Source organism: Onychostruthus taczanowskii, unplaced genomic scaffold (genome assembly GCF_017590055.1).
Source record: "Onychostruthus taczanowskii isolate IOZ18803 unplaced genomic scaffold, ASM1759005v1 scaffold35, whole genome shotgun sequence".
NCBI classification, from domain to species: Eukaryota; Metazoa; Chordata; class Aves; order Passeriformes; family Passeridae; genus Onychostruthus; species Onychostruthus taczanowskii.
The window spans coordinates 3053082-3197260 of NW_024500905.1; the positions used below are offsets into that span (position 1 = coordinate 3053082).

General features: G+C 40.1%; 6 protein-coding genes across 16 annotated transcripts; 2 read left to right on the forward strand and 4 right to left on the reverse strand.

The window, feature by feature from the left end:
• The first annotated feature begins 5818 nt into the window (after positions 1 to 5818).
• On the forward strand, positions 5819 to 27242 carry BEST3 (bestrophin 3). 7 transcript variants are annotated; one of them, XM_041411168.1, is made up of 11 exons: positions 5819 to 5998; positions 8880 to 8957; positions 9714 to 9883; positions 11578 to 11672; positions 12198 to 12431; positions 17686 to 17840; positions 18532 to 18609; positions 18997 to 19149; positions 22414 to 22494; positions 23803 to 23954; positions 26331 to 27242. In XM_041411168.1, the coding sequence occupies exons 3-11, from the start codon at positions 9732 to 9734 to the stop codon at positions 27235 to 27237; spliced, it is 2007 nt and encodes a 668-aa protein (XP_041267102.1). In that variant the 5' UTR covers positions 5819 to 5998; positions 8880 to 8957; positions 9714 to 9731; the 3' UTR covers positions 27238 to 27242. The 7 variants fall into 7 exon arrangements, with proteins under 7 accessions (XP_041267102.1, XP_041267104.1, XP_041267101.1 ...); XM_041411167.1 differs by lacking the exon at positions 8880 to 8957 and adding an exon at positions 8517 to 8678 and having other exon boundaries at positions 5820 to 5998; XM_041411166.1 differs by lacking the exon at positions 8880 to 8957 and having other exon boundaries at positions 5820 to 5998.
• A 4549-nt stretch (positions 27243 to 31791) lies between these two features.
• Positions 31792 to 41642, reverse strand: LOC121339446 (cathepsin E-like). The gene is made up of 9 exons (XM_041411218.1): positions 41587 to 41642; positions 41232 to 41409; positions 38722 to 38839; positions 38101 to 38219; positions 37435 to 37634; positions 36640 to 36762; positions 35535 to 35679; positions 33031 to 33129; positions 31792 to 32945 (listed from the first exon to the last, which is right to left on the reverse strand). The coding sequence occupies exons 1-9, from the start codon at positions 41640 to 41642 to the stop codon at positions 32766 to 32768; spliced, it is 1218 nt and encodes a 405-aa protein (XP_041267152.1). The 3' UTR covers positions 31792 to 32765.
• Positions 41643 to 46203: 4561 nt separating this feature from the next.
• On the forward strand, positions 46204 to 48399 carry LRRC10 (leucine rich repeat containing 10). Its single transcript, XM_041411274.1, has one exon. The coding sequence runs from the start codon at positions 46263 to 46265 to the stop codon at positions 47097 to 47099; it is 837 nt and encodes a 278-aa protein (XP_041267208.1). The 5' UTR covers positions 46204 to 46262; the 3' UTR covers positions 47100 to 48399.
• Positions 48400 to 49579: 1180 nt separating this feature from the next.
• On the reverse strand, positions 49580 to 60119 carry CCT2 (chaperonin containing TCP1 subunit 2). The gene is made up of 16 exons (XM_041411272.1): positions 60002 to 60119; positions 59191 to 59265; positions 58662 to 58727; positions 58452 to 58563; positions 57537 to 57613; positions 56721 to 56833; positions 55981 to 56183; positions 55687 to 55787; positions 55479 to 55606; positions 54963 to 55066; positions 53332 to 53451; positions 52647 to 52775; positions 52459 to 52562; positions 51381 to 51480; positions 50552 to 50693; positions 49580 to 49910 (listed from the first exon to the last, which is right to left on the reverse strand). The coding sequence occupies exons 1-16, from the start codon at positions 60002 to 60004 to the stop codon at positions 49880 to 49882; spliced, it is 1608 nt and encodes a 535-aa protein (XP_041267206.1). The 5' UTR covers positions 60005 to 60119; the 3' UTR covers positions 49580 to 49879.
• Positions 60120 to 61611: 1492 nt separating this feature from the next.
• FRS2 (fibroblast growth factor receptor substrate 2) lies at positions 61612 to 113259 on the reverse strand. 5 transcript variants are annotated; one of them, XM_041411301.1, is made up of 9 exons: positions 113131 to 113259; positions 103728 to 103823; positions 102789 to 102842; positions 80294 to 80399; positions 77801 to 77892; positions 75803 to 75989; positions 72615 to 72773; positions 71633 to 71796; positions 61612 to 69311 (listed from the first exon to the last, which is right to left on the reverse strand). In XM_041411301.1, the coding sequence occupies exons 5-9, from the start codon at positions 77864 to 77866 to the stop codon at positions 68361 to 68363; spliced, it is 1527 nt and encodes a 508-aa protein (XP_041267235.1). In that variant the 5' UTR covers positions 77867 to 77892; positions 80294 to 80399; positions 102789 to 102842; positions 103728 to 103823; positions 113131 to 113259; the 3' UTR covers positions 61612 to 68360. The 5 variants fall into 5 exon arrangements, with proteins under 5 accessions (XP_041267235.1, XP_041267234.1, XP_041267238.1 ...); XM_041411300.1 differs by lacking the exons at positions 102789 to 102842; positions 103728 to 103823; XM_041411304.1 differs by lacking the exons at positions 102789 to 102842; positions 103728 to 103823; positions 113131 to 113259 and adding an exon at positions 112594 to 112779.
• An 18788-nt stretch (positions 113260 to 132047) lies between these two features.
• YEATS4 (YEATS domain containing 4) lies at positions 132048 to 137778 on the reverse strand. The gene is made up of 7 exons (XM_041411351.1): positions 137519 to 137778; positions 137295 to 137414; positions 136671 to 136737; positions 136486 to 136580; positions 134768 to 134860; positions 134604 to 134691; positions 132048 to 132642 (listed from the first exon to the last, which is right to left on the reverse strand). Exons 1-7 carry the CDS (start codon positions 137567 to 137569, stop codon positions 132473 to 132475), a joined length of 684 nt encoding a protein of 227 aa, XP_041267285.1. The 5' UTR covers positions 137570 to 137778; the 3' UTR covers positions 132048 to 132472.
• Positions 137779 to 144179: the final 6401 nt, after the last annotated feature.

Sequence of the window (144179 nt, forward strand, 5' to 3'; positions counted from 1 at the left end):
GCCAGGGACGGATCCAGAGTGTGATTAAAAATAGCACAATGTGTTCATCCCTAGTTGGAAGACAGCAGAGATACCAAACATGAACTCAGAAACCAGAAAATAAACATTTCACATTAAAGTTACCTTTCCAAAAATCCAAACAAACTTTGTAGCCCCAACAAACCTGTTGTTCAAACTGAAGGATTCTTTTACTTGATGAGACTCCAAAAACAGCTTCACCAATACTGAAAATAAAACCAGTGAAAGGCACCAGGTGAGAATTCAGGAATCCTGTGTTTTATTCACAAGCCTGCTTTGGACCTTGGTACCTTCCCTGTGCCTTAATTTTTCCATCTCTAAATGAAATTAATGAAACTTCTTCCTCCTTCTCTATAATACATATGCAAGCGATAAATTTTAAATAATTTTTCAAAGGTCTTCATTCTTTCAGATAGAAGTTGCTATGAAAATGGAATATGTGGCTTTAATGAGCTGTTTTTTCTTTATTTTTGCCCAACAACATAGAGATTCAAAATCAGACTTCAGTCAAGTCTGCCAGTTATTGCTGAGCTGTGCTCTGTGAGGTGAAGCTGATCTTCTGGAGAAGATTATACAGGTACTAACCATTTCCCTGTGTGACAGAAGTACTGTTTTGTTCACCTTCTGTTTAGAGTTACCTAGTTGGTACAGGCATCGCTCCACTGGGCACAGGAATGCATCCCAGTTTAGAGTGGCCTTTTCTTCTCCTTGTCTTCATCTGTCTTCTCAAGCTAAGCACACCCATGATGCCAAGGCTGTGCAAGTTCAGTGCAGCAGAGAGGCATTACTGAAAAGGAATCTCACTTCTTTACTCAGTAGGTGGTAAAAAATGCTTAAGTAGTATTGAAACCAGAGCAGTTTCAGTTGCACAAAAGAAAGGGATTACTGTTACACTTTCCAAAGTGACCTTAAAAGTGCTAGGCCTCCCAGGAGTCTAGTCTCCATTATCATATACATCTCTGTTGCCTTGATTGGATATGTTCTCTCACACTCACCGTGGTAGGAAACATTTTCTGTCACCTCATTAAAATAGTCAAAGCATGGATTTACCCAGAGGAGAGTGAAGGATAAATTCCCCTGCTAGCACCATTCAATGCCCATGCATGTTCTGGGCCAGGCACTGGCTCAGCAGCAGCGCAGCAAGCAGAGGGCTCGTTTCATCTGCTCTTGGCAAACTGATTGAACCCCATGTCTGGGAGAACAACGAGGCTTTAGGTGCTGTTCAGGCAGTTTTTCTAAGTGAAAAGTTGCAGAGAGCAGAGAATGAGAGGATTTGTTGAAATTCAAGTGGAAATGATCAGACTTGCTGTCCGTAGGAAAAGGTTAGTTGTTTATCTCTGTTGGTTCACTAAACATGCTCTTCTTTTTCCTGCATGTCACTTGATCTTTTTACACTCTTTCTGGTTTCTCCCTCTTAAGCAATATCTAAAAAGTGAACAAATGAAGTTCTGAGGGAAATGTGTGGCATTGAACTATGCGAGAGAGGAAAGCCAGAGTTTGCTTCAATTCAGGACTAGCAGGACCACCTGGCCGATGAAGTAAAGTCCTCAGTTTTATCCTTTTCATGTGTGTATTACTGCTGCTTTGAACATCAGAGTGTATTATTAGGGTTCTTTGAAATAAAACTAGTTAAATAAGATAAAACTCATGTGAGTTGTTCCCTTTACAAAAAGAAATTAATGATGGTTAGCCATCTCAGTGTAATCCTTCTTTATCACAAGCACCAATAATCCTATTCTCACAAATACAGCAACAACAACAATTCCAGATTCTTTCCAGACAATAAGTAACACAAAAGAACTCACCTTTTCTAGACACATTTCCCTGGAAATGCTTTTCTCTTCTTAGTTGCTTTCTTGTTCTTGGAATCTTTTCTGTCTTATCTTTCTCTTTGTCTCTCATACAAGCACATACTCCAACAAATCTCTCTGCCCAAGAGAAAACTTAGAAAAATACTCCATCCTTACAAGTCCCATTTGCATTTGCCGGTATCATGACTCTAAATTTTGGGTTGAGGTCCCCTTTAATTTGAATAGAGGAAATGAAGGGTGTACTTTCTCCAGCCAGTTGCCACACAGTTTAATCACACCTCTAGCAGTGTTATATAGGGTGAATTGATCCACAGTTTTCTATCACTCATCACTGCATGGTGTTATTATTTTAAATAGTGCACTAATCTGGATCATCATTCTTGTAGGTGGATTTTCATAAACACAAACCAAATTATAATCATATGAAGAATTTCTCCAAATAAGCAAAGCTGTCCTTATAAAATGAGAGAAACAGAATGGCTCAGTTGTAGTGTTGTGTGTATTGTCCATTTTTACATATTATTTTTATTATTATTGTTGTTGTTGTTGTTATTGTTATATTTCCATGCAGGGCACATGAGTCATCATTTGCTATTCTGAGACATAACATCCCTCACTGAAAACCTAGGCCATTGAGCCATAAAGAGCATGAGTTTATCCAGCTCATCCAGTGATACATCAAAAATCTTGACTAAGAGCACAAAAATTCCTATTGTGCAAACAATAATGCATTATTAACTCTAATATGAATATATTAGGTGAATATTTGTGGTGCAAAATAAACATATAAATGGTAGAAAATATTTGTCTTTCTCTAATTTAACTCCCTGAGAAATGCAAGAGATATAAGTATTAAGTATATATTATGAAGCACAGACTATCAATTATCAGTACTCTTCAATGTCCAGAACAATACAAAATTCTGTAACATAACTTCTTAATTAAAAAGAAATTACAGTTTTGCAGCATCAGCATGCAGAAAAAAAAAAAAAAAAAGAATGATTATGCAAATGGCTGTGCAATGAGCTGCATTTTTAGGTAAGTAAAGAAATTGTCTAATATCTAACATTTGATAATGTGCAAGAAGTTTTGAAACCCTGGTTACATTGCAAAGTACACTGATACTTCAGAAAAGCCAATTCATAGACAAAGACCAAGCGCCTCTCCTCCTGTGATTGCCTTTTAACCATTTAGCTTTCACTTAAACTCTGCTGGCATGTATTGAATAACCTACCCAGATTGTTTCAGATGAACATGATATGGAACACTTTGGAGACATAAGTCTTAAGTCATGAGAAAGCTCTCCCAGTCAATCCAGGCACTGGCTTTTGAACCCAGTTCCTGGACACCTTTTTCCTGGATGCATTGTTGATCTCATCTTCTGTCTGATAAGTCCCATGGTAACATTGTGTGTCTGTGCCTTTTGCCAATAAAAGGGTTGTTGAAGCTGATAAGAGTCACAGTAATAATATTTCTAATAGCAAACTCAGCACTGCTGCACAACAAATGATGTTTATTTCATTACAAGGAAGTTGCAAAGTATAATATTTTTGATTGCAGTTTTACAGTACTCAGAATTAATCTGTCAGGACAGCAGGCTTTATCCTGCAGACAAACTCATTTGTAATCCTCTCAAGTATTCTACCATGTGACTTCAGGAGATAAAAGAGCCTCCTTTAAAGTATATTTCCATAACCCATATTGAGTGATGCTAAGTACAGTGGTATCTCTCCCACTAGATTAACTTTTAATTATTGCAATTTCTCTCATGAAAGAGACTGTAAGATAGAACAGCAAGTCTTTACACAGTCATTCTATGGGCAGAGGACATTTTATGTTAATTTACTGATTTATTTAAGACAAGAATTCCAGCAGCAAGTGACAGTAAGTAGAAAAGTATAACAAAACTCAATATATTCTCATTTGAGAAAATCTGACAGTGGATTCTTTAATGCTGCTGTCTTCCCAACACTTAAATTATTCACTTCATTTCAATAAGAAAATTCTTTCATGTTGCTCAGACCATATTTTAGCCTATTTTTATGGCATTTCTTTGGATATTGGCATTATGTGATGTTGTTACAGATACTGAAGGGTTTGCTTGAAGCTTCACTAGCACATGATACGTATTAATGTCTCATCCAGAAATCTTCCAGTATAAATGAAGGGCTCAAAATTCAAGAGGAAAGAGAAGTTGAAAACATAAATATATTAAATAACTTTTATTTGGTGGATTTCTATCTGTTACACTCAGCTGTCTTGTTATACATCCATGGATCATACTAGCAGAAACCTGTCTAGTTACACAGTGCTAAAATGTTTTTGTCTCTTGTGTGTGTTCAAAGTACATCCAGAGAAAATTAATGCAAAATACACCATTATCAGTGATCATTAGTAGAATGCATATAGAAAAGAACTTCTGAAAACTATTTTTGTAGATGAAACTACATTTCCCTAGAGGGACACAGAGGAAGAGAGGTAAAAACATTGGCTATCTTTGGAAATATCCGACAAGGAAACAGGGACACCTTAGAGATAAAAAAAGGATTACTTCCTACAGAACTAGTCCCAGTGGAGCTACACACTTGGAAACCTGCATTTATTTCTGCCTCTGAAAACACAGGAGTTCTAAATCTCATGTTTTCTGCAAAACAGCTCAGAGCTAGTAGAGCAATCTCAGCCACTCCAATCTGCAGGAATACTGAAGAGCCGCCAGGAAAACCACCTGATACCCACTGACACATAGAGGTGCTATTATTTTCTGCTCTGTAAGACCAGCAAACTATTATGCTCAGCAAAGAAAAATGTTTTAGGTCTAAGTAATTATTTTCCCAGTGACCTTAAAATATCCCTGTTGTTAAGAATTTTCCTTGCACAGGGCAGTCTCTGTAATAGGATCAGGCAGTATGTTTCTCCATGCCAAGTCACTGAATGCTAAAATGATTTGTCATCTTTCGCCACAGGCCACTGCCTGACACACACATGCCACAGTCTAACATCTCGCCTGCTTTGACATCAAAGTGCCTTTCTTTGGCCATTAACAACAAGAAGAAAGGCAAACAATGGCAGAAACTTCCATTCTTTCTGGGAGAGTTTTAATTAAATAAAAGGCCTCAAATAGCTTAATGCGACTAAGGCTGGGGGAAAACCTTTCATCATAAAATGAATTAAATCTATAAATCTTGCTTATTCTCTTCCCCTGCATTTTTTTTTATTTACTTCACAGTCACATTATTTCATTCTCTGCTGAAGTTTATGACAACATTATATGATATCTCCTGGGCTTTCACAGTCTATCACCTTTTACATCTCGCTCTTAATGCCATAGGTCATAAAAGACAGAGCTCATCTCATTTTACAAAGGGGAAAAGGGAAAGAAGCCCTACGTAAAACATCCAGTTGCAGAAGGATTTTCACGTGCTGAAATATACAGTTGTGAATAGGTCCACTGAGGCTTTTGGTAGCAGCAACTCTGCCTGTTTTGAGGGATGAGTGCTTTCTACAGCATGCCCCAGAGACCTGATTTCCCAAATCTAATCAGCAAAGCAGAAATGCAGCAAATGCTGTGCTCCAGGGTGGGACCAAGGTGCAGCTGGGGAACATTTTCAGGTTTGGTGGGGTTGTCTATGGTCTTCCAGTTTAGATGTAGTTAATCAGTGCTATTCATTGATGTGTCTTCACAGGACCGTGTTAGAGACAATCACTTTCCAAGACAAGTCTCAGAACAAAATGCTCCCTTCTCACCCATGCCATTTTGGAGGAAATAAAATGCAAAAATTCCTGTATGTATGCCAGCCAAAACCATTGCAAGATTCTTCACTCAAATGAAAGAGGTCCTTCCGATGGCAAGTGGCGTTATAATTATAGACTAGAAAAGAGCAAGATCAGCAGCTGCTGCTGCTGCTGCTGCTGCTTGCGTATGTTCCCTGTGTAACTGACAGGACAGACTACTTGGCAAAAACAGACTTCCAGAAGTGGAAAGACATTTTAACCCCTGTTCTTGTCAGTCCACTCCTCTTAGGACTCAGCAGCAGCAACCCCTTGCTTCAGGTTAAGGGAAGAGCAAGGTGATTTTTGCAGATCTGAAGGGGACTTGGTTTAGGACGTCTGAGAAAGAGGAAGGGTCCAGGATTTGCCTTCGGGCGTGGATTGCTGAATCAAAATAGCAGGTCAGTGGATACAGTTTAAGCTTAATATGTTTTTATAGTTGGCTTAACTCAAATCTTTCTCCCTCACTTTCTCTTCTATGCCGAAAACTAAAAAATAAGGTGAAGAATGACAAGGGGTAAGTCTGCATAGAGGTACTATTTATTTATATATTCTGTAAAAAGCCTTTCATGGTCAGTTAGGAAACATTGATGGCTGTTATTTTGTACTGTGGTTTCTCTCTGAAACTTAATGCATCCTGAAATTCTCAGCCAGGCAAAAATCCCATTTATGACTGAGTTCAATATTAACAGAGAGGACACACTTATATTTTTAGCTGTTTATGCCTAAGGTCTTCTGATGGTCTCCGCAAAAGTGAAAGAATATATAACTCGCATTTCAGTCTGTGCTTGAGAAAGTTTCAGAAAGTAAATAAACACTGAGTAAAAAAAAAAAAAAAAAAAAAAAGCAGCATCATAAATATGAGTCAAGGTCTCTACAGGCATGAAATGGGCATAACTTGTGTTATGTCCTCAAAACTCACAAATCCATACCAGTAAAAACCCTAGCCCTATATTTGCTGATTAATTTAAGGGCAGCATGATAATTAGAAATGTTTTTTTCATTACACTGGTGCCTGTGGTATCTGATCTAATGTACTCTGTCCTTCTTCAGCCCTGGCCAAAAGAGTGCTTAGGAAGGAATGTGCTGGGGGGCATCGTTATGCTTTGCTCTTCCTGTCCATCTCAGTTTTAGCTTTTTAATTTCCTGTGGCCATAAGTAATGTAGGAAGGACTCTCTGCCAACATGCTGCCCATGAACCAGGGGCTTGGGACCACTGTGCAAGAGCCAGAATCAGCGCAAGGCTTTACGCCAAAACTTCCCCTTGCAAGGGGAGGCCGTACCTAAAGGGTTGTAGTTGTTCTCAGAGAAAAAAAAAACACAAATGCAGATTTAAATTTGTGTTTGGTGAGTTGAGAAATCTAACCAAACAAATGCATAGCTGTCTTTCATAGCTTTGTATAGTCAAAATTTTTCTGTAATCACCTAATCTGACCTAATGTATATTTTAAGACTTTGAGTTATATTATCCTGAGGTCCCTATATGAACACAATGATAAATGTTAAGGAAAGCATTTGCTTAGCAGGAGGATAAAACAGAGTGTACAATAGGCAAGGAAAGGCAAGGAAACCAAGGCACCAAAGCCTAAAATTTCTGTAACAGTCCCACTTTTCTTTGCCCCCTTTCAGAGGCAGAAAGAATAAGCAGGACCATCCAATGTCTTCCAAGAATTTCTGTTCAGTCAAGGGCATTGAGTAAGGTGCTAAGAGATGGCTGGAATGTGATTAAATGAAATATAGTTGCTACAAGCAGACAAATTGCATTTGGTGGATAAAAATCTTCTCCCAGTGTAATGCATGGGGGTAATATTATTAATCCTGATTCCTGTTATCACTACAGCTCTGCATTAGTGGCCAAAGCCAATCTACCAGGCCTTGCAAGACAGGATTTGCTTCAGGTCTGTAGAGAAGGTAGACCCACTTTGTCCAGCTTAGCTACTGAGCAGTTTTTAGCATTTCCCACTTTCTGATAGCTGGGACGAAGGAATACTTCCTGAACCTCCAATGCAGAAACCAAGAGTCAAGTTTTTGACACTAATGGCTGCCTTCCTGTAGAGATGCAGAATCTCCAAGGGTGTTCCAAGGAATCTTTTTTCCTCTGTGGCCCACAATGATGCCCAGATGCCCAGATACCAGGAGAGACCAGCAGAACCCCTCAGTTCATGCCTGTCTCAGTTATGTGAATTCTTCCTGAAGGTCATCTTCTGTCTTACAGTTTGCCCTCAGCTTAAAGATCCTAAACAAGAGGGTGACTATCCAGTCCCCTGTTCTGATATTTGACTGTCCCCAATATTAGCAGTTTATGTTTCATTTCATCCTGCATTTGTCTAACTTCATCTTCTCATTGTGGCCATTGTGTTGTGCTGAGGGTCTGGGTTTTTGCCAAGCTACAAGCCCTCCCATTATCAGACATCTTTTCTAGATCTAAGTCCCTGCTGGAGATTTCCCACTGGCAATTTCCATGACAAAGTGGATATTAATGGGGAGATAGAGACACATTTGTTGGTGCCATGGTTTGAACACATACTCCACCCATCAATGGGCAAGATCGAAAGGCTCCTACAATAGTTCCAGGAAACACAGTATATTTTTAAGCTTTTTCTTTTACCCCATTCCTCCTCTATAGCCCAGCCACAGATTTCTTTCATTGCTCACAAAGTGCCACTTTTGCTGGAGAATGGACATCTTTGCCTCCATTTTCTTAAGCATTGCATCCTGACCACAAGATTTTTTCGCAGACACGACTGCATTTCCATGCATGCCAGTCAGACAAGTTGGCTCTTGCACTGAACTTCTTGGAGTACAACAATGTAAACAAAAAGTTTAAAGGTCTGTGCCAAGGCTCAGGAAAAGAAAAATATCGTCTGGATTCTAAGGACCAAAATCCATGGGTTTTTTGGTTTTTGTTTTTTTTTTAAGAAAGAAAAAAAAGCAACACAAAAATATTTAGACCCATACTGGCAAATATCAAGCAGTCATTCTACAGAGGAAAAGAGACAGCCTGTCAGCAATACAAAGCTTATGGTATCTTTTCTCTGCTGATTCCCTTGGTGACTAAAATCAAAACTGGCAATTTTACAGGTAAACTTTTACTATGCTCTGCATCAGAGACATAGCCAAGATGCACAAAATATTTGTCATCTATTAACTAGTACAGATTTTTCTCCCCCACCCCCCAATAAATTTGCTGCAGTGGCATCAAGAATAATATTTGTGATACACAGTAACTTTCTTGAGATTTTGTGCTTGTCTTAACTAGTCTCTTTCTTGCATGCTGTATAGAACTGCTTTCATTCACATTTGCATCTAGGATTTGTTTTGTCGGCATATGAAAGTTCCTGCAGCATCTCCCTGCACTGGGTAAGCGAGTACCAAACCCAGCACAAAGTATTTACCTGTGTATTTTCGGTTGTACTTTAATTACACTGGGTCTCACACTACCTACCTGAGCAGCCCTAGGGCTGTTTTGCATGGTCATGCAATGCTGAAATATTGAGGAGTAAGTCTAGCTGCCAAGGAGAGAAATAACAGCATTCCCCAGCTGATTTCAGCTGCTGTCGTAACTGTTAATGAAAGAGGCAGTCTCCAAATCTCATTTGTTTTTTCAATGATTATAATTACCTCAGCCGACTAAAAATACTGGCTGGGGATGTACATGCATTTGTGGAATTTAGCTTTACTTCTGTTACCAAGAAGCTGAAATTTTTTGAAAAAAAGTCAAGCAAATTTGTTTCCTATTCTTTGCTCACACTAGAGTGGAGCAAACTGAGTGTAAGCAGAGACTGCAGAGGTGTAATATGTCCCTGCCTCTACCACCCAGAAAGGTGGCCACATTCAGTGCTAACTGCTGGGTTTGGGTGGTCATTGACATAAAGCCCAAACACAGCCTTGCATCAGTCAATCTGCAGGTCTCAACAGGGCTTGTAACTGCAAGATTTTTATTTTTCCCTCTCTATAGATATATGAATACAAACACCATGTATTTATGTACACATATTTTATATATTTAAATTTACATGTATATCCGTGTATCTATCTATACAAGGGTACCTTCAGGTTAGGATATACACTGTCTAAAATGTTGTTGGTGTCCTGCTTCTCTTCTACTGTTTCTAGGCCCAGCCTACCACGACGATGACAGTCACTTATTCCAGCAAAGTAGCAAATGCCACTTTCTTTGGATTTCACAGATTACTCCTAAGGTGGAAAGGCAGCATCTACAAATTGCTGTACAGAGAATTTATTGTTTTTGCTACTCTTTACACAGCGATAAGTGTATTATACAGGTACACTCTTTCCAATTCACATCTCATTAAATGTTATGCTGAAGTTTCAGACTTCCCAGTGTTAGGCTGATGAATGATGGGGGGAGGTTACTCTTTACTGTCTTTTCTCTGTTACTCTTTACTGTCTTTTCCTTGGACATTTTCCAATGTGCTTACCTTTTCATGTTTACTTTATGGTTCTAGAGGAAATATGTAGAGTGTCAATACTGTTTATCATATTCAGCTGATTGTCCTTTTAGCCTAGCATTGAGCAACCATCCTACTGAAGTCAGACTACATAAAAACTCAGAGCAAGCCTAAGTTATACAGCTTTTGTCATTCTGACATTGAGCTGTCAGTTGTGAGCGTGCCTCCCTGCTTTAGATCAAAGGTACAGACCTTTTGTCCTCCCTGCAGAACTCTGTCTTTTGTTTCTCGGTGGGAATTTAACAACACTGAGAGGTAATCATTTTGGAGTGAAGTTATATAGCCAGGAAAAGCAAAGTTTTGCTTCAAGCTAGGAAGGCATGCAAACTTGATTTTAAAGCTTACAAAGAACCAAGTAAAACTGCATGGAAGCCAGACATGGTTATTGTCTGTGTGTCACCAGCACCTGGGAGGAACACATTAGAAGAAGAATTGTTTTTTCCATCAAGGTGTGAATTAAACACCGTATGACAGATGCAATGCATCAATTAGTACAGTGAAACTTTTAATTGATGAAGTACATTACATAGAAGTATCAAAATTATGGTTCAGTTCTTACTGTGATCTCTAATTAGATCTCTGCTTTTTATTGGAAGCAAGGAGAAGATGAGCTTCAGTTTTCCTCTAATTAATAACTATTTTTTGCTCAGTAATCTATACCTGTAAACAAAGAAAGAAAATTATAGCATTGATACGTAAAGGAACACCAAAGTCTCACAGTTATTTAAATTAATCTAGTTTTATTGAAATGTCAGGCAATTGATGATTATGGTAAATATACCACCATATAGAAAGCTTTCTATATGCGCTCCAGTTTATTGCACAATTGTAAGCAAAACCCACCAAATATTTGTTATATGTTCCTTTTATAAGAAATCAAAGAATAACTGTAATACTCACCTATACAAATAAAAAAAAATTATACTGAAGCTTGTTGTATTTCATCAAATACCTTTTCCCGTGGGCAGAAGCTACTACCATGGCCCATTTGCTATCATTTGGTGAATATTTTCCTGATTGCAAAATATAGTTGTATTTTAATCTTGTGGAAAAGAAAAAATTCATAGGAGTAAGAATAAAAAAAACATTGCAACAATGTAACATTTTCAAATCAGAGGAATTCTTTTAACCTTTTGCAATTCAAGCAGGCCTGAGCATTTCCATTAAGTACCACTTTGGAAAAGGAAACTAAGCTCTACTTGCAGACTTAGAGCTTACTGTCATCTTTAGTCTGTATGGGACAGCAAACTGATTCTCCAGACATATTGATCCAATAGTAGTGCCGTTCAAATTAGTCCTGAGAAAACCACAAAACCAGGGAACAATACTGTTGTTTCCTCCAGGTTCTTTAATACTTGCCAACAGTGTCTTTACCTTTAAGAATTTGCTTGAAGGCAGTAGCCAAGGTTGCTCCCCAGTGTACATATCTGATTATTTATATGTATTTGCACTTAGTAGCTATTGTCAGAATATTATGAAAGGACAGATACATTTTATTTTTGCTGCAGATTTTTTCTTACAGGTAGCCAAAAACGCTTCTTTGAAAAATTATCAATTTACTGTGACAAATATGCTGAACAAATCCCAGTAACTTTCGTGCTTGGTAAGTACCGGCTAAATGTGAAAATATTCTTCATTATAATTATATCTCTGTTCAGGCATTTGTGAATGTTGGTGCATGGAAGCATTTCAGAGCTGAGGGGCATGTGGGAGGTTAGAGGTTCACAATAATCATGTGCTTTCAACAGGCCTTCTCAAGTTCAAGTTGTTTTTGTCACGTCAACATTTATGCTCATCTTTTAATATAGTAACAAGAAAGGTTTCCGTATATCTAGATCATGCCCACTTACACTGATACCTTGTACCTGGTCTCCCAATGAAATAAATTCACCCTAAGTTTTACTACAGAAGGGGAAATTTGGAAATTCGTGGGTATGAGATAACCAGCTAGAATGTTACATTGCAATGTCCATTAAATAATTAGTCTTTATTGGTTTTGACATGGCTTATTGCATTTATTCTGTGAAATGTAGCAGCTTAATGATATGAAAAACACTCTGCAAACTAAAATTAAAGTAACTGAAATCCTGATAATCACTGGACTTGGTTTTTTCCTTCTAACCCTCAGGTTTCTATGTAACTTTGGTGGTGAATCGCTGGTGGAACCAGTTTGTGAACTTGCCTTGGCCAGATCGGCTGATGCTGCTCATCTCCAGCTGCGTGCAGGGCAGAGATGAGTATGGGCGCCTTTTAAGGAGGACTCTCATGCGTTATGTGAATTTAACCTCTCTGCTGATCTTCCGCTCCGTCAGCACCGCTGTGTACAAAAGGTTCCCCACCATGGACCATGTGGTTGGAGCAGGTACTGCACTTTGCCTCCCCTAAATTGCTTTCTTTTCTCTCAGAGGTGCGGGCTCAGGGAGGGAAGGAGCCAGCCTCATTTTTTCTTTCCTGCGGCCCTATGTGTGCCTCATACTAAACCATCTCAAAAAAAATCACCTTTTTGTTAGTGACTTAAATGATATAACCTTAAGAGTGCATCTTTAATGTTCTTAAAGTCTTTAGCAACACTGCAGAAATCAAGCGAGTTTGACAGTCTTAAGTGAAGCTGCTTTCAGACCCCATGGAGGCAATAGGCCTGCCTTAAACACTCAGGCATATGGAGCAGGTACAACATCCTCTAAAGAACAAAAAAACCCCCAAAGTTGCAATACAGTATGATGCAGTAGGAATGGTGACTTGTTATATGGCATTGCCCCAGTGTCTGGGATATGACTTGGTCTGGTGTATCAAAGACTGATCTCTGCAGGTGCTTCACAAGTACAGCTTTATCTCATATTTTATTTAAGTAGAAATGTGCAATCTATTAAAAATGTGCATTTTTAATAGATTGCATATTTTAAGTGTTGTGATTTACTCAAAAAACTCCTCAGCCCCAAGGGTTTTTTCTTTGTATTGAAAAACTTACTTTAAACTTAGTTTTTCAAGGATAACTAAGTACTAAACATGTCTGTTTTCTGTTTCTTTCAATAACACAGTGAGTGTAATGATGTTCACGTGAAGAGAGTTCAGTTGTGTAACACTTTGATTGTCTATCAAGGACTGACTGCTCAGTGTTTAAAGGCAAGGTGTGACACTGTGCCTTCTGACTGGCATGGTCAGTGCCAGAGGTAGAACAGCAATGCAAAGATATGGGGATCTGTTCCAAACAGAAGTCATGTGTTCTACTGAATGTCTTGAATTTCTTAAAATTATTCCTTTGGCAGTAAGCAAAGTTGTAGCAAGTTAAAATATGCAGTGTAATTTACATATACACATTTCAACTATGTGTGAGAAGCTTCAGATATATTAAAAAAAAAAAAAAAAAAAAAAAAAAAAACAGAATGCACCAGTCTTACTGAAAAAAAACCTCAAACCATTTATGTAGGATTCATTGAATTGTAAAGCTCTCTTCCTTGTGCTGTGCAACAAAACTGTTTACCTGAGCCAGTGAGAGGTCAAGGAAGCTTCTGTCACTGTCCCCAGCAATCTGCTTCTATTATACACTGGAAAATTACAACATTCCCAGGCAGCTAATCCAGCTCTGCCTCCCTATTGCTAAAGACAATCTGTTCCAAAGAGACAGAATGTCACAGCATTGTACCAAGTGTAGACTGGAAAGCAAGTTTTGATTGTTGTTTTTTTTGACAGTGAAAAATCTTCTACTATAAACTTTGTATATAAGTATAGACAGTGTAGCCAGCTCTGGATTTCAGTACTTTTTTTTTTTTTTTTTTTTTTTGGTAGGTATCAATGCATATTGTGCTGCAGAGTTTTTATTGATGCAGTACCAAGCTTTTCAGGGTATATTTTGCTCCTGTTAACATCCAGTGACTTGGACAATACTCTGTAATCATCCCCTCCCTATCTCCCTGTGGCATTGCATATCAGAGTGCATGGGAGGGAGGCATTTAATATGAATGTGAGCAGCACAAATCTGATACTTACAGCACAGTCATCATTGAAACAACTTATGATGATTTTGCATTTTTCTATCAAACTGTGAACTGCCATGACATAACTATTGCTACACACTTCTCCTTTCAGCAAATGAACTGCTTAAATTCATAGATTTTAAATTTAAAACAGTGCCACAATGATCTAGTCTGACTCATCCATAACACAAGGTACAAAAGCTTGCTAGCAGCATCCTTTATCATGCTGCAATTTCTGACTGAGCTGTAATACCTTCTAGGAATGCAATCAGCCCAGATTTAAAATTCAGATGGAAATACTGGAGACTACACTGCATCCTAGGTGACCAGACAATCACAACAGTAAACTTGCTGTTGAAGAGTGACATCATATTCTCAGTCTGAACTTGCACAGTGCTATCTTCTATTCACTGAGTTTTGCAATAGGTTTGGATTCTTCTTTTTTTTAATTAGAAGGAAACATACTTTTCCCCTCAATGTTACTTGTTAGTAGACTGCAGAAAGCCTTGAATGAAACTCAGGAGCTTCACCAGCTGTAGGCTCTTCCTACAGTCTTGAGTGCTGGGCCTTTCTTCTGACTCTTTTTCATGCTTTAACACTCTTTGTGGAACTGTAGACAGTAGGTCCATGTGGATTCACTCCTTCATGATGCTGACTGCTGGTGCACACATACTGTAAGTGTCAAATGCCTAGCAGCTGTCCTGAGCACAGCAAGCATGTTGGCTGCAAGGTGCAAGGGGGAAGTTGGATGCTCAAGAACACAACTGTTAAAAAACAGAGTAATGAGTGAGCATCTGAGCAGAGAGCACCCCAAAAGAGCTGATGGGAAACGCTGAAGACAAACATGAGGTGTGAGCTCAGCAACATGAATATCTATGGGTGGCTGAAGACTGCAGTCCTAAATCCTTTACTGGAAGCAGCTAAATTAACCCTTTCCCACATAACACAGAAGCAGAAAATTAAACTTTTATCTACTTGATCATGTTCCTTCTTCTCTAACCACTACTATTAAAAATATTTAATGTGAATAACCTGAATCAATCTTGTCTCAAACCATTGAGTTTTGACAGGAGAACTGACTACTCTTTGAATTACTCATGAATGATTTTGTCCCAGCCAGGCTTGTGTTCTCATCAATAATTTTCCTGTATTATCTCTTTGGCTGACACTGTTCACATTAGTATCCTTTGATTGTTTATTGATTGCACTCCATGTCACTCTTCTGATACTTTCACAGGGATTCAGTGCCCTGTCATTCCTGAGATCATCCTTTTCCTGATCCTGGAACAATGTTTGACAAATATTTCCCATTTTCTGGAGCTACTTCAGTATTCTAGTGCTTGTCAAAACCAGTACTCTTGTTTATAGAGTTTCTTGGTTAATTCTTTGAATACTCCTAAATAAAAATAGCATGACCATATTTAGAAACCACGTCATTGTAATAATTGAAATTTGATACCCTCCCTTATATTTAAGGGAATATAAAGTGTTTCCTTATCACTGCAATAACAGTGAGCTATTCTGAAGTGTATGTTGTCTGTATTGCCAGCAGTAAGAGCAATCCAGAATTAATATTTTCTGCAATAATAATACTAGGCATTATTAATATTAATAAAAGAGAATATTTAATAAATATTTACACAAACACTTCAGTGCCAGTTTGACCTTTATCATTAAAAAAAAAATCAGACTTTGTTGAGCTCTCTGAACAGAAGGTGCCCAATTTCAGTGTAAAGCTGAACTGATCCTTGCTGTTCTTTGTGACCCCTTCAGGCTGAGTCTTTCCAGAGCCCCCAAGGGACATGCATCCAGTATTTACTCCAGACTCAATTCTTTGTTTTTCTGCCTGTCTGTTTCAGCCTGACAGAAGCATCTTTTCCTGTCCTATAATAAGCAGGCTGGCTGGACAAAAACTAAAGGCAGCCTGAAAGACTGACTTTTAGGAGTCAGGAACCATGACTAGCAGGTTAATTTGTCTGGTTACCTGATTATTTCTGTGAAGTTGATTAAGAGAAGTGGCTGCAAAATGCCCAGGGAACTTTTAAAAGCTTTATCTTATTCTGTTCTGAAATTTTATGATACTGCATGAGTACTGTCTCTTGCTGCTGAATATTTCCTCTTCCACAATGTTTTCTGTCCTGTCCTTGCCTTCCTTCTCAGTACTTGCAGTATTTCATACCTCCTGTGTAGGCTTGTTCCAACTGTACAATACTGACATTTTCCTCAACAACAGAATATTCAAGATCACTGTGTTTAGCAAATCTCCTTTAATTTAATTCACATTTCTATGCAACACAACTTTCTATATATTCTATATATTTCTATATATGAGTTTCTATATATTTATTCGTTTGCTGTGTCATGTGTCATTAGCAATGATAGCCATAATGGACATATTCTTACTCACTGGAGTCTACTGTCAATTCTCTTACTGAATTTTCAGCATTCAAACTTGTAATTGGTTGGCTGAGCCCCCTATTTTGGGGCTGTCATGTTACTAACTTTGTCTTATTTCAGAACTAATGTCAATACAACAAAAGAAGCTTTATACCCACCCTCACAGATGTCACATACTGGAGCAAAAACTAAATCTGCCAAACATGACAATTGCTCCAACACCAGAAAATACAGAATTTGGACAAAGGAAAATGTGAATTTTCTGAGGTTGTTTTTGCCAAAGCCTGGGTGGAAGGAGGACAGCAGAGCAGACCTTTCTTCCCCAGAGGGGTAGAGGTGTTGCTCCAAAAGCCAGCTGCTCCCTTGGCAGTCGCAGGCAGAGACTGGCTCTGGTGCAGGATTTGTCACACAGAGACCTGGCTCCCCGGTTATGTGACCTTGGACTCGCTTGCAGCAGAGGGAACCAGGGCTTCACAAGGCAGGAGAGCTCTTCAGAAAACCTAAAACCTTCCCAGCTCCCCAGCAAGGAAAATTGCCAGGCAGAGAGCATCTTCAGCTCGCAGCCCCACAGCATGTCACCTGGCCCAGCGTCCCCTTAGCAGCGGGATTTCTGTGCATGATTCCCTCTTCATCTCTTTGCATGCCTTCATAACCCCAAAGAAAACATCAAACAATCTGTCAGGGAAGTGTTTCACTGGCAGAAGGCACACACTCTGTTGGGCTTTGTTTCATGCATGCACTTGTATCCTCTGTTGCTTGCTCACTGCTTTGCAGATATAACAAAAATTATCAGAATCAGAAGGTCATATAACTGCCCTTACAATATGTCAAAATGCTTCTGAAAGCCATCACTGGTGAAAAATGTTTATTGACTGATATGTCCAGTTCCTTATTTTTCTGAAAGCAGAATATGAAACTAGAGAGTAATTTGTACAATTCTTAGTATTCTATGTTTCTACCATCTGTCAGCAGTTAGATATAAGAACACAGTAATAAAAAAATATTGCCTATATAGGTAAAGAGGAATTTAACATAGGTAATTAATGGAAAAAGAAGTTCTTTCAAACAAGATGTGTCCTGGATTTTTTTTTTTAAGAGGAGGTTACTAGTTAGAATTATAAGTTGTGTTTAGCAGAGTTCTATGCAAATATTACATAAACAGATAAAAATATATTTCAAATGTATAGACTCAGTAGTACTGAAAGCACAGAATAAATTAAGGTTATTTTGTTTTTTGGTAAATAGGTTTTATGACAAAATATGAAAGAAAACTTTTTGATGATCTTAAGTCTCCCCACCTGAAATACTGGGTCCCATTTGTCTGGTTTGGAAATTTGGCATCAAAGGCACGAAAGGAGGGAAGGATTCGAGACAGTGTGGATCTGCAGACACTGATGAATGTAAGTAGAAAAAGGAAATCTACAAAAAACTAATCTGAAATTGCTGTGTTGCTTTTCACTTGCATAATTGGTTTTATTTAGTATGCACAGATCTCCTGTGTCATCTAAATGACCTTACTCAGGATTTGTCCCTCTTTTCTTTGTGTACCAATGCACATCTAAACACACAGCAGCATTCATCTGGATTCTTTTTAACATGACTAAGAAGATATTGCAAGAAGCAAAAAATTGATGAGTAAAAAATTATTGTAACATCACTCTAAATTCATACTTGTCCCGTTGCTAAAAATATGAGACATGAAAATAATTTGGCATTTTGAAGATTTTATCATCAGCTTCAGAGAAGATAATCTCCCTGAATATTTCATTAAGTGGTAAAATATCCTTTCTATGATGTAATATATTCTCTTTCATGTATCACTAGACTGTGAATAAAACAGAAGGAGAAGATGAATTGTGAAGAAATACAAAGTATACTAAGCACTCCAACTCCATAAACGAAGTCAATATTCAAATGGGGTGCTGGGTACAGTTATAGTATCAATTTATATATACTATACTTTCTTTTCTCCCTGTCCTTTTATATGTGCAAAAATGAACTTCAACAAAATATTTACAAGGCAGAATTGTATCCCATGCAATTTTATTTTGTTGTGGTTTCTTGCTGGTTGGGTTTTTTTTTCCCTTTTAGGAAATGAATAAGTACCGGTCTTGGTGTAGCCTTTTGTTTGGTTATGACTGGGTTGGAATTCCACTGGTCTATACCCAGGTACTGAGCTATTATTCTGTAGAAAGTTCAAAACACAATTTCCATAAAAGGGGGGTTGGTGCCAAACATTCATGGCATAAAACATTCATAGCCCCAGCCTGAGCCTCTGAGATACTGAGCACTGGTTCACTTGCACAGGATCGTGGAGGCCTGGCTAACTATTTAAGGCATATTTAATGCAGAGATGTTTTGAAGATCTTGCATCATTTGGAAGAGGGGAGAGAAGCATTGAAATGTTTTTCTGTTTCCTGAGTGTTCTTCCTGGCCATAATTACTCCTGTGGTCTCTGAATTTGCAATACCTCCCACAGATTTATAAATTATATGGGTTGCCTTATGCATGAGAGTGTATCGGTTCATTATTTCAATGAAGTTCTGTTCCTTGCAGGTTGTTACTCTCGCAGTCTATACCTTTTTCTTTGCCTGCCTGATAGGGCGTCAATTTTTGGATACTGACCAAGGGTACCAGGGACATGACTTAGATATTTACATTCCAATCTTCACACTGCTGCAGTTCTTCTTCTATGCAGGATGGCTCAAGGTAAACTGCCTTTCTGGACAGGTGATGGGGGAACCCTCCCGGGGGGGCGGGTCAAGGTATCAGATCCGTGACACACGTGTAAAATCTCCAATGAATACGGAAGTTACCCAGAGGTGAATTCCGCCTGAAGTGTTCTATGGTCATATGGAGATATCGTGCAATGCATTTTTAATTCCGCCTGACAGACCGTATGGTAAGAAATGGTCTGAATTTGGTGAATCTGAAAGAGCCCATTTTAGTAGCACCAATGCCACCACAACTTCCTAAGGAAGTATTACTCCCACAAGGTCTCAGGACTTGAACTATAAAATGACAGAAAAGAGATTAAAAAAAGCCTTTCTCCCACTCCATTCTGCAATGGGGAACTATGGCTGCATCAGCTGAAAGGGTCTGCATGATACTTTCTTATGATCAAAGCTGGAAGTATCTGCTGTTAACCTCATCAGATGCAGGCAATTAAAGGTCCCCAGTTCCAGAGGGCTATGAAAGAGTGACAGACAATGGTGGCTAGCACTCCACTGCATAAAAATGTTCATTAAGAAGAAGAGTTGTAGAGGAATTGGATGCTGCCCATCAGCCTGTTGATGACTGCTGGCTAATCTACCACAATCAATCTGATAGCTGAGTAATTAAGCCACATACCTCAAGGTGATTCTCTCCTCAAACAGATTTGCTGGAAAAAAGTTTCATTGGGGTTCATGTACATTAGATTTCCTTTCGTGTTCATTAATCATGGATGGAAACATAGAGCTAACTTTTCTGTTAGAATATAACTTTTGTGTTAGAATATAAATTGAACATGGTTAGCTGTAGACACGCCTTCCCACAGCCAGCTCCGAAGGGCAGAGTAGAGAAGGCAGCACACTGAGCTGGCAGATTGTGAGGAAAAGTAAAGTGCATGCAGGACAAGCTCCTCTAGTGTTGTGTCCTAGGAAATGAGAGGGAAAAGGATTTTGCTGCATAGGGACCAGCCTGGATGGGAGCGGGAGAGAGAGGAAGGGAGGCTGGTACAGTGAAGGTAGCAACTTCTGGAGAAAAGTGAGGCTTTATCTGTAGGCAGTGTCTGCCCATTATACTACAGGGTATAAAACTGTAAGCTGTTCCTCTTGACTGCCCTGCTGGTGCCCCTGGAGAAATGGGTTTTCCTTCTTCAGCACCCAAGGATGTTTATAGCATCTCCCCCTGTAGTTAGGCTCGAGCTTCCAGCCAGCTCCTGGCTGTGGCAGGTATGAGATGCCATTGTAACTGAAAAAATATTCTGCATAAGGAAATTAAAGAGAGGAGAAGAAGTTTTTGAAAGTTAATTCAATATCAGCAGAGTTTCCTCAGGCTGGGGGTTCATCCAAACCTCCAGTGCCCCAAGTCAGGATATTTTTGTCTTGAAGCTTACAGCCAGTTTCCTGCTGAGAGTGTTGGACTTTTGGCTGCCAGGAAGCAAAAAGGGCCCTGAGGTATTGACTTCCAGTAACTTGGCAATTCCTCAGAAATAATGGGTAAACTGAGCTCATTCCTTGGCCTCAAGCCTGATCTGAAATACCTATAATACAGGGCCAAAGTTTCCCATTACATGAGACACTTTTAAATCCCCATTTTCTTTACAGGGACAGAGGAGATGTCCAAATGCAGAGTTTAGTTGTCTATCGCTACACTCCTTTCTGGAAAATAAAGTCATGTCTCACATGCCAGGACCAGGTCAGCCAAAAAAAAAGCCACCACCACTATTTGCTCTGTCTCACTTTTTTAAGCTCATGTGATAGGTTTTATGGTGGACTTTTGGGTGGTGGTCCACTGGCTTACACAAAGCTGATCCATGTCTTCCCTGGAGAGCCACAACACAGACTGTGTTCTGGTTCCTCCCTTTTGCAGCACTTTCATAGTGTACCCAGAATTTAATACCATGTGAATGAGAGTGAGCAGAGGTGACCCCTGTCTCCTTTCATTGCTCCTCCCTTACAGGTGTTTTTGTAGTGTTAACCTACTCAGCAGCTCTTTTGTTGTGTGCCAATGCTGGCCTGGGAGCTGGTGGCCTCAGAGAGTCAGCAAGTGCTTATCCACAGGTACAGCCTAGAGGCACATAGGACAAATATGCAGGGAGCAACTGCTTTACAGCTATAAGTTATTTAGATCATAGCTGTCCATAGTGAGGTTAATGAGCAGGACTGTTTAATCATACAGTTGCTTTACCCATACCCACATTAAATCAAGGACCTGGCTGCTGCTCCTGTGTATGGCCCTGGTGATCACAAAGAAGGCTTGGAAGGGCTATCAAGAATGTGATCAGCTCTAAAACCAGGGCTTAAAAAGATAAACAGAAGGAGAAAAGAATGGAGAGGATATTTCATGTCAGTGTACCAAGAAACTAGAAAACAGAGAAGCAGTCTGAATTTCCTAAATTTTTTTTTCTATTTAAACTTTTTTTTTCCTCCATTAGCAGCTCTGTGCTACTTTAGTGACCACAGGGGTGGGGGCAGTCTCTGTGGGTTTTTTCACTGGATATGGGGAGCCAGAGAGGGTACCTTTCCAGACTATTCCCAGACTAAGGTACCTCACCACAAATATGTCTGAGCTCGCTGTTTGATTGTGTCCTCCACAGGATGAGCTTCTGCCCTGCAGTTTCAGCCACTTCAGGTACAGAAACCCAAGTCAGCAGGCTGAATTAAAGAACCAGACTCAGGTGCTGAATTAAAGAACCAGACTCAAGTTCTGTCTCTGGGATTTGGCTAGCATGATGCAGAGTTGACTTGAGTCACGTTTTTTTGTACGCTGCTTTTCCTCAAAAGCTTTGGAAGATTGCCATTGGGGCTAATGCTGATAAAGAAGTAGGGGCTGAGGTGGACTCCTCCAGCAGACTCCAGCTGCAAGGCTTGGGAATACTGACCCCATGGGCTGGTGGACTATTGCAGACAACAGTGCAATAACAGAGCCTCTAGCTGCTAAACCATTCATATAAATGAGCCAAAGACAACAGTAAGGAAAGGTAATGACTATTGGATGTGACAATTACCTTGGCCCAGACATGTCTCAGCTCCCAGCAGGCCAGCACTGACAATTGTGATTGACAGCACCAGCGAGGCACAGAGATATGAATCTATAGTGAAAGCAAGCTGTTCCTTCGCTAGGCTGGCAGAACAATCACACAGGAGCTCAAGCTATGATTGCAAGTGACAGGCAGGGAGAGAGAGAAAAATCCAATCCTACTTTCTCTGCAGCAGTAGTCCTGACATGGCATGCCAACCTCTCTTCACTGTCTCGTTTTCTTTCCAGGTTGCTGAACAACTCATTAATCCATTTGGAGAAGATGATGATGATTTTGAAACTAACTGGTGCATCGATAGAAATTTACAGGTTGCTGTTGTTATTTCTGCTTCCAGCTTTACTCTACCATGGGTTATCATTACATCTAATACTATGTCTTTAATTGAGGAATAAATCAGGGCAACAACTGCTAGCAAAACATATTCTTTCCCTGAAGGACCACCTGTGGCTGTGATCCACAGAGTTTGTTTTCACAAGCTAATTCATCTTGATTTTGGTATTTGGCATTTACAATGCCTGACTAAACATGCAAACAGCTGACCTTAAATTGCAAAACCACTCTATGCCTGGAAAAACATGTAATGTAGGTCAATCCTGCAAAATCCAAAATTCATTCCCACATAGATAAGAACACATTTTGCTAATCTGAATGTCTCGAGATTAAAATATTGCATATGAACCTTCCTTTAAAAAGAAAGGCAGCAAATATAGTAAAAACACTAAGCAGGGCCCTGAACTAATAAGCAGGGCGAGTACCATGACTCGTGTTGGGATGCTGTCACCCAGCCAGTATCGGTGGTCAGCACAGGAGCCAGTGTCCCCAGTCACAGGGTCTGTGAGATGACAAGGGTACAGTTTTATTCCAGTTACCCCTGATTCCCAAAGAGCCCTGGCTGTTGTGCTGTCAAGGAGCTCAGAGACACAAGGAGGTCCCACAGCACCGTGCTGCTCCCCTTGCATAGAGCCAAGCACAGGGCTGGCTGAGCTGCTGTCAGATTCCACTCCAGGAAAGCAGAGCCCAGGAGTTAGGGGGAGCAAGGGCCAAACAAACTACTAAATTAAGCAAAGTAACCAGAGTAAGGCGTGCAGGTATGTGCAAGAATGGGAAAGGGCTTCACATGGACAATGATGCTCTCTGGGTTAGCACCATGTCAGGATACTCACACTACTGTGCTTAGAGCCTGTTGTGTAAAACTTATTAGAAGGATGTTCAGATACTTGATTTGGAATGTCTTAAACTGGCAATGAAGCTTATCAGAGAGATTCTTGACCTCTGGACACTTCAAGGAGCACATGCGTAATACTTTACACAGATTTTCCATAGCACACAAAGGATCACATCTAACTCATTATATGTGTGGGAAGGACTTCAATTTGGCACAAATATCTTGCAGTACAGAAGATTTAAGTTATAATAAAATTTATTCTTTCATGAGTATGGGCAGATATTGGGGGTTTATTTTGTAATACTGAGTCTCTTCCTAATGCCCAAGCCATCATACACAGCTTATGTTAAAGGGTTTCTGAAGGAAATGTTGACACAGGGAGTATAAAGTAGACTATTTCATATACTCCACTATGTTGAAAGTGACATGATTTATGCAAAAAAAATTTAAGGTTTCACTTCTGGCTGTGGATGAGATGCACATGAACTTGCCAAGGATGGAGAAAGATATTTACTGGAATGATACCTCTGCTCGCCCACCCTACACAAAAGCAGCTGCTGATTACTGCATTCCTTCCTTTCTTGGATCGACTATTGAAATGGGGTGAGTGGCACTAAGGGTCCTGAATGCCATCAGACAGGTCACACCCCGACAGTCTGTACTGACTGGCAGACAGTCAGTGCAGGGATGCGGGCTCTGACGATACTTCCAGCGGAGAAGATGGAAATGGGAAAAGAACTTAGTAGAGAGTGGACAGGCTGGTGTTGGTGGGAGGATGTCTCCAGTGGTCCATGTGTTCATCCAAGTTGTGCAGGCATATCTTAAACTGTGTAATCAGTAAATAGAGTGTGTTTGCAGGGAGGGTTTGTTGATAGTCTCTGAACACATTTGTTGATAGTCTCTGAGCACAGGATGATACCTGAAGACAGTGACTGACTTATCTTAATAATACTTGCTCTGCTACAGCTTCTTCATGCATCCCCAATTAGCAAAACAGCTATTCCTTTGTTCATTTAGTTAGCAGACAACAGTTGAAATCAGTCCAGATTTTTGTGAAGATCAACAAGAAATCATCTTAAATGTTTTATGGCTTTTCATTAACTAATAATCCTGGCATGGAAGTTGAAATGGCCAGATTTTGTGAAGGTATGAAGAGGATTTATTTGCAGAGATCAACAAAGCACAATAGTTACAAAGAATAGAGGGTATGGGATTGCCCCCTGTTGTCAGGATCTATATGAGGGATCAGTGACAGGCCAGTTAGCTTAGGAGCTGTTAGTTACTTGTGACATGCTGTAATACAGACAGGTCAATAAGCATAAATGCCATCATGCCTGAGAAAATACCAAGCAAGTAGATGTTCCCTTCTGAAAACCTTTTTAAAAACTTTACAGACATTTTTTAACTTTTAAAATTATCTCAAGATATTTACAATTTTCCCATCATTTCCCATCTTTATCAAAATAAAATGTCTTTAATTTTTTGCTTCATTTGGCCTCAGAATTGTGGTTTTCTCATTTTTGATCTTTTTTTTTTTCATTTTTGCATGCATTCTATCACAAGGGACAATGGTTTATCACACACAGCCATTTCAGAAGTTATTTCCTTCTGGAAAAAAAAAACAAACACTATAAAATGGCAAAAAGAAAAGTAAAGAAGGAAGTAAAAAAAAAACTAAAGAAAATTTCATAGAATATAGTCTATTTTAAGGTAATTTCTAGGGGGAAAAGGTGGCAAAGAAGAAATATCATTAAGTCTATTAAGTCTGCAAACAATTTTTTAATAAAAAATTACTTCACACAAAAAATTAAGGAAGGAGAGAATGAGAAATAGCTCCCTGATAGCCCCTGTGGAATGCAAACAGCTCTGATGTGTTGACTTTTTATTAATTATCTTCTCATGTGAACTGTTTCTCTGTTCATATCTCTAAAAATTATGGATAACTCTTATGCAAACTTCAAAACCAAGCTCTAAAAATCCTTCCAGGTCCAAAGCAAATGTATAAAACTTGAGCCAAAACCCAAAGCCTTCTCCAGTCACCTCAAGCTAACATCTGGAACAAGTTGCCTAAAGAGGTGGTAGGTGTCCCATTCCTGTAAACATTGCAGGCCAGGCTGGATGGGGCCATGAGCAGCCTGATCTAGTTGAAGGTGTCCCTGCTCAGCACAGGGAGGTTGGATTAGCTGCTTTAAGGGCCCTTCCAACATAAACTGTTCTATGATCTTCACAAGTGCTGGATGAAGTTCCTCTGTCCCTCCAGGTTTGTGTTGCCTGCCTGTGCTCCATGCCTCAGGTTTGGCCCAAGCCCCTCTGCCATTCCTGTCCTTAGGACAGGTAACTGGGCCAGCTTGGCTTGCCCAGACTGCACTGTCAGTGACGTGTACTGAATTCACTGGCATGTGCAGCAATAGCTGTTCTCATGAAGCACCAAGGCTGTGCAGGAGAAGAGCACCAGGTACAGGTGAGACCTTCAGACACACTGTCATGCTCCAGAAATAAGTGAGATTTGGCCATCTGAGTAATTTCAACATTTTTTGAAACTGTTGTCCTCTTTTCCAGCAGTAGCTTTTTCACTGTTGCTATTTTTGCCTGAAGGATTCTCCTGAAAAAGTAACTACAGCACTGAGTAGGGTTCCTTTCTCCCCTTTCCCTCACCCTGAGCACAAGCCTAACCACGTGGAGATGCCTCAGAAGGCTGCAGCTCAAATATGAAATGGTGCCAGATGCCTGGCTGGATGCCCTCCCAGCCTGCTCCGTAGGAGAAGTGACATCTGGATGTGGAGAGTTCTTTGTGTGATCTGGCTGATTCAAAGGCACAGACACTCTTTCCTGGCACCCTCATGCTTTTCTTCCTTCTCTTTAGGGACACACTAGGCCTTGGTTCCTATGTCTTGGGTCCTGTGTTTGAGACAGAGGGATAAATGTGTATAGATGCTTCCTATATTTAAGTGACATGTACTACCTGGCTTTACTTGGCAGGCTGGCTGATACTGAATTTCTCTATGGGGAAGAGTGGCCTTGGGAAGAGGAGAAGCACCACAGACAGTATTCGGTTTTGAGAAGAGTCAAGAGGTTTCTCAGCGTCCATGAGGGTCCTTCATACCCCACTCACCAGCGCTACAGTCGGCAGACAAGTGAGAATTCGGTGTTTTTCCCAGCAGATGAAAAAGGGCACATCAGACAGCTGCAGGAAATGCACACAAGAGGGAGGCACTCTACCTTAAGCTTCAAGAAGAAACATGAAGGAGTTTCCAGAAGTAACAGACTTCATGGTAGCCGAGAGCTAGGACCCATAACAGAAACCTCAAGGAACGAGGCACAGTTTGGTGACAGTGACACCTCATCTGAGACAACCAGGCCAGTTCCTGAGGTCATCGTTTCTGAAGCCCAGGAGATTGAACCTGATGTGGTGGACAAACCAGACCTGCCAACAGAGCGCTCCGCAAGCATGCCAGAAGAGAAGCTCCAAAGGATCATAGCTGAGGCAAATGTGGCTCTTCTGAACCAACACTTTTTCCCCCCAGAAATGACTCCATACCTCTCAAGTTCAGAGGTGCATCAGTCACTTCCTAGTGTGATAGGAGAGCCCAAACATGAGCCCCAGGTTAGTAACATAGCTGGTCTCATAACAGATCATGAGAGAAACCTTCAGCGATGGAGTTTACCAAGCTTCCATAGTCCTAGTACAGCATCAAATGCTGATGCTGCACCACCTTCCACAGATTCTGAGACGACTTCACAGGAAAGGACATTTAGTGATGGAAAAAATGGCACTTCTGCTTGTGCTCCACAAACATTTGAGATGCAGGACTTATGGGAAAACCTGGACAGTAAAGAAACAGCCATAGTAGAATTTTCTAATGAGGAGAGTGAAAGAAAACTTTGACCATTCTTCCTCTGAGTTTGACTGAACTTCTTGTCTTCTCTTAAACATGGTTCTCACACAAATTTGCTGAATGTGAAGAAGGGCAGACTCAGTACTCAGACAAGTCATGAACAAGATCCAATAGAGGATTTGGGCATCTAAATAGGAGGCATTGTGTTGACATATTTTAAGCCACTTGGTCACTGGCTTGAAATCTGTGACCCTGTGGGAAATACACTTACAGGGAGTACTGGGAGCCTCAGGATGTATACGGCAGTGAGCTGTGTAGGCAAAACTAGAGGAAGCACTAAGGTTATCAGAAGAGTGGGTGTGGTTCTGTCTACTTTGAATATACACTGAACTCTGCTGCCTTTGTCTGCTCCGTCAGCTTAAGGTCCATGACATCCCTGTAAGATCTACCAACAGTTTTGGTTTCTACTCAAGTGGCTCAAAGGCAAGATGAAGGTCCAGTCCTTTCTCAGCCTGGAGAGATTCAGCCCATCATCTCTCACTGTCTGGAGGAACACTTGAAAAATCAGGCCCCACATTTGTGTAGGACAGAATCCTGCCCCACTCCTGATGAAGCTATGCCACTAAAGAGTAGAATAAATAAAAGGATTAAATGTTTAATATAATTTTAACTAAAGGTAGGTGCAAAATAGCTGATGAGCTGGGCATGGGATGTCTGAGCCTTGGAGCACATATGTGGCATACCCAGTGACAGTTTATTGTAAAATGAGGCTCCCAGGTGGCTTCCCTAGGGATGACAGGGCTGCAGCACTCTCTCAAGAGGTGATGGAGCTGCAGGTGCAACTAAGCCTAGGGCTCCACTCTTGTGGAGATCTTCAGCTGGAAGTGCACAGGCTGTAAGCATCCCAGGCAAACAACAAAGTGACCCATGACTCCTACCAAAACTGGTCTCCACTTCCTAAACCTCTCCCCCATTCCCATGCTAACCAGATGTACCACGCACATTCTTAATTAACCCAAACCTGAGTCAGCATTAGGTGGCTCCTGCTGCCCCAGGGATGACCAAGCCACCTCCCTAAACCTGCTGATAGTGACCTGGACTTTCAGCTATCACTCCTGCAAAAGAAGTCTCAAAGTAGGCCAGGAAAGCAGCCACATCTCCTTGGGTTTAGCTCTCACCCATGTTTACAAAAGTGCAGTCTGCAGCATGTTGCCAGCATTCTCACATCAGTGAGTAGAGGACAGACAAGGGAGAGACAAGGTAGCTCAGGAACTGAAAGAACAGAGAGAGGGGGGACCAAAAGTTAAGAGTCTGCAACAACCAGCAAAAGCAGTATGGACTGCATGGACAGAAAATCCACCCAGCTCTCTTCCTCAGAAGGTTGCACTTCAAAAAACAAACCAGCCTCTCTGCCATGGTAAGTGGTAACACCAGTGGCACCTGGGAGACTTTAGGACTTCCTGAACCTGGAAAGGGAATGAACAGACCTGCCTGCTCCTGCTCCTACGGCCACTTAGGCGAGGAGCCCTTCTAACTGATGTCACATACAGCAGGACCCTCTCTCATCTGGGTAGGCTTTGAACAAAAATCAACTGCCCTCCCCACTTGTACTTTTTCCAGCTTTATTTCAGCCTCGAAATTGGCTCCTGCTGCTGTATATTGGCACAGTCTGAGCAGCGCCACGCTTTCAAACCCTCCAAAGACACTAGACAACAACACGTGTATCCCATCAGTTTAGGAAGCAGAGGACACTTGGCCCAAGGGAGCACTGTTTAAACTCATATTATGTGAATTCCAGTTCTGCAGGAAAGCCAAGCACAGATGTGCCAGGCACCTATGGAAGGACTTCTTCACACCATGAGATGAGGTGACACTGGTGTCTGACAGCAGCTTATTGAAATTTGATCACAGTTTGGAGTCAGGCTTACTGGTGCAACCTCACACTTGCCACTCCACAAGGTCTTCAGGCAATTCAGGTTGCTATGTTTAGGTTTGACCAACAAAATGAAAAACTCAGCAGAGTGAAATTATACAGAAATAAACAGCGTCTTAGCCTAGCAGTCCAATTTTCTGAATGGCCCTTTTGCAACTTCTGGAAGCATTCCCTTTTTCCTCCTGATTCCTTCTATCTTGTAGCTGAAGCCACACTTTTCAATTCAATGTTTCTCAATCTCATTGCATTTGCAACTGTCAAGGAACTTAATTTACCAATGTGCTTAACTTAAATAAATGGCTAATTTTAAGTACAAACAATACATTTTAAGGACAGCCAGACAGCTCCAGTCACACAGCTAGAAACAAAGTAAAAGTAACTGCTGCACTTTTGTCAGGAGAGCAGTACAAGTTTCTGGGGAGTTTGGCCATACTTCTCCCAGGCAGGCATGTATAGGAATGGTTTTCAGCAGCTGTGAAGGCAGCCTGGCCCATGATCTACCTCTCTCCTTACAGTACATCAGCTCAAGGAGCTTCACACTGTAAGGGAACTTGAGCCAGAAATTAGAGATGACTCTCAAATGTCCACCACAAATCTGCACTGGGAGTCCTGTCCCACCATACCTGCTCCCTCTAATTCTTCACACAGCTTCCGCCAGGGCTTAAGGTATTGGACCAAAATGCTGTTTGTCCCCAACCCATCCCTGCACTGCTAAGAGTGAAAAGCCTTCCCAGCTTCTCATCATTGAGCTCTGCTCCTCTTCTCAGCCTAGCTGCTGCCCAGGATGCACACTGCTGCTTTCCACTAGAACATTATACATCCAATCAGCAATAATTTTGCTACCTCTCCTACTCGCTCTGCCAGCACTCCCTGGCCCTGCAACATTCATTATTTGATGGAGGCTCAGGGTGGCCACGCAGCGGCCATTAGGCAGGTAAGAGCTTCAGTTAAGCCCCACAGAGGTGTCTATTACACACGTAGATGCATGCTAAATTAGGAATTACAGCTCTGAAGTCACGCAAAGCAATCTGCAATACACAACCAGCATTTCACACAGTGGGCCAGCTCCAGGTTAGCTGCAGTTCATTGCTTCTAAAGAAGTTAGTGCTGGTGTGAGTTACCAGAAAAATTTCCTCTTGTCATTCAGTCTGTTATCTCACTTTGGCAAACATTAGTGTACTCTGATCTGTATTAAATTATCTTTTGAGATTATATGCTTTCTTGCACACTTCTCTCAGTAAACTATTTGCCTTAGCATGGTAAATGGAGTATTTTAGCAAATCCAACAATCCACAATTCATGTTCACAGGTATAAGCAATGTTGAATTATTGCATTAATAAAGGCACTTTGAGACACACCATCCTCCTGGTTTTACTGAACTCTCAAGAAGCACTTCTGGCAAGGGTTTGACCTATCATGCAAATCAACTTGATGTCTACCAGGAACAGCAAGGCACTTACAGAAGCTGGCAAAGTTGGACAAGGATAGAACAGGGCCAGGATAGACAAGTAGGTCAGAGCAGCAGTTTGCTCCCATCAGATGGTGTTAATCTTGAGCAAGATCAGATATATCAGAACAAAGAGAGGGTTAGTAGTCCCTGTGCATGCTGCCTGACTTTTCACCTGTTTCTAGGATGTGTTTCCACTCTGTGCTGGAATTCGTAGAGCCAGGATGTCAGTACTGGGACTGACTGGCTGTGGGGACATGTCCCACTACCCTTAAAATCTTCTGTTGTAAATAACAGATCTCTGACTGCAAACTCACATTTGAGGAACATATACATATTGTACATATAATGAAAATATACCAGAGTGTTAAGTATGCTGCATAGTAGAGAAAACAAAAATATCCTGCTGCTGTTAAATGAGGAACAGGGCTTTATAGATGTTTGTTTGTCTTGGCTCATGATCAAACAAATGACATTTTCTAGACAAATAAGTTAGCTCACGGTCAATCCATTCTTTAAAACTGACAGGAACAAAGGGGAATCAAGGCAAGATTGACCTGAAATACAGGGTAACTTCACACAGCTCAGTCTCATATGCAGAAAGAGACAGCTGGCAGCAGAGTCTCTTTTGCTAGAGGTTGATAGCCTGGATGCCAAATGTGTAACACAATGTGGCTGCAAATAGAGAGTCATGGAAACAGGCACCAGGGACAAAGATTATTTCATACTGGAAGGCAAGATCAGTATTTAGAGATACCTACAGGAAAAACCATTCTGTTTTTGTAATACTTATTGAGTCTTGCAAGGGAAAACTTAAAATCTAAGGGGTTGTGATTGTGATACCACCAAGGCCAGCAATGGATATTGCCTTTGGTCTGTGCCAGGCACATCCAGACAGCAGTAGCAAGTGCCTGGAAGCCACCAACCTCTGTCCAGCAATGCCACCATGGGGCCTGTCTCCATCTGCCCATGGCTCTGCCCTGCTGGGGAGGTGCCCAGCACACATGGCTGGGACTGCAGACATTTGCAGGCTTTAGGAAGATACAAGCAGCCCCAAAACACCAACACATTTTTTTTTCCTCCAGGACAAAGAGCAACCTGAATTTTCAACTGTTGTTCCACCCTCAACTCCCAGCACTGTAAAGAAACATAAAATGTAACAGAAACAGCACTAAGATAAACCATCTTTTGTTTGGTTAAGTTTTATTCATGTGTATGGGGGTAGTATCAGCTTTAGCAATCCAAACAAATAACCCAATGGGTAGAATTTAGGTGAATCTTTTGCCAACTCAGCACAGCTACCTGTGGCTGTTTCATCTGAAACTCCTGCCACTGCTGACAAGTGGCTGAGCAAGGGGCAGTAGATGTGTAGCACTGGTGCATGGATCCCACAACTCATCTGAGGTGGAGGAACACTGGTATCCCTTTGCATGGGCTGCAGTCTGGGTTTCTAATGTGAATGGATGCTGCTCCAGCTGCTCACACTGCTGAGGGGGAGAGGAGTCAGGCACTCCTCTCTGACCTAAGCATCTGACCTAAGGCACGGACGTCAAATGCCGAGACCCAAAAAAGGAGAATTACCAAGGTATAATGAATCCCAGGGAAAAAGCAGGTTTGAGAGGTGGTGCAAGGAACAGTAGGTGACATTAGTGGCCACACAAGCATCAGTCAAATTCCATTTTATATAAGCTGGTTGGAGCAATCTATTTTAAAGAGAATTTCCATGGCACTCAGGAAACAAAGTTTAACAAAACCCAAACCATGGAAAATAATGATGGAAAGGAAAACTGTAGAAAATGAGGTGGAAACAAGCACACAAGAAGAAAAAAAGATAGCCAACCCAGGCAGGATTAGGATTAGTTTTCCCCACACACAACTGCTATCTTTTCAGCCTGGCATAGTTGAGCATTTTTATTCTTCCTGATCTTTTGCAAATCTGAGTGCTGAGCTGCCCTGCTGCTTTATCCTGAGAGCTGCAGTGTCCATGAACTATTCAGGAAAAATTGTTTCACCAATGTAAACATATAAATATTTAACCAAACTATATCATCTGGGACAAGGATCACTGCAAAGTCCTTAAAACTTAGAGAGGAACAACACAATGTCATTTAGGTCCAGAGTTGCAGTAAAAGGTCTTCTTCACACATGTGTTGAAGATCATTACATTAACTTAAGACAGAATAAATGCTATTACAGCTCAGTAGTAATCCTTTCTGTGAACAGCTTTTGCAAATCCCACTCTGTCATTCCCACGGTCAAAAATACAGTAAAATGCAGACATGAAGACATCTCCTAAAATCCAGAGCGAGCCCGTGCGAGTGGGGATGTCGAGAGACTGAAAGCCGCTCATGCAGAAGGTTTGGTCATCAATAGACTCCTGGAAGGGAAAGCACATGTGCCTGCAGCAGCCTGCTCCATCCCCAGCCCGGGGAGTGAGGAGCAGGGAAGCTGCAGACGCACACCTTTATGATGTAGTGCTCTGCTGCCAGCTTGTATTCGCGGTGTCCGATCGTGAAGCTAATGTGAGGCAAGCTCGACAGTCTTCTGCAGTCTACAAGAAACTGGAAACAATGCACTGACTGAGGTGGGATCGCTTTGTCTTGCTGCAAGTACTGCTCTTGGAATTCAAGGCTTTTGGAGTAGGCAATAGTGAATTTACTACAGAGAAACAGCATCAGGCGGGCTTACAGCCTAACAGTGCCCTCCAGCTTTCCTGTACTCGGTCAAACCAGCCTAGCAGCCCAGACCACTGCACCCCAGGGACCCTGGGCTGATGAAAATCCTTGCAAGTCCCAAAATAGAGGAGGTGAAGGGGCTCTGATATCCTCCCTGTGCAACTCAAAGGCAAAACTAAGCATGTGAGCCCCAGCCAGCCTACATCAGCAAGGTCTGCTGAGCAAAAGTTCTCCAAAGCTCTGGCCTTGACAGAGCAGAGGGAGCTGCTCCAGCCACAGATGGAGCAGCCTATGGGTGCAGCTCACCCCAGGTCCTCCCATAATACCATCATTTCAGGGGAAAAAAAAGCTAGTGAGGAGCACAGCACTTATGCTTATACTTTGCCCTGAAGTGGGATTTAAAGAGTTTAGTAGAAGGTCATTAATGTACCTAAATAGTATATTCAGTTACAGTAATGGAGAAGATAATTTCCGGGCCTTTCTAGTTATTTCATGAAACAACTGGTGTGGGAAATGGAACTGCAGAATGCTCCAAGTCCCAGAGGAACCTTTGCTGTAAACTGTAGTGTTTTAAGTAATTTTTTAGAGGCTTCCTAGAAGGAAAAATCCGCTTTTTGCTGTTTTTCAATCTATTTTATGAAAACATAACCCTACATCTTGTGTGCACTTACCAACTGTCATACCATTAGAACAAAACAAATCATGGGACAAGGGTACAAAAAGCCAGTAAAATGATTTGTAGGATTCAAGAAGCAAGACATAACTCTTTTACATAGCTATTACAGAATAGTACATCCAGAACAAATCAATCCTTGCTGAAAAGAGATAAAAGTTCTGGTAAAACCCAGGATGGATACACTCACTTTTACTGGGATAAATTTGAGTCAGTATGCGCAGTCTGCCTATGATTGCTAAAAATCAGTCACAGAAACTCTCATTTTCAGGATGCTTTTTTGTGAAATCTGAGATGCCAGATGAATGTTCTTAGATCAGCACTGGTGTATATATGAACCTACACAGAAATGACCCCATTCCTTGTTTGTATTAGGCTGGTATAAGTACATTGGAAATATGTATTTTATCTATGTACATTAGCATGAACCATTATAAAATCAACTTTTTATGAGAGCATACTCTTTGGCATGTATCTAAAAATTTGAACAAAATCAAGATTAAAGGTTTGATTGAGAAAGAATCAGGAGTTACACAGAGGTCACTGCCAGTCCTCCTCCTACAAATGAAAGTGAATTAAGAGTCCACTTTTGTCTTTGCTCTTTGTCCAGTGCAATACTCTTAATTTTCTTCCAAGAGTAGCTTTGGGTCAGGATCAAGACAAACTGAGATTAGCTCAGTTGGTTAGAACATGGTGCTAAGAACACCAAGGCTGTGGGTTTGATCCCTGTACAGGCCATTCGCCTGAGAGTTGGACTTGATGATCTTTGTGGGTCCCTTCCAATTCAGAATATTCTGTGAAATGCAAAGTTAACAAAAGCCACACATGGCTTGTTAACAAAGTTAACAAAAGCTCAGCTTTGCTTGAGCACTGGAGCTGTGGCAATGTGCTGGTGCCCTGTGGGAGTGAGCCAAGGGCCAGCAATAGGCATGGTAAAATAAACTGCTCTTTCCCTGGAGGCGGGACAGGAAGGAGTGGTGAGCAAGGGAGATGCAGAAGACAGCAGCAGGGAAGAAAGAAAAACCAGCAAAGGGTCAGTGAAGTAAGGTTCAGGAGGAAGAGTAAGAGCCAGCAAGCCTTGTCCTGTACCCTGGAAGGAGCCAGCATTGTGAGTGACACTGATGTGCATCCCTCCCAGGCGCTCTGGCATGTCACCAACTGCTCCACAACAAGCTGACAGTGAGAAGTCCTGTCAGTGAAGCCACTATGGAGCTGTCATTAAAATACCATTCCCTTTCCATCTGATGCTGACATGGCTGGCCATCAGCACCAAATCCCTCCTGGCTTGGCAGAGCCAACATCTAGAGTTGGGGACCTCAAAAATCCTCGGAGCTTCCAAAAGAAAATTATCTCTCACGCAAAGTACAGATCAATTCCTCAAACACATGTTCCCATTGATTCTTTACACACCAGTATAGAAGATGAAGTGAAATTTGGGAAAAGGACTAGGACAAGGCATATAGGTCAAAAGCAGCTTGGCTCAGAGCTCAGTGCTGTCCTGGAAATAAGTCTTTCTCTGACACCTGTCTAAGCCATCATTCCTGTTATTTTCCAACTCTTTGCACCATATACTAGTTTCTCTTCCTCTCTAGCTGTTTTCTGGCTGCACAGTTTTTACCTCTCCAGTATTTGATGGACTTGCCCCAATATATGCCTGCAATCGCCTGATTTGTGAAGAGGGGCCAGTGATAAGAGAAGTGCCTGAGTCAACAATGGCCTCGCAGCCGTGGGAGCAAAATGCCACCCGGCCCTGGATCTTTACGCTGCAAATGAAAAAAGAAAAAGCAGCTTTAAGCAAATGGCATATACACTATGACCAAAACACTGTATTATTGCTAGCTAAAGTACCAGAGTAATGACTGAAGTTCATCCCAAACAACAAGAGACAGGACAAGAGGAAAAGGCCTCAGGTTGCACCAGGTCAGATTTAGACTGGACATTAGGAAACATTTCTTCACAGAAAGCGTTGCAAAGCATTGGAACAGGCTGCTCAGGGAAGTGGTAGGGTCACCATCCTTGAAAGTGTTCAAAAGGTGTGAACGGGGCTCTGGAGGACATGGTTTAGTGATGTACTTGGTAGTGGTGCTGGGTTGGCAGTTGTACTCAATGATCTTAAAGATCTTTTTCAACCCTAATGATTCTGTGTTTCTATGATCAAAACTAGCTTAGATTAAAACTTAGTAGATTAAAACTTAATAGATTAAAACTAGCCAGGCTTTGCTAAAGAAAGGAATGTCTGTGGACCCACTTTTCTCTCTCGAGACTCCTACAACTCTAATCATGTGCTTCCTGCTGATGAATTTGTCCTCACCCCCAGGTATGTGTTCTCGTCAATTCAGGCGGTGTGCTAGAGGTGGGACAAAGGAACACTGGCTACTTTGACCAAAGTTAGCAGGGCAGATGAAAGCAGGATCCAGAGCTGGGTTCTCTTCCTGGGTGCCTTAACCTCTTAACTGAACAGTCCACCAAGACCCATCTAGACCACAGGTGTATGATATTAAAGCATACTAACATGCTCTCCCAGATACCAGCTACCCACATCACAGCAGATTTAGAGAACTAACAAACCCCAATCTCATCCTGGTGAACCCCTCTTTGAGGGGCACGGGGCTAGAACACTGCAGCTGAGCCCTCCTGCACCTGTGTCACCAGGTGTTCCTGTCTCTGGGGGCTTAGCTAGAGAGGTGAATTTCACCAGTTTTTATACATACATACATACATACTTGTTCATGTGTATTTGCCAGTAGCTTTTCTCAGTGACTGGGACCCAGTGGATTGAACCTTTGTAGAGAGAGTGGTCTATTCCCCCCAGAATCAACTCACCACCATTCTCAGTGTCGTCTCCTCTGAAAGCAGAAAACAGGTTAACACAGACATGGGAGTGGCCAGTATGCACCAATGAGGTTACACTTAAAAAGCAAAAGTCAAATCACAGGATTTAGACCCTTTCTAAATTCAGATATGGATGGCTGAAGGGGATTATTATTAAATTATCACTCTATGTGTTCCAACTCAGACCCTCCAAACAATCTCTGAGAAGACTTAATGTTGACACCAAGGTAGGCATGGGGAGCAGGCTGAGCCAGTTGCTGCTCTCAGCTCAGAGGAAACAGGAAAGAAATAGGTGGAATTGCAGCTGGGTCCAGACTAGGGAACAGTATTTTTCTGAAATGTGGCGATTTGGGTGTAGCACAGCACTTCTGCTCATCTGCATAGGCCAGAGGGAAACCTCTGGCAACTGACATGGTGAGTCTGAGCTGGGAACTTTTCTTTTATTTATGACCAGCTCCAACAAGAATAAATCTCTGTCCAAAAAGTCATGGTGCTCCCCATAACATTTTTACTTTTCATGCCATAATCTTCAATGTCAATTTGAAAACAAACAAACACAAAGAATTTTAAAAATGGGGGAAATTTTTTTCAAGGGTTGAAGCTTTATACAGATGCATACAGTTGTTTCTATCAACAGTTTAAAAAAAAATTACTTCTTTTTCAGCAGAGTAATTTTAAAGACAGACCTTTTCAGATAGAAAGAGAAGACTGGCTCCTCTACAAGGTTCTGGTTCATGATGCTGTCAAACACAGGCAGAGCATTGCCCACTGCTAAGGAGGGGTAGCCTAAGCCCAGTACACCATCAAAGTGGGCAAGGACAAAAGTTGTTCCTGGCTCAAACACAGACTCGCCGAAGTCCTGTCCCTTGATGGAGATGTTACTTATCTGTTTGGTAAAAAAAGAAGGCAACAAACAACCAAGCAAAGAACAACCACAACTGAAAGTAATGACACCACCAATAAAAAGAAATTAGCCATGTTTCTGATCCACATCAATGGATTCATTCAGTTTATAAAGCCTGGCTATCTTTGCGTGACTTGCATCCACATAGCACATGCCCATTTGGCAGGTAGGCAGCAGTGATTCCTTAGAATGCCTTAATTATGTGGCTGCTTCTTCATAAGCCCAGAAGAGGATCCAAGAAGACAAGTAGAAATGAAAACAAAATGTGAGGCATTTGTGTTGGTAGCCCAAAGCTGGAGCAGAACCCACGCTTTTCAGCACTCAGCCTGGTGGGATCTCACCTTGCCCTTGCCTAACCAGGCAAGGTTTTCCAGGGCAAGGCCAGTATCTGAAGTGCCCTACAAACAGCTGATGTGGAGGCTGACACCCATTTTAGGCAGACACTCACCTGCAGTGTGTCTTTGCCAGCAATGCCCAGCAGATGTCCTGAGCCATACTGCAGGGAGAAGGCTTCCCCTCCGTGCTCATATGAATCTGACTTGAAGGACTTAAATTTCTGGTGCACCCCTACACAAAAAAAATGACACCTCTACACTGAGGGGAGGTCCTGGCAACCCCCACTCCCCAATGCAGAATGAGATGAGATGTAGGAGAACCAGATTTTTGTTTCTCTCAAGAGAAAAGTGTTGAAGAAGTACTGCAGGAACCTCAGTTTACCTGCAGACACCCCAGTTTTTCTGTACCTGAGAGATAATTTTGCATTTTAGAGAAAAAAACAGAACAGAAATGGGCATTTACAGCTCTGTTGTCATGTCTCCCAGGTCTGTTTTTACACCTTTTACCTCAAGGTGCAGAGGGACTCTGGGCAGGTGCAGCCGGCGCCTGCCCTGGCTGCAGAGTGACATGAGGGACAGAGGAGCGAACTGGGGAGAGGAGAGCAGCCCTGAGGGAAGCTCCAAATCCTCCCCTTGCAGATGCCTGCTACACGCAAGCTTCTTAGGAAAGGAGAACTGGGCAAGCTCTCTGGCCCCAAGACAAGAGAAGCACCAGGGAGAAGAACATTTCTTACTGCAGGCCTCGCTGATGCAGTACGCGGACGGGACCCAGAAGTTGGAGGAGCCGGTGTCGAAGACGACGGTGAACCGCTGGGGCGGGGTCCCCACGCTCACCACGCCGTAGTACTGCGCCTGTGCGAGGAACAGCGCGCTCAGCCCCGCGCGGCCTCCAGCCGGCTCCTCCCTGAGGAGCAGCCCTGACTGGGAGCGTGCCGCAGCCCCCTCAGCGGCTCTGTGCCATTCCATTTGAGCGGGAAGGCGCACCACAGGAAGGTGTCTGGTTCCACCTGCGGCTTCAAGCACCAGGCTTTATTCCAGCTGAATGAACAACGGTGTGCCATTTTAAAAGCCTTTTAAGCAAACGTTCAGTTGGGTTCCTGTTGTATTGCACTACATTTAGTTATTTGCACTGGGTGTTTGGTAATTTTCACTGTTCATATGATTTGTATCCTGTCATCACACGGTCTTCCCCTTTCCCCCTGAGTGTCAGTGTGGTGGTCTCTCCGTGGTTTGTCCCTCCTCTCACCTCTGCTCACTATTATCCCATTACCTGCTGTCCCCTTCCTCCGCCCCCCTTCCCCTCAGCTCACCCCCCACCTCCCCCCCCAGAGAAGGCCACGGCCTCTTTTTGCCACCTGGGGAGTCACCTGGGCGATCTGGTGTAATAAAATTAGGACTTTGTCCCCACGTGGGGAAGAGCCCTTCTCTTATTTTGCCTTTTGTCCTGTGTAAGATCGTGTGGACTGGAGTCCATAGCTAGCCGGACTGGACCCGAACAGCCTGCCAGGCACGATTTCTTACACGTTCCCTATGGAGTCAACAATCCCTCTTGCACTGGCTTCAGAGGTGGCAAGGTCATCCTCAAGATGAAACTCTCACATGCCCACACAGACCTTCAGGCTGTTCCTTGCTGATGTCAATAAGAAAACAGTGTTGCAAAGCCAGGACATCCTGCCTCTGCCAGCTTCAGAGGGCTCTGACCAGTGGCGCAAACACTGTCTTATGTGGCTGCCCTTTTTCCTTTGTAATTAGCAGCTATTATAGCAAGTCAAAAATTATTGTGTTGCACAGACTGTTCCTGATGTACTGGACAAAGTTCATCCAGCAGATGAAACCACTGGCCATCCCTGGATACCAATTGAGACTGAGATAATCTGTGAACACATGAATGCTGGAGTGAAGTGCTTATCCACATCCCGAATACAAGTGTCTAAGTGCTCCTATCTGGCCCTGGAAGAGCACTTCAGCATTAAGAGACCTATTTTTAGGAAGAGGTATTTCTGGAATTCAACCACAGATAGAAAAGCAATAGCTAGTGCCAAACTTTTTTGAGCAATACAAGTATTTGAATATGTACCTTCAAGTGCATACTCGTTAATTAATAAACTGACGTTTCTGACAGTCTGAATGAGATAATCTTGAAAAGGCAAGAGAGCATTTCATTTAAGAGAATATCCAACTATACAGTAGGATTCTATTTCTTCCTGCATTAAACAAACCTAAGTGACGTTCATTAAAAAAAAACTAAACAAAACCAAAAAACATACACACTGCAATAAAACCATTCCTGGTGCTACCTGAGGATGCTGGGGAAGTGGGTTTTGCTTTGTTGTTTTGAATTTTCATTTATCCCTCTTTGAAATAAGCTTTAGAGCAGGTTGAAGTGTTTCAGTGTCCTTTGTTCTTCTTCACATACTTATTTCTTTATGGCCCTCAAGTGTCAGTAAGTTCTTGCTGAATTAATTTGGCCTTCCCTTCGATTCCATTCCCTGTTTAGGTGAAGACTTCACAACATTTCTGCAGCTTAGTTTCCCTTCAGATAAGCATAGCAGAAAAACCAAATAAAACAGAAAACAGAGACCATCCAAATGGACAAAATTCTAAAACCAGGAAAGACAGCTTACAAAATGGTAGACCTGCTGACTTGCCTGTCTGAGATCCAGAGAAATTAATATTTTTTTCCTTTTTCTGTTTAGATGGTAAATCCCCCCAGGTCAGTCTCCAATACCTAATACATATAAAACTCCAGAGATAAAAACAGAAAAATAAAAAACTCTACTTAAGTCTTTATCATCACTGATTTGTGACTCCACCTGATCAAATAAATGAGATTTGGAGGATTTTTTTATAACACAGAGGCATCCAAGTATCTGGTAAATAGAACATGACTAAATGAAGCAATCAGATTCTGCTGTGAAAAACCCTGTAGTTCACCAAGACTGGTACAGGCAAACCTCCCATATTTCTTTGGGGACCCAACCGAGTCCACTACAGATCTATACAAAAGTAAAACTTGTCACTGCTACTCTATGTCAGCTTTCTACTCAGGTCCCATGTTATCCTCGACCTAGACATGCTTTATTTTGCAGACTGCAACCTGGTTTTTTATGATCTAATATTTATAGCATAAAGCAACAAGACACCACAAGCCTTATAATTTCATTGTTCAAATGTGCTGGGAAAAAAACCCTGCCTCCATTAGAACGATGAGTCCTAATGATTGCATTACCAAAACTGTACTTACATGCATGTAATCATACAGCCTTTCTGAAGCAGTTCCTACTGATAAAGCAATATCTGCAGGGAAACAATGCAGATACCTCCGGGCAAAAACATCAGGGTGGTGATTCCTCCAAAATTCCTCTAATTCTCCCTTTTCCTTCAGCTGCTTCTTGATAGATTTGAATCGAATCAAGGGGATTCTATGCAAATAAAATAAACAACAAAAAAAAAAACTGATTGTCCTTTCTAGAACTGTCATATAGTCCATTTTTTTTAAAAAAAGGTTTCTTTTTTGAGACCTCAAGTGGCAACAAGCACAGGTCATCCCATGAAGCCAGCTGAGATGTGTGCCAGTGAAGCCAGACAAGTTTTCTTACCGTTCCACAGCCACAATGAGCGGGATGTAAACCACAGCCAACAGTATTGCCCTCATGGCTCCAAGAGGTTCAGAGTCTAATGACACTCCTTTGCTCAGAAGTCCCTTTTTTATGACCTGTTGTCAGCTGAGGGCCGCTCGCCAGGTCAATCAATTGCAGGAGGTCAGTGCTTTGGCAGAAAACGGATTCATTTACTCTCAGACTAACTGCTGGTTTGTGCAAATAGTGGTGTCCAATGGAGCTACTCAGGCACAGATAACCAGGGCACAGTCTAGACCAAACACACATTTAACCAACAACCCTTAATGTCTTTCACATAAATATGATATACGGGGTGAGCTTGGCTCCTGCTAGAATGAGAAAGAGGAAGCTGTCCAAGGACTTGCTGCTTTTCAAGCTTGCTTTAGTGAGATGTTGCTCAGAAGTGTTCAATGCAGAGAGACAGGACATAATATATATCCATTTCCCTTTTTCATGGAGACATTTCAGCAGGGCTGAGACTTTCGGTGGGCTTGTGACAAGTCACCCCCTAACATATGAAATTTAATTCCCTATCTATGGGAGAGCTCCAGTCTAAACATAAATGTGACTGTCATGCCATAAAATGGATCTTCAAAGTAAAAAACACAACAGTACAGTACTGCAACATATAGTAAAAACCAGCAATAATTTTGCACACATTTCAGCAAGATATTTGGAAGAGCTCTCTTGGATTTATTTTCCTGCAAGTTTCCTGGGGTTAGTGGCTCCCACCCCTGCACGTGGGTTCAAGTCAAGCCTGCAGAGAAATAATGGTGTCAAAAAGAGGCTGATTTGGCAGTGCACAGCTCCCATCAGCTGCCCAGGAGGAAGCAGAGCACTGAGTCTGCAGTTTACTTACAAGACCTTTTGAATCTTTCTTCTGCACAAGAAAGAGCAACCACATACTGCAGCCTAGCATATATTAAAGCTAACTTTGAATAATCAGCCATTTTTGTTCAAAAGGCTATGGTAGGATGCTGGGAAAAGTGACACCACTTTTTTTTGCCTTGCAACACACCATGTATTTAAAATAAACTGCTCACTATGCAAAGGTGAACTGGAACTAAAGAATTCTCCCAAAAGAAAACAGATGTGCAACAGCACAGCCAGGAGCAAATGTCAAAGGACATGGAGGAGGCAGGAGTCATCATCTTCGCTCCAGCAGGAATGTCAAGAAAAAACAGGAGAAAAACCCAATCACCCAGCATTTGTGAGCCAAGAAGGGGTCTAAATGCCCATCACAGAGTTCAAATAAATACAAAGCAAACAAAAATTGCTCCTTTAAGTCACTTCCCTTGCTATGTCAGACTGATTGAGGAGGGGTATGAGAGTCTTAAATCAGTAAGTTTAGAGCTCTATTTATTAGTTCCCCCAGATTTTGAAATACAGTTTGCATTTTCCAACATACCTCCAAAACTGTAAGGGCTAAAAAAATACAGCAAAAACAGCCTGGTGTCATCAGCTGCAGGCAGAGCTTTGGGTCTGAAAAAGCACCAGCATCTCTATTATAACATCTTGTTTCATAAAATAATAGAATCTCAAAAATGCATCTTTTTAATTTATTTTTATTTTATTCTAATTTTTTTCAATTATCTATATCTCAGTAATATTCCCCATTTCTCCTGAACTCAGAGGTTTTACTCAAGTTATCAGCAAACGAGCACATGTTCTGTCCCACAGTCATCCCAGCCACTGAGCTGCAAGATCTGGGCGCTGGAAATGGGAATGGTGAGCAAAGATGCAGCCATTTGGGAATTCTAGAAAGAAAAGGCATTTCTCAAGGAGCCCCCACCTGTCACTTGATGCACAGCAGAGCAGATGTCATGCCCTTGGGTAGGGCAGTGTCGCTTTGACAAGAGCAAGACAATGCCTGTCCTGAGTGCCTTTATCACTTGAACTTTTCCTCAAATGCTACAAATGCTTCTGGGAAGTCAATAATATTCCTGCTGGAGAGCACCATGGTAACTTTGAAGACATGAAGCTTTCAAAAGACCGCCTGGGTCTGCTGTGAGGACTGCCTTTGCCTTAGTGCCTCCACTGAGTGGCTGATTCTCAGAAAGAACACGACTGTTCATTTTACTGCAAGTATAGTCCTTCATTAATCCACACACAGAGGTTATTCTTTCCCACATTCTCTGATCTCACTCTATGTTCCAAGCAGACATTAATTTAGCTAACAGAGGTACAAAATGCAGCAACAAAAGGTCATTGTGACCTTTTTTGATAAGCTGGAATAATCATTAAACTACAGTGCAGAGGATCCCTAAGAAATAGTTATCTGCAGTTTAAAAGTTCCATTAAGGAGAAATAATTCAAGTAGAAAAAAAAATCCTTATCTGTATCTTCAGACGTAAAGTACTTTGCTAAGTTATTTGTCTACATATGGATTATTGAGAAAAAATATGCCTAAACTGTACCATTAATATATTCTTGGCTATGCTCTTGTGTTGTTGTGATTAGTAGGTTATCTGAAAAAATTTGTCTAAAAGACAAGACTTTGCTGTGGATGTATATTCATTATTAATTATGCCAAATGCTTTTGGTTTTCCATGCCTGTAGTCTACAGTGCCTTAAGGGGAGGGACCCTCTACTTCAAAAGGTGCCATGGCTGTTTAGAAATTAAAAACAAATACAACAACCTGCTGACACATTCCCCACCGTGGTCCTCTGACAGGGGACAGAGTATCAAAGCAGTAAAGAAGTGTCTAAAAGGAGATGCTCATACAGTGCAAGTTGGCTTCTTGCTTTTGGGATGCCATGCACAGCACGTTCCACCATCAGAGAGGGAACTTTCAGGCCCTCTATTCCACAGCATCACTACAGGTTACTGTGACATTGTCTTTGTTCTCCAGGCTTGATACTCTGCCCAGCTTCTCCATCCAAAACTTATTTTGTGGCACTCAGGTCTCAGCACTCACTGCTCTCCATCCTGCTGCAATACTGTTTCCCAGGTGTCCTCTCTATTGTTCTCCTCCGTACACTTTATAGCATCACTGCTCTATGGCACAGCCACTCCTCTTGTGGGGAAAAGACTCATAAACAGCCTGTAGCCCGTACTCAGTTGATAGCTAAGGGCTGCTTTACATTTGAAAGCAAGTGGTAGTAGAGAGTCTATATAACTAGATTTGACCAAGAAATCCAGAGGCCACCTTAAGTGGTGCCTTTTCCTCAATATTGTTTGCTCTGCCTTTCGTCTTTCAAGGGTGCGTGGCTCTCAGCAGTCATGGATTTTGGTAGTATAGCACCTAATACCCCAAAACAGATTGTTCAAAGAAAGTGTTCTCCCTAAATTACAGTAAGTGTGGAAAATAACAGCAATGAGCTTAGACATCAAAGCAAAAGCCAGTTTTTTATAAAAAAAAGGGCTATTTTACCTTAAAATACTCTGCCAGCTTTCACATCCAAAGTTCATGGTAGAGCTATGACCAACACAGAGGCAGGACAACCACAGAAAGGGTTGGGTTGGAAGGAATCTTAAAGATCATGTAGTTCCAACCTCCCTGACATGGGCAGGGACAAATATGAGTCCCCATATTCCAGGAAAGCCTGGAACAGCAGAAGCTCAACATGTCAAACTATGCAGATGTTCCTGTATACATAGGAATGCTCCTATAAATTAGAACTGACTAGCAAAATGGATCATGATGCGACTAGAACAGTTTACACTGTCACATCTAAATAGCTGTAACTTTTCAAAATCAGACTTATTTCACTCATAACAAGTGAGAATCTTGATGGATCCATGGGAGTTTCTTGACAGGTTTTGGTACAGACACAGGAACTGCAGCAGCACAGTTGGAAAGCAGAGGGAGAACAACCTTGGCAATTTGTGATAGCATATTACCTTGGGATTCAGACAAGGAGTAAAACAATGAAATTAAAAAGGCCCTACAGACAAAAAGAAAAATGTAATGAAAAAGGTCCTACACAATCAAGAGTGCCAGAGGCTATAACAAATACCATTAAATTAGGAACATAAACAGTCGAACCGCTCAAGATAGCAGTTTGCCAAGTATTCATGTTAAAGCTTTAAGATAAGTACTGGGTGGCAAGTTGCACTCTGAAATCCAAGTATTTGGCACCTTTCAAAATACATCCCTGAAAGTGCCACTCATTTTGAAAGTCAGTCAAGTCTTGACAGGTATTTTAAACAACAATTTGCTTATATCTGACATTTCTGCTGAAAGTTTCATGGAAGTTAAATATCTGAGCTTAAAACTTTGGTCTGCTGTGGTGTTTAATTTCCCAAGCCGATCCTTGCTGCCTGCATTGGCTACACAGACAGCACAGCTGCAGCAAGAAGTGAGGGGCTGGGGCATTGGCATGACCCTAATTTTGTATGGGGCAAAATCAGAGAACATTTACAGCGTGCAAGAGGAGGAAAGAAGGAATGTTTTCAGGGGGAGGGTGAGCAAGTAGGAGTGTGGGTGAGAGAGGGAGACCTGGGCCCTGAGTCGTCCTGTCCGTAATCCCCGTCACCAAACACTCATTCAGTTATCAGAAGCATTTCAGGGCCCTTGAGATTAATGGCTGGTGCCATGTAAACAGAGCCTTATATTGGGAAGAACCAGTTACCAACAGGCCAGTGTGCAGCAGGAGACCAAGGCAGCCTCCTGTCCCTCGCAGTCCCAGCCATCCCAAAACAAAATCCTGAGATGGGCAACAGTCTGAAAGCCATACTTGCTTTTGTGCCCTCTAACAAGTGCCAGAAGTACCTCCTAGAAGATCTAGAAGAGATGCCAGTGGATAAAATGGTCGATCTGAGTGGCAGGCAGATGAGGCGGCTGCCTGTGCACATTTGCTCTTTCAGGGAACTGGTTAAGCTGTACCTGAGTGACAACAACCTGAACCATCTGCCCCCCGAGCTGGAACAGCTGCAAAACCTGCAAATCTTGGCACTGGACTTCAACAACTTCAAAGCACTGCCCCTAGTTGTGTGCACACTGAAGCAGCTGTGCATCCTCTACCTGGGCAACAACAAGCTCTGCAGCCTGCCCCTCGAGCTCCGGCTCCTGCAGAACCTGAAGACCCTCTGGATCGAGTCCAACTGCCTGCAGTACCTGCCTGAGGTGGTGTGCGAGCTCAGCCTGCTCAAGACGCTGCACGCCGGCTCCAACGCCCTGCGCAGCCTCCCTCCCCAGCTGCAGTGCCTGCAGGAGCTGCGCACCATCTGGCTGTCAGGAAACCTGCTGTCCGAGTTCCCTGCCGTGCTCCTGGACATGCCCTTCCTGGAGGTGATCGACGTGGATCGCAATTCCATCCGCTTCTTCCCCAGCCTTGCCCACCTTCCCGGCCTGAAGCTGGTGATCTACGACCACAACCCCTGCAGGAATGCACCCAAGGTGGCCAAAGGGGTGCGCAGGGTGGGCAGATGGTCAGAGGAGAGCCCCGAGCCCCGCAAGCGATCTGGGGCAGTGATAGAAATCACGCTTGATGAGAAACCATTGCTACCTCCTGCCGCCAAGACTGAGCCAGAAGCCGAGCCCTGCTGACACTCAGCTGTCCCTTTTGGCCAAGGTGGCAGCGCTCTCCCACTGCTGCCCAACCTCTACCTCTCCCTTGCTTGCTGGTGTCCAGGGAGCACCACGCCACCTGACAATCATTAGGAGTATGTGCACCAGCTTGGAGACAATGTGACAGCAAAACTCTTGTACAGACACCTGTCTGTCTTTGTGCAGCACCCAGCACTCTCCCTAGAACAGACTTCTTCCCTCTCCCACTCCTCCCATGCTGGGACCACAACAGTTCTCAACAAAGACTCAGTTTAGATGTTTGCCATGGGTGGATTGCATGGAGCACACAGGGACTTGCTGCTCCTCACCTGTGGGCTCACTCTTCTCCCTTCCACCTTGCTGAGGTGTCCCAGCTCAGCTGGAAGCCACTGCTCAAGGTGATCACTGCTGAGACCCACAGCTCTAAAGCAACCCACAGCACTGGTCTCAAATTACTTTATCTGAAATGCAGCAATACCTTGAAGGTTTCCCTGTCTGCTGAGTGGGAAGTTGTAGCAGAGTCCTGGCTACACTATCAACGAAACAGCACATAGGTACAGGGGGCTCTCCTCTTTCTTCCAGCAAAATTTGTGACAATTGTTTCGTCACTGCTAAGCAGCATCCAGATGATGGTGAGGAAAGCTGCGGGCTTTGCTGCTGGGTTTTGTTACTGACAACACTGCATCTGAGGGCAGCTGTACAGGACAAGTTTTCATGCAGAAGCAAAGAAGAAAATCAAAGCCCGACTAAAAAGGAAAAGCCACAAGAGCTGCAGAGGTAAACTTGCATGAATAAAATCCAGGGCTGTGAGCTGTCAATATAAACTTGCAAATAACCTGATGAGGCAAACTTCTCAGATTATTTCAACTGGGTATTTCTCAAGCTTGCAACTTGGACCAATTCAGATCCCCTTAAAAATGCACTTTCTTCCTAAGCTTTGCTTTAATTGAGTAACACAAATCTGGCTCAGTGACATTTTAGACTCCATAGCATGGTTGAATTAGGTGGCAGGTTGTTTAACGAGGGTGGAAAGCCCTTGGTGGCACACTCTTCAAGTAGAACTGTCTCACCAGCACAGCCTCCAGAAGCAGCAGTTGACTTCCCAGAAAAGGTTTGATTCCATGCCAGTTCGTGACTGTTTAATGTCATCTACATGCTTGAAAAATTATCTGGAAATATATAGACTCTGCTGGCACTTGTTGTCTTGTAAAATGAAGTCCAAACTTGCATCTGGCTGGCACTCATGTAGTGTGCTCCTAGTGAAATTAAATAAAAGTATACTAGCATCTTGCCAAGTTAAGAAATGCTTCTTTGGAATTAACAGCAAATTCTTTATCTAGTCTTGTTCCAACAATTTCTTCCTACAGAAATGAAAGCAGTATGTGAGTTAGGGGTGCTATTTTAATCTCAAAGGTCAGTATTTTATATCCCCAGAACTGAGCTGGTACTGTATTCATCTGAGCGGATGGAGAAGAGCATGCTTTCACTGGCTTATCAATGGTCTGTGTTTCACTCAGCCCTCTCCGTACAGCACTGTCACTTCTGGAGAGCTGAAGAGTCTCTGTCAAGAGTTAAGGGGAGGATTCTGTAAGCAGATTCCCTTCATTTTAAGAAATCTAAGGGGGAAAAACCTTTGCACACATACTTGCTTACTTCAACTTAATCATTCTGCTTTGGCAGCCTTGCCCTGGTGTTTGTACACTTGCAAGGGCAAAAAAGGTCACAAGGCCTGGCAGGCACCATTCTGGGCTCACACAGACAGGGCCCCTGCTTGTCTGTGCTTAGTCCTCACAGATCTGCATGCAGGCTGCTGCAGGCATCACAGGCTTCCTTCCAACCTAGGCACAAAGATACCCATCCAGTCAAGAAACATGTTGCCTTCGCAGCAACTAATACAACAGGAAAGTGAATATAAAGACAGAATTCAACAGATGTGAAAGGGGTGGGGCAGAGAGGGCAGGAAGTGAATGTTATGGAGCCTGGCATATTTTCTTCTAAGTGTCCACAATTATAAGTGTTTGTAAAGTCAGCCCAATACTTTACAGATCAACACTCAGACTGTTTGGTCCAGAATGTTGTTCTCTCTCCCAACCTGCACGTTCCTCTCAACTCCCCTGAGCAAAATGTAAAATTTGTGGTGTAAAAGGCTGTAAGATCACTTAGTTGTAGTTCTGGGCATTGACTGAGGTTCCTCACCCACTCTCTCTTCCATCATCAAAAAAAAAAAAAAAAAAAAGAAAGAGTAATATGCCAGTATCACTAGAAAAAGATATCACCTAACTTCAGAGCCGATTTCTAGCACCCCAACTCAAAACCTATGCAGCCAGGACTGGAATACACATCTCATACGAACACAGCAGGTCAACACGATCCAGCGAGCCACAAGGGCTTAGTCACTCCCCAGAGTGAGGATGAGCCTGAGGATGTGCACCACAGCTGTCCTCGTGGATCTGCCCTTCCTGGTTCTACAGAAAGAAACACAACTTTGGGGAATCTGAGTTATTTATTTTTATTTTTTTTATTTCTGTGTATTTTAAGTGGAACCTGGAAGGAACAGAATGAATAGGGTTGTATAAAACTCCTTGTTTATACACCCCTGAAAGTGAATTCTTCCACACAACACGTAAAAGCTCCAGTAAGTAAAAACCAACTGAAGACAGTGCCATGGATGGAGATCTGTTTGTCTCAAGCTTCTGTTCCATAACCTCACAAAAACTAGACCATTAAAAAAAATTACTAGGTGAGATCTGGTCCACACATCCTCAGCTGCTGAAGAAAATTTAACAGGGGCGATGGTCTGGTACACGTTTTCTGGGGAGAAAAAGAAAAATCAGAAAATTCCCAGCATGCTGATGTCCACCAGCCCCTCCTCACCCACCCTTATTTTTAATCTTCAGTTAGCATTTTGTGTTCAGTGACAGCTTTATCTCACAGCACAAAAAACAGTACCACCTCAAAGCTAACACACCACCCCATGACACACTAAAAAAAATCTTCTGATTCAAAAAGCAGTGAAAACTACCTGGTAGCAGGCCCACAGGTCTGCCTATGAGTGGCAATTCTTCTCAAACCTTTTAAGAAATATGTTTATGTTTTAGCTGCAGATTCTATCTCAGAAGCAGCTGGACATTTCACTACAATTCTTGCCAAAAGAAAAAAGAAAGCAAGATCCCTTACATTTTGGTCAGCCACTTCTGCAGATGTTTCTTGGTGACCTAGGATTAACTAGGCAGTACTCAGGCACAGTAATTTAAGTTTGCTGATGGCTCTAAAGGCCTGATGATACTGCGAATGCAGTAAAATTATCTGATATGAACATCAGCATGGCACATGTCAGGTTCCCCTTCAAGTAAAGCATTTGTAGGCCAAGACTTTTCTGCACCCTAATTCTTCCACAGAAGGAGATTTACTCTACACCACCGTGACTGACCATGCAGATACTCTGATCATACCTTGGGGCTGCTTTAATGATGTCATCTACACGAAGAATCATTTCTGCTGCTTCAGCTGCACTCAGCAAAACTTGTCTCTTGACCTGGAAACTTTCTGTTACTCCCAAAAGTGACATGTCCCCAATGATGCCCTCCTTCATATCTGGAAGAAGAAATACATCAAGAGGTTTTGTTTTTTTAACTCAGCAGTTTTTTAAGGAAATCACAAGAAGCTGAGAGCGTAGCAACTCACCTGCTCAAAAGAACTATACTGATAGGAAAATAAATCAAGTCTTCTACCTCAAGACTCATGATTTAAGCCTAATGTTGCAATTACATAGAAACACTTGATGATAAAAACTTTACACACTGTGATGGGGAGACAAGATCCCAACAGGACATTAGCACTATGTCCTTAGGTACATTAACTTCAGGGCTCTTCTCCACAACTCTGTGGTTGTTGCTCGGTTGGGTTTTTTTTGGGGGGTGGGGGGAAAGGGTCCAAGGGAAGGATGTTTGGTTCTTCTGGTTCTGTTTTAGCTGGTTGCTGATTTTAAAACAATGTTTTTCTTTTTAAGCTTCCTATAACTAGACTCAGTGTAAGGGAAGTGGTTTTAGAGGTGAAAACCATCCATTTAAGAAACAAAGATTTTCACTCCATTGTCAAAAGCCTGGTAAAACAGAAAAGGAATGTAGTGCTGTACACCAAGTTCTACACAAAGCAAACAAATCAACATACTCAGTTCTCCCTGCTGAATATACGTGACAGACATACATGAACAACCTTAATGAGCCTAGAGGACCTGGCCAAACAGCAGTTCAAACACAGAATTAAAACTGATCCCCTTACCTAGTCCATAAGTAGTCTTCCCTTCACTATGAGCAGCTCTGAGCTGAGCAACCAAATCAGCACTGTCATAGCCAGCATTATCAGCTATTATTGTTGGGATCTAAGGGGATAAACACAGGTTGTTTTTAATTAACATAGGGACTGATCGTTAGCAAACATGAAACATACTTTGATATTTTAAAGAAGATGCTTCAGAAACATGCCAGATGATCTGTTCCTGTGACAAGTAAAAAACCCAAACTACCTTTCTAAGAATTTCAAGACTCTATTGTAAGAAAGTACCTACGAGCACAGAAGCATGCTAGCAGATTTGTACGCTCATTTTAAATGGACAGAAGTAAAAAAAGAATCTTGTAATTTTATCATTTCAGACTACAGCTGGAGAAATGTTTTCATTTAAAAGCACAAGTCTGCTGGTAAGCATTAACTACCTGACCATTCTGTTCACTGTTTCCATGACAGCAGTGCAAACCTGCATGTGCTGACTGAAGAGGTAATGCCAAGTATTACTATGCTCTTGAATTTAATTTTGTTGGGAGAAAGGTTTTCCCTAATTCAAATTGCAGAAAGTCAATTTTTTTCTCAAACTGACAGCCTGTTATCACAATTCTATTAATGTTTCTTGCAACACTCTCATTTCCTATTAAGATGCAATCTCCAATGCAAGACCAGAAACTTGTAGCTAGTACTAGAGTATGAATACACCCAAACAGCACTAGAGCATCAATGGAAGAGAAGGGCTGCTCTTTTCTAAATCAGCTGTCAACTGCACAAGCTGAGATTTTTATTTCTGCAGCATTTTTAACTAGCAGGTAAGGTGAGCAAGAAACAGAGGAGGGTCAGGATATGACCATTTACAATTCTGTAACAGGCAGAATTATTAAAACAGCAGTACTTTTTTCATAAGACAAAAAAACAATTTGCCCCCTTTGTTTATCCAAGCTGTGTTGCTAAACTTCATTTTTTTTTACTTTGGACAGCCAGAATTTTTAAAGTGAAGCAAATATCTGATGTCACAAGCTAGTAAACTTCATGGAACTTTGTCTCTTAGTCCACCAGTATGATTAAATAAACCTACCATTCGTAAAGCCTTAGCAAAGGACTCCATTGCAACAGACTCTTTGCCAGGTGTTCTGACAGCAAGTTCTGCAACAGCATTAGCCATCAGCATCTCTGAACAACCTATTCATTGAAGACACACAGATGTTACATATCTAACTTTCAGTAATAGGAATGTGCGACGTGTACAAATAATCTGATATTCACCTCCACCATACACAGTTCTTGTGTCCTTCACAGTCTGCGCCAGGACACACAGAGCATCATGCAGAGACCTTTCTGCTTCATCTAGAATCTGCTGTGTGGCTCCACGCAAAACTATGGTGCAAGCTTCACCTAGACAGCACAAATGTAAAAGGATTAAAAGGAGAAACCAGGACACAGAAATGGGCTGTCACAAAGCATTTACAATGCTTTTGCTATCGCTGCGGTCAAGTTCTCTATTACTTAATTTTGGGAGCAAAAGAAAGCATGATGACATTTCAAAGACAGAACAAAATTATGAGCACAGTGCTACTGCTTTGGTTCCACAACACCTTATTTAACTCAACAGAAAATTAGTATCACCTCAAAACTCCTTGAAAACTTAGAGCACTGGATTTACCAGAACAAGCTCTTAAGTATGACATATTGATACTTTTCTTGTCAACTGAATTTCCCAAAGCAGAAACCTTGGTTCCCATCCTTAAAAATTATTATATGTTTATTTATATAACGAAACATCCACAGTTTCAACCATGGAATTGTACAGGACTTTTACTGAAAAGCAAGGCCTTTATAGAAACAGTTATATAAATCATTACAGAATTCCTATGCCTCGCTGGAAACTGAACAGCATTAGCAGAGGGTTAACACAAATGTTACAATACACTGCTAGTGATAAAACACTTACCCATTGCTACTCCAGAGAAATGAATGAGTTTATCTTCTCCAATCATGACTTCTTCAATAAGCTTGCAGCTTCCTAGTTTTACTAGCTCAGGATGATCAAAGGTTGAAGCAATTTCACCACCTACAAGTGTAAGATCATAAAGAAATCAGAGCTTACAATGAAAACATCCTTTCAGGCAAGGTCTAACCAAGGGCAGTGGGCGGTGGGTGTGAAAAAATGGTCTTCATAATTGCCCCAAAATAAATTTAAATTAACCATACTGATAAGCCAAGACTTTCTCATTTCAGCATGTGGTACAGAAACCTTTAACCAATACTGAGAAATGCTTAAAACACCAATGTTTTGTTTCACATCACAAGGACTAAAATGCTTGTGAGTTGTTTATTCTGACAACAGAATAAACATGCATGTTTGCTAGCATTAAAATGTCAGTATGTTTCAAGTTGTCACAGTATTTACTGATTAAGTACTTATAAAATACTAAATGAAGTCTCTTATGCTTTAAAACTTGAGCTTGTGACAGTATTCATTTTGCCTGCCTGATGACGGCTGAGAACCAGCGGCCATCATTCTATTCTCCTGCACCCCAAGTCTCATTCCATGCTGTAGCAGCACAATCTGTAAACTGCCATATCATAAACAAAACAAGCGCTACAAAGACCAAAATGTCTTTGAACATGACATCGTTCTAGTTCTTGTTCCAGTTCTTTCCTCTTCCTATTAGGAAACTCCTTACATGTATGCATTCCCAATGTGTGCCCAATTATCCCACAGTAGCTTGCAGCACCACAAGAAAAACCAAGAGTTGTAGCAGAGTTTGTGTACATTAACAACTTGTCCTTTTTTCAGCTATACTACTCAAGCCAGTGTGATCTGATAAGGGCCATCTGCTCTGCATAGAAAGTCTGCTTTCAATTTGTTCCAGAATCTCAGCCATGATGTTCCTCTCAATCATGTATTTGCCTGTGTCAATGTGCCTACTGATAGTTACAAGCAATTGCTACTTCAGTTTTGCTAAGATAAGCAAGTCAGTGTCTTTTTCTTTCGCCTGCAAAGCAAATTCATCCTCATGATCACTTTCAAAATCAACTATGATGTCCCAGTTAACTATCTATGACTTCAGCAATGAGAATTATCTGCAGCATTCCAGAGGTTTCATTTTCATTAGTTACTAGAATCACATTTATACTGACCACTACTTAAAATATCCAGGTTGTTCAGGTTGAGATCCACCTCAAGTCAACAACTCAGGCCCACATTTTTAACAAAGGATGACTCTTTAGTCTTCTCTATCATTACAGTCAAACAACAGCCATTTAAACAAATCGTTATCACAGAACCAAGAACTGTTAGTATTAACTTGTAGACTTTTTCTTTCTGTGGCTAAGTTTCATCTTTTCCTTAGAAAACAAACATATCAAAATCTTATCAAGCAAGAACTGAAAATATTTTTAAAATATGGAAGAAAATTACTAACTGGCAATAAATTGCTAAATTATATCCCATGTTTTGCATTACGATCCTTTATTCACAGATGTTGAAGCAGTATGTTTAAGTAAGTTTAATGTTTACCAATGATGAAACAAATAACGTGCCCCTCCAAGTTTCATACAACAAAGCACTCTACACACCTGTGACAAGAGCCAGACGCTCTACACCAGCAAAGTCTGCATGTTCAATAGCCATGACACCAGCAGCTCCAAAGAGATGTTCAGGGTAGTTGTAGATCAGCTGTCTAAAATTAAAACACATCTCACCATCACATACAAGACAAACCTTTAAAAATAACACAGTAACAAAAGACACCAGATTCTCAGTTGCATGGACACAAGACAGATTTCTGAAAGCTACTGAAGCAGTCAATGGATGAGGCATCTGCTACACATGGAATGTTACACAACACAGAAGAAAACATACTAACAGGAAAACATGCAAAGCTAAGGAAAAAAAAATCAAACTATGATGTTTTTTGAAATATCCTTTCTCTGAAGAAACACTGCCACACTAAGCACAGGCAGCCACATGCTTTAAGGTCTAAGTCCTTTGATCCTACGTGCCTGCTGGACACTTAACTGCCTGTTCTAGCAGAGTGAACTAGAACAACATGGAAAGTAACGCAACTTTCCCTTTTTCCAAGAAATACGCACCTGTTAATAAAGCAATTTATCCCATGTTTAAGAATACGATCCACTTTCTCCTTCATTTTTTCTTTTTCTGCCTGTTCTATTTCTGCCACTTTTGCTGTGGAGTCCACTCTAACACGAGAGCCAAAAATCTGAATCAAAGACAAAAGAGCTCAGTCTCAAAATTCCATTTACAAAAACACAGTTTCTCAACAGCAGTTCTGTCACATACCTTAATCTTGTCAGTATCCATACCAGTATTTGCAATAAGAATCTTTGCATTTTCAATTCTTTTTGGCTGATTTACACCAATCTTCTTGTCAAGCAAAAAGCCTGTAGTAACAGAAAAGTCTTGTAAACTTTGAATTAAAAGTAGAGCAATTACTAGTTATTACAAAATCCCCCATCTTTAGTATTCAATTTAATAATAATGTAACAGTGCTTCCTATAACAAATTTACATAGATGTGTAACCTTTAGCAGCTTTATTTCTCAAGTGCATACACAGTCAACACTCAAAGACTTACCTTCATCTAAGTAGGAATCAGCCAAACTTCCACCAAGTTTCTTAATGACATGGATAGCCTCCAAATTACCAGAACCTTTCAACCTAAGAACAGCTTCCACAGCTAGCTTGACAAAGTGATCCTTATGGTGAGTAAGTAATTTTGATGAAAGAGTTGTTCCCGCAATGTTCATCAAGTCTTCACGGAACTTCACTTCATCATTACTAAAATAAAGACAGTTCAGTCAAAGTGGAAAGTCTGAAAGCCTTAACTACCACTAGATACGACCAGGAGTCTCTGCCCACTTCTTCTAGCCTGTATCTATATGTGCCATATTTTCTTTTGAGGAACGCGGCACAGAATCCCTCCTCTGTCCCAGAACACAACCTTCTATTTGAAATACAAGTTTTGTTAGGAGAATTTTTGCATTCAGCTTTAGAAAGTTTGTGCTCTCAAAGTGCTGGGCATGGGAAATAGTTATATTTTAAATATGAGTACAAAATCTGAAATAACACTCAGATCTTTGTGCCAGGGAGCAAATTACAGCTTGCATTTAATTTCTGCACATAAGGAATTTTAAAGCTTCTTTAACTCATTTGAAAAAATACCCAGTATTTTTTCTCAACTGTTAAAATTCAGGAACTCAGCCTTCACACTGCTATAATAAGAATGAAGAATGTACCAATGAACTGCAATTTGCATTGACGTTTTGATCTTGAGTAGTTTTTTACAAAGAGTTACAGCAAATGGACACTACTAACCCATGATCCACAGCTGCTTTCAAAAGTGCCTCTCTTGAAGCCTTTGTGGCTGCTCTCCAGCCTGCAATGATGGTTTGAGGATGAATCTTCCTCGCAATCAGTAATTCTGCCTCCTATTTAAATGAAATCAATAATTATTTCCCCCAAAAAAGTATAGTTACACTAACTACAAAAGACATGTTCATTTATGGATGCAACTTAAAGTGTAGTTGAAAAAAGCTATCTTCATTTTTCTGTGGAACTTGGTAAGCTGACATTCCTTAAGATGCTCTTAATTCTAGTCACTGGATCTGAGATGGTCAGACTTTCTGACACAGCTCTGCAAGGAAGAATTACTCATTTCTCTTTCATAGTACTTTCAGGTTTAGAGTATTGCAGCGTCAATTTTTCCATAAACATAAGTTCCATACAGAGTTTAAAGGAACAGTATGAATTCACATCTTGAACAAAGAACAGAATTTAGCAGGATTTTTTTTGCTATGGTAACGGATTTCAGAGGACTGAGCCTCACAACTAAGCAGTGCTACATGCTGCTCAGTGCAATAGCCAGGAAGTGACCTGTAAGAGTTGACTTAGAATACTTGAGAGTTTATAAAAAATAATATAAGGACCAATAATGTAAAATAATACCCCAAAAAAATGATGATGCAATACCTAAGGTTGTTTTTTTTCCCCCTACCAATTTCAAGAGCAAAAGAGCAAGCTATTCCTTTCTATGCTCTGGGAGCCCTTTCACAAACACAGGATAACACACCTCCTACTGGTGGCACCACAGAACATGTCACTGACAAACACTGAAAAAACAGAATACATCACCCTCAGTAGTTCAGCTGCCAACACTGTGACAGACGTAGTTCCATCGCCAACTTCATCATCTTGAACCTTTGACATATCTGAAGAAGGAAAACACAGCATTAATGCTATTTTTCTCATGCATTAATTTTGACAAGAAAAACAGACCTTACTCTTCGTGTAAAGAGGGAACTCTGAAAAAAAAAAAAAAAACAAACAGGAAAACAAGAGATGCAAATTAAATTCGGCATTCCTCAAACTCCTGCTCTTCATTTGCAACCTAGACACCATTTCAGCCTGGTGATGGTCAGGATCCTCCCCTCTGTTCCCCATCCTGATGATGGTTATCAAAAGAACAGCTGGATAGAAGCTCTAAGGTACAGATACAGGTTCAGAGACTATAATAACCAGGTCTACTGCATGAACTGCTGATAAAATGGGGCACCACAAAGACAAAATCTTTAGGATACCTGATACCCAAAAGCTCAGGCTCCTGCTTGTCACCAGTAGTGGACCACTGGCACAGTAGAACAGTCACTCACAATGGTAAACTCTCTACAGAAGTACAATGCTCACTGAGTGACAGATTTAAATCTGGGAGAAACAGACAGAACTTCTGCTGCTGCACAGATTTCTGTTCCAAATTTTATTACTGCAAAATGAGGAGTATAGAGCTGTCTTTTGTCCCTTCTGACTCCTGGGACAAAGCAGGGTTAAGAGAAAAGAAGATAAAAAAACAGTTTTGAAGAGCAGCACACACCATAATTTTACTTTTGCAGAATGCCACAACTCTTGCAGTACCCTGCCCTTCTTACTTCAGGACTTCTGCCCCTCCTCCCTTCAATTTTTCACAGTATTCCAAGAACACTTTTCTAAGAACAAATAAAAACACCACAATAGAGTTACAAATTAAGAAATATCAAGCCTTTAAGAACTCACCAACCAAGACCTTGGCAGCTGGGTTGTCAACTCCAATAGCTTTCAGGATGGTTGCACCATCGTTGGTAACTGTGACAGAGCTGTCTCTCCCGGAACTTAAAAGAATCTTGTCCTACAAGATGGGAGATTTAGTGTACTGCTTGAAAAGGCACTGTGACTACTAAAGCTAAATTAATGGGCATGGCTCCTGAGAGCATGCCGCTGACTTACCATGCCTTTAGGCCCCAGGGTGCTCTTGACCAGGTCACCAATGGCAATGGCACCAACAAAGGATGACTGAAATGAAAATAAGCATACCTCAGGGAACAATTTATTTCTACTCTAGTACAAGAATTATACACTATCCCATAGCTTTCCACACTTTCACCAACCCTTCCACCTTGTTCAGTGGTGGCTTAACTGAACTTAAGGCGAGTTTCCTAACTGCTAAATTTTGACAACCAGTTCAAATATACTTAAATCTCCCAGAAACCATAAGTCTGCCTCAAAGCCAGAAGAAATGCCACCCAATAAACACCAATCTTCTGAGCTTCAGTAGAGGTACATTGGTTTTGACAATGAAGATTTTCTCTAATTTTTAGTATAAACAAAACTCCCTTCTGCTCACAGACATGCAAGAAGAAAATCCAGTTAGAGACAGAAGCTCCATATCACGATATAGTGAAAGAATTTTTAGTAGTAGAAAAGACAAGGTTTAATTACCTCAAGTAGTACCAGTTTCCTAGAGAACTAAACTTACCAACCGAGCTGTTTCTGCCTTCTCTTCATCTGCACCTGCCTTGAAAATGTTCACAGGAGCAAGGGAAATGGATGCCTAAAACACAGTTAATGTAAGAATATTATTCTAGCTTCAGTAAAACTATGTGTTCTAAAAGCAAATCCCTGACCCTAACCACTTAAAACAATGCCATTTTAAATAAGATTACTTCCATACCCCATTTTGCTGTGGTAACAGGTATATTTCAGAAATAGTCAAGGTTCTTAAAAAAATCTGTGCTGCAATCTCAGAGCCCTGTGAGGGATGACAAGGCGGGCTGCAGCTGCTCGCAGACTGCAGCGCCCACAGGGCCCCGAGCAGCACATCCCCTCACGGCTGCTGCTCTGCCCTGCCCTACAGCCCGACGGCACACACACCAGCAGAACCAAAAGAAGTCTATTTACTGGCCATACTGAGCCTTTAGCATTTTAATATCCGAGCCGAACTCGCCTTCTTTTTTGTTTCATATCAATGCAAATTAATCATAGCAACACCCACTTTTAAGGACCAACATTTGCAGAGCACCCATGGCCTTAAATGAAGAAGGATCAAACACCCGAACACAGGTACCAGCACTCTCGGAGTCGCCCCGCCCCAGCTCCAGAACCTTCGGGGCCTCCCCGCCGCCCGCAGCCCCCGGCAGCACTGTGAGGGGAAACGCAGGGCGCGGCCTCCAGGCCTCGCGCGCCCGCCCGCCCGCGTGGAGCGCAGCCCCGCCCGGCCTCGCCGCTCCCTTCCCTGCCCGGCCCGGCCCGGCCCTGGGCCAAGCCGCCGCCGCCGCCCCGCCGCTCACCATGGTGCCGGTGCCGCCGGGACCCGCCGTCCGCCCTCCCTCAGCAGAAAAGCAGCGCCGCGCCGCAGCCCCACGAGCTCCTCCGGAATGGCGTCACAGCGGCGGCCGCTTCCGGCCCCGCGCGGCCTGCTGGGAGCCGCAGTCCGGCCCCGCGCCCTCAGCGGCCGCGGCGCCGCCTCGGGGGCCGGGGTGCGCTCTGGGCCTGCGAGCCCGGCTAGGGAGAAATTCCTTACGCGGGGCGGAGAGGCACTGGAACAGTTTGCCCAGAGAAAGCGTGCGTGCCCTGTCCCTGGCAGTGTCCAGGGCCAGGCTGGATGGGACTCTGAGCAGCCTGGTCGAGTGGAAGGTGTCCCTGCCCACGGGCACGGGTTTGGGGCTAAATGATTGTTAAGGTCCCTTCCAACTCAAAGCTATGCTATGATTCTGCGGTTCTCTGGTATTCCTGGAGGTCAATTTTCAGACAGGCCGAAAGCATTTTTAGTTAGTGCTTGTGGTCTCCAGCGCGCTTGCCAGCCCATCCCCAGTGGCTGCCCTGAGGCCACACTGCAGTTACGAGCCCTGAGCAGATGCCCAGCGCAGTCCCACCGATACACTGCAATTCAATGCAGAAAAATTGGTGACTATTCCCCTGGAAGCTTTAAACCTTAAACTTAAACCTTGCTTTGTCACTGCTTTTCCTCTACACAAAAAGCCTGTTACCTGGTCATATAAAAAACAAACACAAAAACAAACAAAACCAACCACCAACCCGTATTATTTTGTATGACTCATCTTCAAGAATTAATTCCAGCTGGTATCCCTCTTCTTGCTGCTAGGTACTAAACTCTTGGGATATATGGAAAGTTGTTCTAGATTCAAACTGGCCAGAGACAGAAATCCATCCCAATGGAGACAGCAAAAAAGAACATGACTAAAACTCTGCCAACTCACATCTGTATTGCTAATTTTGTCAATACCTGGTTAGTATTAGTTCTTGAGTATGTTAGGCCCGTCGTCCTCTTTTCTTCAGAGTTACGTGCACTTCCTTCCACAACCCAGTTCTGAAACTAGACTACTGATTTAATTTAAATATCTTTAGTTTTCGTCACAGTTACACCAAAAACTATTTAAGTTTTGGCTAGGGAAAATAATACAACTAAAACAATGTAAACAGCTTCTCCCAGAATCACAGCTTTCATAAAGATATGCACACTGAAGTAATAATTCATTTTAATTCATGTTTGCTGCTACTGTGGTGAGTTGGGAGAAAAAAATATTTTAAAGTGCTTCAGACTTATCCAAGTGATGGCCTTTGAAAGATCCAATAGTCACAGAAAAACTACAGCAAACTAGTAAATGGGGTTTAAGGGGCTTTTGACCATTGCTAAGCAAAGGTGTGACAGAAAACCAGCAGAAATGAAACAAGATCTTGGAGATGAATTTACAGACTTCAGATCACCATGATCAATTTTGGGAGCTTTTTTACTACTGAGTAGTGAGTGGAATAGGGAGGAGGGCAGAGAGAGGTACAGGAAGCAATGATTTAAAGAAAAGCAAAACAGATTATACAAACAAAACACAATACAGTGACACTAACACTGCAAACTACTGAAGCAACCCACAGACAACTCTTAATGTAAAATCAATAGTTTATTGCCATGCTACAATTTTTTTTTTTTTTTTCCAAATGAAGTTGGCACTGGTAAGGGGAAAAATGTACATAACACATTTTTTTAAAAAATGCACATTTGGTAAGCTTTCTCTATAACAACAGCTTAAAAGAAGTGAAATTATTTTTTAAGATTAATGTGGAATGGCATAAAAATACACTCTTTCTGCATAGTATAAGAAATACGGAATGTTTGTAAAAACAAATTCATTGAACAGGGAAAATTACTTGAAGTTTTATAAACAATTTGGCAATGGTACTCCCACTGTTTAGACTTTTTTATATAAAAGAAATAAAAATCTAGAAAGCTACCTTTATACAAAGTTGCTATATTTATGCCTTTAAGTAGGAAAAAACATTTTATAATGCAAATTAGGACATACAATAATCTTACAATATGATACAATGTAATGACAAGAAAGGAACATACAACACAAGGTTTTGGCCTTTGTAGAAATGTCTATTTCTGCATTTAATGAATGCATTTGTGGCACACTGGTGACTGCTGTATCTGTACTAGCAGTCAGCGCTGGCGCGGTGCGCAGCTGGCCTGCGGTGTGGCTGGCGTGCAGACTGCTTTCCAGGAGACCAAAGGTGATGCTGCAGTGAAGCGAGATGTGAAAAAGGCAACGTGCCTGCTGGTTGAGCCATCTGGACTGTGGGACACCATACAACACTCTTTCCTCTCATACCAGAGCATTTCTTATACATTCAGTTATTGAGTACCAAAGTCTTACAAGTGAGAACATCCGTGTTTGCGATTTGGCAAAATTTCAAAATACAAAGTTAGTACCAAATATATAATATATTATATATAAAATGTGGGTGTATGATATACACACATATTCCAATGCAAAAAAACCTGCATTATTATGGAGTTAAATTCACTGACATCCATTCCTAAATAACATTATCATTAAAAAACAGGTGTAATCCTGATCTTTCACACATTTTAGAATCACTTCCTCTTTCATACACAACAGTTAAAGCAATATATATGCAACTATGACTAAGAAATCAAAATTCCCATAATTATCTGAACTCTGACCACAACAAATAGGATTTGGTTTTCAGTACATGTAATTAAATATATTTATATTTTTACATCTTTTTAGACCATTCCTGAAGAACTTGACCAAGCATGTCCTCAGGTGTAACAGAGCTGTTACGCCCGCAGTACTTGATCTTGCAGGAACACATCCAGTAGCCCTTGAAGTCAACAGGAATTATTTCTTCGTCTTCAAAGGACACTGCATGCAGACCGAACAAGCTCTGGAAGGGTCACCTTGCTAACAAGGAAAATTTGATGACATCAAAGTCCTTGTCAGACTTCCTTTCAAGTGCCAGGGGGAAGGAGCAGAGCAAAGGACACTCTGGGCTGTCTGGGTCACTTGGCAGGCGGTGCTGGGAACAGCCATACACGGCACAGCCCCAGCACCAGGGAATGGCAGGGTGAGCTTCACGGCACCTTTCATACTAAGGCTTCTCATGGAAAGCAGGCAGCTGCTTCCCCCACACTCCTCACTTGGCAATTCAGTCACTACAGGTCTCAGACAGGAGCTCTGGCTGGGACCCCAAGGCATTTAGTACTTTGTAGACACAGAGGAAGACGGTCCCTGTTCTGAAGGGCTTGAGACTAGTTTTTAATCATAGTTTTTACATAATCTTCTTTCTATATATACATATTTGCTACATAAAATAGAATTACACCAAAGTAATGGATATAGTGGAAAACATTGTTACAATATATGTATATTACCACACTAAATAATCACTAAAACTGCAAGAAAAATTTCAAAAATGCCCTTCATAATGTATAAAAATATAGAAATGTCCAACACTTGTTTCATCAACCTTATTTCTCATATTCTATTTCTACCTGTACACCTACATACTTCCAAACAAAATACTGCGTTAATCTGGAGTAAACACCGTGTTAGGAAATATCCTCATAAGACATCTGATAAGACTTACTCACATACCTTACAGCACAGCACAAGAAATAATGTATACATGGTCAGAGTTTCAGATGCTAAGTTGCTCTTTTTTTTTTCTTCTTATTCACTCATCTTGTCCAAAAGAGGAAGTAATTCCTAAAGATCGTGAAAGAACCTCAACATGACTTCCTTTTTTCATAATCTTCTGTACGAAGGACATCAGCAAACCTGACTCCATCTTAACGCAGTTTTTTGTGGTGGAATTTCTTCTGGATTTTTTTTCTTGGAGTGTATATGAATTAAAAATAAAGATATAATAAATGAACTTAGGTTTATATTAAGTAAATACTGTCAAATATAAATGCCTGAATTGCTACCTCAAGGAAGAGATGGGAAAGATCATGTCATTAAATTCCAAAAATACCTAGCTCTATGTATCACAATGAAGGACCAGACTTCTTTAGGGGAAATAGGAGAATTTCAGATTTAAGTCCACTACTAGCTCCTACTCCATTAGTTTCATCTTATTTGCAGCCATTAAATAAATTAGTACAGTGCAGAAATGGAATTTCATCATTGATCTCACCTTACATGAAGCGAGGAATACTGCTTAAAAATAGACATCCAAATCAGATACATCATTGTATGCTCAAACTAGTAACTGACATGAATCAGAATTTCCACTTTTACTTCACTGACAGTGAATAAGAACAATCTGCTCTCTCTTGAATCTCTCTCATTGAGAAGCGGAGAAATATAAAACAAAAACAGTCAGATTTTGAGCCAATACATGGTGTTACAAAACCAGCAAAATCAGCTGCTGATCCGTCACCTATAAAAAGCAGCCCTGTTTTGACATTGGTTTGGACTTTGTACACTTTACACATTTCCATGATCCTTTTTACACCCAAGCCCTAGTCAGAGGTGCAAACACACACAAATATCCAAACATCGGGTGGGGGGGGTGGTTGGGGGAAGAACATTTCATCAATTTATTATATGAACTTTCTTTCTTCAACACTTATATTTTCTATAAAAGCTCTGAAGACTTTAACAGGAATAGTGCTTCAATGCACATCATCAGATTCAACCCCTGTTAAATGTAGAACATAATTATTGGGGGAAACAAAAGATGTTCTAATGAGTGTCATGGTTTTCAGAATGCTCTTTTTCAATATTGTTTTAGGAACTTAGCAAAAAACACCACAAAAATTAAAACAATTGGTCCTCCTTCTGACATGATTTTGAGGAAAAGATTATTTTCCTGATATAACAATGGAATAAATTCTCATTCCCTGTATTTCTAGCACAATATTATGTACTTTTGGTCACTTTTTTGTGTTCTTGAACAACTCCATTTCCTTGTTTAAAAGATACAGTAATGTATGTCTTTCCCAAATCATTGCACTAAAGGAATATCTACAGTTAAAGGTTTCCCCTTGTCAAATGTGTTTGAAGGGCAGCAACCAACTGCACATTATGGATGAAAAGTAGAATTGGATGGAGATACTACCATTTTTACAGGACCTAGTTTATGTAAACTTAACATGCCACATTTACTAAAGAAAATGGTTACATATTTCTACTTTCTCAGTCTATACACCTGTGGGTCCAAAATAAATATGATCTAAATAGCATGAAGAGATTTCAGCTGAAAACTGAATCCTAGATTACAGACACTAAATCTAACATCACAGCCTTTAAAAGAGACTGAATTGAAAAAATATTTACCAAGTCTCAAAGGGTAAAGTGCATTGCAACTGCATCTACTTCAAGGGGCAGAAAATAAGGAATGCTAAAGATGAGTAGTGTGAGTGACAGGGACTACCCAGCATGTTTGCAGCGTACACAAAACGAGAAAGCATTATCCCACCTGTGAAACGTAACAGGTTAAAAAAGTAGTCCTGGAAAATATGTCATCAGACTTCTTAATATAATTAAGGCTACAGAAGGTTGAAATTTCAGTATGTTCTCAATTCTGGGGACCAGAGCTAAGAAAACATTGTGAAACTTGCAACAATGTAAAAAATTTGCTCAGACCATGCTTTTTATCCGAGACTATTTAAAATAAATGCATAGGACAGTGCACTGGAGCTAAGGAGGGATATGGCTGGTTGCTGAAATTTCAGCAGGTCACTTAGGATCTACCCAAAGCCTCTGCTTCCCTATTTAGTAGTTAAGAATATTATTACTTCCCTGCCTCACAGGTGTGTTTTAAGGGTCCAGTTAATTAGTCCAAACTATACAGATGAGGACCATATATTGCTAAGCAGCTAGCTAGATCAGACAGGTTTGCCTCAAAATATGCAGCTCACAAATTCAAGTGAGCTATACGCTAAGAACAAGAATCACACCAATATTATTAACCCAGTAAGTATTTTGCAATACATGGTAATTTCTCTTCAGTACAGACCAGGAGGTCCATAAGGTGAGGCAATGGCAAAGATGTGAGGGAGCAGTTACAGAATCACAGAATCAGGAGGCTTGGAAAAGACCTCTGAGACCACTGAAGCCAACCTCTGACCAAGCACCTCCTTGTCAACAAGACCATGGCACCAACTGCCATGTCCAGTCTTTCCTTGAACACCTCCAGGGACAGTGACTCCACCACCTCCCTGGGCAGCACACTCCAATGCCTAATCAGCCTTTCTGTGAAGAATTTCTTGCTAACATCTACCCAGCACAGCTTAAGCCCATGTCCTCTTGTCCTGTTGCTGGCTGACTGGGAGAAGAGACCAACACCCCACCTGGCTACAACCTTTAAAATACCTAGCTCTAGGTAGTCTTTACTTTCTTGAGTACCAAGGTCTCCTCACAAGTCAGCAAGTCTATCACAAGAGTATGCAGAAACTGACCATGAAATAATTAATAAGGCTTTTTATAAAAAATCTCTTTTAAGTTCCTCACAATGGTCTCAATGACTCCCATCTCTTACTTCAGCAAATTATGTTCTTTGTCCATCTGGTATTTCAGTACCATACAGTCTGTAAAGAACTGCATGGTACTGATAATGAAAGCCAGAGTGAAAAGGTGGCTTGATGCCACCTATTGGTATGGCAAGAGACATATATTTCAGGTGCTGCTACTACTGCTTCACTACTAAATGAAAGACTAAAGAAAAAAGTTGTAGGAACAGAAATACACACCAATTTAAAAGACAGAAAATAACTGTAGTTTGGTTTTTATAAAACTTCAATTCAAATATTGCATGGAGACCCTTAATGCTTTTACGATCTCCAAATGGCTTTTCTTACACGTTTTTCCTCACAGTTCAAGGGTTATTTTAACATCTCACCAGTTCACACAAGTGTCAGTTCCTTTGCAATCACAGGCTCAAGAGCAATCTCTTCTGCTGCTAGTACCAAGGTGCACCTGCAATACTGCCAGAATTCTAAGATTATTCAGAGTATTAATAAACAAAACAGAAAAAAAAAAAAGTCTAAGGGTGCCTCTGGCATATTCAAGGAACAACATTCTACCTGGATGTACCTGTAACACTGAGCAGCCATCATTGTAACCAAATTCACCAACTGCAAAAGGAAAACAAGTATGCTCATAGATAATACTACCTTCAGATAATTTACTACGTATCTTTTTAAATTAAGTACACTATCACCTATGGATGCACATTGCTAGAACGTACAATTTCCTAAAAAGATCTATCAAGTCCAGTACCCTGCCTCCCATGTAACCTGTGTTTGATGCTTTAGAGGAAGACAATAACTGCATAATAAACCTTTCCAGTTGTGCAATAATGCATGCTGCTGGAGAGCTGGGATATTTCTGTCAGGCATAAAAAAGTAGAACACTGGACAAAGACAACCATTTGACCTTCAAGAGCCTTGCTTTGTCAAATGTAGAGAGTAAGACAAATACATAGATGATCCTGAACAATTAAAGCTATGTACAAAATTTTGACTTTTAAAACAAGACATGACGGAACAAATAAAAAGGAAACACACAAATGCAAAGAAAAGAAGGCACACTGAACTAAGAAATGACAAGAGAGCCTTAATTCATACAGCCCACCTGTGAATTCCTTCACAAAAAACCCCAAAACTCTAATGAGATAAAAATTTTGTCAGATTTCAGAGGGAATTTGATATGTCACTTGGAATTCTATTCCAATGGAAGGAGCTTAAGGTTGGTTTTAGATGTGTTTATAGCTCTGATCAATAGCCATCAATGAGACCTCTCAAATATTACACAAGTTAAGAAAACTGTCAGGAATTAGGCCTTCTTGCCCACAGACAAAAAAGGTGTGGTGTTTATATTCCTTGAGATGAACCAATACATCCTGTGTATGTCAAACTGAGTGAATTAACATATTACACACAATTCATTCTGGAGGAACCACTTCAATGAGGAATGAACGTCAGATATGTATATTGAAAGATTAAGTCTACCTGCTAATAATGCACATATCAAGAGGCTTTAAAAAGTGTTATAAATGCCATTAATGAGTATAGGCACCAGACCAGAATATTTATAAATTCAAAACTGGCATGTCACTCAGACTCTAATCAATTAAAGAGGCACTGTGAAAGGTGGTGATGCTGCTATGCAGTAATTACTTCTACTGTAGAATGAAATAGTGTTACCTAAAATGAATACTTGCTTTACATTAATTCCCTTTAGTAAGACAAGTACATGAAGTATGCAGAAAAAGTTGTGTTAGTCTATAAAAGGCGTTAGTGTTAAGAAATGCAAAGTACTCGCATCTTCAATTTTATAAACTTCACAAAAGGTGCAAATGATTCAATGCTCCCCAGGCTCACATAGGCAGGTCAGTACTGTTATGTCTAGTTTTCCTAGAAGTACCATCATCTCGGGGCAGTGCTTTTTGCAAGCTTGACATAGCAGCAGTTCTTTCAATGTCTATCACAGCATACAGCTCTGTGCGCCTGGTTGGAGTTTGCGGAAGTGGAGTGGTGGGGGTTTTTGGAGTCTGAGGGTTGTCAGAGTCACTACCACCTTCCAAGTCAACCTGTATATAGTTGAGCTGCCTGTGTTCTAAACTGGGACGCCTAATGTCAAAGTTAAAGACTGTTGGGGTACAGTCCCGACGTCGTGTAAATTCTACTTTATGAGCACTTGCTGGTACTGTTACATTCTCTGTATTGACATAGTTATGCATTAGATCTAGGTTATTGTGGTAGCCATTCAGAGACGGGGTCTTTGGTCCTAAACTGTCATCTTCATCTCTGCTCAGCTTCCGGGCTTCCCAAACAGGAGGCAAGGATGGCAAGTTCTCGTAGTTCAGCAGCGCAGTTCTCCTCTGAGCAGAGTTGTTAATGTTCTGGGTGTCTGAGGTACTGGTTGATGTCAAGCGACCTCTCCTGACCCCTGAGGCACTAGGAATTGATAACCTATTTATATTTTCATACACCAATTTATTACCAGATGGTGTCTCTCTACGTTCATCACTGTCGTACCCAGTGTCCCATTCAGTGTTGTTTGTGCTGCTGCCACTAACTTGATCTCTCCCAAGTTGTTCCAGTTTCTCTCTTTCCATTAACTGCCTTTGAACAGGTGTTGGTCCTAAAACAAACTTCACTCCTTCAGGCTCCAGGAGAACCTGAGCATCTCTGTCATCAGTACACATCTGATCTTCTTTCACTTTAATTGTTTCAGTGTTTGAAAGCTTTGATTCCAGTGGCACATGCACACTTGATCGATTCTTTCTTTCCTCTTGTACTCCAGTAGTGTTTACGTAAGTGTGCACCTACAACAGAAAGAAAAAAAAGAAATTCAAACACTATTGTGACTTCTCCCCACCAAATTTATTAGTTTCTTAACTCCCCACTTTTCTAACCAAAATATCTGAAAAGCAAAACTTGTGCTGGTAGGTGTTTAAGAGCAAAAGTCACCTCTCTTGCATTTTGTTGAACTGTAGTCAATTTTAGGTTTTTTCCCTGAAATTTTGTTATTAGTTATTAATGTTCCTCTAATGAAAAAAGAGAATTTATATCTTACACTGATAATTATTTTTATTTGATGTTTTATCTCAGTTATGCTGTAGTTCTAGAATTTGGCTCTAATCAAGGCCACCTTGGGCTGCTCCAACTTAGCTCGTAACTTTACCTGGGCAGATCACTACTGAGATCACACAGAGCTCTACTTTGTTGTCCCTTACCAGTGACCAACAATTACTTTGGCTAAGTTTATGTTTGTAACTTCCACTGCAAGGAAACCACTGTCCCTACAAGGGAAAAAAACACCCAACCAAAAAGAAAACTACAGATAGACCTAAGAAAACATTTGGTCTCTTGCCATGTACTACTCCAGGAACAAAAAGAGAGATTCAGTCTACAGGAAGAACTATCCATTCTTTCTTCAAGAGCCAACAGCCTCCTAAGAACAGAAACTTGTAGAAAAATATACAATTCCGTATGAAGTGTGGCACTCAGAATTAAACAGAAGCAGGAGTTGGCACTGTATGTCACTAAGAAAGGCAGAGATACCATCCTAGGTTATATCCCTCCAATTTCCACAGTGGATCAATACAAGGCTGAATGGGAAAAACTGGATTCCTTCTCTAAATTTTAATTCTACGTCTGGATACTCAAACAGCAAAAGTAGTATTTTACAGCAGCAGTCATGTAGCTTGCCAATCTCTCTGTCAGCTGAGGTGTCATTTACCAGATTACTTGACTCTTCCACTGATTTTTTAAACTCACTCACTATTCAGTAACTCCAATGATAACACCTGAGCTCTTCTGTAAGGGCTCCTAACAAATCCTTTCCCACAAGACAGTTCACAGCACTCTGCTCTGGCTACCTTCTCTGGTTTCCAACACTGTTTCTTGTCACACATGAAAGTCGTCCTAAACCACATGATATTTTTAAACTTGACTATCATTTTCATCAGCAACCTGAATGATGAGAGAGAAGATACCCTGACAGTTTACAGTCTATCCAGACTGGCAGGGTTTCCACTGAGAGGGACCTCTACAGCCTGGAGAACTGACCTCATAGAAACCTTATCAAGTCCAGCAACAGCAAACAGAAAATCCAGTGCTTGGTATGAAACAACACCAACAGTACAGGCTAGATACCAACTGATTGAAAACAGCCTTGCAGCAAAACTTCAGGGGTCCAGGTGGATGGTAAGTTGAATGTGAGTCAGCAGTCTGCTCTTGCAGCAATGAAAACCAAACATGTACCGGTTTGTGCTAGCAATAGCACAGCCAGCAAGTTAAGGAAAGTCACTATTACCATTAATTCAGCTCTCACAAGACTGAGCCTGAGCTCCAGAGTACGTGACAGACAGCACCATACTGACGCTAGTCCAGTGGAGGGCCATGACTAGAGAGGAGCTGGAGCACATGACATACAAGGAGAAGCTGAGGACACCATCTTTGTTCCATTTTAAGAGAATGCAGGGAACCACCTAATAGGTATTTTCAACTACCTAACAGATAAAGGAAAGACACAGCCAGACCTTTTTTGAGGATGTTCAGCAAAAGGCCAACACCAGATGTAACAGGCAAAAATCTGGTAACACATTAGACAAAAATGATTTCACAACAGAAGTGGTGAAACACTAGAACACATGCCTCAGATTCTGAGGAATCCCTTTGCCTGCAGTATTCAAAACATGACCAGGACAATGCTCTGTGCAGCTGTCTCTAACTCAAAACTTTGACAGAGAGGACTGGAGGTCCTTTCTAACGTAAATTATTCCATTACTTCTATTTGGCAAATAGAAGACTTACATATAAAGAAGCTTTTTGACCAGGATCTCTCATTATAATGTAAAATTACTCATGTTTAAAAATAGCTACTGAAATTTTTGGAAATAGTATAATGTAAACACATACCTTCTGTATCTTTATTTTTATATAAAATATAAATTCCTCAGCAAGCCATTCTACAAAGCATCATTTTAAAGAGGCAAGGCAAACACTTTTCTGAGGCAGTTAAAATACTTTAGGAATACATTACACCTGATACTGAAACACAAGTGAAAGCCTACAGAACAATCATCAGAAAAATCTGAAGTAATGTAGAACCTCAGTGGTACAAAGGGAAAAAAACACCCACTTGCTCCTCTGCTACAAGTAAAGGATGTGTTGACTCTTCACCGACAGAGGGGAGGCGTGCGCTGCCGACAGAAGGATGTCTGCTGGAAGGGTGAGATGAAGCATCTCCAAAAGATGGGTATCTGGGATAGCCGTTGGGTAAACTTTGTGCATTGAATCCAGGAGCTGATTCAATTAGAAAACAGACAAAACCATATTAAAATAGAACATTTTAATGTATATGAATAAGATATAAAGTATTTTAAGTTTAATTTTCAAAAGAGAAAGTAAAATATGTAAAACAATATTAAATATTCACAAAGCTCAACTTTGCTTGCAGGAAAGAAATGGAAAACAGAACAGCATCCCAGTATTTAACCAGAACACATTTATAAAGCAACCACTGAAAACTAGGTGTATTACACACCCAGTAAAATCCCTCCAACTTCTCTTTCACCCATTAACATCCCCCCCTGACAAACTAGAGACTCCTTTATCTAAGCTTCCATTTCTCTGAAATCATCAATAAACTGGAATTCCTAGATTCAAATATCAAGCCATCTGCCTGAGATTTCAAAAATACCAGAAAATCTTAGGTAAATACTTCACTCATCCATTCACCTACTCATAGCAAAAGAAAGATTCCAAACGAACTGCACATGTGATTTAAACATTATTTTTTTCCCTTAATAAAAAGTTTGAAATATTTCTCAACGTTAACATTTTCCTGAAATGCTACAGGTAATCAGGTAAACCATATCATAAAGCAATTCAACAGGTGCATTCATAAGTGTTCTTATGCATCAACTAAGTTCCGAAAATTTACTTCTTGAAGATAATCCTCAGCAAGTACCTTGAGAGAATGCATTACTAGTAACTAGCCTCTCAGCTTCAAATTAGCCTTCTTTTTAATTACTTGAAGATGAAATTCAAATCAAATGCTATTTTCAGCTAAGTACCACATTACACTCAGGTATGTGATCTGACAGTAGAACCATACTTACTGGTAGGTGTTCGAGGGGTTCTTGGTACTTCCAACTCAGTTTGATGATTATTCCTTTCTACTACTGGCTCTTCTACCACATTTATGCTATTATTCTGCATTATCTCTTGTAACATGTTAAATAGCTCTTCTGCCCGGGCGCACTTAAAGGCAAAGATTCCTATAAATACATCCAAAAAAAAAAAATCAAAATCCTGTAACTCAGAAACATGCCTTACAATATATATAACTCCCAAGAAATAGAACTGGAATCCACATAATGAATACCTGTTAAAGAAGCAAAAGTGTTATGAAATTTTTATTGGACCAAAACACACAAAATTACTGTGACAACCTTTAAAGTGGTTATCTAATAGAAGAATAAACCCATGCACCAGAAATTAGAACAGAAAACTGGTTCAGTTAGGAGCAAAACTAAGTTTTGAGCGCTAAATGAGGGAAAAAAAAAACAAGTTGTTTTTTTGGTTTTAGCTAATATAAAGGATACCTGCTAAATAAATACGTATTTTTAAAAAATAAATGAAACTATGGTGGTGCTACAAAGCTGTATATCCTAAATCAGATTTCTATTAAACTACCATAAAAATAAGATACCTGCACAACAGAAAAGGATTTAAGATACCTGCACAACAGAAAAGGATTTAAACACTGGGAAGAAGTTTAGTTTCTTTAAGAAGACTAAAATGAAAAGCTAGGAAGACAAACTGTGTGAAACAGACAGTAACAAACTAATTGCTTTAGGCTAAAGGATAGACACAGAACACAAAGTTAGCAGCAATACCATGTATGTTGCGTGTGTATTGTGCCACTTTGCCTTTGAACAGCAGGGAGTGTCCCAACTTACCCTCACCAGCAAAGTCGCAGCTTTGGATTAGTCTTCCATTGAAAGCATGAAGTTAAAGTTGACACGCTTGTTAAACATGGGTGCAGGTGCTCATTTTTTAAAGTGAGTATTACAATCTTAAAACACTCTTTACTGAAAACTACCTTTCTATATAGCCACTTCTGTAAGTGCAGTTATGTGAATATGCTGGCAATTACTACCATCATATATTTATTTAGGGATGTAAAGCTGTGACAGATCAGAACCACCAGAAATGCTTCACATGGCAGAAGTTCACACAACCCCAGCTGGGAATACACCAAATGAGCTACGAGGAACGATGCTTAGCTATCAATATGCAGCTGCTGCACTGAATAAGCTTCAACACTGCAGCTGTAGAACTTCTACTACCATATGTCCCTGACCCCTAATCCAGGCATGTACAATAGTCCACGTTTAATATTTCGTGTATTTCTGAACATTCACACTGGATATTGAATCTTAATGGACAAAACACAGAATTTTTTTAAAAAATCTAGGTTCACAAACTTTAAAAAGCTCCCAGTATGTTTCTGAGAAATTCAGCCGCCTTTAAATACATTCATATTAAATACAATGTGATCTGTCACACAACATGGTGACATACCAACTTCTCCAGGTTTTATATCCTGAATTATCTGTTAGATGTGCTCCCAAGACATGTCTGGAGGGTTTTTAATACCTAGCACAAATTCAATGTTTCACCATCATTGCTTCTTAGAACTTAACAACAGAAATAACTTGATATTAAAGGAAAAACAGAAACAAGAATACTGACTAATGCAAGAAGTTGCTGGGCAGTATTCAGGGAATTCTCAAATGAAAAACTTCTTGGTCATCCCATGAAGTGAAGATGAAGTTTTGCAATTGTGCCCACAAAACCCACTGTAGGTCTCAGGAACAATGTTCCATTGCAAAAGGGCAGCAGAGAACATTTTCTGCCAGATTTCTTTTTTCCCCAATATTCACAGTATTTTAGTATTACACAAGGAAGGCAAGAAACAAAAGAGGGAGGAAAGGGTTGCTGCTTACACAGCCTGCTTAATCTTGTTTACAAAAAAAGAAAAATTAGAAGGAAAGCAGAGAAGTCAATTAGACTTGGTGTAAGATTTTGCAGACTTGCTAATAGATTGTAGAGAACAACCCTCTAATTAGTATTTCAATCAAGTATTATTAGTATCTGTTTTCAATGCTCAGAAGAAACAGTAAATTCAACTGCAAAACCCATTAAAGTGATTATCTTCAAAACAAAGTTTATTACTTTAAGAATTATGAAAATTTGGTTTAGTATGGAGTATACTTCAATGTTTGAAAATATCTCCATTTCTCATTAGGAGATGAACTGAGAGTGCCTTTAAACTCTCATTAAAAAAAAACAACTTGTCTTCCTTTACCTCTGCTTGGACAATGAACATTGACTAGGTTTGTATGTGATCCAAGTCTTCCATCTTTCTGACTTTTTAACAGCGAAATTAAAAAAAAAAAACTGTAATTTCTAAATGTCTAAAATTATTGATAAGAACACTGGTAAATGCCAAAAATCCAGAAGAACAATGGAACTTAACTTCACAACATATGAATTCCAACCACACACAGCTATTTCAAAGTAGGAAGATGCAAAACAAGGCTGAGAGCTCAACAGAAACAGCTGTTTCCTCAGGGACTGCTGCAGGGAAGAGTGAAACACCTGACTATTATCAGAGGGAACCAACCCTGGCCAAGGCATGGTCTGGGTACTGGAAAGGTAACCATCTTTTTCTTATGAAAGCCATTCAAAAAATAACTGAGCATAGCTGAAGTATACACACCTCATACAAAAACGTCAAAATTTGAGAATTATGTAAGTGATATTAATGACAGTGGTATTTGCTTTAGGAAGAGGATGAAATACAAGTACATTACTGAAGACAATAATAAGCTGGGGACATCCTGTTTATATCAGTGCTCCAGGCTTTCAAAACTTTAAAAACAGAGAATTCGTTGAATTCTGAGGGGATTCCTCCACAGTTTCTGATTCTACTGCCTCCCCCTGAAAGTCAAGTCAACCTCTGAGGCAGGAGAATTTCCCTGTGAAAACCACCTCCTAAGTTGACCAAAAGAATACTCACACAGAAGCTTGAAGTCCTTCAGACCAACAAATGCCAAAAACTACGTGCAACTCAAATCCTCCTTCTACCAGAAGACCATTCCTCATAAGGTACTTTTTTTCCATAAGCCACATTCACATACAGAACTATAGACTTTATAACTCTTGCCAAAGGACTGGCAAATATCTTCCACCATCAAATAAATTTCCAAAAAGCTTTATATACAACATTTCCACATACCTTGTCCAGTTTGACACCTTCGACCACTTTCAAAAGAGAAAAGATTTGAGTCATAGCCATAGCGACGGAGACAGAGGTAGTGCCATTTTACAGAGTCCCTTTTACGGGTGTACAAAACTAGTTCTGTATCTGTAAGTTCCATTATGCCAGAACCCAGTTCATTACCATCATCATCCACATTAATAACCTATAAAAAAGAAATTAAAAAGCATTAGGTAATTACTCTTTTGAGAAACAACACCACTTTTAATAGTTTTAATGCCTGGCTGGTAGACTCCATCTGTGCTATTGCATTAGTTAAAATCCTTGAAGTGAATGTTTAAAAAAAAAAACAAAAAAAGAACTTAACAAACTAGTTTATGTTACCCTAACCCAGAATTTAAAAAATTAAAATACTTATTTAAAAACAATACAAATGAGGCTGCCCAACATTACTGTAAAATCTGATGAGAAATTTAAAGTAGAAGAGATTTGTAAGTTAAATATTTTTTAAACTGGTTTTATGTACATATTCTAGTATTCCCACAAGGATAAGGCATACCCCAGATAATGGAATCTTTCAGAGCCCCATTTCTAAAAAAAAAAATATTTGCTTTGTCATCTAACCCTGCTTACAGTTGGGAAAAGGAATGAGAAAGGTAAGTGGCTCCAAGATAAAGCTTCCTTCACATACATGTATAGTCTTGCACTGTGCTGAATCACCCAACAGTTTTAGACATTTTGCTGCCTTTTTTAAGTCAACAAACAATTCAAATACCTTATAGTTATCTTGTGTGAAAAGATGTGTATAAAGCTAAACTCTTCCTCTTTCTGCTTTTAAGCCAGTTTTGAGGTCATCTGCATTCTTTATAGAATTTGGACAATATATCTTTTCCCTCTATTTTACCTCACAATGCTGCTTTTAGTAGGATTCTTTCTTAATCAATAAAAAAGCTACTGAAAAAAATCCCTACAAAATTAATGTTACTCCTTAAAAAATAAATTTTCAGCTTGAAATCTAGTCAATTGAAAAGAATTAGGAATTGTTTCATCTGCCTGTGAGGCTTATGCCCATTTTCCTCATTTTGCAGATTACATTCCTTCATCTCTCCCTCCCCCACCCCTCCTGCTAAACAAACAATAGAGAAATTCTACAAGGAGAAAAACAGGAACTAATTACACAAAGTGATGCATAAAGAGCAAGAAAACAGAAAAATATTTTATCCTTCAGCTTTCTTAACTGATAATATTAAACATTTCCAGAAATTCCCATGGCTTTAAAGCTCATTGCATTGTTGCCCTAAGGCAACACATGAATCAATTTTCACTACGGAAGCATTACATTCTTTTGTCAACTCAGAGACAGTTTGGAGCACAGAAGCAAATCTGACTTGTGTGACCTATGCAAAGGTATGTTGACTTACAGTCACTAACTTAGCTGCTTCACGCTTAGCATGTCAAGCACATGAACGAGTGTTTGCAGGCTTATAAATTCCAGAGATTTTTGAGACAAAAGAGCACTTAGAAATAAAATTTCTCCACATAAAGGACAAAAGTTTTCAAAATGTATAATCAGTGGCAATCTTCAAGTAAAATCAGCAGTCCTAAAATTTTCTAGTGATGACTCCACATTCAGGTTCATAATCAGACTTCCCCAAAAGCTATTTATTCCCTCATGCCAAGGACTCCATCCCTAACATAACCTTCTATAACCTTCCATAGACAACACCCCTTAACTGGGCTCTACCAATTGAAATGGAGATGGATGAAAATCACAGGCTCCTTCTTTTTCCTGAAGATCAAAACTGTCCTAAAAAGCCTACCCTGTCTAGGGACCGCTGAGAAGAGAGGGTCTCTCAAAGGCGCAAGAGAAACCTGTAGCCACAGCACCTGCAACTCTGCAGTGTTTCAACTGGTCAGAAATTTGCACTCTATTTTCATTACTTTTTTTTTTAATCACAGACCTAGTCTGTAAGAAAGCAACAAAATAGTTCACAGCACATCACACCATCTGCATACCTTAAACTTGTTTCGGTGGTTATCTGGGACAGTTTCTTTATCTGGACAGCTACAACAGCTACCCATGACTTCTTTAGAAGACCATCTGATCTCTAAAGGGAAAAAAAAAAAACAAACAACAAAATGATCATTTAGTTGAAGTAAAAATGAAGTAACAGCAACAAACAACCCAATTCAAATTAGTCTGACATACAATTCTTCATAATGAATCTTCCAATGACATTTAATAAAAAAGTCAACCTAGATACTGCAAATATGATAATTACTTTGGATTTGACAGTAAGGAGTGGCAACACTGAGCTGTAAAAGTCCTACCAATAACTCAACTTGAGGTTACTACCAAACAGTCTCATTTGATTTGTCACCTTAATTCCCACGGTAGCAGCTTGGGGGAAAACAAAACCCAGCCACTTATTGTGTGAGATTTTCATTTCCTAAACCAGGCTTTTACACATGGCAGCTATCTGGATTCCAGTTCCATCTATATGAGCACCCCTTGGCTCAGGAGCACAGCACTAGAGACAGCCCTAGAAGCCCTGGGCGGTAGCAGGTTACCAGGCACAGGCAGCACAAAGAGCCCATATGGCAGTCCTGAAAGACTGCCCTGGCTCTGGCAGCTCCAGGGGCTCCGGGAGGGGTGCCAGGCCTGCAGGCAGCCCTCTGCTGGCAGCCATGCAGTGAGGCTCTGTGCTTCCAATTTAGAATATTTCCCATGTGGCAGTGTATATCAAACTATGTAATCAAAGACAAGGGAAGGGAAAAAAACCACATTCAACACAAATATTTTAAAACTTGGGGTTTCCTTATTTCTACTAAGTTCCATTTGGAATAAATTGTGTTACACATTCGTGTTAAAACAGTAAAATACTCAAGTAACACTGAACAGCATAGCTAAAGTAATGAAACAAAAAAAAAAAAACTACCTTGATATTTTTGGTCTTTTCATTTAAAGATTTCTGTGTGTATGGCAAAACTTTCACAAAACGGTTTAATAAAATGTTCACAGAATGAAGTCTCACAACTTGCTGTTTCATGCTCTGCCACCATGAAAAAGGGGTTGTCTCTGTTCTTAAATGCAAGAAAGTCTGACAAAAGAAAAACTTAACCCATTCACATCATCTTTATATTGGATAAGAACTAAAATTTCCACTACACAAATGAAAAATGGCGCAAAATCCTGGAAGAGAGCTATTAAGTCAACAAGAGATATAACATTAGAAATCAAGAAGAAAGAAGACAGTATGGGCTGATAAGTTTTCCTGACTAGAGGAAAAAAATCCAATGCCATCATCTTAAGAAAACCATGACTTGGTTTCTAGACAGGCATTTGTATTAGTATGCAGCAGTAGCATCCATGTAGCTCTTTAGTCTGCTAAGGGATAAGATGCAAAGAATACAATGAAGAGCAGCTAATTCTTCCACTTTTTTTCATCAGAAAAGCCACTCTAAAGAGATATTCCTACTCTACTGTATAAATCAGCCACCAAGAATCCCCTGCAGAGGTAACAACACTGCTCCAATTAATTCATTGATAAAGAAGCACAATACCAGACACCTAATCAAAGTCATTAATTCTTTGATGTAATTTCTGGCCGTAACATGAAAACATGCATTATATTGATAAAGACTTTTTTCCCAACTCAAAATTAAACTGGGTGTTGCTTGTTTGCTTCTACTGCTGCAGAGAGAAGCTATGCTACACACAACCTTTTTTTTTTCCCACTGTGAAGTTTTAAAATTTTTATAATAGTAGTAGCAGTAGTTGTAGTAGTAGTAGTTCTTCCTCTTCTGTTCAGAAAGGGAGTTACAGGTGGTAACACCTGATTCTGGTTTCCTACTCTGGCACCCCTCAGTGCCTCACTACAGTAATGTTCAGATGTTGTTCTTGTCAGCCTGCTACCACTTCAGCCTGAGAATGCCCTGCTATGAAGGGCAACAGATGACAATAGCCTCAGTGCACATTCACAGTGAATACTCCATACAGTGCAGCTGCACATGCCTCAAGCAGCCTTCGGGCACAAATGCATGCACTTAATAAAGCCCAGACTTAGACCTCCTCAAATGTTTTTTATAGTGCAAGCAGAACTACATAGCTGCATGCTGCTAGTATCAGACTTTCGATGCATTCTGCATGAAATAGCTGACCAAGTCTGTTGACTACAGGTGCCTGCTTCTTTAAAAAAACTTTTCAAAAACCCCAGAACTTAAACTGCAAAGCACTTTGGAGAAAAAAAAGTCACTAGAGTTGCAAGGAGAAAGCTGTAGTATATTGTGTATATCAAGATGTTTGAAGCACTGCCTCTATACCTCAGGAACAACAAAGAGTATATAATCAATAATCATACAAGCTTTATATTCTGTCTCAAGTATGCTCTAATATTAATATTTCAGAAAACCAAGAACTGAAATGCAGCTTCAAAGGAGAGATGTGAACCAAGGCTATGAGGAAGAAATTAAACAGCTAAGGAACTGGCAGAATTTAAAATCACTCACCTAGATTTGGCCATTAATATTCCCAGCCTCTGCTGCAGCATCAGGGCTTCTGTCATACTCAAAGTGTCATGCTGTCTTGTCACAGAACTAATCATTGGACCTAGAACTAGAAGGGTAAATTAAAATAACATTTTTTCCTTGTTTTTAAGATGCCAGTTAGTAAACTAACAAAAATACATGCTTTTGTTTATAATTATTTTGTGAGTATTATGTCAAGCAAGGTCTTAATGATGTTTTAGATAAAACTGACCTCTGAGTTGCCCTGCCATTTCAATGCTACGGAAGAAAATAATCTGGCATTCCTTTCTGCAATGTAGCCTGTCACACTGGGGACTCCATTCATTCTCCACTCACTGTGTACCCAGTCCACTGTGGAAATGACAGATGTGAAGCTCCCGTTATCCTCAGTGCATACCAACCCAAACCAAACCAAACCACAGCAGACAAACAGAGGAACATGTACAACTCCCTCTTGCTTATCCTACTGAACATACACAAATGCTGACTTGTATGGCTAACACATCACCCTTTCTCTGCTTCTCTCATGATTCTTGCTCCATGACATTAACCATAAATTGCTTGCTTTTACTTCCCCATCCCCTGGATTATTCTCACACTAGCTATGCACTCACATTTAACACCTAAAGCTAACTGCTGCTTCCATCACGCTAACAGCTGGCAGTCTCTCTTCTCAGTTTGTAAAATTGTCAAGTAGGCACTTGATGTTTCCTTTGATGCTGCTTATTAAACTCAAGAGAAGAGCTAATTTCTCAGAATAATACTTTATGTCTATGCAAACTTCTTTGAGACCACTGCAGCTTTGCTTATACATTTTTTGCTGCAATTCTTTGTATTCATCAGCTGTCCCCTGTATTGCCCTTGGATTAAAATCATCTTGGCAACCAAAGCACTCTGATTCTTGCATAATATCACCTGTAATGTAGTCCTAATTTCATCCCAGGTCCTAGGCATGACTGTATCAGTTGCAGAACCCTCTTACTTGTGAAGAAATTGTGCAAGAGATTACCAGAAATTCAACACTGGCAAATGCAAAAATAACACTCCTAGCAAAGGAGCTCTATCTGTTAGGAAAGATCACACAGTCATGCAGTCCAACACAAATTCTAGCTGGCCAGCTATCATAAAGCAAATGAAACATAACTGTGTGGAAACACTTGAAAGTACCAAACCAAAAATACAATTCTATTGTACGAATCCATAGCGTACCCACAGATGTAGTAATGCATGCCATCACACCTCCCCTCGCACAAAGGACACAGTAAAAGCAGAAATGTGCTACTTAGACAACTCAGCCTGAAAAAAGGAGCACACACAGCATGAGTACAGAATTCTAAGTGACTAAGAGAGAATAAATAAATCACAATTATTTTCCAAATGCAACCATTAGGGAACAGCAGTTGACACGATTAAGGGGGGTTCAAACACATAAAAGTTCTTTTTTGCACATGGTCTGTAGCTAAGCTTTGTGATCTGCAATGTCTTGTGAGAATGAGCTCCAAAATGTTAAATATTCAGAAAGTAAATTGGACAAATGCAAGCTCCACAAAGAACTTTAAAACTCAACAATGTCAACTTTAAAACTCAAAAAAGTCAAAAGAACTTCTTGCTCAAAAAGTCTCTAAGGTGCAGATACTTAGAAGGGTGTTAAGGAATGATCATAAAATGTTCCTTCTTACTACTCCCTTCCCTATATATTTACTACTGACTCTCAGAATTTACTATTTACTGTCAGAAACAGGATACTGGACAAACTGACACTTCAAGTGTGACCCAATAAAGCCATTCTGATTAACATATATGGATGATATCAACTCAGCATAAATTTGTGAGTGCTCTGCAGTAAGATACTAAAAAAAAGGAAATCATTAACAACTTATATTTAAGTTGAAACTAAACCCTAGATTTCACAAAGGTACCAAACTTACTGAACTGCTTGACAGAGATGTACTTTTGCATACAGTTGTGTACCTATCCCTCTGCAAGGTCAAGCTTTGGTTATGGGATGACCCTACCCAATCTAGCTGGAATTATTAAACTGAGATTTTGGTCGGGTTCGATTTCTGCTGGCTTAGCGTACCAAACCAGCTAGCAGAGAGTCTAGCAAGTACCAGAGCCAGCTGGGGACAGAATCACAGCCTTAGCCACACAGTTTTCAGAAAAATTAGCCACTTTACTAACTACTGGGATTGAAGTTTACCAAATCCTCTACTAAAATTTTCAGAACAGGTGAATGGAAAGAGGAAGCAGAAAACCTGACCCACCCACTCTGGTGAAATCTTAGGAGGTAGTCATTAGAAAAATAATTAAAATAAAAATTTTCACAGGCAAACTATCCTAATACAGGTATGTTTGCACTGGTCTTTACCTTGGTATTTTTCTAGCACAGTTTTAAGCCTTTTACATGATTTGGCTACCTAAAGCAGAGTAGCCTATTTCAGTTACCTAAGAATGATTCTTAAACAATCTAAACAGAGTTTTATAATGGATTAAAGAAAGCACACAAACTTGCAGCACCTAACTTCTTTTAAATGTAAAGCAATAACAAAATTCTCCAAAAAGCTCCTTGCAATCACAAGTTGGCTGTTTATTCAGTTCAGGACTTTTTAGAATTTTCCCAGATTGCAAAATATTTACCCAAACTTAAACATACAAGAAGAAGCAGACATTTCCAAGTCACAACCCTAAGTTATGTCTACAATGTCAAATTTAGTAGCTGTAATTTCCCACTCACAAAGCATCAGTGATGGCTGGGTGCATTCCTGCAAGGAGGGTGAAAGGGATGGAGGGTATCTTCTGCTTGTCCCTAACTCATTCATTACTGCATGGCAAAGGAAAAAATCCCAGGCAAGTTAAACCAGGACCAGCACTCATCTAAGACTTGTTAATGGGAGGCAAAGGTAGGAACTGCTGTAGCTTCACTAAGATTTATTACTTGTCTTTGTGAAGTAAAATGTGGCTCTTTCCCTCACAGATTAAGCAGGGCCAACAAATTATGCTAATCTCTCAGAAGTCGAGGAAGACAAGGCATCAGTGTAAACAAGAGTGGCTACTTTAAAAAGAACAACACAGCCCAAAGCTTGCAGATATTCTAACATTTGCAATTCTGCAGTCTCTCCAGGCTGGGAATGATCCGAACAAGGTGTGTATTCCCCTTGCACAAGGAAGGCCGCAGTAGCCACCCCATTTAAGTCAGCTCATGGCTGCAAAGCTGATCTAAAAGCTGGTTTTAACTTAGTTCTGCATGCTTTGGTTGCAGAATCGAACATTAACTTCAGGAGATATTTTTCACAGAGATAAACTTCTCTCGCAAACCTCCTAGAAATCAGGGAGAGAAAAAACCCCAAACCACAGCACACCTCAGAAGAGGCAGGGAGAAGCAAGGGTGCTTTGTGTGTTAACCCATTTTTGCACAGTCTTTTCAAAGGAAAAAGTGGCCTTCCAAAGCACTAGCTTGCCACAGTTCTAGGTCCTCTGCTATGTCTTTCCATTTAGTGTGTAAGAAACAGAGTCCAAACGTTGGTTGTCTAAATTGCATCTAAACTAGACACTAGGAGTAAATATCACAAATAATGCGCTAGACAATTGAAAACACTGAAAGAGGCAAAACTAACTTGGATAACTTCCAGCCAAAGTCAAAATTCCTGGCTCTCAAGAATTTGGATGTTGACATTTCTAGAGAGATTCAGAGAAGAACCCCAAATTTAGTATTACGGTGAGCTTCAGCACACCTGCTCATCCTGCAGTCTCACATGCAAATAGGAAATACTTGAAGAAATCACAGCCAAATCCCTACAGATACATTCTAACTAGTTTTTTCAGTTTCTGAGCACTTGTTGATGTCAATGGCTTTTCTACAGCAGGTGATAATTTCAGCTGGAAGGTGTTGCCTCAGAGATTAAACTGAGAGTATAAACCTGATAATTTCAGGTTATACATAGAAAATTTCTAAATAACTCATTACACCCTCTCCTCATTAACCGGAGTAGTCAGCAAAGCACCTTTTAGCCTTCCATACAAAAGAAACTTTGTATGAAAGTGTAAGACAGAAGACAAATAAGAGAAAGCAAGTTCACATGTAAGAAAAATGTTATTTAGCAAGACAATGACTGTTCTATTGGCATGCTATTAATTTCAAAATATAGGTGAAGGATGCTGAATGGTTCTGCAGTCAGTCTTTTGAATTTTGCTGGTAGCTGAAAACTGCCCATTTCACAACTAGCTAGTGCAACAGATGAAATGGATAACCTCTGTACCTAATGTGATATATCCTACGTCTTTAGAGTTGTGATGTAATCCATGCTGGCAAATTCTACATGATTTAAGAATCCTGGTATCCTACTCAGACTTAAAATAACCTATACTTTGACCTTCTGTTTATTTTGGCTAGCATATCTTCACTGCCATGAAGCCAAGTTTTTCAATTGGAAAACAAAATGTTTCTGGTACACGGGACTCCCACGTACCAGACCTCACATGCACATAAGAGATGAAGCAATAAAATAAAGCTAGTAATCACTGAGTGTGGCCTTAAAATCCAAGAGCTTTATTTCCTCAATGGTCAAAAAAAGAACTTCTTTGCTTTATAATTACCAAAAAGAAAAAAAGTAAAATCTGTACATCAGCAAAGACTGACTTGAATGTTTGGAGTCACAAAACAGACAAAGGAGGTGCCAAAGCTGGAATGTTGTCCCATGGAAACACAGGGATTTAATGGCATATGAGTGTTTAGAAGAAACCCCATGAGAAATACAGCAAAAGAAGCACAAAATGTTCTCCTTGCCTGGCCACACCTGCCACCATCATTCAAACCTACTCATCTTCTTTCAGGTGTTCTGGAAGGCTCCTGCCTTGCACAGTCTGATAAACAACGTAACAACAATTCACACCCGAGAAGCAAATGTGTTTTGGGAAGAAGGCGCTTTGATAGTAAAGCAAACTGAACCAGGGTCAGACACAGTCCTTGCCCTTCATCCACCTGGCAACGATTACTAAGAAAATTAATATTGAAGGTGCCTCAGTACCTTAGAAGGATGAAAAAAGCAGTAGTAACAAACCATAGCAGAGTTTAAAACTACAATGAAGGAGATCCAAGAAGAAACTAAACATGCTGAGAAATAGTTTGATGCCGCTGGCTGCAATTAGGGAAAACAAAGTACTAAGGGTTGAGGTGAAGCTGCAGAATCTAGGTTATAACTTTGCTTATTCTAACAGGTGGAGTTTTCACTCAATATTTTTATTAAATGAGCATGTTGTCAGACTTATGATTAAAACACAGCAATAAATGTACACCCTTTCTCTCTTTAGCCCTTTCCAAAGGAAAAAAACAAAAACAAACCAACAAAAGTGACATAACCCAAGCTAAACTATAAAAGCTTTCTGGCTCCAATGAAAACAAAATTATTGCAACCACACACCAGCTTGAGCAAATCAGCTTGCCATTTCAGTGCAGTGCCCTCAGAGCCTCTTTGAACACGCCCTGAGGAGGCTGATGCAGGATCACACCAGAACTCGCCCTCTCAGCAGCATTCCTTCGCTGGCACCTTCTGCTGCTGCCAACTGCCTGCTCTTCAAACTCTGAGGAGACTTTTTTTCCCTTACTCTTGCTTTTTAACACTCAGATCACTTCACAACTTGGCCTGTTTTGCTGTATATGTTTCCATATATTTGGATTCAAAATGAAAAACAACTTTTTATTTCATATTTATTAGTGCCATATAAAAATAGCCAATATAATTTAATAAAACTAAAATTGAATAAAATGAAACGTTGGAGCCCTGTTGTTTGTTTAAATTCAGAACTAGCAACTGATCTTGAAGAGTCTATATGCAAAAATTTGAAATGGTATGCTACTATTAAATTAATTCTCTACAGTCCTCCTTAAAAGTGATAATTTCAGCAAAATGCTCAAATTTAGGTGAGATAGCTAAACTTTTGCAGGAACGCTGTTCAACAGTAATTCCTTAAAAAAACACATGCTTACTCTGACAGAAAAGCTTTTATATTCATCACAATTACCACAGAAGTGAAGATTAAAGACCAGGTCAAGTAGCTGAGCTAAGATGAGCAGAGAAAGAACTGCAGCAGGCAGCAATGTTGTGCCAACCCTAAATGCTTGAAGGCATTTAAGACCAATATACGTAACACCAATCCTACACCTCTCCACTTTGCCCTAGCATGACATTCTAAGCACTGCATTCCCTTACCCTCAGATGTGATACCCCCATACTTTGGCCTGTCCCAATGCAATATAAAGGGTAATCACACTTTTCCTTTCAGGTACTAGGTTGGTACAACTGTTCTATTCAACAGGTACACACAGACACACATACACATACAGCCTTAAACGGAGTTTCAAATTTTTACCTCAGTGCATTTTGAAAACTCTAGGTCTTTAATGAACATGAACCTTGAACAGGAGCAAACGCTGTTTGCTTCACCATCCCCATTAGCCCCTCTGAGGATGTGGGACATTGTTACTTGTTCTACTCTTTAATCGCTCTCCAAAAATGATCCTCTTACACTAAACTTCCAGAGAAACAAGACTTATGTTTTACTTGGTATCATTTTTAAAACAACTTACACACATGCAAATATTATTCAATTTCTTAGTAAAACAATTTCTCCAGGTCCACACCACCATATTGTTTCCTGTGAATGTCTGCCAGATTAACTGCATCCTTTTAAAAGGAATAGCAGAACATCAAACTCCAAACCATGACATTACGTTAAACAAGCAAGCGTTATAAATTATTTTATCCTTGGAAAATCTGAATCTCTTTTAAAACGTCCTCTAAGAAATAGCATATACTGAAAGCATCATTTTTACACAACAATAAACCAGCAAAAATGGGACTGAAGTTTTAAGAGCTGTGCTATGGGAATGCTTTTTGGATACAGGATCAAGGAGTAAGGCAAGAAGATGGGAAAATATAGTGGAAGGCTACAAAAATTAAGTAATGGGGCCAAGGAAGAAGAGAGAATCTAGCTTAATTCTTGAAAAGGAAGCCTGACTTGAAATTGTTTAAATAGTGAGTCAGTTCTCCAATATTTAACCACAAATGCCTCGTACAACTTGAGGCCTGCTGCTCTTGCCAAGTTTTCAAAAGCCAGTAAAGTGCCAAATCTTGTCATTAAGTAAATGGCATTGAGTTTATATTCTGCAATATTTTAATCCTTGAAATACTGTTTGTTCAAACATTTCAGGAAGGGTTAAGTTCTGCTTTCATGTTTTTGACATTTTTTACACACAATTTTCTAATACATTAATAGAAACTACTCTGGAAAGCCTACAAGGTCTTTCTTACTGAAATATTAAGCAGGTTCAGTAAGAAGTTATCAAAACTGAGACCATGCCACTGTGCTTTATTTAAATAAATAAATAAACAAACACAGTTTGTATATCATTTTAGTATGTATTCTCAATATGTGCCCTTCTTCATCTAGCCATTGCTTCCACTATCAGCAAGTTCTTAGCACTTGGATACAGGGAATCTGGCCTTACCTGAACATCAAGCTTTTATATATGGTTTTTATTTCTAGGAAAACTGACAACCAAATCCTCCCAAGATCTCATTAAAGCTATTAAAAAATAGCTTGCCTTCTTTAATTACCATTTTTCCGTTTTCCACACAGAACTCTTCCCATCACTTTTGAAAGGCTCACGATTTTCTTAGTTCTGTTTACATATCTCCTCATGTGCTTCTTGTATATATTTTTCTTCCAACTTTAAGGAGACATTCCTAATAATCATTTAAACTTACCTACCCTGTGGCCCCAAATCATTACATAAAAGGGAAAGATTAACAACAGCTCTAAATCTCAGCACCTCTAAATCAAAACTATGATTGGTCACTGAAGCAAAATCCACAGTCTTAGGCTATCTTTTGTCACCACTGAACTACAGCTCCCAAAAAACAGGTTTTAAATTAAATTTATTTTCTTTGCATTCACAGTGAAGAAGAGCATAAAACACTTAGTTAATGTGGCTGATTTGCTAAATCATGGTAACTTGTACAGACGTCTGTCTGTGCTTTGGGCTACACCAACTCATTAAAATTCTGATTATTAGGACGTGCATGGCAGATTTAAGTAAACCCAGTTATAATCACATTTTTGCATCCAAGCAATTACTTTCTCCTTTTCATTGTTGAATCTCTTACAGTCAATTTTATGTCATTAAACAACTACATCTTTGAGTACTTCTTTGTTAGTGATTTAACACCCTCCCCACTAGCCTAGTTGATCCATGCCCTAAAAATTATTTTTCTATTTGAGATGGAAGCTACTAGTATTTTAAAAAGCTATAAAAGTACGACTAGGAGAACATGTATCAATAGAAATGTGGATGTCAGCACGTGCATGTCAATATCCATACACCAGAACAAGGAGCAGGACAAAGATTAAAGCTCAGCTTGCCCAGATAAAGAAGAACACCGTTCCCACAGGAGTGCTCCCAGCAGCAAGGCCTGATCAGAACAGCCACCAGTGGAGGAGCCTGCAGCCTGACACGAGTTTGCATCTTCCTGTGTATATTGTTCCTTTTCCTCTTACCGCATCCCCAAAACAGACTACTGACACATAGTTAAGACATATGAAATAAATAAAACAGAAAATTAACAGATGCCCCTCCTGTGCCTCATGGAAGCTGAAGATTGAGAAAAGCATATCACAACATCTCGTGACGATTACAACACTTACAAAAGATCATGCAAAAATCATTTTCACATTACCAGTCAATAAGGATGCCAGAGATGCCATTAAGATTTTACAGCTTTTTTCTTGTCCTGTGTCACTCACAAGGGATGCTGACTAAACCACTTTGGCACAAGTCTGGCTGCAAGTGGACACAAGAGTGCAAGCAAATTAAATCTGTCAGAGAATGCATCTCAGGTAACTTGAAAATCAGAGAAAGAAATATCACCTTGCCCTGCCATAGGGTCTTGTACTGAATTTTGTTATGCCATTCTTCCTAAAAAGATAAAACTAAATCTCTGATTCTTATGGTAAAATAACTGTCATAGAACTGTTGGTTTCACTACAAAGTTAGCCTGAGTAACCACTTGCTCTATTTTACTTTTCAACATAATGAATTGTAATATAAGAATGAACATACGGCTTGCAAACGCAGCCACTATTTAGAATTCCTCAATACCATCAGCTGTGGACCTCATTATTTGCTACTATTTACAAAATTAATTTTTTTCCCCTGCATCACCTTTTCGAATTTCTGTTACCAACTCTATTTCCTGGAAGAGTACGGCCTGGGATGACAGGATTTGAGATGGTGGGAAAAGGGAGGGAAAAAACCAATCTGATTTTCTTCTTTTTTGTGAAAAATTTAACTCGTCCCAAGACATTACTGCAGCTTAATCTTCAGGCATTTTACTGTCCCACACATTTAGATTGAAAGACTGTACAGTGAAGGTGCCCATTTTGAAGAAAGGATGTTTTTAGAAGCACTGCTACATTTGACTACACAGAAAAATCACGTTCTCTTTCTTGCACTGAAATTATCTCCTATTGTCATAAGTGGCAGATATTTAAGGATAAAAAATTACCTTTTAGGATTTTAATTTTCATAACACATGCATGGTCTCTAATCAACAACTATGATGCCAGAATGCATGCACTACATGCTCTCACAAAGCAGTCATATCCAAGATTTGGATTTATAATTACCTATGAAGACAGAATAAGCAAGAGTGACACAACTAGGTTAAAAAAGGAAAAAAAAAACAACCTCCTATGTGAAAGGCCTAAAGAAGTGCCCTGAACTTTCCCAGCGCAGGCACAGTAGCCTTAAGTTTCAGCTTCAGACAAACTTCACACACCTTCTCTTCTCCTTGGCCATGGGGAATTCCAAGCACTGCAGAGTGTCAAATAGCACCTGAAACACTGTAGCCCGCAAAGCCTGCATACAGATGTTTTGTTTCTCTACAGCTGCATTCAGCAGTGATCTTTAGGTACCAGTTCACGCTGCTATATGTTTCTGTACTATTTTGTGACTCAATCTTTTGAGCTGCAAATTTCTGTAAGTTCTAGATAATAAGAAAGAGGTTGATGTAGTTTAAATACCACACTAAAACTCCAAATCCTTTTGCATATGGAAAATAAACTGATTTGATTTATAGCTAGCATGAACGAGCTTGCCCTTGCCCATCTATTTTGTTAGCATCCAATGGCTATATTGAAGGCCTATTTTCTCTCATGAATAATTAATTCTACAAACTGCTGAAGATGCCAAAACTTTACTACCATTACTAACCATGACTACATCAAAGCAGCACCCACAGCACTCTTTGAAAATGCTATCAATTACACAACAGGGTCTTGTCTTTACTTGGAACTGAAGCCTTCAAAATTTACCCTCCACAGCTACACAGTTTGTGCTTTTTTTCTGATGAACTTCCACAGTGGAAAACACACACATTTGAAGGTAGGGGGACCAGAATGTGTAGAGTACTCTACATTAATTCTTCATATTTATATGATTTTCTCTTTCACAAATCACTATTCAAATTGATCACACTCTGTGATACTGTAGGCCAGCGTGCCATTTAATAGTGAAGTAGTACCCCTTGGCAGAGGTCATTAGCTTATAAGGTCCAAACAGTAGCTCTGCTGTTAATTTTTTATTATTAAACTTCCAAAAGGCCTTGCAAGCAAGAAACCAAAACAAACAGAATACTGAAACTCTGCAAATCCTGCAGCCCTCCATGTGAGTTGTGGATTCTGAGGCAGTATTGGCTAAAGCAAACGAATTGTCTCCTTTATGAAGAGTCCCTATTCATAAGTTAGCCACCATCTCCTAAACCAGCCATCTTCAAAATGAAGCTCGCAATCTCAAGGTTCATTTCATCTTCCCATCCCTCTTTTTCTCTCCTGCAGTTCAAGCAGCTCTTTGCAGGAGGCAGTGGAGAACTGCAATGGGATAAACTGACTTATGTTCCTCCTCCAGCTAATACATCTCTACCTAAATGTATGTAAAATACCATTTATTGCTACTGAGAAATGAAACACAAAATAATAAAATCCCATAACTACCTGAATTCCAGCTGTCTCAGGTTTTCCTTTCTAGAAATATTTTTTCAGTTACCCATCACTTCTAAACATCAGCAGGTCACTCATAACTCACAACTGCTCATTGTTTTCCTTGCTCAGCTATTTTTTTTAACCTGGACTAGCTTCCTGATCAGGTTCACCACACGAACACTCAAACACAAGTCAGGGGCTGGCACTGTTTACACCAACAGCACCACTAAGAGAAATGCTCTTTGAAACCCTACCTACAGATACATCTTTGTAGTTACTTATTCCATGTTCCAGTTAAGTAATCAGTCACATCTTACTGTCAATGAAAAGTCACAGAAAACCTGAAAGAAAGGACAGAATAAAGAAGAATTTGGATTTAGGCAGGTTCTTTTAAACAGAATAATTAAAAGAAAGTTATGGCTCTGACCAATCCATGGGATTTGGAGCTTAAATTTAAAGCAGTTACAATAAACAAAATGGATACCACTCCAACACAACAATTTTACAGAAGAGGACAGGTAAGTTTAGTTAGATAGTTCAATCAGCCAATTTGCTGTTTCAGAGTATTAGAAGTCTGCCCAAAAAGGACACAAGACCCAGTCATTTGCAGATGCTGAAAGTACAGCCCTTTGTGGGTAAAAACTCTGCAGTCTCTAGCAAACCAGCACCACTTGTTTAAAAACATGAAATATAATATGACTTGGCACAAATCCCATTTAAATAACAAACCCATAAAGCTTGCTGGCACTTACTTAGAAAGGAGTGGAAAAAACCAAAAATCTATTCTAATTCACTCAATTCTAAGAACTAGATTCATATTTTAAATGTAGTATTTATACATGACTCAACATCTTAAACTAGACTTCAAGTAGAGAGGAATGCAAGTTAAAAACCAAATCCAACAGATAACTGACTTACTAAGCCCCTTCTAGATTTACTCTCTAGGTGAAAATTCAAAGCAGTAACACATATAAAGTACTGATTTCCTCTCTTAAATTTCTCTACTCCAGCTTATTAGCATTTCTGCAGTGAACTATATATTTTACCAGCTTTTTTTGAAATAAGGGAAATTGCTTCTTACCACTGTTAATGTTCAAAATCCTGTAAAGTAGTTACAGCATCTTCTCACTCCCTACGGCACATTTCAACTACTCAGGGAAGTCCAAGGAATGAAACCCAGAAAGTCTAAACCAGCTAAAGTGAACTACCACTGTCCACAGAAGAGACTGGCTTTTACTGGTTACCATAACAAAATACAGTAATTTAAAAGTAATTTCTGCTGAACACCCTGCCACCTGATACCCATGTATTTTATTGTGTGAAGAAATGCAGTTATTTTTGAGGTGCTCTCTTGTGTATAAGAGACATGGGATATTACCAGATTCCTGAGCTGTTTTATCTTAAACAAGTTCTAGGATTAGAAGTTATAGTTAATCAATATTTACACACAAAAATTATTGGCTACATGGAAAAAAGTTTATATTTCAAGATGAAATAACTTGATAAAATGTTTGAAAATGAAAAAAACCTTTTAAACCCATTAATAATAAAAACTACCAAATAATGAAACACAGAATAAATACATGGTAATTAATGTCTGCAATAAGATGACAAGAAAACTGGTGGAGCTTTGATGTCTTGAAGAGCTCCAAGATCAAGGTTAAAAAACTTCCTGGAATACATAATTAGGCAGAAAGTTAACAGGTTGCAATAAATGCGTGAGATGTGGTGTCTTACCAGAACACAAAGGAGTCAAGATAGGTTCATGCATGCTAGTCTTAAGCAACTTATAATAAAGAATAAACACTGGCATTAAAAAATGCAAACAAACAAGAAAAAAATCCCTTTCTCCGATACTTATTGATTTTCAAAAGAAGTTTCAGAATAAAAACTACATTTGAACTTTGTGCTGAAATATACTCCTGGCAAGAACTAAATTCTAGCATAAAACCATGTGATATACTAGACTGACATAAATGACCGAATTACTGAAGATCTTAAAAAATGGAACCATGGAAATAAAACCAATAAACACCAATACTTTGAAAGTATGTAGATGTTTGGATAGAAAAATGACAATGTTTGCTACATAGCAAAGCTACAAAGTCTGAAATGTAAACTTTAAGGTTTCATTAATGTAACTGGTACTGTAAATCTTTTGTAATTACTTTCTCTGGTATATTTTAGAATGACTTTCACCTACTCATTAAAGGAGAAAATGTCACTGGACTCTCCAAGAGGAGGTTTTAACAACAGCAAATAGTTCAGGTAAGATTTTTATCTGACAGCTGATTCATAAAACGTGACTACTGAACATAGTGTTTGTTCCTTTTCTGTCTACCTCAGCTACTTTTTCCTGTCTTTTCTATAGCACTTCGTCTCCACATACACCTCTGCTGGCAAACACCCTGAAAATAACAACTGACTCTTCTGCACCAGCCTAGGGGGGGGTTTAGTAAATCAGTAGGGTGATCAGTAATAATCACCACACTGCCAGTTATTCTGTCCAGTGGAGACAGCATCAGATGGAGTCAGGTGGCAGGACCAGAGGCAACTAAGGCCACGACCTTTTGTTTCCAGGACACCAGAAAGAATCTCTGTACAGCTCACTGATGGTCTTTCCTATGTTGTTGAGAAGTTTTTTGTTCTGTTACAGTCCTCATCTCAATTCCTTGCACCCACTCCTCTCAGGAAACCTCATCTCAGTTATCTGCCTCTTCCTCCATTTTCTTTGTTCAGCTCATATTCAGGAATGTGCTACCACCATTGCTGTCAATCTATAATCACTTATATAATGTAGTTTTCTTGTTTTGCATGCCTGTCTTACCCATTTAGACTCTAAAAAACAGTTGGTAATACCTGCCCTAATACTTATACTGCAGCTGTCACAGGAGATGTGATTGCAGGTGATCATTACACACCATGTAACAGACACAAAAACTCTCAAGTCCAGCATCAGCTCTTGGCAGGAACACCTCTACCAATCTAAACTGGTATCCCCATTTTATGGCACAGCTATCTTGCTTTTGTCTGTTCCCATGCAATGAAAATACTCTGCATCCAAGAACTGGCAATGAGAAGATTCATTTCAACTATCCTAAAACACTGTTATGCTTATAATACAGTTTAAATGCCTTGTACTTCATCCTTAATTTGTGTACAAGTTATGAGGGGGTTTCATGTGCAATTCTACACTTACAGAGGTATTACCTGATATTGTACTGCTTATAACCCTTCTAACCCTAAACCGTGAAGACATCAAACACACATTTGATGGTACAGGCTTTTAAAAGGGAAAGTGTACAGTTTGTCACTAAACTTGGCTTAAACAAAGCTTCCTAACAAACTACAGCAACACCTTATTTACGGTCCGCACAGTGATGACAAATCCACTCTTTTATTTTTTTTTTAAAAACTTTATCTGCAATAGTTCAAGAGACAAAGAAAACATAATGGTGGAAGACCTTGAAATAAAGAAACTTTCAAGACATGCTGTACCAATTAGCTTACTTTTCTTACAGTAACTGTGTTCTTGGCGATTATACAACTACCAAGTACAAAGGTCCATATTTAGGAAACTCAAGCATGTCCTAAATATTAAATATTTTAATGTTACATATTAATAAAGTATTTAAAATATTTTCTGTAACCGTTTTTAGAGTTTTGCTCATACATACTAAGGTAAAAGAGGTGCCCTGTTACAAAGTCTCACCTTTCCCTTACAATCTGAATGCTGTATAAAATAAAGTCTATGTGGCAAAGAGAAAAGGTGAGTGAAGAGAACATGTACTCATCAAACATTTCAAAAAACTTTCTGCCTGGCAGTTGAGACCTAATCAGTACGGATTACACTGTAAATAACCAGTGAAAACTTTAATGAATAAATAGTCTTTAGGGGGACTTGTTTTTACCAAATGCACAAAAATTGTCTCATCAATCTGCCCAAGTGGTCCAACAAACTTGCAATTTTGGATATAGGCATGTTTTGGAAACACACTGGCAAGTATACTTGACTGGTTGAAAAAACTTTGATCATGACTTGTATTGAAATATCCATTAATTACCTACTCCCAAAATACACAGAATTACTCCAGTTAACAGCCTCTAAAGCAAGAAGTTCAATCTTCAATCCAAACTACACAATAAACTATCAGAAAGACATTATCATTTGTTCTCATCAGCATGGTGATACAGATGCAGAGTCCCTGAGCACGTAGTTTCTCTTTTCCAAAGCCTTACTACACACCAGAACCCGCAGTTACCAAGTGTCACTAAATTTAAGCAGGGCAGATTTTATATATGGTCTCACCATACATAAGTCCAGTATTTGCTCTCCTAACTCTGAAATAGCTTGTTGGTCTTCACTTCATAAAAAGGAATAGCCTCTTTGAGCTTTCTATAAACTTCAAGGCACGAACTGCCTGCCTGCGCCTCTATCTCACTACTGCTACTGCTGCCTGTGCTAGCTAGATAAATCCTCCTACCTGTAAATATCAGCATGGATCCCCAGAAAGTTGCACCAGATCTGTAAGAACTAAGAGAAAGATTTTCACTTTGCACTAAGAGATGGTCCCCTCAAGCCACCACTTAAAAACAACCAGACAAATTAACAATAGCACAGCCACGTCTATCACACTCTGCATTTTCCCATAAAAATTTACATACATACACAGTATGAACCATTAGAGGATGCAATTAAAATTTAAATGTATTTTCCAAGTCATCTCTTAAATTTGTTCTTTAAAGTATTTTCCAAGTCATTCCTTAAAAGCCACATCTTCAATTACCAGAAACTGATGCTTCCAAATTCAAAATACTGAAGTGGTCTTGCTTATTTAGTCTATCCAGAAAAAGAGAGGAGTACAAATAGCAAAGCCAGATGTTGTTAATAACATCTAATTAACACCACAAGGTTCCTACTGATTCACTGCAACCCCAGAAACCTGGGGTTTCTGGTGTTTTCATGCAACCAGGATAGATAGGGTGTTTCTGGGAAGAACAGAGAAAATAAGTGAACAGCTGTGTCTAATAACCACTCACAGTCAGTAAAGCTACAAGTTAATATTAAAAGTTTAAGTTTTTCGTAGTAATATTTCAATCATTCTGAATTTAAAAGTCAGGAGAAATCCCAAATAATTTTGCATTTTAATATATTCTGCATATCCAAGGACAATACTAATCTAGGCAGAATGTACCCAAAAAGTCCAATTACTTTGCAGGTAGCAACAAGTACATAACATGAAAAGGAAATATACAAAGGTTAAAAGAAAAGTGTGCCTTTCTTACTCCTATAAGCTCATGTTAATAAGGGCCATCTTTTATGACAAAGATTTGAACATTACCGCCAGACAGCTTTCAAACAGCTGAAACTATGAAAGCTCTTTTGACCTTATACTCAAGATTAAAGCTAAACTTCCAGAAGTTTTGAGTTTCTTTTAAATATTCTCTTTCATATTTAAAAAAAGAAAATCCCACATATGACATTAAATGTGTCCCAGAAGCCATATTTAAGTACATGTGATACAGGAATGAATGGGAGGTAGGAAGAAGGACGTAAAAAAAATCCATAAACAGAAAAAATTCAGTTGTATTCTACTGAATATAATTTTCATTACAAGAAGTACTTTAACCACAGTGTTTGATTTTAGTTATGAAAAGGGAGTAACTTAAGATGACTGTACAACTTTAAAAAAAAAAAGGCCAAAACAGTGAATATTGGCAAACAGTTGTATAACAGTCACTAAAGATTAAGTTGGACTGCTCCACAAATTTTTACATGGCCAACCTCTGCTTGCTTGCCTGAAACAAAAAAAAACTAATTTCTTACTGCTGTTATGAAATCACAGGGAAGTCCAAATGACTCAATACTAATATTTACATACTTGTGTCCTACTCCACTTGTTCTTCGTTATATGTTGACATTGAAGCCCAAAAATGCCAAAACAAATTATTTTTAAAATTTGTAATTTTCTCTACAGCAGTTATGTCTACTAGAATTGACATAATAAGAAGTAAGAGGTAATAACAAAACCCATATCTTTCAAAGCCAATTCTATGTTTCTGAGGTAATACAAAGTCAGTTTCTGACAAGGGTGTAGCATTTCCTCACATGTATAGAAAATAGCTGTATTTTTATCAAGTAGTGATTTTTATCAAGTGTGAAGCTTTCCTTTTGTAAATTAAAAAGTCACTGTGAGGTGGGACATATTAAATCAACTGCTTTTCTTTCTCAGAATGCTATTTTGTGTTCCCCTCAGCTAATTTAAAGGTGACAGCAGCTGAAAGACATGATCTTTCCTCCTCTGGCCATATTCTAGTTAGGCAGACAAGCTTCAATCCCAACTACTGCACTGGTCTTGCAGACCAAATGACCACACTGTGACCAGTGCCAACAAAAGGAAGGCTGGACCATGATGCCTAAGGAGAAATCGGATCTTTCTTTTTTCAGAGCTGGTTACACTTCAGCCATCCTAAAGTCCTCATGAAAATAAAGCTTCATTATAATCTAAGATGATACCACCGGAATTTGCTAAAATAAATTAATCTGTATATCACTTCTACAGAACCCTACAGAAAATCTAAGGGAAAAGGAATAAATCCGTAGCCTCTGAAACTGATTTCTTTTAACATAAGTTATGCAAAGCTAAGTTCATAAAAAGGCAAAGTTATGTGCGAAGTGTAAATCTGCTTAAAAGTTGGGAAGAGTTTTATACATACAAGGTACAGTATTTCAGTTGCAACATCATAAATTGTATTGATATGGCTTACTAAATCTAGACTTATACACACAGCTTCTTGGTATTCTACAGCTTCTAACAGTGCTATTTCTAACTTCCATTTACATTGCAGTGTAAGTGTCAAAAATTCTGCACAAATACAGCTTCAAAAATTCATAAATATTTAAAATCAGGATTAGTGACAATTTAGCCAGTACAGATTTTGTTTTCTTACAGAAGTGCACTTAATTTTGCATTTTGTTTAAAATAAGAACACAAAACCTCATTTAAGTGTACAAGTTAAGATTAAGCTCCTGACAGTTAAGCTGCTTCAGCTGATTAATGGAAGTCATTCCCATCATTTCTCAGTATAAGAGAATATCAGCTTTTAAATTATATTTTTAAATTATACTTTACATAAACACTCAGCATGAAACCTTTAGAACTTTGTCATAAAAACCTGATCACTAAAGTATTCAGCAAGCATAGCTACAAACTGAAAGATTTTTGTCCACCCATCTGCAAAAGATAAATAGGAGAAAAATTAATTCATAGCAAGAAGAAACTTTAAGCTTTCACATTTCACATCTGATTTCTAATGACAGTGCAAGATAAATTATTTGCTTTCACCTTACACTTACTACTGTCCTAGTTTACTGAATACCAGTTTAAAAACTTATACTATTTGGCTTTTAACTTTCAAGTTAAAAGGATATCTTTGAAACGATAACTACGTATTGTCTGAAAATATTTTGGCATTGGCACAGAATCTGCAAAGAATAGCCCAAGCTTTAACTTAATTATCCTTTTACAAGAACTGTGGTTTGAGAAAATACAACAACTTCGTAAACATAATAATCACTAAGAGTAATTGCCTTTGGCAGTAGTGTCCCAAAGCAAGTTTGGATATCCAAGATAAACCATGATTCCTATTCTTTCCCTCTGTACTTTTCAGTTAATATAAAAATTCAAAAGCAAATTAAAATGGTGCATCTAACACTGTACAAGCAAACAAAACACAAGTTTCTGTCAGAGCAACATATTACCATCAATAAATAATGAAATCAGTCAACAAGAGTATGTTACGGAAACTGCAACCCAACTATAAAATCTGCAAAAGTTACATTATTTTCTAGAACAGAAATAGAAAGGAACTGATGGAAGTTTAGATACAGTTACAGAAGCAGCCTGAAATAATCATTATGCTACTTACAGTGTACTTTAATCCCAGATACACTATCCACTTATTGCAACCCCTCTGAACATAGTGGAAGCCACTTATCCCTGCCTAAAAATATTGCAGGGATTTTGAAAGTAATTTAGAACTAAGAAACATGATAATTAGCTGACGTTAAGACAGTAAAACACCATAATTCAAATTGTGTATGTAACAGGCAAGATTAGGATAAATTAAAGCAAGTACACAAAATTCCCAAAAATCAAGCTTCTTCATAACTGATTTCAAGTCCACTTCCTTTATCAGTTTCCATACAATTCCCTGTGCTGATTCACTGCCTTACCTTATCTTGCCCAGCTCCTAGAACTCTGTTTTAACCCACCAGCCTTCAGGCTGCTCACCTGTGCAAAACACTGCAAGTTTTCACAAGTCCAGTTCTACATCTGAATTGGATGTATTCCCTCTAATAGCTGATCATTAAAAGAAGTGAATTATTATTGTGTTTGTAAACATATGTGCTTTGATACCACTGTACAACTCCAAGTAAATTACTTGACTCTGAACATTTTCAATATTAGTAAACTAACATCTCTACACTCCTTCATAAATTCCAACCCATTTATGTTGACTATCTGAATATGCAGCTCAATTTCTGTACATTACCCCCTAAACTACAGCAGAAGAAAACTGTTCAGTTTAGTTGGAAGTCAATACTGTTTAACAAGAAGGAGTTTTAATTTACATTACTTCAGTCATCCTATATACACCTGTAACGTCTCAAGTGAGAGGGATGCAAATGTAGTGTAGAAGGGAAAAGAAACAGTTAGAAAACCACAACAAGATTATATTCATACCTTGCTTCTGCTGTGCCAGCAAGTAAAAGCCTGTAGTATGATGCAAGGAGGGTTGCTGTCAAATTCTGAAACCTGCCTAGTGCTGCAGGCTGATATAAATTCTCCTACTGCAGCAGTGACTTTTGCAGGCAGCCCTACGACACCTTCAAACAGGACCATGAGCATGTTAATTTTGCCCTTTCTAACAACCCCACACAGCAGTAGCCTGAATAAATTAAACCCAGCAGTGTAATTTTTCTGTTATTCAACCTAAATTGCATTAATATTTGACTGCTGAGGCAATACATTTTGTCCATTATATTCACTGAACTACGACCAAACTGGATAGGACTAATTTGTATGGGTATGTTAATGCCATTTTTGTAGCTTACTATGTATTGAAGCAAAAGCCGAGTTCTTTAACCTCTAGCAAATCTAGGCTTCCTTGATGGTCATCAGATAGCCTAAGGAACCAGAAGCAATCACAGGATTCTAAGAACTCAGTCTGCTACTTGTGTGGTACTGTACATGACTCACTTGAGAGTTTCCCTAGGGAATCTTCCAAAGTGGACACTTATCAGAAGTTTCATTACATTTTTAAGTGTTTAAATTCTCTGCCAAGTCACTACTATAGACTTACGCCACCAATTGTGAAATATGACCTTAACTGAAGCACATCTAATAGCTTTGTTAGTTGAAAAAAGTACTAAAACAGATTTATAAATAATGCTTAAAATCCATATGAAAAGCAGCAATGCACCACAAAATCCACCAGCACAATTCATTACATTAGTCACAGGTCTAACAAATGCACATGCTTCACAGAGAAGCATTTACAGTTTTCTTATAAATAAAATGTAGTTCTGGGAAGTAGCAACCACCATCACCAAAAAGGCAGCCGATAAATTCACTGTACTCACTAGGTGCCAGCCCCCCACCAAAATCCCCGTCTTATTCGGGAGACAAACACTGAGCCACTCACAAATCAGCTGCTAAACTTTTTACCATGGCCTCTTAAAGCAAACAAACAAAAATATACCATAAGGTCATACTGTAAACTCATTTACAAGTAGTTTAATCATGCGTGTGCAAGAGGATTGCAAAACAAACTATAGAAAAAAGTGCACTACCTGCCTCCAGATATGCCACCACCATTTCTGACTTAAAAACCCAAACCTACTGATATCCAGCTTAACTGTTACCACTTCACCCAAATGCACAGCTGCTGGGCAGAAACGTGCTATTCAAACAAATTCAAAATGTAGTTAGAGAAAGGGGGAATGATCTACTCACTGTGCATCTGCATCAGTACAAAACTTTCAAGCCTATGCTATTCAAAATGTAGTTAGAGAAAGGGGGAATGATCTACTCACTGTGCATCTGCACCAGTACAAAACTTTCAAGCCTTGGAAATAAAGTGTTTCTATTAAAATATTAAAAAAAAAAAAAGGCAAAGCCCCTGGTTCCTAATTATACAATATTTAGCAATGACCAAATGAAATCGAGCTTCTAGATTTCTGTGATTTTTGCCAAATTTCCACTTAACAATAGTTTTACTTTCACCACTAACCTAGGAGTAATATATTCACAAATACAGTTTTGAAGCCCAAAAAAAGTTTAAATAAACTCTGTTATTAGGATTAGCCTATCAGCAGCTCAGCAAATAGCTTTTAACATACAAAATTTAACATCAAACATTTTTGGTTACAATTTTAGTTGCGTTATATTCACAACTCTAGATTTGTATTTCAAAGACAACACTTCCTATTCTTTCTAGTTTTACATTATTTTTACCTGTCACTATGTAGTTGCAAAATTTCCTACAACTACCCACTTCAAAACAGTTCATTCACTCTGGAAGGTAATCAGTGATGTGACTCCCTTAAATACTCTGGTATTGGAATTAAATCATAGAAAGCCTTTGCAATGAATGTCATCAAGATCTCTCAGAAATCGCTGTCAGACCACAGTATCTACTGTTTGAAGAGTACATAAAAAAACCACTTCTACTGCTCAACACTGCAAGACTTTATTATTCCATCATCAGAAGTATTCTGTGATACTTCCTTGTTTGAAGTCGTGATTATGGAAAGTACATTTCCCTGGTACAGCACACTCAATAAATAATATTTCATACAGAGTAAACCTGAAGTGTAGCTACTTTAAAAGCTCACTAATACAGCATGATAGGACACTACTGATAAGAATCCAGTGCACCCTCCTTAATGCACTGCTCACTTTAGCACCAGTGAAATAGTACCACTGCATCCAGTCATCAATGCAAGAGCTGACATGTCTCATAACAACTGATTTCATCTCCTGGTAGTCAACATTTAATCATTTATTTGGAGCTTTCCCCAGAGTACACCATTTATCATTAACTACTTTAGCCTGTCCTCAAGGCCTCAGCTGAACATGTTTCTTCTCTTCAGACATCATTCCCCAACTTCAAAAAAAAAATCCTTCCTATGGAGAGCTTATAACCAGTAAAGCTAAACTGATATGGTAATGGCACAATCAAACCTTCAGAGAGGTAGTTTTAATTTGATACTACTGACAACGTTAAACTGCTTTTCACTTTAATATGAAACTTTTTTAAAACTATACCATTTACAATTAGTAAGTTACATCCATTTAACAAATAGAATTCTATACTACAGCTGAAATAAGAAATACAAATTCTTCAAGAGAAATAAATTTAAATTTAGCAGACATACGTGAAGTTGTGCTCTATGCGACTAGTGAATAGGGACTTCAGAGAATAATGAACTCTAAAGCAGAAAGAAATAAATATTTATTAAGTGAATGTACTGACACTTAGGGACAAAAATCATTATAGAAGAAAACACATTTGTGAAGGTCAGATGATAAACACAACACTGTAGGCAGAGAAAATCCAAGACAAATAACTTGAACTTTAGATTTTGAAGGGCACTTTGTTGCACTTTACTAGTAGAAATATTTCAAGACCCTAAGTGGCCATAAGTATCTAAAAATAAGAGTCATAATGTACACTTAAACCCAAAGAGCCCTACAGAAACTAGAAGCTTATCTAAGTTTCTGGTATATGTTGTACCTCTGAGACAACACACACATTGCTCTAGAACTAAAGAGCCACAGGACAAGCTGGAAATGCTCTCCAAAGCTCTGTTATCAGAAAAAGCTCTGGAACTTAGGGAGGGAGAATATAAGTATTGCACAAGAAAGGTTCACCTCTCTACTGAAAAAAAAAAAGGAAGAGGAAAGAAAACACAAAAAAATAAAATAGCTTGTCTGAGGTCTATGTGGCACCTTCTCTTTTCAATTTCCTCTATACATTCTTTTCTACTCCAGCAATTTTTAGGAATGGAGTAGCAGGACTGACCAATTGGCATATTATTACTCAGAATTTCTCTACAGGGACAACAATATTGTTAATATAATACTTATTATAGAAGTAAGAAATAAGTATATAAGTATTATTATATATTATATCTAAGTATTGTATATAAGTATTGTATTTATATATATGTATGTATATATGTATATGTTATATATTATATATATTATATAAGTAATAAATACCACAAAGCTCAAACTTAGGGAACAATTATTGGACTGGATTTAATATTAGCTTGTTTGTTCTTTTTAAGATCTAAAAAGACTTAACTAAATACCTTTTAACAGCAAAAATTAACATCATGGCATCCTTCCTAGCAAAGCTGCAAGCACAGTGGAAGCTGTCTCAGGAACTGAATACCATCACCTAAAACCTGTACAGCAAACGAAGAAAGAGATGGCTATCAGAGAGTTAAGAAGGCAAGCATTCAAATTCATACTGACATCTGAATATTTGCCAATTAAATGTTTTTTGTAGCCTAAAGTAGGGGACAAATAATTAAGAATTTAAGACTTTGTCCAGTCTGGCTGCACAAATACTGTATAGTCTGACAGGAAATATCCAGCTTACTTTAGTATTAACCTGAGAGAATTAACACTAACTACCACTGCCCTAGTCCTTTTACATTTTGGCAATACAAATTGATGAGCAACACATACACTACATTCTCTATTTTGAGCTATGAAAGCCTACTCAGCAGATCTTAAGAGAACAAAACATAAGGCAGCTGCCATGACACAGAAGAGATTCACAACGATTTAACTGTACTATCCTAAAATATTTCTAAGACACATACAGCAAGCTCTGCATTAAAATTTATTATTTCATCTATTATAACTAGTTTACTTTTTCATTATATTACCAGCCAAAAAGCCTCAAATTACAAGTAGCCACAGAAGTTTACCCTTCTCCAAAGAAAACCCCCAAAAAATCACAAACAAAATGCAAAACACAAGCCACAGAAACCTTGGGACCAAAGCTTCATGAAACATGAAAAAAATATTTAAGAGTGACTTGGCTTTCCTTAATAATAACAAAAAAAAAAAAGTATTACCTCTGTTAATATTAGCATTAGCTCTATATTAAATCAAGTAAATGACATAGCACTTAATACTGCTCTGATTGCCAGTTTAATTCAGTTCTTGTATTATTTCAATAAAAGCTTTTTACATCTGCCTCACCAAAGAAACCTGCAAAGTGCAGAAAACAATATTTACTAACTGAAATCACATATGACACTGAATGTCCACAAAATATGACATTGTATTTATTCACACAACAGATTTTAAAGCATGCTACTGGTGCACCTTATTCCAAAGTAAAATCAATGGACAAATAAATCAGATTTAAAAAACATACATCAATATACATTTCCTGAGCACCTATAAGAAAAGATCTACAGGTAACATGTATCCCTGTCCCCTTACATAGTTTAAAATGTTGTTTATCTGTATAAGCAAAGAGACAACAGGAAATTCTAATATCCAAGAAGAAAGGTCAGAGGTGCAGTCATTTTCTCTTGTAATAATATTAAGATATATAACATCTCAGAAGTTTTGTAAATCAAAGTATATGACATGAAACACGCGTAAAGACATTGGGGGGGCAGAGGAGAGGTCCTGAGGGGACAGGGGACAGACGTGAGGGAACAGAATTAAAAAGATTCAAGTGCCAAAAGTAGCAAGGAAAAAGACTACGATGCAGAAATATAAGACATGGGTCTTTGAATTCAAAGACAGTAAGTGAGCTTTAGCTAGATGAGGAAAGTAACAGACTACTGAAAAATGGTAGCAGCTGTATTTTGAACAGATTGCAGAGACAGGAATATCAGCAGAGGGAGAAGGTACTTGAAGTACTCCAGATGGCAGATACAGAAACTTCATTTGCAAAGACAGAAAAAGAAAATGTGGTCTTGAAAATGTTATTTGGACAAGGAAGGAGTATATTAATAAAACATGACTGTGGAGTCAAGGAGAAGAAGAAAGGGCTATTCCCAAACAAGTGCCCTCCCTGCGTGAGGGAGGATTACTACACTGTCAGCACACTGCAAACGGCAGGCAAATGAGTTAAGTTTAAAGGAGAACATAAAGAGCTCTGAAACACTCAAAATATTTATAATGATTGAAAACACTTACATGAAATTAAGGACTGAATGAAGACACAGAAAGAGCCATCAAACTCTACAAAGTTTACAGCAACCTAAATATAGGAGATGCAGAGATTTCTACAAACGTTGCACGCTTTGGGGGCAGCGGGAAGAGGGTACAGAAGTGGCAAGATGCTTGCAGCAAGCAGCACCACAAAGGCAGCACAGGGTCAAGGCTGTGACAGCCAGGCAAGTTTCCCTACATCATACGTCCTCTCATTCCCACAAACCTAAAACAGCTTAGTTATGTGTTTTACAAAAAGCCCAACAACACTTTGAAAATATAAATAATTTTTAATTGTGTTGTTGTACCACCTGACAGATGCACAACGGCAACTACCTTCAATTACAATTTTTGTGGTGATTTAAAAGCAAGACTTTCTTTTATTTAAACTAAAATTTGTGCTCTAACTACATGTTTCAATCAGTGTGGGAGTTACTGAAAAATACAGACAGCTACAAAATAGTCTAATACCCTCTACTTGTAATGGTTGCCTGAAAAGACTAAACGTGTTGAGTGACATCAAGAGGGAAAAAAGGTCCCCTTATGTTTCAATAAGATTTTCTTAAAAGAAAAACAACAACTGTGCTTTAAAGGAGAAATTCAAAGATATTAAAAAAAAAAAAAAAGAAAATAACAAGCCCTACAACAAAAGCTAAGATGTCAGAAGAATCTTAACATACTTCCCCGAAGAAGTAGCCCTCCCTGTGTTGGCTTGGTATCTTAATTTGCCTTGGGTTTCAAAACCCTAGGCTTGCCAAGAGCTATTCCATTCAAAACCTCAGGAATTCCATTACTAGTTTTCAGCTAAATTAAAGGAAAATAGAAGCATTCAATGCATGGCAAAAGTATGCACAAAGTGTTTGTTGATACTCATAAACAGACTGAAAAATGTAGCCATGTCTGAAGGATAACTGCTGCATAGTCAACTCAGTTTTGCTCTGCCATGCTGCCAAGCAAAAAGCTAGTCAGTTCAGACAAGCTCAGCATAAGATTGATACATTGCTACCAAGACTGAACACAGCACTGGATCATTCATTTCTCACTTCAAGTTTAAATACAAACTGAAGTCTGCATTTCTGCAGGAGAAAAAAAGGAAACAGTGAGAGTTCTCTCTTTAAAGCAACTGCTTCAACATCTCCATTAGGGAAAAATGTCTCACTATCCTAAGGCATGGCAAAATCAGTCAACTCTCCACCCTGTCAAACATCTTGCAAGTAATGAAATATAGACATTTCATCTCAGAAATTCATCTAGTACTGTGCTGATGAATATCTTTCCAACATTTACACAATTGGGTCTCTTCCAAATCATGGTATTTTATGATTCTCAGCAAGCAGTATTACTGCAATCACATTTGCCCAATAAATAATGGTAAGAATGAAATGTCCCCACCTGCATATTGTGCCAGGTGTCATACTATCACACATGAAGGTAATATCCCTGAGCAAAGCATGGAAGAAAATCTTCAGGAAAGACAAATGCTCCATCTGTGTCAAGGTGTGCAATCCCAGCAGATACAAACGAGTATGCAGTTTAACTTCTTTGGCAGTAGTGACAGGAGAGCAGTGAAAATATCAACACACTATTTTAAACTGCAGCTCCCATGAGAGATCAAAGATCTGTATCTTGCATTAAAAACACAGGAATCTGGGTATATGGGATAGAGAGTTTATTTTACCCTTCGAAAGGCAGGAAATTAAAGCAACTTTTCACCATTGAGTCAGCAGCACCCAGTTCGGATCAGGGGCTTACAGTAACCATCACCACTGTGTGAATGACAGCGGCAGCACCTCAACCCTGCCAGGACCAAAACCACCGTGAAGAAAAGCCAAGCAAAGAGTCAGTTCTTCAGACTGACAACACGGGGCTCTAGTCTATCCTGACTTGGGCACACATACAGGAAAACTATCACTATCTCAGATATGCCAACTGCCCACAGTACTTCACATTTGCTACAAGCACAGACAATTAATACGGTATTTTTGAACTAGATTTTTCTCAACAGAAAAGTAACAAACACAAGTACAAGAAACAGCTGAATAGCAAGATATCCTTGAGCATCTTTTTCATAAGTTTAAAACCTGTATTTGGGGTAGTTTTTAAATCCTGGTCCAAAAATGTACCAACACAGAGATGTTTCTATCTACACCCGAAACAGAACCTAAACAACTATTTCATTTAAAAAAAAAAACAAAAAAAAAACCCAAGAACACAAAACCAAACAATAACAAAATAAAAATAAACAAAAAGAGTCCCAGTTCTGTGAGAAGAAAAAACCGGATCTAGTAACTGGCTGATTCTAGAAGTTGAAGTAAATAAAGGCCATCCAGCATGGTCAGGTATGATTGCAATGCCATGCAACACAAGGATTTTAGATTTGCAGTATCTGAGAGGAACACACCGCCTAACACAGATATTAGTATGACTTTGTTGACTGAGATTCAAGCAAAAAGTTCAGGGATTACCCTGGACTGCCTGAGAAGTCAGTGCCAGATTGCATATCACTCCTGTGACAAGGAGCTTCTCATCTCACTACTCCGCATATGGACGTAAAAGCATTTTAGCAAAAGAACAAAATAAAACATGAAATTACTCTAAGACATGAGAAGGAAACATTCAGTAATCACAATGCCATTTCCACTAATTAGAAAAGAATGCATATAGTCAGTCACAAGCATGCAATAATCATGAATTTTTATTGTATAAACATCAGAAATAAGTTATTAGTTCTTTTTATTTAAGCCAAGAGGTAATTATTTCTGTTGTCATTTGAAGCTTGAGGGGAAAACTGAAATTGTGGAGAATCCCATGGTTGCAGGAAGAGGGAACTCAATAAAGAGTGAGCTTAATTCACCATCATGATTGTTGCCATCCTGCCAGATGCAGTGAAGATGAAGCTTTGAAAAGTACACTGTAGTTGGAGAATACATGACATACGTACTCAGACATTTGTACGCACACATACCTGTATGAGAAAGCACCACACACCTGTTTATCTCCAGTTCAAGTTTAAAAAGAATCGTCACATCTAGCACTGATTACACAGAAGGGCCAACAACAAAAGACGATGTTTAAGAACAGAAAACTGAAGGTCTATTACAACTGCCGTTCTACAACTCATACACAACCAAAAAACCATCTGCATGCCCTACATGAAATTACACACCTCTGAACAGCAGTTTTCAGCCAACAATTCCTCAAAATCGTTTTGATGAAAAAACAGTAGCAGACAAAAATAAAACCCACTACATTTTTACAGAAAATGTTACTTAAGAGCTGCAGATAGGTCATCTCTTCCAGCAGCACCTACTGCTCAGTTACTCATCACCGCTGAGCAAGGAGAGACTACCACCCCTACAGACTTGCACCAGAGTGAATCATATAAGAGCACACTTATCCACTATGGGAAAAATAAATCAAGGTAACTGACCAGTGAAAGCAGGCTGAGCTAATACTGTCCACTTAATGGCTGATTATGCCTAAAGCATGTAACACTGCATATGGATTCTCTGGTGGAAAGGATTATTACGCATGGTAATCCATAGCAGAGAAGGAGAGACAAATGGATGTGGGACACTCCGTAATTTTCACAGATATTAGGGGAGGAAAAAAAAAATAAAAATCAGTGCCTACCCATATCCTGAAACATTAACTACAACCTCTACGATAGGCTGAATAAGACAGATTTTGAAAACCACTAACTACTACAGTTACTTAGGAAGAGAAGTCACAGACTGCCTCCCCAGCATCTGTGTGAAGTTACAATGCGTACCTTACATCAGCCTCATAATCTTCATAGATTTGTTCTGTCTCTTTAGCTACTTGTTACTGCAAAATAAGCTGCCATTTTCTTAGTGGACACACTGATCACTAACTTTCCTTATTTAAGTCTTTTAAATTTAAAAAATCAATATACATGCCAAACAAATTCATTTGTGCAGTAATTTGATGAACATCAGTTATATGAAACAATAAGTACCAAATATTTTTTTTTTAATTAGTTACTATACAAAAGGCCAGATTCCTTCAAAGCACAAAATCAGACACATACTACCCTGTTTTAAGGGGTCTTAAATGTAAATATTCCCAGGGACCATAACCAAATGATGTCTTGAAACCCTAAATGCTATACCGTCTTAATTTCACAGAATTAGGCCAGTATCAAATATACTTTAAACTGGCATCATGTGTCACTGTCACCAAAAGAAACAGACACACCCTGCTCCCCTTACTGCTTGCTTCCATCCCCATCTCTGCGCCAGCACAAATGTTTGTGCAGCAAACTGATCCAGCTCCAAGAGAACCCTTCCTTGCCTGCCCCTCCCCCAGGTTAGTTCAATCCTCAGCCCAGCCCACCACATAACATAGATGCATTTCCTGCACAAAGGAGGAAGCAGCAGGGCAAGGTGGAAGCAAACAGGACCATGTTTTTCAATGGTGGAGCTGGTCTGTGCCAGCTGTGTGCCAACGCAAAGCAGCAGTAGTAGGTTGAAGGCTGGAGTCCTGCAACACCAACAGATGTGTGTGCACCACAGCTCGGGGCCTGCGGTGTGCCACTCCTGCCCTTCCTCTCTGGGATCCCACTCCTCCGCTCACACAGCCGCTGACAGCTGTGCAACTGCCGGGTCAGTCGGGTCAGGGTGCCAAGTCAACTGAAAAATAATTCTACCAAGAAAAAAAAAAAGTAGCTAATTTTCAGCCAGTACAGGTTCGTGTACCAGTTCCCAGTGCAATCCTTACCAGCACAAGGAAGGAAGAGAAGGAAGGAGCTGGGAAAGTGGGAGGTCCAATTTTTATCAGCTTCGAATGCTGTGGAAACACTCAGACACCACCACATTTTAAATTTCAACTTGCCTGCACAGCTGAATGTGACTATTTCAATCATTTTTTTTCCTAAGATTAAACGTTATTCCAAACTTTGCAGGAGCCTAAGCAGCCATAGTCTACTTGGGCACAAGAAGCAATAAGTGAGGCCAGTTCACTACATTAACCACTTTTACCCTTCATATTCAATACAAAAAAGAGGGAGATTTAGTTTCTTGAACTTAATGATAATTTTACCAGATAATTGTTTTAAACATCACTGATTAAGTGACCTCAGATATTTGCATAAGAAGAACATACAAAACATGGCAAAAAACAATTGCAGTCATGTTAAGTATTATCTTAACCACAATTTAGTACTTTCAAGGAATTTAAATGGTTCTGGTAATTAAAACCATCTAACAAACCTCTCTACTCAGAAGTGAATTTCATCCATTATTCAAAAAGTAGTTTTGCTTAAACTACAAGTCCCAGTGATCACAGAAATGAACAAAATCAATTTCAATGAGGTCATAATCAGACACCTAATAAACATGCAGCTACTTTCAAGCTACCTTTTGAACAACAAAGCATCGTAAGTAGGAATACAGACTGTTAGCAACAATCTTTTTAGCTTATAAACAATGGGATTTATAACTGAATTGTTACATTTAGCAGAAACTATTTCTATGCAAAGTAAATGTATGTTTATGTTCATCCAGTTAACAAGAAAATATAATCATATAAACTCAAAAGTTAAGACCTAGCACCATTACAGTGCAAGAACTGAAGTGCAGAATCAGATGCTTTTTCCTGAAAACCAGTCCTCCCAAGTGCCATACATTGTATTTTTCCAATTAATGAAACTCTCTTAGAAAGCTAGATTCTTCTACAGACCACCACCTGCCTATAGCAGCATTTTATAAGATAACTGATCTTGTCTTTAACATAAATTTCTTGTATGATAGAAAAGTGTTCCAAAGTACTCTGCCTGTAAAAATTTTAGAGAAATAAGAACAGTTCATTTTTACTACAATTCACCATCAACTCTTGAGAGAAGACACTGAACTGGAAAGTGAGCAAAACCCTGAAAAGCTATTTATGTATTCATACAACCGCTGGCACACTGTTTCAACAAGCATTTTCAAAGCATTCTTGGCATGGAAGTAAATAAACTCAGGGACTCTCTGTCAAGGAATAAGGTTCTTAATTACATTCCCTTTATCAGTACTTGGACCTGAACTGGTGATTTATACTGATACAGGTTTTTTGTGCTGTTCAAATGCACTTGCTAACAAAGGAAAACACAATGAATTTCCCTGGCAGTTCTGCTGATTTCAACAAAAAAAAACAGAATGCTTATTGGATCTGAACCCGTATATCTTAATACCAAGCCACTTTTAACAGAGCAATAAGTCTTTAAAAATTAGTTTTTCATTTTACTAAATACAAATACACTGTAGAATTAGCAGAACAGATTAAATGACAGGTTCATGATATGAAATTACTGCTAATGTTAACACCATTAAAGATTTACTCAGAGAACTCTTTTTGCTCATTACACTAAACATCATTTTGTCACTAGGCCTTAAAGTTAAAAAGAAAAATCCAGAAATATTTAAAAGTCACAAATAAAATGCTTATTAAATATATTAGTATCGAAGCACAGTTGGCAGTTTTTTAAAAAAAATTACTAAAATCTATCTTGATTTCTATATTATTTCTTCATTGCAATAATAGCATTACTTTCAACTCACAATCCAACAACATCCCTAGTGATTTCTAATTATGATTATTGCATCTTATGCAATGACTTTGAGCAAGATGTAGTGACCTGTAAGATAAAAAGCCATGCGTTTTTCTTTCCAAATTTCAAGTTTAGATGAGCACTCAAGCCAAATCAGTGCTGAGACACTTTTTGATGTCTGTGTGTCTCCAGATCTATCCTTGCTGCATTTACGTGCAGCGCTATGTCACAGGAAGGGCAGTTTAAAATGACGAGGAAGCGAGCTCGGTATCGCTTTCATTCATATGCACAGCACCCCCTGCAAGGGCCGCGGGGCCCCCTCCCCTGGCAGGCTCTGTGCGCGGCTCCCACCCCACCGACCCGACAGAGCTCTCCATGACTCTCGGGGTTCGCACCTCGGACGCCCCCCGGGTTTGCTCACAGACGTGGAACAGCAAACGTACTTGTCCTGGCAGGCATGTGACGGACACAGCTGACCTGGAGGAAGGTGCGAGGGCTTGACAGGTGGCACGAGATGAGACACAACCATCAGACACGCCGAGCAACAAGGAGGCGGTCAGGCAGCCGGGACCGCTCCCCGCGCCAGACCTGCCTCCAACACAGCCACAGCAGGGACAATTTATCGCCTCGTCTTTTGTTTCTAAACTCGCACTCCGGTCGTCCACCCCCGCTCCCGCCCCAGCCCCAGAGTAAGGCAGCGATCCCCCTCCGTGCCCGGCCTTCCCGGCCCAGAAGCAGCCCCGGGCCGGAGCCCTCCGTGCCCGCGGGGGCCCAGCCGCCACCGAGCTCCCGCGTCCGGACCCGCGCGGAAGGAGAAGCGGGTCCTACCGCGGGGCACGTCCCAGCCCGGCTCCCGGGGAGGAAGCCAGACAAGAGGCTGCTCCGGGGCCCGGGGGGCTCCACTGGGAGGGGGCGGCAGCGGAGCCGGCCAGGCACCCCGCGGGAAGGAGTCGGGGGAGGGGGCGAGGACCAGCACCCACCTGGGCCATGAGCCCCGCGCTGGCCGCCGCGCCGGGCCGCCTGTGACGGGCGAGACGGCGGCCCCGCGTCGGGCCGGGGCACAGCTGCGCCTCCGACCGCGGCAGCGACAGGGACGCGCTCTGGGCCGGACCCTGCCCGGCTCCGCTTCCGGAGCGCGGCACGATCGCCTTCCGGGGCAGCGCCCGGGGAGCCGCGGGGCGGGCGGGGCGGGGGTCCCGGGCGGCCGCGGGGCTGCGCCGGGAGCGGCGCGGGGGCCGCCGGGGGGGCAGGGGGCCGCGAAGCGTGTCTTACTGGTTCCTCAGGTTAAAAAAAAAAAAAAATTAAAGCTGTAACTGCACGCACAGCTCTGGGAAGAATTGGCTCGGTTTGCGCTGGCTGTTGTAGCACTCGGTGTCTCGCTGTTACTTTGGGCGCTGCCGCGGTGACTCCTCACCCACAGCTGTGGGAGCTGGGCTGTGTTAGTAGGGTTGCACTACGCGGGACTGAATGCAAAGGCTGGCGCTGTGCACATTACAAACAAAGATACAGCACAACTGATGCGGGAAACAAGAACCAGAGGAGGTGCCACACCTGTGCAGGTTTGTGGAAACGCTTAACACTCCTGTTAGCCAGTGGAAAAAACCCACACGTTGGATCTTGCTCTCGCTACCTCCATGTCGCCGTGTCTCTTCCCTCTTTACAGACCGATACGTGTGACAGGTCCTGGACCAGAAGACACTGTGATCTACAATGAATCTTGAATGTGTAGGTTTTGCCCCAACATACACAGAAACACACTGCTCACTCTGAGCAGCCTGCATAAAATTCAGCTTTGTCTCTTCAGGCTATGCACCTCCTTTGGCTGTAATCGAACTTCTGAACTCTTCACCAAACAATGCCTTGCACCACAGACCAGGTCTGTCTATGTCTCTGACTTTCTCAGGAGTTGTGCACCTCCTCTTTTGACTATTTCAGGCAGCTCATGATGAGAAAATGTTGTTCTCACAGTTGCTCACTTTCTTCCCTTCCCTGGACAGTTACTGCTTTGTAGCAGAAATGTTGAAAGTAAATGGATCACAGTACTCCACTATCCTAAGATTCATTTAATCTGTAGGTTATATGAGAGCTGAAAAAGCTGAAGTACATGCAGAAATTTTCTTCAGATGGACATGCTAGAAAGGTGTTATAGTACACATAATACCTGGAAAGAAAGGGGTGGAGAGAGCACAACTGTGGTTTAGCATTTGTACCACCACAGCTGTTGGCTCCTGTGCATGTGAGTCAGGACCCAGAGGACTAGATGGATAAAGCAGAGCAAATGGGATTTTCCTATGCCTGTAGGAATGTAATAGGTGAAGTCATGTAATAGGTGAAGTCATGTAGCAAACACCGTCATCTAACATACGGTATGCACTCATATGCCATAAACATAATATACCAATGGGCTACAAAGCAATAGGCTGTTCTTAAACATCTGCAGGAGTCCTTGTGACCTTCCAGTCACAGAACTTGCCTTAAAGTCTGTTCAGATGCAGTTGTTGATCCCGATCTGTGTGTGCACATTCAACTAAGTGTTATGCCTTGCAATTTTTTCCCTAGTCTTTTCAGCAGTGTCTGGATGAGCAAGGAACAAAGTTTTGACATGTCTCTTCTTCTGGGTCGTTTATTTATTTTCTCCTCCCTCTAGCCTTCATCACACCTTCGCGTTCATTTAAATGGCTGCACTTAAATTGTGTCAGGATTTGTATTAAATTAGGATAGTACAGTGTCTCTTTGACAGTCATGTTCAACACCTTCGTCAAAGGTGAAGTGCTGTGTTTGTTCATGTGTGAAATTGGTCATCCTTACTGTTTATGAGCGTTACCTGACCCAGCTCACTCAGATTTACTGACAGACCAATTCAATATTTAGATACTGGAGCTGCACTTTGTGGCTGTTATAGATCCTTCTCCAGGGCATTTTCTTGCTTCTTGAGACCTTGCTGTGTTGCAATTGTGAAATTCCTGGTGGGAATTTCTGTCCTGTTGTTGCTCCTTCTCATCCAAAAACACATAGATGTTTTGGATCCATGGCATATTTGCTGCTGCTGCTATCTAGAATAATTTCTGTCATCCCAAAATGAGATTACTGCAGCTCTGTCCAATTACAAGTCTTTCAAAGATTACACAGCTGCTTACAGACTTTTGTAAATTATGAATTTTTATTGCTTTAATGGCACCTTCATTTCTGTTAGATCTTGCTGAACTTTCTTTATGTCAGCTTTGAAGTCAAAAGCCTTCTGTGTTGTTTCACTGTAGCTCACATTCTCTCTTTTTAAAAATTAGTTGTTGTTACTATATTTAAAGCTTTTCCATAAATATTTCATCCGTAGATAAAATTTGTAAAATTATTATTTGGTAACTAAACTTTTCAAATTGTTTGCTTCAGCATTTCTTTATATGGTATTATACAGCCACTACAGGGAGTGCTAAATGAATGGCTTTTCTGAGGCAACAGAATTTAAAAATTAGGACATACAAGTATTTTGGAAAGATTCTTAGTATTTTAGGAGGGAATAAATTTAACTGCATCAGATATGTGATAAATTGTATTTCCAGAAGTTCTTATGGTACTGTCCTAAAGTATTTCCGTGTTGATTCATAGACCACTCTTGTTGCAGATCCTGAATTCTTACAAGATGATACCTGAGATGTTTTGGTGCCTTTTATAATGAAATTTGGACTCTGCAGATCAAGTGCTTTTGCCCTTGGCCTGTGTTGATTTAGGCAGTATTCAGTTCTGTAAGCAGGAGCACAGTCCAGTCACACACATTTTAACAACAGATTTTTTTCCCCCGTACAGATTTTTCCCCTGCACTGATGAGGCCTCCCCTCAAGTCGTGTGCCTGTTCTGGGCCCCTCACTGCAAGACAGGCTTGAGGTGCTGGAATGTGTCCAGAGAAGGGCAGCAGAGCTGGGCGGTGGTCTAGAGGGTAAGTCATTTGAGGGGCAGCTGAAGGGGCTGAGGTTGTTTAGCCTGGAAAAAAGGAGATTCAGGGGAGACCTTATTGTTCTCCACCACCACATGAAAAGAGGCTGTAGTAAGGTGGGGGTCATCCTCTTTTCCCATGCAACTGGCAGCAGGACAAAAGGAATTGGCCTCAAGCTCCACCAGGGGAGGTTCAGGTTGGACACCAGGAATTTCTTCATGGAAAGGGTTGGTAACCATTGGAACGGGCTGGTCGGGGAAGGTAGTGGGGTCACCAGTGCTGGAGTTCAAGAAGTGACTGCCCTCCATGCCGTGGTCTGGTTGACATGGTGGTGATTGGTTACAGGTTGGACTCAGTGATCTTAGAGGTCTTTTCCAACCTAACTGAGTCTGATTAAAACTGTTTTCTTATTTATTTTGTATTCTTCCTTAATATCTGGACCTGACAAAAACAGGACTCTTGGGGAATAGAATGCCAGATTCTGCTTTCTGTTTCTGCAGTTTCTTTTCATATGCTGTTCAGAGATTCATGGCAACAAACTTCTCAAAGCCATGAAGTGGAGACTTATATCTCTTTTTTTCAAGAACTTTGGAACCTTTTGCATTTCATGTATAGTTTGTCTTATCCTGTCTCTGAGGATAAGTCTTTTCTGACCAGTATGAGATATGGCTACACCAGCACAAAGCTTGGATGTGTTTTTGGAGATGAATATGGACTCAGATCCTTAATGTTTCAACTATAACTTCTACTCTTGCAGTAAACATAGGAGAGTATACAGTTTCTTTTAAAAGTTATTTTAAAAATAAAATCATAGCAACAGCCTCATGACAAATCACAGAAGTTTGCAGTTGCTTTATTTTGTAATACAGAAGGCCTTTGACATTCCTGTAGGCACCACCTAACATAGCTATAGGTGAGGGCTGTACTATAAACACTCTTTCTTGGTTTATGACTGCTGTGGAAGCAGGTTTCTGGTTGAAATGCAGTGCAGAAGCTTGTGCACTTTCTCTGCTACCTACAGTAATTGTATTCTGACCCACACTTTCCAAAATCCATTTGATACTAACAAACCCTTCTTTTTAAAAATTAAAACCCACACATTCAGACTATGAAAACATTTCAGAAGCTGGACAAAATTTACAAAGGGATAAAGGTGGGCTTGGTGTGCTAGCTGAACGGAATAACTCCAGTCACATCACATTCTGTGTCCCCTCACGTGTGGCATGGTAAGTAGAATAACCCTTTGTATATCACATCAAGAAAAGTTTTTGTTTTCACAACCAAACAAACCCCCTGCATACAGTAAGGGCCATACAGCAGCTACTTATAGACAGATCCTGCCCATCTTATGAAAGCACACCTCCACAGTACAGTTAATATTTGGGGGTTTTTTTTCAGAAGGAAGTGCAAGGTTGAGCTAGTTTAAACTAGTAGTTTACTGCTTCATTGAGTATTGTCATTAGATGTGATTTCACTTAAAAGTGAAAAAGAAAGTATAAATTCAATAGTAAATAAAGGTGTCTTCCAGCTGGACATTTTAATTCACAATGTGAAATTTTTCCTGAAATGACTGCTGGAATGTGACAAACTTTCTGCTCTCACAGGGAAAAGTGGAGCAGACCTGGTCATTTAAGAATTCTTCTCATGGCTGTTTGTACTGTAATTTGGTTTTCCTCAGTTTTATAAATTGTCTTGTCCTTATACCAATAAACCTCTGACAAAGTTAAAGGATCCATGTGTTCTAAGTAATATTCTGCAAAGGACAGGGTAGTTGTGGTCACTAAACTTTTAAAGATAATACAATGAGTTGCAAATATGTATTTTAAACTTAGGTATCTCCTCTGACCTCATTTTAGTCTGAGCTTGCTCTCTGAGGTATTATGTGTTTTATTCTTACAGATGCTAGATATTTGGTCCTTTATCCTTTGAATATTGGGAGCCTGAAAAACATCATTGCAAGTGAAGCTGCTTTTTGGACCTCACAAGTATATATACTAATTCATTTCTGCTCTGAACTTAATGTTCTGTGTAACCAAATTGAACAGGTGTAATTTTCCTATAAAAGGCTGTCATATGCAGTTCCTGTAATTTCTTGGTGATTGTTTCCCCTGAGAACCATCAGTTTGTTGAATGTGCACCTGTCTCTTTCCAGGTTATTACACTTGTAATAAACAAGTGGGATATAAATCTAATTAAGAGCCTCAGAACTGTGTACACTTGGCTATGTGCTATGTACAAAATAGTGTCCAAAGAACACCACCACAATGGCAGACTTCTAAAAATCAGGCAGATTGTGCAGCTGTGTTTTTGACTTCCTTGTGGGCACCAAGTATGATAGAATTAGGTTGCCTATCATAAGGCATTTTTCTATTTTGTGCCTTTTAGGGGACAGAATGGAGGCCTCTCACAGGAGGAAACTGCTGGTTATTTTAAATCTCTGCATGCAGCAAGTGCCCTTTGCCTTATTCATTTAGTGAGTAAATACTTTGATATTTTTAGGGCATTTGTCATTGTGTTAGTTGATACTTCATTATCATTAGTGGAATTATGCCCGTGCTTCTTTGACAAGAGAAGCAATAGACAATTTTGCTGACAAGGAAATGTGGGTTACGTCTGCAGCAGGTTTTGGTATTGCACAGCTCAGATTTGTGGGAGTTTACATTGAATAACCTTGGTGCTGGGTGAATTCAATTGCATCTGGTTCTGTGTCCAGGTTTCCTATGTGGTTTGTGAGGGACAAACAGGATCACTTGGGATCCACTCTGAAAAAGATGCTGGCTAAACTTTTCACTGAGAAATGACATCTATATGACTGAAGTCACAATGACTGAGGAATAGTGCTAAATAATCTTGGCAAATGCTGGGCTTGTGTCAGTTGTCCCCCATGAGCTAGTATTACAACTGCTATTGGAAAACTTGTGGGTGGACTGTGCACCTTTGCCTCAGCCATGACAGTGCTAATTCAGGAATGTTCAGTTAAGTCCACACTGAAGTTCATAACCAGGACACTGACAAACACACCATTTTGCCAACACAGCAAGTGTTTCAGTGTTTCAGTGCAGAGGCAGAACAGACAGGCACATACAGATGCAAAATTTAAAAGCGTCCCTCAAAATAACAGAGTTGGAAGGAGCTGCTTGCTCCACTTGGAGTTCATGTCAGTGATTTTTTTTTGCTGGACACCTTTTATGCAGAATGTGCATATTCAAGGCTGGAGGAAGCCATCCTGTCCTTTTCCTGTAGTTCAGTGATTAGAAAGCCTGAAATTCACCTGTGGGCGATGTGGAGTTCATTTCATCCTCAATCTGTGAACTTATAAATTAGTATTTTCCACATACTCAGGGTGTGCTAGAGTTATTACAGCTTCCTTCAGCTCTGAAATCAATCCACTGAAATTGTTTAATTGATCATGTGGGCTGGACTTTTAGGAATATAATTAGCTTACTGGGAGGTACATGTGAAAGCAGTCAGAGGTGTTCTGGGAACATAACCGAAGAAAGAATTTATGGAATGTGAGCACCTTCATAGCTGGAAAACAACTGAGTGAGAATTTTTTGAGACAGTAATTTCAGATTTAAGGAACATAAGTATTCATTTTCAGCATCTGAGCCCTCTTGCTGGAATAGGCAGCAAGACTTGTCTCAGGTCACAGAAGCTAACCAGTGACAGAGAGGTGGGGTGAGGCTTTAGCATACAGACAAATGCGTCAGACTGTGGAAAAATCAACATGGGTTTTCGTAGATAGAGGAGCTTTGTCATAATTATGAAGTTCTTTGACAAAATCAACAAACTGATAAACCAGGGTGATACATTCATTGTAGTGATTTCAAAAGAGCCTCTGGCACAGTCTCTCAGCAGTGCTGCTAAACAGTACTGGCTGTCACAGGCTAGGAAGGAAGCCTCTCCTGTGAATTAGTAACTAGCTGAAAGAGAAGGGTTAACAAGGTAGCAATAAATAGTCATTTTTTACAATGTGGGAGAGTAGATTGTACTCCCACAGGGATTCATGCAGGGACCTGCACTAGTTAGCATACTCAGAAATGGTCTTGGAAAAGATTTGAGTGAAAGCAGCAGCACAGTTTGCTGCTGATGCAAAATCCTGTGCAGTAGTCCACTACGAAGCTGACAGCAAGGAGCTTCGAAAGGATCTCCTTCTGCTGAACAGAATGGGTGTTGGACTAGAAGTGGAAATTTGGTCTAAATGTAAAGTAATGCAGGCAAAACAGATAAAAGGAAATAAAAGCAAAGCAGTGCATTAGCAACTAGTAAATTGAATGGAATACAGTGGCCTTTGGTTCTGGCTTTCCCTAGCCAGTGATTTACAAAAAGCTGAATATATATCAAAAAGGAGTGCTGTACCTGACCTGTTCTTTCTACCCTTGACTGTTTAGTTCTGGTCATTAAGTCCAGAAGCGAGATAGGGATACTTGTGTAGCCTGATGCAGTATGGCCATTTGGCAGCTAATATAGGACAGAGACACTGAGATGGTCAGAGGGCTGGAAAAATGGTGTATTGCTTCAAGGAGGCAGCTGCAGGAAGAACTTACTGCTGTTGCCCTCATGGAAAAATGTGCCAGATTCTTCTCAGAGGTGCACAGTGATAATCTGAGAGGGAATGGACACATCCTGCTAAGTTCTGCTTAGATTCAGAGATTTATTTCTTTCTCTTTCTTGCTCTCTTTCTCTCTTTGAGTTTCTCTGTCTCTCTTTCTGTCTATTTCTTTCTTTCTGTCATGAAGGTGATCAAATGTCATAAGGTGTTGCCAAGAGAGGCATGTGACCTCCTTCCAGGGAGATACCCAGTCTGACTAGACATGTTCCTGAGCAATCTGGGCTGACTGCCCATTTTGGTGACTGCCCATTGGGTGACTGCCCCACTTTGGGCAGTAGCTTGTCCTAAGTGGCCTCCAGAGGCCCATTGCAACCTATGGCTTCTGGCTTCTGAAGATGGGATCTTATCATGTGCTTGTGCCCTAACTATACACTATTTCAGATGGCATATTCATGACAGAAGTGGAATGTATTTGCTCCAGGTTAACAACTACATATTAAAACTCAATTCAAGAACATTGTGGGGCTAAGACCCTTTGGGGCATGACCAAAGCAAGAGTCAGCTGTGGTGCTTTCTGTCTAGTGGCTTGACAAAGTATTAAAATACTCTGTAAAATGTCCACAAGAGGAATTGATTGTCAGGGTGCAGCTATAGCAGGAGTCAATCAGTGGTCCTGTTTGTCCGTTCTGAAGGTTTCTACTTCCAATGTTTTCTTTAAACAAATGACATAATTCATTTGTTAGACACTGAATGATGGGGAAGAGTTAACCTTCATGTCCCATGTCACATGTGCTGCCATGTGACATGATGTGTTTCTATAGGTACACATTCTCTGGATCAAACCTGTCTCCAGAAAGAAAGTCAGTAAAAAGATGTTCTTCACCCTGATATGTCTAACTAGGTTCAGTGCTTCTTAGTACTTGGGCTAACATCTTTGAAAGGTGAGATAATGCTGTTTGTGGCTGACTGCTTCTGTTCAACACTTGGAACACATGGCATGAGCAATCAGTTCAGACTGCAGCAGCACTCAAAACTGCCCATCACTGTTTTCTCCTGTAACAAGAACTTTTATTTCTAAGCTGAAGATCCTGCCACAGCTCAGCAACTTAACAACCGTGTGTTCATCAGCAATACTTATGGAATAAGCTGAGTCCTGTAGTTTTAAAGAACAAATGTACTTCAACTTAATTACAGTCAGGCCTGAATAAAAATTAAAGGGTTTGCATGTTTGTTAGTCTGTATGTGGGTAGAAAGGCAGTGAGGTTAAGATAATAGTCTCAAAAATGTATTCTCAGAAAACATTTGAAACCACAGCAGGGTGTGATTGTATGCAAATAAGTATTTTTGCAATAGCAGATTAAACACCTTATGGAATTTGTATGGAAAACTGCATGCTTGTACTTGATGTAAAGTATGATTAAGCACCGGTGTGTGGAGTTTTTGCCTTTGGTCAAAAATTAAGGCAGATTTAAATCAATCAATGGGGTTTTTTCAGTCTTTTCACAGTGTATAAGTTATGAATGGTGACTACTAGAGAGAAAACACAACTTTCTCCTTGGGTCTGCATTGTTACAGTATGTCCTGCTACGGTTTCCAATCAGTAAATGCAGGGCAGTAGCAGAAAGCCTGGTGATAACATGGCAATGTATAGGATCTGAGACAGGGAGGGAAGAAAATGGGCAAATGGATGTAAACTTTTACTAGAATAGCTCTTACTGTATGTATTTTGCATCAGCTTACAGACAGCTTTTTATGAATGGGTAAATGAAGCATTTCAGGTTCCAGAACTACATTTGAATAAACTTTTTTCATGTTCAAAGATTGTTGAAATGACCCTCAGGCAACCCGGTGCCTTTAGGGGCAGCAGGTACCTTCTCAAAAAGCTGTCCTTGGCAGTAGTGGAAAGACCTGCATTGTCACAACAGATAATCACTGCTCTACTTGGTCATTTGCATAAGCTAAGGGACATTAAAATAGTCTTCAGTGTTAAATTCTAATCTACATTACATACCAGAGGTGTCTATCTGCCTTCCTGAAACTCCTTTCTCTTACACAGAAATTAGTGTGTCCTGTGCAATGAGAGTGATACCATGGCTTTTCCTAGAAAATTGCCCTTTGCTAAGGAAGAAGTTTAAAGGAACATTTAAAGCTGCAACCCGAATTTTTTTCTCCTAGCAGTGATAGAACTGATTTAGTAAAATCAGATACAGTGGTGATTGTTTTAATCCCGTTTTTCCTATCTGGAGTAGAAAAAATAAAATACATTACTTCAAAATAACTTTTTTTAATAAATAGTGACATAAATTGGACTCATGTCGATATGCAGTTTCTCTGGGATGGATATAGTACTTCAGGAAAAACTTCTGAAGAAGTCAAATTATCATGTTGAGAAACAGTAAAACACACTCTCTGTCTTCCAAAACAATTCTGCCTACTCAGCAGTAAATCTACAGAGAGAACCCAAACTCACACTGGCAGGATTACGCTTCTGCCTCTTAATCATAATTTGCTAGTGAAAGCAGTGGTCAAAGGAAATGCAGGGTCAGCTCTTCTGAGCACTGGTAGAGCAGGCTTCACTCTTCCTCATTCATGTGCCGTTATCCCACAGACTCCAAAATCACATCTGGACATGAGTAGATGAGCAGATAACCAAGCATAGTGATTTATACAGACAGGTGAAAATTGGAGCACTCTGAAAGGTATCACCTACCCTCCCCTGGAAGGGTCTCAGCCCTGCTTAGGGAAAGGCTCGGTTTTTGAGGCTGTTGCTAAGTACTGATCATACCCTGATGTTTTAAGAGAAGAAAAGCATAAATGGCAGGTTGGGGTTTTGTTTTTTTTTTTCATTTCTCCCCATCATATTAGGAGTGGGCTTCTTCAGGAAAAAAAAGAACCTTATTACCATGTGGGCAGAAACCCTCAAGTGAAGGTAATGTGCCATCCAAAGTGATGAACCACTCCAAGCCCTTAATAAAATAACTTTTAAAGTTAGAGTTGAGACAGCCAATGTAAAAGTCTGTGGAAATAACTTTGGGCATGTTCCCTCAGAAGAGGCATAGAAGAAGAAAAGGTGACTTGTGGCAAAGCAGAATCATTGGTAATGAAATGTAAAGCTGATTTTACACTGCCTCATTTTGCAGCCAGCATATTATTCCTCTCTTTTAGGACTGCCTAAGTTCACACATAAGCCAGTGGAAGCAAACTACATAATTGCCTGAAACAAGGGAAATAAAAGCAAAGTTGTTAACGTAATGATATTTTAAGCAATAATTATTGCAAGCAGAAATAATTAGATTTCCCTTCAGTAGCATATAATAGCTTACATTTTAAGGCAATTTAGGGACAAAATCAAAATATATACCAGCATTATTCCCTCATGCAGAAACAAGTACGGGGAAGAGTCTGAAGGATGGAGACCAAGGAAGCCTTGCTCATAAGACTTTTTCTGAAGCAGTTTGGTTCAGGTGGGACTAACTCTATTAATAGAGATTTGCCCAGTTGTGTTTGTTATTCCCCACTGCTTCGGTGCTTGCAGGAGGAGGGAAAGATGACAGAACAGTTTTTCCTTTAATAAAGCATTTTTTTAAAAAAGTCTTGTGTTTGCATCAAAGAACCCCAAAGAAACAGGTCTTCAAGATGAAGTGAGAAAAGGTGAAGTTTATGAGCCTGCCTCTTGAGGAAGTTCATTGCACTGCTAAGAAAACTTCTGCCCCTCATGACAGAGAGTTGCATTATGCCAGGAGAACCAAACTGGTAACTGTGGACCATAGATGCTCCTTTGATGGGCTTTTCCTTCTCTCTCTGTCACATCTTGGCCTTTCCTGAGATGTTCAATGTTTGTGTCAGAGCTCAGGGCAGACTGCATATCCTGGTTTTAAATGAGACCCACTGGTCAGTGCAGACCACTGTGAAGCAGCCTGAAGTATTTGGGGTTTTTGTTCTGCTTTCAAAATTGGTGGGTACAGGATTATGTTGTCAAAGTATGAAGCAAGATGCTTAGAGTTTTTGTTCTTAAGTTTTTTTTCCCAAGGCTACTTAATTCTGTACTAAATGTGTACCCACTTCAACCCTCAAACAGCCTCTTTGCTAGAAATGGTAGATTTTCAGAGTATTTTTGCTCTTTTTCAATCTCTCTTTTTTTAAATCCATAACAACATTTTTCATGCAAGTGACTTCCTGGAATACTACTTCTTTTAAAATAAGTGATTTGTTAAAGATGGTGAATTCATGGACAGCAGTTGCTTCTCTTAGCCACTACAGTCAGACTGGGTTGTGCTGCCACAGGATGAGAACTGATCTGTACTGAATGATTCTTCAGATCAAAGTGGATGACGGGTATAATTTTAGAGCTGAAAGATATTACTTACATTTCAAGTAAAGAACTGCAATTTATTATACCACCCATCCTATATTGCTCATTCAGATTGCAGGCCTTCAGGCTGGAACTCTGCCTGTGCATTTTACATGTGCAGTGTTCTCAGGATACAATATAAATAATAATATATCATCAGTGAAGGGAAGAGCCCAGTGGAGCAATCCACAACTGAGTGAACCTTTCAGAGATTGTGGAACTCGGCCAGCATTACTTCAAAAACATTTCTTTTTTCACAAAGTCAGTCAAATGCCTAAATTAAAATCCCACTCAATTGCTTTGGTCTTATCTGATAAAGTATCTGTGTGTTCATTTAATATGCCTCTCATGCATTTTATCTTTATGCTTCATTTAAATATGAGAAGCAAACACACTTTATATAGTTGTTATTCTCCAATTACTACAAAAGCTTCTTGGAATCTTTGATCATGAGAATGTTATTTCAAATCCAGTTCTGCTTCACAATTACAAAGTGTCTTCACTGAAGTTAGTTTGGATGCAATTCTAACCCCAGTAGAGTAAACCACAGTCAGTCGTCCAAAAACCAGGTATGACTATGGAGCAGTAAAGAGATCAGAATGAACCCAAATAACTAAGTTGATTTATGTGGCGGTGCGGTTTTTTAGACAGAAATTCCAAACAAAGCTGTAATGATAACAAGAATCTGATGTGAAACATCAATGATTTAGCATTACATGGCATTTACAAAACATTATTATTAAAATACAGTAGATCAGCAAATTTTATTTTTTGTATAAGGGATACTAGGAGAGAGGTTCAGCCCCAGAGTTTTGGTTTCTCAGGGGTATTTTTACACAAGGCCAGAGAAGTGATGCAGGTATGTAATGGCTGCTAACCAAGTTCAGCAGGCTGGAGTGCACATCTATTCAATGATCACAGTGTATTCAGAGTTGTCACACAAACTGTCTCTAGATTTAAGTAAGACTGAAGCTAGCACTCTACAGCATCAGTGTCAGATAAACTCAGGAAGTAACAACAGCAGCAAAATCAAGTTACACTGCTTTTTGTCCTATAGGTGGTTTCTCTAGTATTTATTGAGTGGTGAAGTAGCTGTAGCATAGAACTGAGGAGAACGACGGAACTTATAGAGGGCAAATCTTTTGGCAAATGTGTAAAATACAGTGCAAAAAATATTTTACTGCAAAGTCAACAAGAGGGCATGCAGTAGGATATCTTTGGTTTCCAAAAGCCTTAGCTTAATACCTGTGAAGTCTTAACTATCATGAAATATAAAACATTACTAAAGTATCCTTTCTACTATTAAAATGTGGCTTTTTCATTTACTGATTTATTACCTTCATTCACCAGAGGTCTGATAGAAATTCACTCACTTCACAGGGATTGAAGGTCAGGTTTATTTAATGAAGGACCAAGCATTTCCATCTCCAAACACAGAGGCAGCGCAATTGCAAGCGTTTAGTACCACATGGAGGCAGATTAAACTATGAACAAAGTATTTTCAGACAGTCAATCCATGAAGAGTTTTACTGCTTTTCCATTTTAAAATACACATATTGTGTCAGCCTTTCCAAAAAGCAATGATTTTGTTTCTGTCTTTTGTCCCTGAGGGGAAAAAGAATACTAGAAAGAATTCATAGCCTTAGAAAAGTATCTTCTTTGTTCTCAGCAAAATGCACAAGGATTAGGACTCATTTCTTACTTACTAATAAAAACCAAGCAAAACTCACAACACAGTTTAGTTTAAATTGAGCTCGACTGTGTTTACTATTTGAAATTGTAGACTCCTGACTACTAAATAGTGTGGAGCGAATCTCTCGGGAGGCAGGACTAGCAGAGCCATCAGTGACGAGACGCTCCAAGAGTACAAAATACTCTTACTCCACCCAAGAGCCTTGTGGTTGGTGACTTGCAGGCCTGGCAGCTGAGTGCACACCAAATCAGCCGTGCCCTCTGACATGGACCACGATTTTCTGTCCTGATCCCAGGCAATGGCCATCTTCATCTGACACCTCACCTCCTGCCTGTTGCTCTTAAGGACTATTCAAAGAAGATTCAGAGCAACCACAAAGCTTTGCAAAGCAGCAGGTGCTTGGATCATTTTAAACACTCTGTAGTGGGTGCTAGAGTTCAGTCTGTCTAGTTTAGTCCTGTGTCTTTCTTCACCATGCAAATATACTTAACCTGTAGCAAGAAGGAAAAATACCAGTTCCAGTTGTCCAATACATTTACATACATATTTATTCTACAATCACTAAAAAGTTGTATAACTTCCAAAGGTAACAGGAAAATTATTCCATCTAATTTAGATTTATGTATTTACTAAGGATGCAACTCTTTCCTGAGATGGTGGGTTTTTTCAGTTTGAAAAAAAGCACTCCATTTGTTTTCTCTAATGCCCTAATCACTACATGAAGTTATGCTTTTTCTTGCCTGTTCCCTGCCAGTCTTAGAGAAGTCCTGCAGAGCTGACTGTCCACAGCTCACTGAGGGCAGCAGCACAGGAGTACTCTCATGATCTCATGGTGAAAAACTAAAACTGCCTGATGCTGTTTTCCTCAGGAATATTTAGCTTACCAAGTAAATGCTTTACCTACTACATAATCTTCCATAAAGAAATCAGGAAATAACATCAAAAGTTAACTGCAAGCTCCTCAAACATAACTTCTCAACATTCTCCTTTTTTCCTGCTCAGAGTTCAGGTGGATTGGGACCTGAATAGAGCTTTAGGTGGAACACAGTTATTACTCTACTCAGGACAGTAATTAAAACAAAATTAACCTGGATTAATTCTTACTCTAAAAACATAGAGATTTTTTTAACATTCTAGATCAGAGGTTAAATAAAATGTTCAATTTGAAAAAAGCTGGTCTGTGGACTGAAAAAAAAAAGAGATTTGCCCGACATTTCAGAATTAACATATTAAGAAGAAAATAAGTTATTGGTCCCTTCAGGTGAAAGTACTTGCAAAGCAGAAGCCAGTAGTAGATCAGATAAAATTGGTTTTCTGTCCTCAAGTACAGAATTCCCCACAAGTGTGGGGGAATGAACACCTAATATAACAAATGAACACCTTAAAAATGCAGTCATAATTAGGGGCAGAGTAGGACAAATATTGTATATTGCAGTGTTAGTGAAGTTCTTTTTGTGGCCTAATCACTGACATTTAAGAGATTTTTCCTATGAAAATCAAGATGTAAATTTTCATTTTGGATATGTATTAGCTATTTGTGTAGGCAAGAGTTTCACTAGAAACTTACATGACTTCATGTGCTAGCTTAAAACATTTTTAAATGGAAATAGTATGAATGTATCATAAGCAAATGTTACATAAATCCCAACTAAATATATATATATAACATTAATTTCTTATTGCTGCTATTCTTTTCTGCCATCCTAATTCTCTTTTTCCCGCCTCTTAAGTGAAATTGTTCTTCCCTGCAGTATGCAAGCAAAGTATGCAGTCCACTAGTGCCTGAGTTATGTTTCGTGCACTCATATTATCACACAATCTTGGCCTGAAAAAGGAAAAAAAAAAAGGTAACAACTAAAAGCAACCCCAGAGATTTGTATTTTGAAAGCTCCTTCCCTTCCCAAATGGAGAAATATTCTAAACACTCATGCTTTATTTTGTGCTTCCTGGGATGGCACACTTGATTTGTTGACAAGGCTGCTGAACAGTTCTTTAACAGGCAAGAGATCATTTTGTCACCTCTACAGAAACAAATACAGGTGTTCTCATCAGATGACCAAGTCTCAAAGCAAATGAAATTAACCAAAGATATCACAGATCTACCAAAATCCCAGTAATTAAGCTGCTGTAGAGAGTGGAGAATATTTTGGGCATACCTGCCACCTGGTGTTGGAAAACATCATGTCAGAAAACAACCTGAAATGCTCTTAAATCTGTATTCTCATTAGGACAAACACAAATGATGTATTTTATATGGATGAAATGCATAAGCAGTGAAAGGTTGGTGTTATTACCAGCATCTGTCTAGAAAGAAAATGAAGACCGTGCTTTAATGTTGCTTCCAGCTCCATCTCTACTGATTACAAAAATTCTTTAAGTGTATCTTCACATCTCCTGTCACATAATGGCACTTCTGGGGAGAAACATCCTGAGCAACAGCCTTATAGTACTTCACAGTCTGACTGTAAACTACAGTGTGCCAAACCCAAAGGAAAGAACGGAGTTATATGAGATGGAGCTGGGTAAGAAAAGGACTAGTGATATATAATACTGGCTACTGAGTAATGAGTCATTTTCTGAAATTACTGTGATGAGTATTAATTTGTCTTATCTAAAACATTTAAAATGCCCAAGTCTTTATAGTGGAAGTGGCAATGAGACTAACAGTTTTGCATACTTGATATTGATGCTCACTGGTAAAACTCAAAACAGTAAGCATGTAAACTGAGATAAAGCATGTTTATCTTTACCTAGCAAAAGGTTACCTCGAGTGGTTGCTAAAGCTTTAGTGCAGGCAACTGAACAAACCACTGTGCAGTTCAGTGATATCAAACTGTACCTATAGCACAGTGAGATTTTTTTCTCCTCCTCTGCAAAGCAAGATTTAAATACAACTGTGTTTCCCAATGATAACTCTGGATGAAGCCACAGTCTAAGGTCAGTCTCAGTAATGTAAACAGCATTTAAGTTTGCACCCTGGCAAGCACAAACTGAAACTATTTTTCTGGATTTGCATCTTAGTAGGGCTGCCAAAAATGAAGGCAAGTGTAGCATTTGGGTTTGTCTTTTTCTTCAAGGTGATGGAGGTCAAATGCAACTGTGTCCTGAGGTGCCCCACTCCATTTCCATTTCCATTTCTAATGACTTTGAAAATGATACACACTAGAAGATCAACACTGTAAATGTACTGTGTACACACACACACTCTCGGGTGTTTGCATCAATAACTTTTAACTGCAGAGCACATGGGAACAAACACAACCTCTCAATTAGCTGAGATCCATGCAGTTCCTGAGGATGGCCTGTGCACAGCCAGGAGCTGGACTCCATCCTTGTGGCTCCCATCCAACTCAGGATACTCTATGACCAAGTCTAGGATTAATTGTCGTTAACTTCTCCTAGAATTCAGTTACTGTCTAATACAGGGCTCGGTTGCTTTCTCAGCACCTGAAAAAAGTGTTTTCTAATGAAAACACAGATCCTAATGTGGAACATTGTAAAGCAGAAGGTGCTCTCCCTGTTGTCTATTGACAGTGACCACTTAGCAGACAGCTGTGTTAGCAAATTAGGAATATTTTCTCATTATTGAGAGAGGAGTCTAATGACTCTTCTAGGATCTTTGCAGAGTGCAAAGGAGAAGAAAAAAAAAATACAAAAAGTTGAAAGAAAAACTGAAGAAAAAAGACCACTAACTCCAAACAGAAATTACATCAGTGGTTTAGCATGCTGATGGCTACTAGCAGTGGAGCCAAGATCATTGCTCCTTATCCTAGGACACTAGGCTGTTTATTGGAACAAAAAAAAAATTTCAGCTCCCACAAAGAAGTTGGATTCAAAAGGTACATCTCCATTATTTTTTGGTCTGTTCAAGTCTGTTTCGGCAGACCTGTTCATGTTAGTCACAGCTCCTGCAGAACCTCTTTAATATTCAGTTTGAGGTGGCCATCATTACTATTATTTCAACTGACAAATATGAGAATAATATTGTTGTATACACCAAAAATTGTGCTTTCCATTCCCATTTTTGTTTCAGCATGTACAACATACTGTGGCTCATGCAAGTCTTAGTGCACAGCTCAGAAAATGGCATTCTTCAGCTGCTGCTTAGAAGAAAATTGGCTACTGAATAAAGAAACCAAAGCACTTAGGTAATCAAAAACTGACAAATTTGGATATTCTGCATTACTAGAAAGGATCTGTGTGGATACCACAGTACAAGCTGTTCCTCAACCTATGTGTATTCATAATACCATAAACCAAGTATGCCAAGTTGGTGTTCTTAATGAAAACCCTACATATATACTGAGTGATTAAACTTTCACTTTACCAAGCCATGTAAAAGCCCATCAATCATCAGTTGTTTCAAACATAATGAAATGAGTGCTTTGTTCTTAAAGATTGATGAAATCATGTACTGATTTTTCAGGGGAACACTTTCAAGTGACTTAAGAATTATGTGGCAAGGCTTGGGTAGTGAGGGGGCTCTAGGGGTGGCTTCTGTGAGAAGCTGCCAGAAAGGCTCCCCTCTGTCCACCAGAGCCAATGCCAGACGGCTCCAGGATGGACCTGCCACTGGCCAAGGCTGAGCCCAACAGTTGCTGATTTAAAAAAGGGGAAAAACACCTGCTTGGGCAGGGAGAACAGGAGCAGAGAGAGCAGTGAGAATATGTGAGGAACAGCCCTGCAGGCACCGTGGACAGTGAGGAAGGAGATGCTCCAGGTGCTGGAGCAGAGATCCACTTGCAGCCTGCGGAAGACCTCACACGAGAGCAAAGGGATGCCCAAAAGAGACTGTGATCCCATGGGTAGCCTGCATTCCACACAGGAACTGGCTCCTGTGGCCCCTTGGAAAGGAGTCCATACTGGTGCAGTTTGCTGGCAGGACTTGTGAGCCCATGAGGGACTTCATGCTGTGTGAAGAAATGTAGCCTGTGAGAAGCTCTCCCACTGGAGGAATTCATGGAAGAATGTCTCTTGTGGGAGGGACACCAGGCTGGAGCAGGGGAAGAGTGAGAGGAGGAAGAAGTGGCAGAGACAATATTTGAACTGACTGTAGTACAGTTCAAATATGAAACAAAATCCTACAACACAGTACTGGAATACTTTGCTTTTTCTGAGCACAGTCTGTAGCATTGATGCATTTATATGTGCTAAAGCAGCTTTGGTGCTAGAAACTCACACAAGTTATTTAAAATCCTGTTTTCAGAAAGTGTTTTCATTGTGCTGATAACGGAGAGACATGCCAAAAATCACTGTAACCAGACTTAAATAACTTGCATACCTTTGTATTTCAACCTCTGCCTGAAATCAAGAGTATGCTACTCACAGCAGCATACTTACAGTTGTTCTTGAAGCCCACAGCTGGACAGAGACAAAAAACATTAAAATAAAAAACTGCATATTTTATTTTTAGCTTTAAAGATGCATGACTAAACAATCAGTAGAAAAAAAAAAAGTAAAAAAAGTAAACACCAGCATTTTGTAAAATCACATTGAACTAATACAAGACTTAATACAAAGTTTTCATACATGACTCAAATGCAGTTTTCAAAGAAAAAGTAGTCTGGTCTTCAAGACCACTTCCACTTGAAAAAAAACTGTTAAGTACCCACAGATTTTAACTATAAAACAAGGATACATTCTTTCTTTTTTCTCTTCCATTTATGGAGTTGATTGCCACAAACTTCAATCATTTGCCAGTGAAATTCTCATAGTCTCAGTTACAGAACTGAAGAGAACTCATACAATTCCATGACTGAAGTCTTTCCATTTTCAGTACACACTCAAGTCAGCACTTGTCACATATCTTTAGACTGATCATCTTCTTCAAGTTTTCTGATTTCATTCTTTAAACAGTTGATGGTTTCACGACTTGCTTTTAGTCTTTCTTTAAGCTCAGCAATTTCAAAACTAGTCTTCTTTTTGGCAGCTTCGAGCTTCTCCCTGGTTTTCACTTCAAGATCTGCAACTGTGGCAGTGATAAAGAAAAAAAAATATTTTAAGTGCCATGAAATTTGCCTTTTTTTTTGTTAAATTGATCAGTAATTTGGATAGCATTTGTCCTGAAAAAAAAATCTGTTACTGTTAGCCTTACACTCAGTGGTTGTAATCAAAATGGTATCCACATAAGAATCTGGATTAAAAAAAAAAAAAGCAGCTTGTTTGCAGCCTCATTCAGCCCTCAGCCCATCAGTTTTGCAGAGAGGTACACAATTCATAAAATAATTTTCTACATTTTTTTAAAGATTAGGTGAAGAAAATAAAATCTGACAGGGTGACAGCAAATACATGGGAAATTACAGAGAACTATGAATATGTGGTGCCCAATGACAGCACACGAGGCCACAGGCAGAACATTGAAAGATTCCCTGTGAACATCAGGAAACTTTTCCTGTTAAAGTGACCAGTGGTGGCACAGGTTGCCCAGAAAGGTTGTGTCCCCATCATTGGACACATTTAGAAGCCATCTGGATACAGTCCTGGGGAACCAGCTGTAGGTGGCCCTGCTAGGACATGATGCATCCAGAGGTCCTTTCAAGCCTCCACCATTCTGTGGTTCCTTCTCCATGTACTGTAATCATTTTCTATGTCTCACTGGAGTTTAATCCTATGGATCTGAAAGTTTCGGTTATGCTGCCCTGCTTTTAGCAAGTATCTGACATCAAGTACCTATTTTTTACTATTTTTTCATGCACAAGTTTTAAGACAAAGATGGTAAAGCCAACAAGTCTATGAAGGCTGCAGAGATCACTTATATCCCAGATATTACATAACTGTGGGCAGTGGCAAATATTATCTGCTTCATTAGCACATTTTAATGAAGTATTTATACAGAGAAACCACACTGAAAGCGTCTACCTACTGTCTGGAGAAATATGCAAAAAATTTAAATGAAAAAATTCTAAATTTGGATGTTTTTATCCATCATATTATTAAACATTTTCTAAACAAAAGCTGTAATATGCAACAATAACAAAAATCCACCTTAAGACTGGCTGAACTAAGGCAGGAAATACAAGTAGCTCACACATCCACACAGCCAAGCAGACATAAGGCAAATAGGAACCCTAACTCTGAAGAGTTTCAAACTCATAATCACTCACCACTCTTAGCTCTAGGTGTCTGCTGACCAAAAAATACATGACATTTGTTGTCAGGTGAACATAAGGCTAGGTGAGGTGGATTACAATGGATTAAGGTTTGTAATTAATAGGGCAGGATTTTGGCTCACTAAATACTACATCTTCTACTCTAAGAAAGCAAGTAACAGATGAAACACAGAAGATCAGAACAGAAATAATCACTAAATGCATTACAACTTATGAATCAATGGATATTTAATTTAGTTTCCTTAGTTTCCTTAATATTTTTACTTATATTTGGAGACAAACTGGATAAAAAGGACACAAAACCCATTATGCTATAATTAAGAAGTATGTTATGAAATTACCTACAGTTAAAGAAGTAGAAGGGAAAAAGAGCTTTCAGACAGGACTCTATCCAAAGGGTTGCTGCTTTGACTTAAACATCACTAACTGTTCTGTACTTCAGGCCTTCTGTTCAGCACTGCCTTTGCTTGCAGTGCTGAACAGAACTGTACCATAGGGTGGCCTTCCTTTATCCTCTGTTTTAATTCATTTCAAAGATGTCAGACTAGGTGTAGTTCATGCCATCACTCTTCATACCAAGTAATTCCTAATTCCTTTTTTTTTTTTTTAGCAGCCATAGGGATAAGAAAATCTTAGAAGTTTTCAGGTAAGTATTAATACCCTTGCAAAAGCTGAAGTTAAATTTTATGCAAAATTACCACATTTTGCAGCATCCAAATCCATTGTACTGTTACAGCCCCCCCCCCAAAAAAAACCACATTAAAAGCAAATCCAACTATTGTTATTTCTAAAGTTTAAAATATTTTAATTTTCAACTTACACTCTGTTTCATGTTTATAAGCACCTAGCGTTAGTTGACGAGACGTTGTTAACAGCTGCTGCATCATTGCAGTAGGATCTTGAAATATCTAATGAAGGAGAAAAATACATGGTATCACTAATACTCTCCAAATAAAGTGAGGATTACATTAAGAACGTTCATACCATTTCATCATAGAATTCAGAAACTACAGTTTTCTTCCCCAGGATGGCATTGGTATCCGACTGAAAAAGCTTCAGCAAGTGATATAAAGTTACCTATGCAAAAGACAGAATTTTATTAGCTTAAAATTTGCAGTGAAATAGAAATCTTGTTCTAGATATCAACAAGTAGTATTTGTTCCTACAAAATAACTGCATATGATTTAAAAATGTTTTAGGAATGCAAATATAAATGTCATATAGCTTCAGTAGAATGACTTTGAATTTAACATTAACTGTTAAAACGTGCCAGCTATCTACGGGCCTCTTGAGACTTTACAAATGTCTGGGAAAGTGGTTTAGGACTAGTATATAAAAAATACTAATACCACCTTTTCTGAAGCATTTCCCAAAGGGTGATTTCATTCAAATTGACTTTCTCAATTCATCAGTTAGAAAGTGCTCTCTGTGACCTTATCTGTTCTTGAGAAAACGAAGCACCAGGGAAGCTGTGAATCGCTTTTCCCTGAAATCTCTCTTGCTGGGGTTACTCTTCCATGCCTGCACTGCAAATGGCAGGGTGGGGAGAGGACTGGAAGCAGGGCTCCGTGCAGCCCTGAGGAGCCACTGACCACCTGGCCTGGGAGGAGCAGACACAGCCCTCACTTGTCCCCTTCCACAAACAGGCCCAGGAGCCGGGGTGAACAGCAGTACCTGACTCCCCTCGGAACTTCCTGGAAAGGAAGAATGGGACAGGGTCCCTAACAGCCTTCCAAGAAGAGCAGCAAAGAAAAAACCCAGTCAACCTTAGGACAGCTTGGTCAAGCTGTGAACGGAATTAATACACGTCAGGATGCCACCGAGCCCAACAGCACAGGAAACCCATTGTTACCAATTGCCATGTATTCAAGAAAAACATGAAATTCAGTTTCACTCTCATTCAGCAAAAAATGGATTAAAAAAAGGATTGTTCATGTGACAGAAGGAACTCAATCCTTCCAGAACATCCTTTTCCCTAAAATAGAGTAATCAAGTTTCCTACTAAACCTGAATAAACAAACCCACAAGATATGTCTAAAACATACGAATGGAAGAAAGAAATTAATTTCAGTACTTTATGCAACTACAGAGTTGTTTTAACCTGGTCTTCTTAGGCAGAGACTTATGCTAGCATAGTAGCCCTGCTGCTTTTTGACTGATTTTGATAAGATAAAATACTCAAATATCCTAGAATTTGGAAGCTACGTGGAAGAAAAATCCTCAGCGTGTGGTCAGCCCAGGTAAGGTGTAATATGTGGTCACATATTAGTAAATGTCAGAGAAGCCAAGCACAAGAAAAGCAGTCATAAATAGCAGGAGTGTAGCACAGAAAGAAGAAAATGTGACCAATCCTTAAAGTAATTTTCTACAAGAAGAGACTTTTATTACTTCCATGGCCAATGAGACTTATTTTGACCAGCAATTTCCCAGAGCTGTAGGCCCCATCCCCCGCGGCTTCCGGGGCGGGGCCGCGCCGCTGCCGCCGCCGGCCGGGGCGGAACGGAGCGCCGGGGAGCTGGCCCGGCCTGCACCGCGCGAAACGCACACGGCCATGGACGGGACCACAAAGGGCGCCCCGGCTCCACGCCCCGCGCCCAGCACCCAGCACAGGGACACCTTCCACTACACCAGGGTGCTCAAAGCCTCCTGCAGCCTGGCATTAATTAATTATTTAAGCTTTGTTAAAAATTCAAAGTACTTACAGGTCTTTCATTTGGATCAATGAAAAATATCTTAATGATTATTTCAAATTCACCCCAGCCTGTTTCGGTAATTTCATATGGTGGTTTGGTAACAACTGCAATGGGCAACATAGAAGTGTTAATCACATGATAAAGCCAAAACAAATACCCAGTTCTAGGAACAACTGCTGAAATGCAAAACCCACCTCTTAAAGGATTACCATAGCTTTCATGCAACTTGAATTGAATTTTTTTCACATATGCAGACATGTCCTAAAACAGAAACATTGTTATTTCTGATTATTCAGCACACCAAGCTACTATTCAGTCATCTATCCTACGTGACTACATTACTTCTGATTTTAAATAGTATTTCTTCAGACTTGAAGCACAGAAGGAAAGCAAAGCGGTAAATCCAAAACTTAGTTCTTGCACACAGGTCTGTTAGTACTTCATCCCCATGAACGTTCTCCAGTCTTCCCCTACACTGGAAAGATCACTCCAAAAACCATAAACGGAAGCATGCCTTTCCCATGGTTTTCCTTTTTGGAAACCCACCAGCCTATGCTTTCCCGGGTTGCAGCCAAAGACCCTCCTGCCCTCTCATCTAATCCCTGCTTTTCAAACCCCCACGTCCCGGCGCTGCTCGGCTGGAAAAGACCTCTAACATCACCGAGTCCAACCCTTAACCCAAGGCCACCACTAAGCCACGACCCCAAGCGCCACATCCACAGGAGTTTTGCTCATTTCCATGGATGGCAGTTCCCTGGTTTCCCAGACCGCCTGTTCCAAAGCCTGACCAGCCTTTCGGGGAAGCGGCTCTGCTGTACCTCGTTCCTGTACGGCTTCACATACACCGTCCACTGATGAGTGTGACCATCCTCCTCTCTCTTCTTCCCAAAATACCGCGCGACGTTCCCGTACACGATCGGCTTCACGATGGTAACGCCCTTAAAGAAAAGGAACACAAGCGGACAGGGCGCGTTCAGAGAGGCGCTGCCGTACCGCGCCGCCCCCGCGGCCCGAGCCCGGCCGGCGGCCGCCGAGGCCGTACCTTCACCCTGCCGCCGGAGTCAGGCCCGAACTCTGCCATTCTCTTGAACATATTGCCCGGGGGCGCCGCCCGCCGCCGCCGCCGCCGCCAGCAACAAGAGGAAGCGCGACAACAAGGCCAGCACCTTCGGGCTCAACTACAGCCTGCTGCTGGGCCGCGCCCCCGCCCCGGCCGACGAGCCGGCCGCCCGCGCCCAGCCCGGCCTGGCCGAGCCGCTCTACACCGGCACCCCCTGGAAGAAGAGGAACTACAGCCAGGGAGTCGTGGGGTGAGCGTCCGCGGGGCGGGCGAGGGGGGCGCCGGACCCGGCCGCGCTCGGCCTCCGGAGGAGGAGGAGGAGGAGGCGGGGGCCGAGGTCCTTCCCCGCCCCGGGGCGCGCCCAGCACCCAGCACAGGGACACCTTCCACTACACCAGGGTGCTCAAAGCCTCCTGCAGCCTGGCCTTGGAACACTGCCAGTGATGGGGCATCCACGGCTGCCCTGGCAACCTGTTCCAGTGTCTCAGCACCCTCACAGGGAAGAATTTCTTCCCAATATCAATTTAAAATCTGTCCTCTTTCAGTTTTAAAGCCATTGCCCCTCGGCCTGTCACTAAATGCCGTCGCAAAAAGTCCCTCTTCAGCTCTCTCACAGGCCCCCTTAGGCAGTGGAAATCTGCTCTGAGGCCTCCAGAGCCTCCTCCAGGCTGGCCCCAGCTCTTGAGATGAGTCTGAGGGGGCTGTTTCTTTGGGGAGTTGCTCCGTGCCTCGGCCGCACCCTCTGGTCAGCCCAGCTCTGTCCCTGTGAAGGACAGGAGAACTCGGTGGACTCCTCTAGGGAGCTGCAGCCAGACCCTGCCTACAAACCATTTTCCAGAGCATCCCCCCACCTCCCGTGGCCGTCCAATGCCTGTGAGGTGCTGGGACTCCTGGCAGACAAGAAGACAGTGAACATCATGCTTAACCCTTTCCCGGAAAGTAAAGATTTCCTACCCTCTTCCTTGTGTGAACAGCACTGTTCAGCTCTGAAATGTTACAGCTGTTTTTATTAAAGTTGGCAAGTTGGCAAGACTGGCAGCCGGGCCAGTCTTTTACAAGTGATCAAGCTCCGTCTTCAAAGAAAAATTGTCTAAGGTTAATCTAACTTCTAATTAATAATTGGCTTCTGTGGAAGACTCTTTATCCCAATAATAAGATGAACAAGAAGTGAATGGTGCAGTTCCTGATCTAAAGAAACCTTTTCCTCCGATGTGCTCATGACTACTCTACAGATCTCCCTTTGGGACAGGTAGGCTCGAACATTTCTGCTTTGGGTTTTGAAGACAGAGATGTAACCAACCTTTGTTAATCTGTCAGAGAACAGGACTTAAGAGCATCAAAAACTTAATCAGAAGCTATCATACAAACCCTGTTAAGACCCCATGTGGAAAAGAGTGCACCTTTCTGTTAAAAGAGTCTATAATAAAATGGTTGGGAGGAGCCTTAAAGACCATCTAGTTCTCGCCCCTGCTGTGGGCAGGGACACCTTCCACCAGACCAGGCTGCTCAGAGTCCCATGCACCTTGGTCTTGAACACTTCCAGGGCTGGGGCATCCAGAACTTTTCGGGGCAACCCATTGCACTACATCACCACCCTCATAGTAGAAAATTTCTTAATATCTAGTATTATCTCCTGTTATAGAAAAAAAATAACTGAAAGGCAAATACACAAGAACAGGGCAAACTGGTGTAAACACCATGTGCCCTAAGGAAGGCCAGAGCCTCCTTAAACACGTTTGTAAAAATAAAGGTAGAGAAAGTATTAACTAGATGTTGCAAATGCCTGAGGGGGTTAAGTAATATGGGAAGGGAAATAACAAGAGGGCAAGTAGTATCAGCACAAAAATGAGATTAATATAATCTAGCCAAGAAACAGCTCAGGCAGCAATTTGCTTTTGTAACCCCTGGAGCATGGGAGGAGCAGGATATTTGTCCTGTAAGAAGTGCAGGAGCAAACACCCCAGACAGACCCTATGAGGTTTTAAGATAAATCTAAATGATGCAGTTGCCTGCCCCAGGACAAGACTGAGCTTCATATCTCAAGCAGCATTTTCCAGTCTTTCTTGCTATTTTGCTTTCTTGTGTGGCCTTGCAATGGAAGGCTAAAACACACCCACAGCATTCCCAAACTGTTTTTTGCCTATAAGTATGGCAAATCACAAGAGATAGGGGTTGATGGAAAAAATAATTACATTCCTTTTTTAAACCTGATACAAAGATTTGTTCACCAAAAGAATGGTTAATGGATTTATTATCTAAATACTCACAGGCTTGAATGTTATTACCAAGATGGAAGCACATTTAAGAAAAGAAGTGGCAGAACTGGAGAAACTGGCACTGGATGTGTACTCTGTGCCAACTGAAATAAAGGAAGTCATCTCAAATGCAGAAAGCTTCAAGACAGTCACTGAATTTCAGAGTCAGACTGTGGCTATGGAGGGAAAACCTTTGTTTTTGGAACATGTGGAATGAGAAGAATCTGCATAACAAGATGACATAGGAAAGACTGGAAGTGGATGGGATTGTTTGAACTAGACCACTGTTAGGCAGGTTCCTGGCTGTAGCAAAGGCCTGGCAGCACCCTGAAGAATATAAGTGCTGAAATCTGCTTCTACCAACCTGTTTTTGGGAGCTGCTGCACATGATCTGCCACCATGCTGTAACTGTTGAGCCCAGCCTGTGTCCAAGTTTGCAGCTTAGGTGAAGATTTTTCATATGCCACTGTTGTGAAAGGAAAGAGCCACATACTGGGAGCTGGCTGCTCCTCAGAGAGGTTTAAATTTTATTTCTAAATTCTTTTTGAGTAAAAGGCATAAAACTAATTTTAAAATATACTTAACTAAATGGAACAGGCAGGGGATAACTAGGAATTAAGAGGGCACAGAAGGAATCCTATATGACAAAATAAGTTAGTTTTCTGAAGTATCATACTGTTAGCACTGTGAAATTAACACCAAGAACATTTTCCTGGACTCCTGCTGAGATGGAAGCCAGCAAGCAGATAGTTTTAATCTTATGGAGAATTTATACTTACATAGAGAAGCTCAAAATACAGCTTTTTAGAGCTGCTAATAAAACATTGGCCTTCTCTGACTCTTTTTATTAAAAGAACTTTATGTACTCAAAAAAAGAACCCACCAAACAATTTAGACATTATATTCAATAGTTATCTTCTGCAAGGTTCTGTTAGCCATTCTACACTATTCACCATTTTCAATACCCTTACACTATAGGGCTTGGAGAAAGTAGGGGCTATGAACCTTCATCTTGCAAATAATCCAGGCTAAATCACTTTCAGGAAAGTGAGAACTGCAATTTTTATTACATATAGGCTCCAATTAACTTTTTGAGGTGGGAGCCCAAGTTCCTTACAACTTGACCCATGAATAAGGATTCTGTTTGGCATGAATGGTGTCTGTTTCTATCCCCTCCCACCAGTGTGGAGCTAAAACACATCCAAGCAGAGCCATATATATTTTTAAGAGAAGCACAGTCTGCAGATTGTAAAAGGTGGCAAGGGTAGCTACCTGTCAAATAAGTAAATGGCTAACAGGGAAATGGGACACCAGCGAGCCTCAGAAATCAGTTTTAAGTATAAGAGTAACCATTCTGAATTGCAGCAAATGCTGCCTGTTCCACAGGGGAACCCACCCATCTTCAGAAGGGTTTGAGATGCAAGCCACTACAGGCAACATTTTATCTCCCTGTATGGACAATATCTTTTTCCATTGTCTTTAGCATCAAAGGTTAGAAAGGTTTCTAAGCCTTAGTACCAGTGAATCACATAGGGAAATAGACACAGGAATTTGAGAGCAGTGCACTCAAAAGGCATTCAGATAATAAACAGGGATTTGGATTTTTTTGTGAGGTGTCAAGGCACTTTTTACTCCCCTTTTGCCCCTGTGGAAAAGGGGAGTAAAAAGTGACTGCTATCTTCTTAAATTTAGGACAGTTGAGGATTATTACACCTGGTTTTGCTGACAATGCAGACACATTAATGAGATTATTAATAAAATGAATCGGTTTGGGGTTTTTTTTGTGCCACTAGATGGCAGAAAGAGCTCTTTTACACTCCTTGATCACATCTACACCATTTTGAACATACCCTTACAGGACACCTAGGGGCCTATCTTCACCACTGAGATGCAGGATAAAAGAAAAAAATCTACTCAATGACTGCCAGTGCTAAGTAGATGAAAGCAGTTTTGAAAAAAATGTTCAGCAATACATAACTTTTTAACCATCTGTTTATACTGGGTTCTTTCTGTAAAGCTGAGAAGCCTTGTTGGAGAAGAAATTAATTTTACTTCCCACTTACACCACGTGCACAGGATTTACAAGACTTCCAGCAGTCTGATGGGAAGCAAACTGCTAAAAATTTTCTGCAAATTGTTCACAGGAGATGCATAAACAGGTTCAGACTGAATTAACTGAAAGGAATAGCAATCTTCTATCTGCAGCAAAGAGCTCTGTTTCTACTGGGCTGCATTTGTTTTTCACAGTCTCTTGAGGAACAGAAAGAATGGAGAAAAAAGCTAGGAAATTTTTGATCAGTTATTTGAACACCATACTGTTATGTTTCAGCATTAAGAGCGTGAGCTGATCTGCATCTGTTTTCTATATTACACATTATGTTACACTATGTCACTTCTCTGATTCACTTCAGGCTCAAACTTAGTCATTAAAAATCTGTAACTGCACCAGGCTTTCTGCATCCCTCATCCCAAGGACGGCACCGCATCTCTCAAGCTCGCAACATCCTTGACAAATGTGCTTCATTCCCCAGAGGTCACTCCACAGCTCTGCTTCTGCACCTTTCACAAACTCCTCCTTTCTCCCCCAGGCTAGGAAAGGAAATATATTCCCACCTCACTCTCACTTTGGTCTCTCTGTTGTCTCTTTTGTACATCTCCCAGCAAGTTACTTTTCCTGGACCCAGAGCAGGCTTATCATCTCCCCATTCCCAGCCATTTACTTACATTTTACAGAAGCCATCACTTGATTTTGTATCTTCCAAGAGATAAAATAGCTAAAAATTCAATGTGACAGGTAAGTTCTCCTCCTTATGCAGTTCCAGTTCATCTGTCCATCTATTGTGTTACAAAATCTCCTGAGCAGCTGCAGCCTTACCTATACTCACAGAACATGAATGTGCATTAAGTCATAAATTCTTCACTATGTCTGGAGCAATCTCTGTCGTTAGTCAAGATACATGCATAAAGTAGTGTCATGCTTTAAGAACTTTAGGATGTGCTAAACCATTGTCAGAAGTGTTGAGTGTGTAGACTACATTCCTTTAACAAATATGCTGTGCTGACCAGGAGGTTACAAAAATGCTAACTGGGCAAACCTCCTTTCTCAATTGACTACTTTATATCTAGGAGCAGGATACTGCAGGCCTTCCAGGGGACTCTGCTAAATCCCAATGCAAAACAGAGGTCCTGGCCCCAAAATTATTAAACCAGTTTTTCCTCACCTTGTGTGTCGTGATTTGTTATAGTCCAGAATTCCAGGGTACAGACGCTCAGGCGCCTGCACCCAAACTTCATGTAATAATGTTTGTAAAAAAGGCATCTTTGTGATCATGAACTGCACACATACCTCTGTCTTCCTTTACTCAGTCCGCATTGGACAAACTTACCTTTTCTACCTTCATAGACTTTGCTCTGCTTATTTGGGTGTTTGATTTGCTTTCTGCTGCTCCTCTCTTTTGCAGCTCACCATTTTTTTCTGGACAAGGTGCAGTATTACAAAATTGTCTGAATTATGAAACCAGGAGAAAATTAAAAGGCAGAGAATAGCACTAATACTCCAAACCTGAGTATCTCTTTCCAGCCCAAACAAGGGTTAAAAAAGGCACTTCCAACTCCTTGCTCAGTGCCTGATTCCCTGAAGGTGGTCAAGATGTCTCACTTCCATAGACAAATTTTTAAAATAAAGCCTCTCTATTGACAGTAAATAAAGCAAAATGCCAGCTTCACAAGAGAAGAAACTTCAGTAGTGCTTTCAGCGAGGCTGGCACTGAAAAGGCACAGCAGCAAAAGGAAGACTTGTTCCTGTAAAAACCTCTGGAGAACTCAGCTGTCCCACTGCCTGGCACGCAAAACCCTCAGCAGATGCTCACAGGAACTGCAGCGCTTTCTCACAGAAAAAGTTCCTCACACAGCCCAATAGTCTCCCTTCAATTGCTGTTAGTGTAACAACAAAAGGCTTACAGAACTGTTTTAGGCTCCCCTGCCTAACCTCACAAATGCCTTCCACCTCCCTCTCCTCCCAAATCACTAACAGTCAATAATAAGGGCCACACAGTGAGGTTACTCAGCCAACTGCAGCCATGTTCAGGAACAGGTTTATCCTGGTGTGGGTGATTTTGGGTTTTTGGCATTTTATCTTGTTTCCAACTATCACAGGACATAATAGATGGCAAGAGTTAGCTCTCTGCTGAGGTGGCAAAGAGGAGGTTTCTGCACCAGCTTCCACATTGCTAAGCACTGGGGACACTCCAGTCAGAGAGAAACAAGCAAGGACAACAATCTGAAGCCTGGACTCTACCAGGATCTCTCCCTACAGCTCATATAGGCCTCTGGGTCTTTCAATCTGCAGTAGTTATGAAGATCCTGAGACAGGTTGGAGGCAAGGTTCT

What these genes read in the sequence shown, in the direction of transcription:
- BEST3 (XM_041411168.1), top strand. Translation starts at nt 9,732, where the DNA reads ATGACAGTCACTTATTCCAGCAAAGTAGCAAATGCCACTTTCTTTGGA. An exon ending in CCCAGTAACTTTCGTGCTTG is followed by an intron (nt 11,673 to 12,197) that starts GTAAGTACCGGC and finishes TCTAACCCTCAG; the next exon opens with GTTTCTATGTAACTTTGGTG. An exon ending in GGACCATGTGGTTGGAGCAG is followed by an intron (nt 12,432 to 17,685) that starts GTACTGCACTTT and finishes TTTGGTAAATAG; the next exon opens with GTTTTATGACAAAATATGAA.
- YEATS4 (XM_041411351.1), bottom strand. Translation starts at nt 137,569, where the DNA reads ATGTTCAAGAGAATGGCAGAGTTCGGGCCTGACTCCGGCGGCAGGGTG. An exon ending in ACTCCGGCGGCAGGGTGAAG is followed by an intron (nt 137,415 to 137,518) that starts GTACGGCCTCGG and finishes CTTTTCTTTAAG; the next exon opens with GGCGTTACCATCGTGAAGCC. An exon ending in TTGATCCAAATGAAAGACCT is followed by an intron (nt 134,861 to 136,485) that starts GTAAGTACTTTG and finishes TCTTTTGCATAG; the next exon opens with GTAACTTTATATCACTTGCT.
- FRS2 (XM_041411300.1), bottom strand. Translation starts at nt 77,866, where the DNA reads ATGGGTAGCTGTTGTAGCTGTCCAGATAAAGAAACTGTCCCAGATAAC. An exon ending in ACCACCGAAACAAGTTTAAG is followed by an intron (nt 75,990 to 77,800) that starts GTATGCAGATGG and finishes TCTTTTTTATAG; the next exon opens with GTTATTAATGTGGATGATGA. An exon ending in AAGGTGTCAAACTGGACAAG is followed by an intron (nt 72,774 to 75,802) that starts GTATGTGGAAAT and finishes ATGTATTTATAG; the next exon opens with GAATCTTTGCCTTTAAGTGC.
- CCT2 (XM_041411272.1), bottom strand. An exon ending in GCGTCTGGCTCTTGTCACAG is followed by an intron (nt 53,452 to 54,962) that starts GTGTGTAGAGTG and finishes TTACACTTGTAG; the next exon opens with GTGGTGAAATTGCTTCAACC. An exon ending in ATCATTAAAGCAGCCCCAAG is followed by an intron (nt 49,911 to 50,551) that starts GTATGATCAGAG and finishes TTTTCTCCCCAG; the next exon opens with AAAACGTGTACCAGACCATC.
- LRRC10 (XM_041411274.1), top strand. Translation starts at nt 46,263, where the DNA reads ATGGGCAACAGTCTGAAAGCCATACTTGCTTTTGTGCCCTCTAACAAG.
- LOC121339446 (XM_041411218.1), bottom strand. Translation starts at nt 41,642, where the DNA reads ATGAGGGCAATACTGTTGGCTGTGGTTTACATCCCGCTCATTGTGGCT. An exon ending in CTGGCAAAGACACACTGCAG is followed by an intron (nt 37,635 to 38,100) that starts GTGAGTGTCTGC and finishes TTTACCAAACAG; the next exon opens with ATAAGTAACATCTCCATCAA. An exon ending in TTCTCTTTCTATCTGAAAAG is followed by an intron (nt 36,763 to 37,434) that starts GTCTGTCTTTAA and finishes TTCTGCTTTCAG; the next exon opens with AGGAGACGACACTGAGAATG.